General features: G+C 35.9%; 8 protein-coding genes across 25 annotated transcripts; 3 read left to right on the top strand and 5 right to left on the bottom strand.

Moving 5' to 3' along the window:
• Nucleotides 1–7,304: 7,304 nt before the first annotated feature.
• Nucleotides 7,305–12,366, bottom strand: LOC18430049 (Tetratricopeptide repeat (TPR)-like superfamily protein). 5 transcript variants are annotated; one of them, XR_016050331.1, is made up of 4 exons: nt 11,859–12,366; nt 11,513–11,693; nt 9,636–11,323; nt 7,305–7,769 (listed from the first exon to the last, which is right to left on the bottom strand). XR_016050331.1 is itself a non-coding variant. In XM_088859772.1 (3 exons), the coding sequence occupies exon 3, from the start codon at nt 11,271–11,273 to the stop codon at nt 9,759–9,761; it is 1,515 nt and encodes a 504-aa protein (XP_088715898.1). In that variant the 5' UTR covers nt 11,274–11,323; nt 11,452–11,693; nt 11,859–12,366; the 3' UTR covers nt 7,877–9,758. The 5 variants fall into 5 exon arrangements, 2 of the variants coding, with proteins under 2 accessions (XP_088715898.1, XP_020520637.1); XR_002280288.2 differs by having other exon boundaries at nt 9,636–11,693; XR_016050332.1 differs by lacking the exon at nt 11,859–12,366 and having other exon boundaries at nt 11,452–11,626.
• A 12,556-nt stretch (nt 12,367–24,922) lies between these two features.
• On the bottom strand, nt 24,923–37,037 carry LOC18430050 (ankyrin repeat domain-containing protein 2B). The gene is made up of 9 exons (XM_006840214.4): nt 36,936–37,037; nt 36,771–36,842; nt 34,950–35,101; nt 33,830–34,039; nt 33,596–33,744; nt 33,289–33,460; nt 28,047–28,139; nt 25,504–25,643; nt 24,923–25,349 (listed from the first exon to the last, which is right to left on the bottom strand). Exons 2-9 carry the CDS (start codon nt 36,781–36,783, stop codon nt 25,250–25,252), a joined length of 1,029 nt encoding a protein of 342 aa, XP_006840277.1. The 5' UTR covers nt 36,784–36,842; nt 36,936–37,037; the 3' UTR covers nt 24,923–25,249.
• A 4,291-nt stretch (nt 37,038–41,328) lies between these two features.
• Nucleotides 41,329–45,046, top strand: LOC18430051 (Profilin family protein). 2 transcript variants are annotated; one of them, XM_011623544.3, is made up of 7 exons: nt 41,329–41,483; nt 41,746–41,833; nt 42,402–42,487; nt 42,623–42,692; nt 43,813–43,922; nt 44,304–44,418; nt 44,687–45,046. In XM_011623544.3, exons 3-7 carry the CDS (start codon nt 42,421–42,423, stop codon nt 44,769–44,771), a joined length of 447 nt encoding a protein of 148 aa, XP_011621846.1. In that variant the 5' UTR covers nt 41,329–41,483; nt 41,746–41,833; nt 42,402–42,420; the 3' UTR covers nt 44,772–45,046. The 2 variants fall into 2 exon arrangements, with proteins under 2 accessions (XP_011621846.1, XP_011621847.1); XM_011623545.3 differs by lacking the exon at nt 41,746–41,833.
• Nucleotides 45,047–48,739: 3,693 nt separating this feature from the next.
• LOC18430052 (S-adenosyl-L-methionine-dependent methyltransferases superfamily protein) lies at nt 48,740–54,596 on the top strand. 5 transcript variants are annotated; one of them, XR_016050328.1, is made up of 9 exons: nt 48,740–48,950; nt 49,781–49,894; nt 49,997–50,107; nt 50,233–50,252; nt 50,330–50,382; nt 50,479–50,531; nt 50,647–50,725; nt 53,724–53,863; nt 53,941–54,596. XR_016050328.1 is itself a non-coding variant. In XM_006840216.4 (9 exons), the coding sequence occupies exons 1-9, from the start codon at nt 48,776–48,778 to the stop codon at nt 53,980–53,982; spliced, it is 723 nt and encodes a 240-aa protein (XP_006840279.1). In that variant the 5' UTR covers nt 48,740–48,775; the 3' UTR covers nt 53,983–54,596. The 5 variants fall into 5 exon arrangements, 2 of the variants coding, with proteins under 2 accessions (XP_006840279.1, XP_088715897.1); XM_006840216.4 differs by having other exon boundaries at nt 50,039–50,107; nt 50,479–50,509; XM_088859771.1 differs by having other exon boundaries at nt 50,479–50,509.
• An 8,974-nt stretch (nt 54,597–63,570) lies between these two features.
• LOC18430053 (calmodulin-binding transcription activator 2) lies at nt 63,571–87,307 on the top strand. Of its 8 annotated transcripts, none has more exons than XM_088859768.1 (14): nt 63,571–63,836; nt 66,919–67,041; nt 70,359–70,478; nt 73,067–73,182; nt 73,794–73,882; nt 74,445–74,490; nt 74,770–75,271; nt 75,394–75,647; nt 75,972–76,053; nt 76,138–76,481; nt 76,789–77,489; nt 80,794–81,382; nt 82,253–82,558; nt 86,936–87,307. In XM_088859768.1, exons 1-14 carry the CDS (start codon nt 63,794–63,796, stop codon nt 86,972–86,974), a joined length of 3,354 nt encoding a protein of 1,117 aa, XP_088715894.1. In that variant the 5' UTR covers nt 63,571–63,793; the 3' UTR covers nt 86,975–87,307. The 8 variants fall into 8 exon arrangements, with proteins under 8 accessions (XP_088715894.1, XP_020520474.1, XP_088715896.1 ...); XM_020664815.2 differs by having other exon boundaries at nt 66,916–67,041; XM_088859769.1 differs by lacking the exon at nt 63,571–63,836 and adding an exon at nt 66,543–66,658 and having other exon boundaries at nt 66,746–67,041.
• Nucleotides 87,308–89,005: 1,698 nt separating this feature from the next.
• POK1 (phragmoplast orienting kinesin 1) lies at nt 89,006–105,635 on the bottom strand. 2 transcript variants are annotated; one of them, XM_020664827.2, is made up of 36 exons: nt 104,549–105,635; nt 104,264–104,419; nt 104,053–104,136; nt 103,858–103,977; nt 103,653–103,766; nt 103,478–103,570; nt 103,223–103,383; nt 103,063–103,137; nt 100,826–100,913; nt 100,668–100,726; nt 100,188–100,251; nt 100,016–100,081; nt 99,719–99,919; nt 99,529–99,633; nt 99,095–99,330; nt 98,941–99,010; nt 98,786–98,848; nt 98,626–98,673; nt 98,409–98,488; nt 97,518–97,584; nt 97,309–97,398; nt 95,907–96,818; nt 95,178–95,735; nt 92,740–94,968; nt 92,519–92,626; nt 91,745–91,911; nt 91,573–91,660; nt 91,385–91,459; nt 91,004–91,240; nt 90,508–90,606; nt 90,339–90,413; nt 90,175–90,227; nt 89,826–89,937; nt 89,638–89,745; nt 89,383–89,548; nt 89,006–89,297 (listed from the first exon to the last, which is right to left on the bottom strand). In XM_020664827.2, the coding sequence occupies exons 1-34, from the start codon at nt 105,122–105,124 to the stop codon at nt 89,650–89,652; spliced, it is 7,425 nt and encodes a 2,474-aa protein (XP_020520486.1). In that variant the 5' UTR covers nt 105,125–105,635; the 3' UTR covers nt 89,006–89,297; nt 89,383–89,548; nt 89,638–89,649. The 2 variants fall into 2 exon arrangements, with proteins under 2 accessions (XP_020520486.1, XP_020520487.1); XM_020664828.2 differs by having other exon boundaries at nt 91,877–91,911.
• Nucleotides 105,636–113,928: 8,293 nt separating this feature from the next.
• LOC18430055 (wall-associated receptor kinase carboxy-terminal protein) lies at nt 113,929–115,900 on the bottom strand. Its single transcript, XM_006840219.3, has 2 exons — nt 114,242–115,900; nt 113,929–114,122 (listed from the first exon to the last, which is right to left on the bottom strand). Exons 1-2 carry the CDS (start codon nt 115,026–115,028, stop codon nt 114,022–114,024), a joined length of 888 nt encoding a protein of 295 aa, XP_006840282.1. The 5' UTR covers nt 115,029–115,900; the 3' UTR covers nt 113,929–114,021.
• Nucleotides 115,901–116,699: 799 nt separating this feature from the next.
• Nucleotides 116,700–119,543, bottom strand: PER1 (1-cysteine peroxiredoxin 1). The gene is made up of 4 exons (XM_006840220.3): nt 119,219–119,543; nt 118,228–118,376; nt 117,991–118,137; nt 116,700–117,165 (listed from the first exon to the last, which is right to left on the bottom strand). The coding sequence occupies exons 1-4, from the start codon at nt 119,334–119,336 to the stop codon at nt 116,920–116,922; spliced, it is 660 nt and encodes a 219-aa protein (XP_006840283.1). The 5' UTR covers nt 119,337–119,543; the 3' UTR covers nt 116,700–116,919.
• Nucleotides 119,544–128,309: the final 8,766 nt, after the last annotated feature.

Raw genomic sequence — 128,309 nt, 5'->3', positions numbered from 1 at the left:
CTAATGGAGACACGAGTGAGTGTTTAGTGACAATAGGTTTACATGGTTAGTATTGAGCTCATACTTTTTTGTTTTAGTTATGGACGACTTTAGGTACTTACAATATGAAGTACCGTAGCATATGTTGCTTGTAGACGATATAGTTTTGATTGATGAGGCCTGAAACAGAGTCAACCAGGGTTTGAAAACTTGGCGAGTCAAACCGGATTCGCCCAATTTGACTGGGGAACCAGCATACCTGTACCGGTTCCACTGTAATACCGGGAATCGCCTGTGTCTAGAGAGAACCGGGCAATTCCCTACAGTGAATCGCCGAGTCGGGTCGGTTCTCAACAGTGACTCGCCTAAGAACACTGGCTGCACAGTGTTCTTCATGATTTTCATGGTTTTTTGTCATTTTCTTATCATTTTTCATATTCTTTAGCTTTATAATCAAATCTTTCAGGTTTTAATTTAAATTTTTCAGCCATTTTAGTCAATAAAAGGTAGTAAAAATCACCGATTTTGATCAAAAAAATTTGGATATGTGAAGAACGAAGAGTAAGTTTTAGGGTTCTGCCAATTCTCTGAATAACGAAGAGTGTTGTTCAGAAGTTTTTGTTCATAATTTGTGAGTATTTTGGACGATTGCATATCAAATTTGAATTTGAAGCCACTGGTGCACGAAAAATAGGTAAGAACTGCTTCTTATTTTTTTTTTTTTTTTCCATCATTCTATCAAATTCACTCAATATTTTGCAAATAATGTGTCAAATTTATAAGGTTTTGATTCCTTATAGTGTTGTTTATCATCACATGTATTTAATTTTATTTTATTTATTTAATTTGAGCTTGATTTTTGAGAAAAAAAGACTGATGTCTGTGAAGAAAAAACGGACTACGGTTTTTTTTTTTTTTTCTCCATTCTATCAATTTTACTCAATATTTTACAAATAATGTGTTAAATTTATAGGGTTTTGATTCCTTATAGCGTTGTTTATCATCACATGTATTCAATTTGATCTGATTTATTCAATTTGAGCTTGATTTTTGAGATTGAATGACTGATGTCTGTGAAGAACTGCGTTTTTTTTTTTTTTCCTCAGTTCAATTGATTTTATTTAATTTTTTGATAATAATGTGTTAATATTATAGGGTTTTGATTCCTTATAGTGTTGTTTATCAAAACATGTATTCAATTTGATGTAATTTATTCTATTTGAGACGGATTTTTTTAGTTGGAATGACTGATGTTAGGTGGGTTTGTGAAGAACTGCGTTTTTTTTTTTTTTTTTAAACTCATGATCAATTTTTTTGAAAAATCGTGATTTTTCGAAAAAATGTGAAAATCGTGACCAGGTTTTGATTATTATGAGGAATTAAACAATATTTTTCATTTTTATTGTTAAATTTTTAGTGCAAAAAATTACATGTTGATAGATTATTTATGCAAAAAAATACATGTTATTATATTTTTAATGCAAAACTGTATTTTTTAATTTGTTGTTAACGCAAAAAAATACATTAACAAATACATGATATTAAACTGTATTATCATGAGGAATTAAAGTGAATATCATTGTAAAAAATCGTGACATTTATGATAATTATATTATCTTGCATTTTTCAATTTTATTATTAAATTTTTAATGCAAAAAATGTATGTTCTTGATAATTGAGATGTAACCATGTTTGGAGCTTGTATTTTTTATTACATTATTTTGCATATTTGTAATTGCGATGTACGACTATTTGTGATCATTTCAATTGAGTTAGGATTGTGCCCACTATATCATTGTAAATTTTATTTGTGGCAATGTGAATGACTATATCATTGTAAATGTTTTTTGTATCAAATATACGTGTAGTGGCATTATGGATGACTATATTATTGTAATTTTTTTCTTGATTCTAAGTGTGATTTATTCAGACTTTTTTTTATCTATAATGTTACATAAATATTTTTTTTTTCTCAGTAGGAACTAATTCATGTTTGTCGAAATGAAGATTTGTGACAAGTCCATATGTATTGGCATTGTGAATTACTATATCATTGTAAATATATTTTTTATTGATACTATACCAATGTAAAATTTTTGCTCTATATGTAGTGGCTGATATAGGCTATTTTATCTATAATGTTGCATAAATAAATTATTTTTCTCAGTAGGAACTAAAATATTTTTGTCAATAGAAGTATTTTGCATTAACAACAAATATAACTTCATGAACTACCACTACATATTATCACTACACATGCTGATTATTTTTCATGTTGAACTGTCAGGTTAATTTTTAACCTATTACATATTAAAATAGTTAAACCATGGCAAGATCTACGGAAGACCTTGCATGGCAACATGGGGTCAGACTTGATCCCAACAATAAAGACAAAATTATTTGTAATTACTGTCAAAGAATGATAAGTAGTGGGGTACATAGGTTCAAGCAGATGTTTCTGCGTGCAACAGTATCCCTAGTAATGTAAGAAAGCAGATGACGGTATTTCTCAAGGCTACCAAAGGTAAAAAAATTGCAAAGCAGATGATGAATGATGAGATAGCTAGTTTATATATGTCATCAAGCGGGAATGATCCATAAGAGCAATATAATAATGACTTGGAGATGGCCACAAGAATGAGTTTATAAGAAACATACCAGAGGGAACGCGAGTTTAGAATGCTTGGTGGTTATGACATGGGCATGCATGGTGGGCTCAACTCAAACATACATGGCGGGCTTAGCTCGAGCATGTATGGCAAGCCCAGCTCAAATATGTATGGCAATATGTATCAAAAGGAATCAGACGTTGAAGAAATTGTTTCTAGCTTATCAAGGAGTGTCAGTATTGCAGGTTATGGTTGTATAGACTCATTTCTCTCAAACCCTAAGTCACAACAGATGACCCTCAAAGGCATGGTGAAAGGTACGAGAAACATGTTGGGCAGATATGTTGGTAAATGGTTCTACGATAAAGGGATCCCCTTTGATGCAACCAATAGCCCATGTTTTCCACCTATGGTCAACGCAATCCAGAGAGCCGGGCCCTGGGTAAAACCCCTGATGGCATATGAGCTCAATGGACCAATATTGGATGAAGAAGTGGAAGAAGTTAAAAAGTGGATTGAAGAATATAAACAGAGTTGGCCAAGAACAAGCATTACTCTTATGAGTGATGGTTGGTTGAATAAAATTAGCAAAAAGGAGTTTTAAAACTTCTTGGCCTATTCCCCAAACAGTACAGCTTTTTTGTCTATCAAAGACGTATCAAGGATAAATAAGGATGCAAACTTCTTGGTACGACTATATGATCAGATAGGTGGGAGATAAGCATGTAGTCCAGTTTATTATGGACAATGCGTAGGCATGTGTTTCTGCGGGCAGCAAGTTGATGGATAAGAGGAAGTATCTAGTATGGACCCCGTGTGCTGCACACAACATCAATCTTATGTTAGAGGAGATCGGTGAGATCAAAATTATGAATGACACTTTACAGGAAGCGAGGTTGGTGTCAAGATTTATATATAACCATTCTAAAATTTTATTTTAGTTCAGATAACAGTCTAAGAAAAAAGAGATAATCAAACTTATTATAACCCGCTTTGTGACAGATTACTTGGTTGTGGACTTCATTCGGGAATCTGAGGTGCATTAAAGAGATTGTTTACCAGTGAAGAGTGGTTAAATGACCGCTTCTCAAAGTCCAGTACTGGGCTAAAAGTGGACGGCATAGTCTCAAATAGGAGGTTCTGGTCTCGATATTCTAGTGTCGTAGAGGTCACTGCCCCTTTGGTCACGGTGTTAAGAATGGTGGATGCTGACAAGAAAGCTACCATGGGCATCCTTTATGAAGGTATTGAGAGGGCCAAATCAGCTATTGGGGAGAAGTATAGTTTTGCTAGTAAAGTGATCGAGATTATAGAAAGAAAGTAGAACACCAAATTTGGAAGTCCAATTCATTATGCAGGTAAATATATAATTATATCATTAGAATGTTTCATTATAAATTATTTTTTTAAGAAATTTTAAATAATATTTCTCTATCTATATTTTTTCTAGGTTACTACTTCAACCCAAAATTTTTCTATTTGACACCTGAACATCCCCACAAGATTATAGAAGGGGTCAGATACATTATTGTCAGGTTGGAGAGAAGTCATCGAAACCATGTAGCAGCAATACAAGAGGTATTATTTAATATTTGGGTAAGAACTTGATTGAGTTGTTATATTTATGAGAAATAATGCACTAAAACGAAATATTTTGTTTTAGCTTGTTATGTATAGGGATGCTATATGATCCTTCGAAACTAGACTTGCCAAGAATTCTCGAACTAAGATGGATCCAGGTTATCCTCTAACTAATATTTTGTTCATTTATATATTTAATCTTATGAATTGTTCTTGCCCTTGCAATGCTTTTTGCATTTTAATCCAGCTAAATGGTGGGAGATATATGGTAGTGATGCACATCACCTAAAGAGGATAGCAATCAAGGTGCTCTCTCAAACATGTTCTGCTACTGGCTGTGAGCGAAACTGGAGTACGCTCCAATGGTCGCACACTACTAGGAGGTATCGACTCACTTCGGAGAAGCTTCATAAACTAGTCTACGTTCATTACAACTTAAATTTCTGATAGCGACAAATAAGAAGGAAGCTTGAAGACTATGGGCCGATAAACGTAGACACAATATTTGTCACAAACACATTAAAACAATGGATAGTAGAAGAAGATGAGTCAGTATTGCACAAGAGAGCATTTCTTGAGGCTATCGGTGAGAAAGATTTTGAAGAAGATGATGAGCAACATAAAAGAGGAAGCAGCCCACCAACATATCAACAATTCGTCGGAGATGTCGGTGATATTGCACCAAATGAGGAAGAGTGGGAAGGGAGTCTAAGGGAAAATGAGAGAGATGATTATGAGGCCACCCAATCCCAGCCAAATTATTCACATATCGAGTCCCAACAACAAGAGGGCAGGGATGATCACGACAGTGTAGGTGAACATGAAGGATGGACAAGCTTTAGGGATTTTGGATTAAGACCACAACAAAACACTAACACTCAGGGATTTTGGTATAGTTAGGTGCCCACTAATTTGGATGATTCATTTTTAGAACGGGTCAATGAATTGTCACGCGAATTCAATCAATGGCACCAGCGTGACCAAGATGAAGAACGACGTCGTCTGTCATTTTATTTTTAGATCGTATGTTACGAATTGTATGCTTTATTGTAGTCCATGTATAATGATATACTTAATCCATGATAATTCTATGTTTATCCTTTTGTGTGATGTAAATTAAATGGTAAATAGTAGTTCATGGGGGGAAAGAACATATCAATATTCGCATATTCATGCAAAAAAATGAAAATTCTTAATGGAGTACCCCCATTTCTTATTGAATTCCTAAAAACAACATTTATAATGAATTTTAATAATTTTTTCGGATTTTTTATAAGGCTTAATCGGACCAATTTAGTCGATTCCCGATCTGGATCGCCGATTCACCGATCCGAATGGGTTTTTGAGGTGCCCGATCCGGGTCACCGATCCGCTTTTTAAACCATTGGCATCAACACAAAATTAGAACTTTAAAGGGATGCTCTAGAAAAAGGTTTTAAAATGAACAGGATCAAGAAAGAGTAGATGGAATGCAAATTTAATAATAATAAGAGTACAAACAATGAAGTAGTTAAAATTGACGGTCAAAAAATACCAAAAAAATCACACTTTCGATATCTTGGATCTATAATTCAAGAAAATCAAAATGATTGAGAAATGTGTCACACATAAAATAGAGCTGGGTGGGCGAAGTAGAAATGTACAATCAAAGTTTTATATTATTACCACATATAAGCTGAAGGGCAAGTTTTATAGGACAATTGTGAAACCAATTTTGCTTTATGGGGCAGCATGTTGGGCGATCAAGAAATAACATACCTCTAGAATGAGTATAACTAATATGAGGATGTTGAGATGGATGAGTGACAAGACAAAAAATGATAGAATTTGAAATGAATACATTCATGAAATAGGCGATAAAATGAGATAGCAAACTTAGGTAGGCTAGCCATGTGCAATGTAGACCAAGTACAACACCTGTAAGGAGATGCGGATTAGTTCATGTGTAAAGTTAAAAAAAGATAAGAGTGAGGCCCAAAATGATATATTTGAAAGTATTGAAAAAAAATACGAAGACTTATGACCTTACTGAAAGTTTGGCCCTTGATAAAGAAAAAATGAGACCAAGATTCGTATAGCCGACTCCAAATAGTTGAAAAAGGGCTATGATGATGATGAAAAAGGATGTATACAATAAGACCATTTATCATTGTTAAAGATGTCATAATTGCTACTGACTATTAGATATTAAATTGGACGGCTTGGGCTTTTTTTCTATATTTTTCTGATATATAAGGTGTCAATTTTATTTGTTTATATAAGCTACCAATTTTATATTATTGTAATAGGTTCCATTTCAAAAATTTATTAGAAAAAGTTGTTCTGCTGCTAAAAAAATCGTTAAATTTGATCGTCTTGAACTCGAGATGTATGTGTGTGAAAAGAAAATTTTGAAAAGTATTTTGTAACTGTTTATCTAGACCAATCAATTTACAAATTTTCAATTGGTTATAGGCTACTCGGTATATTTTTTGGGACTATGAAATATACTTAAGTAGGAATAATAATGGATTTTTTGTGTAAGTTTTCTGACATTTGCATCTTTCATGTGTGCAACCATTGAGTAAACTTCGTGGTATATATGAGAATGGCTTTAAGTCTTGGCGGTAGTATTTCCGAGTCTCATGACGAGGTCTCTGACTCCATTCTCACCAAAAGGTAACGCTAACTTTACCACTTTTAGGAAAGGGGCTAAGATCGTAGTGGTAGCATCCCCACACCAGTTACCACATCGTGGTATCGATTCCTACTGCTAACACCTCCAATTAACACCTTCAAAATGTAACTCTCTAATCTATTGAAAAAACAAATAGGGGTTGTCTTCCCCACTGAATTACCAAAAAAAAACTTCGTTAGTCTATATATAAATTTTCCATATATCTATAATTTTCCCGAGAGAAGTTCGTAGGCTTCCATTTACATATATTTCTTAACAAAATAGAAAGCGTGCAGGGAGATCATGCCTTTTTGGTTGTCTTAGTATGAGAGGGAGGGTGGCCCTTGAAAGCATTACATGAAACCATCATTTCCTTTTATTGTGGTCATTGTTCACCATGGAATTTCTTCATACCCATGAGAGCTTTGTGTGAAGTGCTGAGATACAGAAGTTACCAATAAAAATATACTAACACTCACTTAAGTCACGGGGAGGATTTTCATTTCTTACAGTTAATATGAATTTTGCACTTTTGTAGTTCCATTGCACTGCATTTCACTGAAATTTGTCCAGGTGCATTCAACCAAGATCACCTACTATGACCCCCGCATATGACATAACAACTGAGATTGGTTTCATGCACATATTTTGCGAAGGAACCAATAGATATGTTCCTTCTCTTACCTTTGCTTCCTTTTATATGCGAATTTCATACACTAACGAATAGGTATCTTTTTCATAAGCAAAAATTTAAACATAGAAATAAGTAACAGATAAGATATGCTTTTACCATGAGTGGAAATTGTGATCATCGCCTTGCTAGTATGTAACATTACCTCACCGGCTCAACCCCATCACCAAAATGGGAGTTTCTTCCAGTCATTAAGGAAACCCTTCCACTCGAATAACCTCATGCCAAAGAAGTGCCCCAAAGCATAGAATATCTACAATGAACAAGACAGGTATAGCAAATCTAATCAGATAGCAATTAAACTTCATGAAACAAAAACTAAGCATCATGCCTAGATGAAATCATAGATAGATACGTGTATTTGTTTTTTCTTTTTCTGAGGAAAGATCGACTATAATTGTACTACTGATTAATAGAGAATACAAAATATTAGGTAACCAGAATGGGCACCCTATACAGCCCCGTAGGGTCCAAAAAATGCTTTACAATAAGAGTGTTACAACTTGAAGGAAGTGGGGAAAGAAAAGGGTGGCCACAAAAGTCTAAAGCCCCAACGGGGAGTTAGGATATGCCCCCTCCCTAGCCAATCGATCAACATCAGAGTTAGCTTCTCTGAAACATGGCACCATGAGATTGTTAAACCCCTGGATAAATGGGAAATCCCATCAAAAATGTTGTCTAGAAGCCGCAACCAAGAAGAGAGATTAGATGCCCAAGAGATGACATTCTTGGAATCCCCTTCCACCACCAGGTTGGACCTTTAAGTGTGGTCAAATCTGTGAAGGCCTTCCATGAGGGCAAGGGCTTCGGCAAGAATGGAATCCCCGAAACCAATAGGGCAGGAATAGGCTAACAAGGTGTGTCCATTACTCAAACGAATAGACCGCCGACTCCGGATGGTCCAAGATTGCCAAGGGAGCAACCATCAAAGTTGGTTATGGTGGTCTCCAAAGTGATGCCCGCGAGATCTTGGGATTGACCACGTGTAGCAAATTGTGCCAATTGCTATAAAAATCAGTGAAGGAGAAATCCTTGAAGAGCTTGTGGTTAAGTTTCTTTCTCAGCCCACACCGCGACCGTGAATCTCTCTCCCTTGAAAGTTCTGTGATTCCTTTCCAACCATAAAACCCAGATGGTAGCTGAAACAGAGGCTTTTCAAAGTTCTCTTCCTACCTTGGGCCAGGGAGTGTAGAGGATGGCCTAAAATAAATGTGGGATGGAACTTGGAGTGACCCATGCCCACTGGAAGAAGCATAGAAGATAGATCCATAAGGCTCTAGCGAACTCGCAATGGAGGAAAAGGTGGGCATTGAACTCTTCAGCCTCCATGCACAAGATGCATCTATTGGGACATGGCAATCCTCTTCTTTGAAGAAGATCTACAGTCAGCACTCTCTCATGGAGCGCTATCCAGCACAACACGTGAATCCTTGGTGGTAATAGGGGATTCCAAGCTTTGGAGGATAAAGTAGGGCTGGGACCAACAAGGTTGGGATTGAAGATGAGGGTTTGAAAAAAGGAGGACACCGACAAAATTCCTGATGCTGTTGGCACCCAAATGATTGTGGGATACGAGAGGACCGCGACTGCTTGATTGGAATCCTGGCAAGAGGCCTGCTTGGTAGAGCCTCGAGATAGAGGTGCTGAAGGCCTCATCCATGATAGCAAACAAGAACGGCGACATAGAGTCGCCCTGGCGGAGACCTCTGCTAGTTGAGAAGAAGTCTTTAGGGGTCCCATTTAAGAGGACTGAGAAAACAGCGTTGGAGATGCACCCTCTAATCCAGCTTCTCCACTTTGGTCCAAAGGCCATCCTTCTAAGGGTTTCATTGATCAATCGACATGGTCATAGGCTTTCTCCCAATTTATTTTAATGACGAGTCCTGGGATATTTGAATGGATCGAGAGTGGATGCACTCATGGGCGATTAGTGCCCCGTCTAAAATCTGCCAGCCCTTGATGAAAGCTCCTTGGGTGGGGGAAATGACCGAGTCTAGAACTGGCTTAAGTCTAGAGGCAAGAACTTTAGATACGGGTATTTGTTCTTGTAATTATTGAAACAGCAATAGTCAATATTTAGCAAATACATTAGACTCAACAGAACAGTTGGGGAACACACCATTGAGCATATTGTGGCCAGGAGAATTGCCAATGTTTTCTTGCGGGGGCATGCAGAAGACGCTGTGGAGTGAAAAACTCATAACGAGAGAAGATTCAACTATTTGAAGACATTCTAGCCATGCTATGGATTATCTAATGCAAAACCCAAGTCCGGTGCATAACCAGCCTCCCTCATGTGCAAGCTCAACTCTAAGGACACCACATACACATCTTCCATTTGGGGGTGATTTCCATCTTCTGATACAAATACATGCACTTTGTCCTTGACTTTTATCCAACTTAAACCCGGGTCTTTCCTTACACCTCGGCTTTTCATCAACTTTCGAAGCCTCGCCACTTCTTCCCAAGAGTTAGATCGAGCATACATGTTTGAGAGGAGTACAAAAGCCGAAGAATTAGAAGGGTCTAAATTCAATATATTTTCTGCTGCTCTCTTTCCAAGCTCCAAGTTCCCATGGGTTCTACAAGCTGCAAGCAGAGTTTTCCACACAATAGGGTCAGGTTCAAAAGGCATCCGAGAAATAAAATCCTCAGCCTCTTTAAGGTGGCCAGCACGGCCAAACAAGTCCACCATGCAAGCATAGTGCTCCCTGGTAGGCACAATGCCATGGTCTCTCTCCATGTTTCTAAATACATGTGCACCCACATCTATAAGACCAATACGACTACATGCCGAGAGAACCCCAACTAGGGTTATATGATTTGGCTTGATACCCAAGTCTTGCATTTTACTAAAGAGATGAAGAGCCTCCTCTCCATACCCATATTGGGCATACCCCACTACAAGACTACTCCATGAAACCACATCAGGATCACTCATCCATGTAAACACTTTGTGAGCATCTTCAAGGCTCCCACATTTGGAATACAAGTCAATCAGGGCATTTGATATGGAGAGGTCGGATCCAAGCCCAATCTTATTCACATAGCCATGGATTTGGTTCCCTGGTTCAAGAGCTGCTAAATCAGCACAAGCACCAATACCACTTCCCATGGTAAACTGATCAGGCTTCATTCCAGCACTATGCAAGAGCCTTAACAATCTCAGAACTTCAGGTCCATGGTCATGCTTTAAATATGCTGCAATCATAGCATTCCATGAAACTAAATCACGCAAAATCATGCTCTCGAAGACAAGGGAAGCACCAGAGAGGCTTGAGCAATTGGTATACATGGTAAGCAAGGTATTACACACTGATATATCTTTACTGAAATTCATCTTGATGATGAAAGTATGAATTTGTTGGCCTTGGAATAGAGCCATGGCATCCATGCATCCACCAAGCAAGCAACGGACAGAGATCTCATCAGGCCTCATGCCATGATGGCGCATCTGAGAAAAGAACATTATGGCTTCATTGATACCACCACCCTGGGCATATCCTACTAACATAGCATTCCATGATGCTAAATCAGGATTCCTAATCTGATAGAACACCTTTTCTGCACAACCCAAGCTTCCACATTTTGCATACAAGGAGCTTAGAGAACAACCCACAAAAGCATTCACCCCAAAACCATATTTCAAACATAGCCCATGGATTTGTCTTCCTTGATCTAGAAAGGAAATGCAACTACAAGCCATGAAAATACTCCCAAATACGAATTCATTAGCAGAGACACCCACAAGATGCATATCTCGAAAGAGCAGAATCGCTTTGAATTCAAACCGTTGCTGTGCAAGCCCTGCAATCATAGTACTCCATGAGACTAAATCTTTATTTACAGTCCGATCAAAAACAGTATATGCTTCGACTATCATAGAGAATTTAGCATACATAGCGATAAGGGAATTTTGAGAAAATGGGTCATACCCAAACTCGCTCTTGAGCAAATGACAATGCATTTGTCTCCCTAACTCTACAGCATTCAAACCTGAGCAAGCCCTCACGGCACTGGCAAATGTGAATTGATCAGGCCTAAATCCGGCACGAAGCATCCACAAATACAATTCAAGTGCTTCTCTCTCTAGATGGTGTTGTGTATATCCTGCAATTATCGATGTCCAAGAAACCAAATTTCTTTGAGGCATTTCTTCAAACACGCGTCGTGCAATCTGTAAATCCCCACATTTTCCATACATATTAAGAATATGGTTTTGGAGCACAATGTCTGGTCGTGAATTTGAGTTTAACAAATGTTTGTGGATCGTTTTTCCTTGTTCTAATGATCTCAAACTGGAACATGCTTGGAATAAATGGGCATAGGTACTTGCACTCACCTCAAAACTTGCACTTTTATGCGACTGGAACGCTTGGAGTGCTTCTTTAGGCCTCCCTTGATGGCACAACATGCAAATATAGTCGTTGAAGAATTTTTCGGATTCAAAATTTTGGAGGGGTTTTGGAGATAACGCATGAGGGGCCAAATGGGAATATGGGTTTTTTGGGTACTTTTGAATTGTGATGGTAATGGGGTAGAAATTCGGCCTCCTCATGGTTAGCAAACAAAGAGAAAATAAAATAAGCACACAGAAGAATTATGGTTACCTAAGGATCACCAAGGATGGAGGTTTCTAGCAATGTTTCCCTGCTTTTCTTTCTTTATTTATTTATTTATTAGAAAGAGAGATATAGAGCACCGCAGCAGCCGGTTTCGATGTGCTAAACCGCCTATGTTATGAGAAATCTAAAAGGGAAAAGTTTATATTGAGGCTCTAAACAATCAAATTTGAGCCTATCTGACAAATTTCATTAAAAGAGGTATTTTGGGTATCCAAATATCTTCAAATTGATCATCTCCACATCAAGATATATAGCCATGAGAAGAAAATAGATTTTAAGGTTCAAAAATAATTTATTTTTGTTAGGTATTTTTTTTATCGTCAATTTTCAAGTTTTTCAAATTTTCATAGATTCAACACTAATTTTGAAGCTTTAAACTTTATAAATAAAAATAAAAATATATTTTAAGGCTATCACAAAAATTTCAAGTATTGAAACTACATTTCTCGACATGATTTGAAGGTAGGCTCTTCATTGTTTAGAGCCTGAGCTCCATACAAACCCCACCTATCTAAAATTGTAAACTGGGAAAGATTTAAAAAAATGTTTTAATTACATAAATAAATTTCCAAATATTTCAATTTAAAATTAAATATAAATATACAAAAATAGCCTAACACCTAAATTATTAGCACCATCACCTAAGCTAATAGCTCTAAACATTCTACGGACCTCAACATTATATTAAAACAAAACACATCGGCCTACATATAAAGCCGATGCCCAAAAAAATTAGATGGGTATCTTAATTTATCCATGAACAAAATCTTAAGATTCTTTTATCCAAAATTTCATTATAAAAAACCAAAAGAATAACATAGAAAGTATGCAAAAACTATCAAAATTCCTAACATATATTTTAACTCAACTTCTCACTTCAAATGGTCGAAACATTGATTAAAAAACTAAAAAGTTATAACTTCCTTAATTCAAATAACAAACTAAAAATCATAAATCAATAGATTTACCATAAATCAATAAATTTATAAAACTCATCCATAAACAGAGAGAGACGAAGCATACCTTGTTGAGAGGTTGAGAGGGGCACATGAAACTATTTTGAGAGGTTGAAAGACTTCTATTACAATACTCTTTCTCTCTCTTGCACGTACTCTCTTTCTCCTCAAAACTTTTCATTTTCTTTCTTACTTGTACTCCCTCTCCTTCTCAAAATCTCTTAGTATCTCTCTTGTGCATATTCTCTAAAATAAATCCTATTAAAATATTGACTTCTTAAAATCTTGCATTAGGAGATCTTTTTCTACTCTCATCTCTCCCTTTCTAAGCTTTCTTTTTCTTCCCCTTCTTCTCTCTTGCACATACTCTCTCTATCTCTCCTCAAAATCTCCCCTACTAAAATCTTTCGTTCTCTCTCGTGAATTTGAGTAGGGGATAGGTACCAATTTTAGGAAGTTTGAACCATTGATAAAGGTTTTCATATTTGGATGGGGAGTCCTCTTGGATATGGAAACGGGTATATATATATATATAGGAAAAGATGGGATTAGCCCACTGGCTCATATGAACATATGAGCCCAACAGCCCATATTAAATCTGAGCCGATCTAATAATCACAGATGTCCGGTAGTACTTAAATTTTTTTTTTTTTTCTGTAAGTCCAAATCACTTAAAATTTTAGGTGTGTGTTCTTCTCATCAAAGCGCACCTAATAAAAATAAAAATAAAAAATTATTTGAGAAAAAAATTGACTAAAATGTCTCCCAAAACATTTCAAGGGTATTTTGATCAATTTATTTCATGTAAAATATTTTTTTGATATTTTTTAAAGATTCACCTATTTTTTATGAACGCACGCCTAAAATTTCAAGTGATTTGAATTTGTAGAAAAAAAAAAACTAAAATTTAAACACTATCAGACATCCGTGATCATCAGATCAACCCAGATTCAATCTGGGACGTTGGGCTCATATGAGCTAGTGGGCTAATCTCATTTTTCCTATATATATATATATATATATATATATATATATATATATATATATATATATATATATATATATATATATATATATATATATATATATATATATATATATTGTGCATATTCTCTCAAATAAATCCTATTAAAATCTTAAAATCCGGATTTCTTAAAATCTTATATTAGGATATCTTTCTCTACGCTCTTCTCTCATTTTCTTCATCGTCCCCTTCCTCTCTCTTGCACATACTCTCTCTCTCTTCAAAATCTCTCTTAAAATCTCTCACTATCTCTCTTAAATTTGAGTTGGAGACATGTACCAATTTTAAGAAGTTTGAACAAAAAAAAATAGGGGGGAAAGACGTGAGGTGTGCATCCATTGAGAGAGCCTCTTGGATATGAAAGAGTCTTAGATATATATGCATATCTCTCTCACTCTTGAATTTGAGTTGGGGATATGTGCCCATTCTCTCTTTTGCATGTACTTTTTCTCTAAATCTCCCTTAAAATCTCTATGCATCTCTCTCTTGAATTTGAGTTGGGGATAAGTACTCTATCTTGAAAGGATTTTATGAAAAAGCACGGTGTATATATATTTTTAAAAAAAAAATTACCCCTACACCGACATGATCACTTACAATATCTAATTATAATCAAACCACGTTTGAAATAAATAAAATAACAATAAAATCAGTTCTCAATTGATGCATCTTCAAATGCAATTATTTATTCAAGAAATAAAAGTAGACCTTAATGTTTTATGAGAAGAGAAGTAAATATTTAAGAAGGTAAAATTGCCAGAGATTACCTCAATTAGGCTTAATACACCCCACGCCGAGTCTCCTCCTTCCGATGGTGCTCGAGATCTATGATCAGTATGTTGATTTCCCTACTATGGCAAAAATCTACTCAATGGCTTAATCTTGATCAAGCCTCTTAACTTGATTTTAAAAAGATGAGAGATAAATATGAAAAGAGGGAGAGATCTACTAGCAAGGGATTCTACCCCTTTGCCACCCATAAAGAACAGAGGTGAGGCGTGCCATCAAAACATGGTGCAATATGGAGAGAGAGAGAGAAATAAAATTGGGGCGTGCCTCCTTCATTTGGTAATCCAAAGCTCTTTCCAGAGAGAGCTAAATTTTGGGATAGGGAGAGAGAATTATTAAAAAAGAGAAGAGAATACGTATTTTATTTTATGAGAGGAGACTTTTTTTTATAGATTTTCTATGCCATAGATTTTGCCTCAATTCGTAGGGTCAAATTTCAACCAACGATCTAAAGAGACTTGTGGGGTGAGGGATTTGAGTCATCCATCTCTTTGATCCACCATCAAGATTCAAGGAGATGAGCTAGAGCATTATCCTCCCTTTCCTAAATCTATTCCTTTCAAATAAAAAAAACTTATATTTTAATATATCCAATCCTTAATTATTAGATCAACCGATCTTGATTCAAAAATTTAGTAAATATCTCAAATATTCAACCTTATGACATCAGTTGGTTATACCTAAAAAGATAAGTTAACCAAGAGGATAAATATTATTCTCAAGAATGTTACGTGAATGGGTGGGGGCATGCCACCCTTTTGGTGGCCACGTATGGGCTCCACCTGATCCACATCTTTTTAAATTGGGCCTCATATTTTATGGATGTCCCAAATATTTTTAGAAAATATTTTATTTCATATTTAGAATTTTTAAATCTTCTATTTTATTTAAAACATTGAAAAATTAATTTTTCTTAATTTATAAATTCAAATGATAAAAATAAAATATTAGAAGATTCACAAAAGTTCAAATAAACATTCTAAAAATTATATAACATAAAATTAATTAAAATTAATTAATTTTGATGGGAATCGGATCCGTTAGATCTAAGAAATTATCAATACATGGGAGCACTCCACCTTTACGATTCTCCTAGCTTTTTCAAACTGACCTAATAGTTCTCATGACCCATAGTCCACTGTAGGGGTTCATGATTGGATTGCCAAAATTAGCCAATAGACTAGGGAACGCAATCACAGTTTATGGATTTTAAGTTCTCCCCTAGAGACAAAAATCATGGTCTTCCAGATGCAACCATGACTCTATGATACATAAGGGTAATATCTCGCACATGTGCATGCTTTACCCTCATTAGTGAATCTCAAAACGACTATCTATGTACGTGACATGTGATGACATAATAATATGGTTTTAGCCACATCTCTAAAGGCTATTCATCACACGCAAGGGCCACATAGTCTCATGGCTCTCATCTTGGTATACTCCGACCTCATCAAGGGATAACCCACTAAACCCTTCTCGGTATATCCTTATCCACAGGTATCTTGGGTTTTTCCAAGCTTCGGCTGGCTTAGCTTGTCGAGCCTAGTCCGAGTATCAGCAAATAACATTTGCTTAATATGGTCCACAAAATGACCACATTCCCACTAAGTTTATGTTTCACTATATAAAATACTCTTACAAGCTCTCATAAGGCCCTTAAAGGCAACATAAACCCAACATCTCTCACTTGGCTTTTGAAGGCCTTACATTTTCTCTTTCTCACTTTCTCTCATCCCCCTATATCTCTCCCAATCACAATCTCTCTCAATACATGAATCATGGCCTTTGCCGTCAACCATTTCACTAAAAGACTCATAGTGGCAACGCTTTTTTTTTTTTTTTGTTCAGATCTCATCCCGAAAGTGGTAATAGTTCATCTTTCATATCGCATCGTGAATCATGAACATGTTATTACATAAAATCATCACGTATCCTTATCATATGGGCTCGTATCCTCATGGGCTCAAAAGAGTTCTTCAAACGAGCCGTTTCTTTCTGTAGCCATACAACCAGCGCCACACATATGGGTTCTATGGGTAAGCAACGTCATAGTCTGTTATTTCAACTAGCTTGTCAAACACTAGGAACTAGCACTGAAATATTTAATTATATACGCTTGGAGTTATTATGGAATCGTGACTCCCTTTTACATGCATATCACTGCCGTGTTGTCGCAAAAAGTCCTCATTGCCTCACAACACACGGGTTGAAAGTCAAGTCGATTAAAATATTTCTTAATCCATACAGCTTCCTTGGCCACCAAATAGCATGCCACGTATTCTGCCTCTAAGACGGACAATGTCACCGCATCCTGTTTTTTTTATTTCTAAGAAACTGCTCTCCCTCTAAACATGAACACGTATCCAGATGTAGACTTCACATCATCTGAATCCTTGAGATAGCTTACATCTGTATATATGAATATCCAAGCAACTAAAAAAAAACATGGGACTATAGCAGCTCCCACTCAATTATTGTACATACAATATATACATTATCAACATTTTCATGTCTATATCATGAGGTAGCATAGCAAGTCTCATGCAATAAGTAATTCAATACCCATTGGTTTTACAATATGCAAAACATTTATAAACCACAAAGGTTCAACCACACTAGTCATCTTGGTAGTAAATCCATACAACCCAAGTTATCTAATCAATATAACATGTGTCAATGAAGCCTAACAAGATAGTCTTCCTACAACATTCCATATGGTTCAAGGTCTTAAGTAATTGAAGATTCTAAATAACTACAAACATGAGTCAATGCATATGGGTATTTAAAAACCTATGCATGACAGTTTTTCTCCCAGTTTTATAAATACCATTAAGGCATAATGGTTTTATTCCTTTTAAAAAATCGACTTGGTATATACAAGCAATTGTTAGGTACTAGTATGACAGGATAAAATGATTTTTCATAAAGAATTAGTAGATCTAATATGACTATAGGGTTTTCTCAAAACATCCAATTTAATATTAAAAATGTATGTTTAGTCTTCAAAAATCATTTTACCGCAATCACCTACCAAGTCATGTTTACAGCAACAAAAACAAGCCATAAAGTCCATATTACAATTTTATCTAAAATAAAGCATGAATAAATAATGGTTATCAAAATCTTGACAAAAATTTCTTTTTGGCAAATATGGGGACTCTATGAAAAGATCATCACATGCAACACATCATATTACTAGACATTATCGGGAGGATGGTCACTAAGACCGAGTTCCATCATAATACTCCCTCCATGCTTACATATTTAAATAAGTCATACCCATCTCTCTTGTTTCATACTTAAGAATCTACGCCCTTGATCAAATCACATCTCCATGCGTATCACTACCTTAAGTAGTTCGTACTCTTAGCACAAGTAAACACCATAACACATGGTATTCATAAACAGGCTCTTTCAAATTTGTTAGCACATATCACTCAATATCCAAATACTCCATACATATTCATAAAACAATTAGCCAAAATGCAACCAAAGCATATAAAAAATAACTGAATCATCTTTCCCTATATGATCCTACCATGTAATATGGGATATAATTCACACCTCAAAACCATGTAGCGTAGTACCTGGGCTTTCTTGATTCATTGTTTTTACTTTTTTGACAAACTTTTGTGATCTTGGAAGAGCACGTAATTGATGGAGAATATATTGGTTATCGGTTTCACATGTCATGAAGTATGCATCTCTTCGGCACTTGGATTCTCCCTTTCTCACGCTGTGACGAAAAATTTTATTCATCCCATCATTTCAAATATCAAAAATTCAATTCTTCCACTGATCTTTTGCTTTTCTTTGCTACCTCAAAGCCTCTCTATATATCCCTTCATTTCGAAGAAACCAAGATGCTATTATAGGCATTGTGTTTCTTCTTCTTCATATAATGTGTCGTAGCTTGCCAGCTCTATATTACCTCTCTCTGAAGTTTTATTATAATAAACCATACGTATGGCACACTATAAAACCCCTTTTAATAAGCCTTAAAAAGGTCTCCATTACTGGAAATCCAAAAATTTGCCTTAACATACCGCATCTTTTAATTTATTGCAGAATAGAACGTGAGCATCCCATGATAAAAATATGATACATCTCAACTTATAAAGAGTTTCTCTCTAAATCCTTTTGAGTACTGAAACAGACTCGAAATTTATAAAATAGTTCAGTTCCATCCCTAAATCATAGCATTTAGTGAGTCTATCTTTTAGTGACTTATTGCATCACAATGCAATTTTCTCAGCATAAAATCAGGCTAAGCATCTCTCAATAAAAAAAATGTTTCTATCAAACCTCAAAGAATTTCTTCTTGAAATTTCTTGTGTTGCAAACTAGACTCAAAACTAAATCATAACTTCATGGTATGAATCCCAAATAATACCTTCTTTCAGAGAAATAAATAAAGTGACATATACATCACAAAATAACCCATACTACAGAATTCCAAGATGAACATTATCTAGTAAAATTGCATTTTATCTCTACCCTTGTATCATTTTACTTTCAAACTAATTTTGTATCAAAGTAACACATCATGGTAGGACATGTATTTCCACAAGCGTCATATCACTCTGTTAAGTAGGCTTGATAATTATAGATATTTAAGTCTCAATGAAGAGAACACCATAATTGTAGAAAATTCAGGATGACCTATCTTCAATCCAAAATTTGTATTCCTCTCTTCAAATAGATATTTCTCTCTCAAATAAATTTTATTAGAAACTAGACTCAGAATAAAAGTCTAAAAACTTAGTGTAGGCCATAAAATATTTTGTTAAGAATAGAAATAAAATCATGACTTCCAAGTCATGAAAATAGTTTTCGTTGCAGAAAACAGCACTTGCGCATCTTTCAATAAATTGATCATATCTTTCAAACCACAAGAAATTTCTTGATGAAACTTTTTTTTTGTTTGAAAGTAGACTCAATTTTATTAGTCACATTCTAATTTCAGCTAAAAATAAAATCATATGGTTGGTGAAAAAATCACGGTACTCATTGGACAGTCATGGATTTTACAGGGTCAGAACTGACACCCTTCATTGATGTGTCCATAACTTTCAATTCCCTTAGGATCTCCCACTGAAATTATGTAGGTAGATCCTACTCTCAAAGACACACAAAATCACTGAGGTATTCAATAGAAAAATACGTCATTATCTTCTTCATATAACTGCTCCAAAATAACACAGAATACCAATTCTTTAAAGTGTCTTTCTCGGTATTTTGAATATATTTCAATAATTCTTAACCAGGGTATATTACTTGACCACAAAGATTAGTAGCTTTCTTACATCTCGTTCCCAAGCTTAATCTCGACTCAATAAAGGGAAAAGACATCTAATGGCTTCAATTATCAACCTTGCTCTGATATCAATGAAATGACTTTATGATAAAGCACGACGTATTTATTTAAAAAAAATTATTTATCCCTATATCAGCAAGATCACTTACAATATCCAATTATAACCACTCTTAAAATAAATAAAATAAAAAGAAAATCGGTTCTCAATTGCTGCCTCTTCAAATACAATTCTTTATTCAAGAAAGACTTTAATGATTTATGGGAAGAGAAACAAATATTTAAAAAAGTAAAATTGTCAGAGATTATCTCAATCGGGCTTAGTACACCCTACGCCGAGTCTTCTCCTTTCAATGGTACTCGGGATCTATGATCGGTATATTGATTTCCCTACTATGGCAAAAATTCACTCAATGGCTTAATCTTAATCAAGCCTCTTAACTTGATTTTAGAGAGGTGAGAGATAAATATGGAGAGAGAGAGAGAGATCTACTAGCAAGGGGTTCTACCCCTTTGCCACCCATAAATAACAGATGTGATGTGTGCCACTAAACATGGTGCAACTTGGAGAGAGAGAGATAAAATTGAGGCGAAAGCTAAATTTTAGGGTAGGGAGAGATAATTATTAAAAAGAGAAGAGAATACGTATCTCATTTTATGAGGGGAGACCTCTTTTTATAGATTTACTATGCGATAGATTTTGCCTCAATTCATAGGGTCAGATCTCAACCGTCGATCTAAAGAGAGTTATGGGGTGAGAGATTTGAGTCATCCATGTCTTTGATTCACCATAAGATTCAAAGAGATGAGTTAGAGCTTTATCCTCCATTTCCTAAATATATTTCCATCAAATAAAAAAAAACTTATATTTTGATATATCCAATCCCTAATTATTAAATCAACCAATCTTGATTCAAATATTTAGTAAATATCTCAAATATTCAACCTTATCGACAATACCTAAAAAGATCATATTTAAAATTTGTAAATCTTATATTTTATTTAAAACATTGAAAAATTAATTTCTCTTAATTTATAAATTCAAATGATAAAAATAAAATATCATAAGATTCATAAAAATTCAAATAAACATTCTAAAAATCACATAACATAAAATTAATTAATTTTGATGGGAATCGGATCCGTTAGATCTAGGAAATTATCAATACATTAGAGCATTGCACCCTCAACTGCAAATCACAATGCGCCTAGCTTTCTCAAACTGACCCAGCAGTTCCCATGATCCACAAGTCAACCAATAGACTAGGGAATGCAATCCCAGTTTATGGATTTTAGGTTCTCCCCTAGAGATAAAAATCATGATCTTCCAAACCATGATGCAACCATGACTCTAGGGTGCATATGGGTAATTTCTCGCACATGTACATGCTTCACTCTCATTGGTGAATCTCAAAACCGCTATCTATGTACATACTGTGTGATAATATAACGATAAGGTTTTAGTCATGTCTCTAAAGATTATTCATCACACGCAAGGACCACACAGTCCATTGTCTCTCATCTGAACATACTCCGACCTCATCAAAGGATAACTCACTAAATCCTACTCGGTAGATCCCTATACCCAAGTATCTTGAATTTTTTCAAACTTCGGCTGGCTTAGCTTGTTGAGCTTAATCCAAATATCAGCAAATAACATTTGCCTAGTATAGTCCACAAAAAGACCACACTCCCACTGATTTTATATTCCACTACATAAAATGCTCATACAAGCTCTTATAAGGCCACATAAAGCCTATACACTTAGGGATACTTCTCATTCCTCTATACACTTGGGAAACCTTCTTATTTTTGCGAAACGTGTCCACCCTTTAACTCTTGCTTAATAATATAATATAGATAATATAATAATAACAATAACAATAATAGTAACAATAATAATAATATATTATTATTATTATTATAATTTTACATATTTTATACTAATTTGGGACAGGTCCGATCAACCCCAAACTAGGCCTAACTGAACCCGCTAGAGTTCATGCCCGATCCAGAACTAACCTATCGGATCCAAAATTGGACCAGAACTTGATAGAGTTCATGCTGAACCATGAACTAACCTATCTAAACTTTGAGTCTAGATAAAGATAATAATACTAATAATATATTATAGTTTTAGATATTTTATACTAGTTTGGGATAGGTCCGGTCAACTCCAAACTAGGCCCAACTGACCCGATAGAGTTCATATTGAACCCACAACTAACCTATCGGGTCCAAAATTAGATCTCGACCAAGACCTGATTCGGGTCATCTTGGTTGGCCATTCTGAACCGATTGCCAGCCTATGTCAACCATGTGGATATCATGGATATGAAAGAAAAGAAAAATTAACACCAATAATATTATTTTTTAATATTTGAAGAATTTAAAGGTTTACTCGATCTGTATTATTTTTTGAACTTCCAATTTTATAGTAAGGGGTAAAAACTAGAAGTTCTTCAGTGCTCGAATTGCTTTTTGAGAAGGTCTGACGTACACCTTACTCTGATTATTCAAGCAAACCATCGAGAGAGGGAGAGAGTTCCATTAGACTAAACTCTTTGTTTGATTTTTCACATGATAATCTTTTATGGAAAATGTTAATGTTGTATTAAGTGAACGGTATTACAAAATCACATGATAGGGAAATGCTATTTTTTATCGCCACAAATGTTTCGCCAAACCACTTGTCGGTTTCTTGTGAGGTGACATATATCTTCGAATAAGTGGTGTAAGCGCCAAGGACATGGGGAAGTTCTGGATGCCCAGACGCTCTTATTTCATCTGAAAACACACATTAAGATTATTGTGTGTCTTTTCGTGATAATCTTAATTCTTATTTTTAAATATAAGTTACATTGTATCCATGAATAATTTAAATAATTAATGAGAGTTAAAATAAACAAATAGATTCAACAATATTTTTTAGGAAAACTATAATTTTAGTAGTCAAATTACTTTTCAAAATTTATTAAGATTGTCAAATCATTCTACTTAACATAAGGCCTATTTGCTTTTAAATTTCATTCCAGTAAAGCTAATATGCCTTTTTTCCAAAATTAAAAATCTACGTCAAACATGTTGTAATTTATGCTCACGTCCCCATTTTTTTTTATTTCTATTTTTCCCATAATGCCATTAGTTCGGGTTTTGCAAATTCAAATCGGCTTATTTGAGTGATGGTTTCAAATTTTCAAAATCTGAACCCTACTTTTCGCCTACTTAACTTGATCCCTTCTCCAAAAACTCAAACATGTACGAAGTTTCAAAATGTGAACCGGTTGGTTAACAAATTTCCCGTTTGGAATTTTAATTTCCAAACTAATTTGTTATACTTACGGTTTTTGAAAATCTGAGCCGATGGAATTTTCAAAAAAAACAAAAGACCGAAAGATAGGAACATCAACCTGAAAAATAACATATGGGTTTAATTCTTAAAAACTAGGGGATATTAGCATAAATTTTCCAAAAATTAATTAAAAGTTTCCCCAAAGATTAATTAAAAAACAAGAATACTGAATGTAAGCACACCCCGTAAAGCAATAGCTTAAAAAAACCCTCTATACACGTGGAAAAAATTTATGCAAGATTGAAACCCTGTGGTGCACCTCAAGAGTACAATAGAAGAGTGTTCTAGAGTTGAAAAAACTTACCTAATTGATCATCTTGACTGGATATAAAAAAAACAAAAGAAAAGAAAATTCAAATCCTCAAAATAGAACATTTTTAGTAAGTAATTCAGACCATCTATTTTCAAGATTATAATGTATTTCTAAATCTGCTCAATTTACACCACTTCTAGAATTTAAATTTCTTAATTATGGTTGAACATGGATTTTCTAGTTATAATAAGGTTTCTGACACCTGAACTACTGATAAAATTTACCCAAGTGTCTTAATTATATAATATAAAGTGGGGGCATTTTATGACGTACAATGGTTTGTACAAGGTTGAGGCTCTGAACAATAAAAGTAAGACTTCCTAAATAATATCGAAACATGATTTTTCAATAGCGGAAATCTTTGTGATAGCATCAAACTTTATTTGTGGCCTTAATTATAAATATAAAGCCTCAAAAATAGTGTTGATCAAACAAATCTATAATAACTGTAAAATATTAAAAATTAACGATCAAATAATGCACTCTAAGATGTACTATTTATCAGATTTGAAATCCATTTTTTCATCTTTATGCATCAGGTAAGATGCACTATTTATCGGATTTGAAATCCATTTTTTCATGTCTATGCATCTTGAGGTTGAGATGACTGATTTTTCCAACTCTAAAATTTTTTTTACAACAAAATGCCCCTTACAACTATAAAAATTACATTAACAAAAACTTGATAAAAAATTTCAAGCGGCACAATTTATAATGTTAAATTACTTGAAAATCCACACACGCACACACATGTATGCATGTGCACGCACACGATTTGTATGCGTGCGTCGGGATCCGAGGCCAAGGCTGGGCTACAGACCCAGCCAGTCAGGCCTTGTTCTTGGTCCCGGTCCAGCCAGGTCAGGTCCAGGTTGGGGGGGACTCTACTTGGATCCAGACATCCTTTTGCAGCCATATACATGCTACTGAAGGTGCACACCAATATTGAAGACCTAAGCATACCTATAACCATTCACAGAGATGCATGTGCTATATTGCTCAAGGCTACCTCCAAGACCATCATGCGAAATTTTAACCAGAATCATAGCTTAATTCCATTTGAAACAATGGGGTACACTCACACCGTTTGCTAGGGGCAATAACCGCGTTTACCTACATGATGTTCAGTGAGAACTTGCTTTCCTTACATGTCTGTCAACTGCCTACATGAAGCACCTGATTGAGACCATCAACTGAAGGTGAGAGCGCACCCCATACATTTATCCTTAAAAAGCAAGCCAACCCAAAAACAGAAGCACAAATACTAATTTAATGTAAAATGATTTGCTCCATGCCCTGCAGAGAGACACAAAGCAGGAAGCAATGGTTTCGAGAAGACAAATTTCACAAGAGATATTTATAGGAACGCGTCTTTCTCTAGCAGCTTGAGGACTTCTTGCTGATTGTTGAGCTTGGCAACATCTATGGGACTCTTTCCATCCAAGTTTTGCAGGGTCCTGCACAAACAAAAGGCACATAAGGTCACAAGACATAGCGAAATCTTTTTTATTTCTTTATTGTCACAAGAAGTAGAAATAGAGAGAAGGGAAAAGTGGCCAAAAAGGAAATTGTTCAAAAAGGCAAAGAAATGAGTGTCATAAGTTGACTTACACAGCTGCACCACTCTTGAGGAGGAGCTCTACGCACTCCTTGCGACCATAGCCAGCAGCATAGTGAAGAGCAGTGTTCTTATTCTTGTCTAGAGCGTCAACAGCAGCACCGGCTTCAAGTAGAATCTGGGCACATTTCACCTACAACAACAACAGCCACCTGTGATCGCTACCTAGAACAAATAGCCGTAAAATGTCAAGGGCATAATGACAGTCCCTTGTTCCTTCCTTACGTTATTACAAATTACAATGGCAATGAAGTAACTGAAAGTTACTAAACCGATAAAGCAATCACATATATCATTTAATGAGGCATAAAAAATTTCAAAGAGGTAAAGAGCCCATAAAGAAACAGATCAACGAAGATTAAAAACTTTCTAAACAGTGAGGAAAGGAAACATTAACATGACTCCCTTAGTAACCATGGTCTTGAAACTCAAAAGCAGATTGAGAATAGGTCCAAGCCAAAACCGAGTGGATCACTGATCAGTGAGCTTTTCAGTCTTCTTGCCCAAAAAACTTGAAAATAGGTTAATTTTATCAAATTTGTTTCTAATATTCCTGCCCCAACCTTGAATTAATTTTTTAAATACCCCTCCCACCCAAGATACTACCAAAGCTTCTAGTAGGGGAGAGAGGGAGAGGAACACAAAACTGTGTGTGAAGAACATCTGGACAGCAACTTGAAGTGGGCTATTGAAGGATGGAAGATTAGCTGGTCGGAAGTGTGAAGAATAATCAAAATGTGGGCACATTACCTTGGAGGAGTCTTTTATACCATGTTGAATAAATTGAGTTGGCTTTTAGATGGATTTATTATGTGTCCCTGATCACATCAGATGGATGAAAACCCAATACAAAAAACCTTAGAGAGAGATTTCCCATGGATTTGGGAACCCTCAAAGAAACTGCACCCATCAGTTTCTCCATTAACCAAAGTTGTAAGGATCTCAAGATCATGACTGAAACATGTCTTTAAGGTTGACACTTACAAAAAAGACCAGGATTAAACAAGGAATGTTCTGCTAAGAAACAACTCAAGAGGAAAGTTGGAACCGTTGGATGGTGCACAAAGGAAGCACAACTATTTGGGGATTTGGAAATCCATAGCATGCAGAAAATCGTAAATGACCTGTAGGATATAAAATGTCCAAAAGATCTTGAGATAAACTTGCCAAAACTCAAAAAGGAACCCTCAAATCTGTTGTTCCAGCAGCTTGGCATCTCACTCGTCCAAACAGGACATGTATAAAGTGCAGCACATCTAGGGCACTGTAAGTGCAGTGGAGTACACAATAAAAGATTGACATGACAATATTTTCATTCCATGCAAATTTCTTCACATACTGAAAAGGTTCAACAACATTTTCATTCCACGCGAATTTCATTAAGTTTAGGTTTTTTTCATCCAGAAGTGCTTCTTTTTTCAATCCTTCTGGTTCTTAAATGAAACATGCAGCTTCTGAAGTTAAACCTTGATCGTTTAAATTTTAAGAAGGAATTCCATACTACATAAATCCAGTAATTCGCATGAAACGACTATGACTCAGGTAATTTACGCAATACGTATTAAACAAGATAAAATTTCTTTCCAGAAACATAAAATTTCTTACCATAATATATTAAGATACACAAACATTAAAATTCCCTAAATTTGGGAACCCCCGGATAATTAAATTCACCTGGAATTTATGGAATTGCCCATACATTTTGCTTTGCCCAAATTTCTGGGACTCCTGAAAAATATTTAGGTTTTCTTAAATATTTTGTATCTCATAAACATTTCTTAGTGTCAGGAAGCCCAAACTAGATGCAATAGAGGATCTTCCCCAAGATTTAGGCTTTTCAATTTATATTATAGAATCCCAATGTCTTAGGCATGTTACTGATTTGGAGGAAATTAAGGGCCCAAAATCCACTGATTTCTGGATAGAAGTCAAAAGGAAAAATAGGATTAGCAAGAGGAGGACATTCATAAACCTTATACAGAGATATATAGGAATCTTATGGATGCACTCTCTCAAGATAAACCAAGAAAGGAAAAAATAGAGAACTCAAAATGGGACTTTCATTTTCATTTTTATGAAATAACAGTAATAGATATTGCAGTTAACAGATTCAAGGAAAAAACAAAAAAAAAAGATTCCCAATTATGAAACCCTTAGGGTAGCCCGGGTAGCCCGGTAGAAGGAACACCTCCATCAGAAATGGAGACAACAAAAAGAGTAGCTACATCAAAGGTGAGGGACAAACCCCAAAGAATTGTAGGCTGTAGCCCATTGGCCACAAAAGCCTCAGACTGTGGATATCAATAGGGAATAAGTAAATGACCCTTTTCCTGAAAAGAGAATGAGTTAAGTGCAAAGTACAAACAAATTTATTGGTAGATATTCACTGCCGAACTTAAACAACATAAAGACAAATTTAGTGAAAGATATTCAGTGCCAGTGCCAAATGTAACAAAAGTCCACAGCAAGAAAGCATACATAGAGATCAGCTTAATTGATCATCGAAATTTCAATTAGATCCTAGGAGCAGCCATACCTCGCCATATCCACAAGCAAAATGCAATGCTGTCCTACCCTCTGAATCTTCTTCATCTTTGTCTGCACCAGCAGCCAATGCACTCTTCAAGCCCTACACAAAAACATATACAACAGAAGCGAAAACGTCATATAAGTGCTACTACACTAGAGTACCACAGCTGCAAAGGAATGATCACATTTGTCGAACACATCAAAGAAGATCAACAAACTAAACAAGATATTCAAATATAGATATACATAAGAGGCCCTCTGTGGCAGTTGGTGGAAGAAAAGTTTCCACAAGCAACTATTTTAACCAAAAACTCAGAATACTTGAAATTCAAGAGACCCCCTTTTTAGTTAGGGTGCAGTTTGCATACGGACGCATCCGTAGGTGTAGAGGTATGGTGCACCTTCAAATTTTATCATGGTATATAATTTTGATGTAAAATGTTCTTAGGATTATCTCAAAATCTATTTTTATATTTAATTATAAAATTTTAAATTTAAAAAATGGTTAAAATCAAGTAGATCTATAAACATATGAAAATCTTGAAAATGGACGGTGTAGATAATATGTTGTAAAATGCACTATTTCTAAGACAAAATCTTTTTATTTTTTATAGTCATACATCTCGATGTCGAGATGATCAATCAAAGGGTTTTCAACATTAAAACTACCTTTTCCGATGGAATTTTGAAGGGCACCCGTAGTTCTACATTATAAGGTAGCAGCCTTATATAAACTTTGTCCGACCACTTAAAAAAAAAAAAAAAAAGAGCCCTTTTTTTCTTTTTGAAATAACTGATTTGAACAAATTTCTTACCATATTTATAATAATAATGTTAATTAAATGTTGAGTTATTAATTATTTTCTGTTGAACCGTTAAATTAATTGTGAACAAAATGATCTACAGAACTTCATGAGTAACAATATGATAAACCATAGAGCCAAAAGTATTCTTAAGAGGAAACTACAGAAAGCATTTGGCCATGTAAACAAGACATTTGGTGTTAAAGAATTGATATTATTAGTTAGTGGCTATTCTCATAATTTTCAGAGACAAAGGGGGGGATCCAAGAAAATAAAAGAAATCCATTAAGAAAATATGCCACGAAAGTAACAAAATGGAGTCATATCCTGCTGTCTATTTGTCTATGGAAAAAGTACTTCAAATTCCAGTTAATGTTTAGATGAAATGCAACCTTTCTAAGTAAATTACAATATTTTGGAATCTGAAATCACTAAAGATGGAAACTAATTGGAGAAAAGAATTTGCAATGTCTTGGCACACAATATATCTCTTGGAAGTCATATCGTACAAAGCAATTTGCATATAAGGTTGGAATAATAAGTTTCATTTTTTAAAGAATTTTATAGGCTATAAAAAATTGACCTAATCCCATCATGAACCATCTAAGCAAATTAATAGAGTCACCCTTGGTCAAAAGAGGCAAGGAAATCACAAAGGTAAAGCCTAATGTAACTAATATATTGAACCAATCAGATCCCTCCACAAAATTCAAAATAATAGTATAAGCTAAATCCTATTGCTTATACATTTATCCCAATAAAATGATCCGCTGATCCACAACAAGCAATTCGACATGAGACTTAAGTCACTCGTAAATTATTGTTTTTGTTGTCAAAAAGAAAAAGGAGCCAAAAATTCATAAAAAAATAAATTACTGTTTATGTTGGCATTGGATTGAAAAAAAAATGCATTTTGCAATCTATTCTCACGTATATTAAGGGAAAGCATGCCACTACAAATGAATGTCAACCGACAAGTTCATTCAACTAGTATTAACCATGAGATATCAATAACCCATAAGACGGAAATTATCAAATGAGGCGCATGAATATAGTACGATAGTAGAAATCTACAATAAAAACAAATAGTCATACAATTAATGAAAAAAACCCAATCAAAAGAACAAGCTAAAGAGACCCATAAACGAGAGAGAGAGAGAGAGAGAAACAGAGAAAAGGAGAGAGAGAGAGAGAGAAACAGTCTCTAAAAAATAATTCCAGTAAACCCAAACAATTTTAGTATGCCCAGATAGAAATAAGACCTAACCCCAGTTCAGGAAGCCTTGAAAACCCTAGTTCAGAAATAGTAAGTGATAGAGAGAGAGACATGTGTATTTTTTAATGGAAGAGAGAGGTAGTGGTTGTGCATTGTTGTGAGAGAGATGTGGATGCGAGAGAGGGGAAGAGAGAGGTGGCATAGGCGGCGGCTGTGGTTGCTGTGTGTGAGAGAGATGTGGAGGCAAGAGAGGGTGGAGGCGAAAGAGAAAGCAGGAGAGAGAGGCGGAGGCGAGTGAAAGAGTGGGGAAGGGGTTCCTTGGTTTTGGTTAGAGAGAGAGAAGAATAGGGAGCATGTTTTCTTGAGAGACACACAGGTGAGTGGGAAGAGAGAGATGGAGGGAGAGAGAGAAACAGTCGATACACTAAAACTAGGGTACGGGGTGTCAGGTCATTAAGATAGCAAAGAGAGAGAGAGAGAGAGAGAGAGACAGAAGGCTGCCAAATCACAGCCATTCATTTTCCCGCTTAAATCCTGGTTGTTGGGTGCATGTATAGGGTACACGAGTAGGCTGATGCCTAACAGGATGAATTTCCAATATATAGTACATAATATATAATATAAAATGTTAACGTTTATCAAAATATATATATAATATATAATATAAATAATAAGAAAATTTATCAAAACATCTTAGATGGAGAATTTAACATTTTACCCTTATGCAACTATTCTAACTAAGAACCAAGTGTTTTTCTAAGGGTTATTTGAAATTAAACCAAAAGATATGGAAGGGTTGAAAAGGGCAAAGGGTAAGCCCAAAAGCACATGGTTGGAAGTTGTCCGAAAAGATATGGGGACTTGTGGCCTCACTGAGGATATGGCTTTTAATAGAGTAGAATGTAGAACCAGGATTCATGTAGCCAACTCCAAGTAATAGGGAAAAGGCTATAATGATGATGATGATGGGTAAAGTGTTAAAACATTCATCTCTCATGGGTAGTTTGATAAATTTCCCTAAGTAATATATCATATATAGTACTAATTTGCTATAGCACTATAATACTATATTATATACATATAATATTATAGTTGTATAGTACTATATAATAGCGAGATAATTGCAATATATAATATATACAAATAATATAACTATAGTACTACATATTACTATATTATTATATGTTATTATATGGTAATAGTTTACTATGGTCCTATATAATACTAGATATAATATTAGATAATATATAATGGAAAAAGATCATGTCAGCCCATGGGCTGATGGAATTGTGTGAGGCCAACGTCCCAGATTGAATCTGGGCTAATCATCACTACATTTCGCATTTTAATTTTAATTTTTTTTTCTACAAATACGAATTATACAAAGTTTGGAGTGTCCACTCTTCTCATTAAGTAAGACCTAATAAAAATAATTAAAAACTAATTTGTAAAAACCAAATTGACCAAAATACCTTTAAAACTTTCAGGGTATTTTAGTAAAAAAAAATTAAAAATTATTTTTTTAATATTTTTATTAGATTCGCCTATTTTTCAAGCTTCAGCACTCTAAATTTCATGTGATTTGGATTTGCAGAAAAAAAATTCAAATTCAAATACGAAATGCAATCATGACCATTAGATTGGCCCGAATTCAATTTGACCCATTGGGCATTTACTGTAGTTGTCAGCTATTGGTTGATCTCAACTAATCCATATATAATATGTATAATTAGAAGGGTCTAAGAACGGTGAGGATCTTAACCTTTCCCTTAACCCGTCCCAAGCCCGGGTAAAAGAGGTGGCTTGTGTTTGGTAAGCAACCAACATCAAACTTTGCCAAAAATTTCCATGAATCTAGAAATACAGCATCAATACAAAGAACTTTGGAGGGATACTTTAGAATCTAAATGTTTTAAAATTAGCTAGACAAATGCAGAGTATATGGAATGCAAGTTTAATAATAATAGAAGTTGAGACGAGGAAGTAGTTACGATTGACGGCCATGAAATACCAAAAAGAGTTTACTTTCGATATCTTGGGTCGATAATCCAAGAAAATTGAGAGATTGAGGAAGATGTCGCACATACAATTAGAGCTAGGTGGGTAAAGTGGAGATGTGCAACCGAAGTTGTATGTGATCACCGAATACCAATGAAACTGAGAGGCAAGTTCTATAAAATAAGTGTGAGACTAGGTTTGCTTTATGGGGTGGAATGTTAAACGATCAAGAAACAACATACCCATAGAATGAGTGTAGCTGAGGTGAGGATGTTGAGATGGATGAAGGGCAAGAAAAGAAGGGATAGAATTCGAAATGAATACATTCAGGAGATTTTAGGTGTGGCAACAATAGGCAATAAGATGAGAAAGAAGACTTAGGCAAGCTAGCCATGTGAGGCGCAATCCCAATACATCACCTACTAGGAGGTGTGAGTTAATTCAAGTGGAAGGCTCAAAAAGTGCAACGGGGTAGGCCCAAAAGGACATGGTTGGAAGTAGTGAGAAAAGATATGGGGACTTATGACCTCACTGAGGGTATGACCCTTAATAGAGCAGAATGGCAAACTAGGATTCATGTAGCCGATCCCAATTAATTGAGAAAAGGCTCTGACAATGATGATGAATTAATATATGTATGAAGAAAAAGAAGAAGCCAAGGCCCACCTTCACAATGGGGCTAGGTGCTAGGCTGGGTAGCACCCCCGCCTTGGCCACCTAGACCTCCCTCCCCTATAGGTGCCTACCTAGACCTAGGTGCGTCTAGGGCATTTGTATGCCTAGGCCACCTAGGCATCTTTTTTTGTTTTTTCCATTTTTGGGGGGGTTGGGGCGATTTTGAACAATGCATATACTAGCAAAAAAACACTTGCAATGCACGTTTTTATTGTAGCGATGTTTTTGCTATGGTTTTGCAATGCGCATTTCTATTTAGGTAGATTGAAACCATTAAAATATGATAGATAAAGATGGTGCAAGCCCCTCAATTGCACATGTAGTCAATACCCATCAGGTGGGTAATCATTAAAGAAAATCTAAAGATTTTGGAAAATCTTTTAAGAAAAATCTCATAAATCAAGAACTAAATCCAACCATATTGCAGCAAAAACATTATCATAAACACTCTTCTACCAAGATAGGATTTCGGATCAAAACAAATTCAAAATTTTGAGTATGCATGGAAGAACAATTTCCCTGAAGGTAACACTAAGAAAGTTACAAAAGAAACAAACCTCCACATCACCAACACTTGCAGTGTGATGCACAGTAGATTCGTCCTCGTAGCCACCTTCTTCTTCAGCTTCTTCCGGTCCAGATTGTTCGGTTGAAGTTGCAGCCTCTCCGGCAGCCCCAATTCCCATAGCTTGACCTAACTTTGAAAGGACCTCAGGATCATTCCAATACCTAAAGAGAACAACATAGGAGTTGATGAAACTCACAAAGAAAGATGAAGATTAAGAGATTAACTTTTAATGAAGATTCTCAAGAAGGGACATACAGAACATTATAGCTTCTAAATCTAAATAATGCAAGTCATACCTCATCATTGCAGCAGGACCACCGGTCTCAATTTCTTCTATAATATGCTTTAATGATGGATCTTCCCTGACACGAGACATACGTTCCTCTAGTTGTTCTTTCTGAGCTGGATTAGTCAAACTTTCCAGCATACCAGACATGGAAGGATCCTATAGGAACCCCACAATCAAAATTACTTTGCATCATATCCTTAATGTAACACTGTATATATCACAGAGGGATATATATCCTTACCTGCATAAGAGCATTGCCAAGACGTTCAGTCATGGTCATAAACTGAGGATTTTGCATTACTTGCTGCATTGTAGAGAAGTATTGCTGTGTGTCCAATTGAGGGATGCCATCTTGTCCTGCTCCTTGAACACTTTTCTGAAGCACCTCTGCCATCTGGTTAAAGGATGGATCCTTTGCTATCTGTTCTGCTAACTCCTTGATGCTTGGATCCTACAAGAACAGGATAACACAGTTACTATAACATGTGAACTTAGTAATTTTCTAATAAAAAAAATATAGGATTATTTTGAAACTATATTATAAAAAAGCAAGTACTAAATGTCAGGCACTAGAGACCATGCGAAAAACGACAAGATAATATTACAAAGTAGCAAATGCAAGGGCTTTTGTTTGTTGAGACAAGTTCTGCCAACGTTGATGACCATCAATTCGATGGTATTCAAGAAAAACAGGTGCTCTTTTCAACTTCAAACCTGGTCACTTTGAAGGGTGCCAATTACAAATAACTCAGGCGGGCAGGTCCACTTGGGCTCGCCCAAGTTGTTGAACATTAATAATGTATCAAAGACTGTGACATTACTTACTACAGATTATTCATGACCCTTGTCCCAGAAAACATTTTGCAATAAAGAATTGGGTTCTCATTCTCACAAAATATCAAAATGCACATTTTTATATGGGCAGGTGGACATCCAACCCATGGTATAACAGCGCAAAATTTTTTTGTAGTGGTGCATTTCTATGTACTATTTGGATGCAAGCAGATATATCCCATCATTGGCATAGCAGTACAACGTCCACTTCCACAAGCCGTATTATCTCTTTGCACAGAACAGTAAATATACAAAAGATAGTTCGAGATTTGGTATGCATTAATTAGCAGGAACTAACGTATCATCAGTTAGTACCGTACCTATTTCGTGGTCATCCAGGAAAAACACAAGGCAAGGCATTATTTTAATACTTCAACACAATTGGACTACTGCCAATAGGCAACCAAGTAAAAAACGGAAATATCTGAGTTACTATATGCCATTCACCATTCAAACACTACAAACCAATTTTCCAAGTTGGCATGGCTCATGAAAGATGATAGCACAAATGTAGAAAAGAAGCATACATTAAGCAATCCAGACATCGCAGAGAAGTCAAATGGATTTGCAGGAAAACTCGTCCCAGTCCCAGAAGGAGCCCTTCTTTGGCCAGGCTGTGACTCTGAGGAAGAAGAGTCGGTTTTTGAGACCTTGTTATCGGCAGAATTCGACTTCCCATCTGTAAAACATGCAACAGAGTTAGGAAGAAGTTCATTTACAGACAAAAAAAAATTACATACAAGAGAATAACTATCAATTGTCAATGCAAAACAGCATGGAAGCTCTTTTGCTATAAGGTTATTCATGATGCATTCCAAGTCACAAGTTATAAACCGTCAAAAGATTTATTTCATTCAAAAAATAATAGGACAAAACACATCCCAATAAGATAGCAGGGGCACATTGTGCCACATAATTTGACGAATGACCAAGCAATACTTTTACTAAAACAAAAGGACACAATCCCCTTATCTCGCCCCCCCCCATCAAAAAAAAAAAAAAAAAAACTCTTTCTTCTAGAAATACATATGCATTAGTTCATAAAGAAAATCCAAGGTAGAAACCAGATAATTTGATGGACACAGGTATACTAGGCATGCTCAAATATACAGGTATCATAAGTTATATGCGGATCTATCCACATCCTTATTGTCAAATTTCCAAACTCTGGTGAACTTTCCTAAAGGATAGCTCATCGATGCACACAGCAAGAATTCACACATGATAAACTTCTTCAGTGGATCCAAAACCACTTACTATAAAACTTGTACATTGTAAATTCCTACAAATACGTATATTCTTAAATAACTGATCGTAGTTGTATATCTTTGAAAGAAACATCCAATGTGAACCAAAAATTAGACATACTTTTCCCTTTTCTAATCAAGATGAGACATTTCAGATACGGCTATTGAAATTTTTAAGATTTGGTATTTAACCTTCAAGAATGATAAACTTGGAAAACTATGCAGTTTGAGCCAGGGTTTTTGACACGAGCATTAATGGCCTTACTAGAATTTCACAGTACATCTTATTGGGTCTTGTAGAAACCAATGCACAAATACTGGCAAGAACCAGCTAGATAAGATGGGGAATAAATCTGATGGTAACGGCAAATTAAATTGAATAGAAAAATATGAAATTGGGGGAAGAAAACACTGAGAGGGAGAAGTGAATCAAAGACGAAATCATGCATGCGCGAGAATGCGCATCAATCCCAGTATTCATCCCGACACCATCCCTCGCCCAAGATACAAAGTGAAAGGACAGATTACAAATGACAATAAGAGGGATAAACAAAACATGCACATCAAATTAGTGAACAAAGACATACCAAAAAATAATATTGACCAAGAAATAAATTCTCCACAAGAGAACCATTTCCAATCAAACAAATCGGGAAAAGATATAGCATCAATAATACAGCAACAAAGAGAACCTAACCTTTAAATAGCGATTGTGATGAAAGAAATAATAATAACGACCATAGCAACGGTAGGATGACTAAAACTATCTGATTTGTTCCTCGAAACCCTTCCATTTAACGAGCACATAATACAAGGAAATCAAATTTCATTCCTTCATTTCATGAACACATAATACAAATAAGTTAATTTCATTATCTGGAACTCTTGAATGCAATATACAGTTTCAATATAAAAACATAGATAAAAAACATAAAAAACTTGCATGCTATATCGGGATTCAAAAAAATCCATATAGAGAAATTCCCCATAAAACAAAAGAGACTGATAGACAATCTACACAACTCATTATAAGAGGGAACCATTTCCCAGCAAATGCAATGATCTGCATAATAGTAAAAGTGGAAGGAAGTAAAGGCTTACGAGATGATGCCATGATTATAGTTTGGTCGCCGGATTAATTAACTCCCCGCGATTCCCAATCCTCCTACCAACCTAAATCAATGGCACACAGAGTTAGGTTAAAGCAATTCCAGCGGATACTAGAGAGAAAGGGAGAGGGAGTTGCAGAGAGAGAAAGATAATTACTTGTTGTTATTGAGAGTAGTAGGGGGGATGAATCTAAGATTGAAGAAATAAGGAAGGATCCTGCAAATTGAGCTGCGCTTTGCCTTCGCTATTCGTAGGCCCGTCTGCGTTTCCCCCTTTCCCTCTTTCTATTATTTTCCAGACTTGTAAAATATTAAAAAAAGGTACAGCAATGTGTTGTTTGTTATATCTTATCTCTTTCTATTTCCTTGGTAAGCAAGGGTGCCAGAGATGCCCCTCATCTTCCCTTTCCCATATCCGCTTGTTTGTTTCCCCCAGTTTGATTGGCCATTTTTATCATGGAAAATGAACCCGCACACATAATGGTGTGGCAGCACCTCATCTAGTCATAAATGCCAACCCCTAAAGAGAGGCATTACAATTAAGATAACACCAATTATCGCATTGGTGAGGGGGTTGGCTTGATTAAAATCTATCAAACTACAACTTGAATTGGTTAGACTGGATTGCAGAAATAAAATAAAATAAAAAAAAGATAATAGTTTAAAAATATAAATAATATATTAAAAAATTTATCTAATGTCATTTAGTTTGTTGAACTGATTAAAACCGCTTAATTCGAAAACATTACAACAAACTTTATTTTTATTTTGGATCAAACCTGGCAAGGAACTAATGGGTGATCCAACAGTTCAAACTAATATTGATAACTATGAAAATATGACTACCGATAACAACCCAGTACCAAGTACAATTCACAAAAAATTACTAATTTTAAGGGAAAGTAAAAAATGAGGTCATTTACCTTTGATATACGTGCTCACAATTCATCTTGCCATTGGATGTGAAATTGGGTGGCTACATTTATTCCATTGATCAAACCCAAACTTCAAAATAAATTTTCTTGTGTGATACATCCAAACTATCAAATTTCATATCTGATGCTGGTAAGTAATCGTGACCTCATTATATTAAAGGTAAATGGTCTCATTGTATACAATCCCTGATTTTGAACAATCAAAAGCAATGAGTAAATCAAAACTTCAAATATGTAGTTTCGATGCAATAAACCTCAATGATGTCGTTCAAAAATAGACCAATGTGATATTTTCAGGGTATTTGTATCTTTTTATAATTATTTTATTATTTTCACCCACTTTTCTTTCAACAAATATCACTTACAAGAGATCTCATTACAATAATTCTTGCTTTAAAAAAATAAAAGTAAAACCAACAAATCCAATATCTTTAAACCTTTATGTCATTAAACTAATTTTCTTTAAACAAATAAAATAATCACTACTTCTCTTGTGCATGAGAATGTAAATACAATATAATTGAGAAGGCAAAAAATAAAAAGAAGATGCAATAAATAAATAAATAAAATGTTGGATATTACTTTAACTGAACTTAATACACCTCATACCGTATCACCACCATCAAATCGCTTGAGATCAACAATTAGCCTTCAATCTCAAACGGAAAGCACATTGAGTCACCACCATCAAATGGCACGAAAGCAACAATCAACCTTTAATTTCAATGGGAAAGCAAGTTTCAAGGCAAACCCTCTAATGGAACCATGAACTCTTAATCACAAAATTCGAACTTAGGTACAAGCCCATAAAACTTAGTTCAATCAAAATAACATCTATGTGCTATTACCCAACCCTTAGGTTATAAGAGGGAGATAGAATACCATCTAGGTGGGGCGTGCACCTTAGGTCAGCCTAGAGAGACACATGGTCCAAAAGGTGGGCATGCCCCCTTTGTATGGTCTAGAGAGCGAGACTTCTAGGGTTGGGGTGTGCCCCTTATTACTATCAAAGAGAGATAAATATTTAGAGAGAATAGGAATATTGGTGTGTAAAGAATTATGGGTAAGATGTATTCTTTTTATTATATAAAAAAATAGGATAATGGTTTATTAGGATTTCTATCGATTTCCTCATTCTTGTGGATTGAATATGAACCGTTGATCATGGGTGACTTGTGGGGTGAGAGATTTGAGCCCTCAATTCCATAGATGCTATAGTGTTATAGCTTTTATCCCATTTATCATTTGACCATTATCCTAATAATAAAAATTAAATAATATAACATAAAAATTAAATAATATAACATTAATCATAAATATTGTGCTTTATTCAAATTATGCATGAGCCTCCAAATTGATTCAAATCTTCCTCAAGCCTAATCACCTTTCCAAATCTCATAATAACTTATCCAAGAAAAAGCTGCTACTCATGTCAATTCAACCCTATAAAATAGGAAAACCCCTCCAAATTGGGGTGCCATGCGGATAGAAAGCCCCAAAAATTGGGGCATGCCACCCCATGAGATGGCTTTATTAGCCCACCAATTTAGGGCATGGTGTGTCGATGTGCAAAATGGGTCTCAATGTTATTTTAAATATTTTTAAAATTAATTAAAAATTTTAAAATTATTTTGAATATGTAAAACATTAAAAAATCAATATATCTATTTGTATAAATCCATTTTTTATAAATAAAATATACAAAGATCTAGAAAATTCAATAATTCTAAAATCATATCATCATAAAATAAGCACAATTAAATTCATTATATGGGATAAAGATCCATAATGTATAGGAATAAAAATTTTGGAGCACTTCACCTTCAACTGTGGACTACGGTCTACACTTACTTTATCGACTGACCTATTTCCCATGACACACAGTCTAGGGGCTTGTTTTTTTTTATACAAGAATTCATAAATTTGATCAGAAAGAAATTAAAAAGAAATTACAGAATCAAAGACAATTGTCTTTGTTAAAAAAGTACCCCCCTTGACAAGAAAATCAGCCAACAAATTCGCTTCTCGATAAACATGCACAAAAGATAAATTAAAGAGTATAAACAAATCCATTACATGGGCTCATTAGTTGATCACCAAAGTCTAGTTTATGAGCCAAGGGATCATAATCGCAGTTTATGGAATTTAGGTTATCCCGGCCAAGGTCATATAGTATTGATGTGACCACAACTCCTATAATATATAGGGATATCTTTCGCACATACGTAAACTTCATCTTAAAATGTGGTTCACTTTCCCGAAACAATTATCATTATGTATGCAATGTGATAGTACTAAATAATGTGTCACTTATTTACAATACATTACAACGGGGTATATTCGTTGATTGGGTTAGGGCTTTTTGGGGGGTCAACTCACTTAAATGCCCTCATTGTTTGCCATTTCAAATATTGGATATGACAGTTTGAATAGCTTTAAAAACTTATTTGGATGAGGTAAGAAATGAAAAATAAAAAGGATTACATTCAAATATTAATAGAAATAACTTAACCCCCTTTAATGATTTTTTAAGGGTTTCATGTCTTTTAACCGTCATGTTTTTAATACTAATGCATTTACAAGTTAGCATGATCTCAAATTAATTATTAAGGGGTCAAAATATTAAAGGGGTCCAATGATCTCAATTAAGATTTTTGCGGTTCTTTTTTATTTTTCATTTCACTAAAGTACATCCTATAAAAAAAAGCGAGAAAATATGTAAAATTACCCATAAGAATTTAACAATTTAACACTTTACCCATAGCCTTTGGTTTAATTTCAAAATAGCGGTAAAGCAGCACTTGGTTTTGAGATTGAATAGTTCCAAAAGTGTAAATGGTTGAAGACAAAAATTAAAATAAGGTTGCAGCTTTATATTATTGAAGTGAGGAGCACTCCAACCGATCATATCGACCTCGATATGCGTGGATATAAAAAAAATAAAAAATTTAAAGTTTTCAAAATAGTGTATATTATAACAAGTTGTGTAGGTCGTATATTTTAAAGATATTCAAGTGTTTATAGATTTATTTGACCCGTACCATTTGTGAATTTTATAAATATGAATAAGAATAGATTTTCAAGCCATGAGGTTTCCACACCCTAATTACGTACCCAAATAAATTTTAGAGGTACGTCTTACTTCTACATTATAAATGAAGGTGCCCTATATAAACCTCACCCATTGTTAAATAGTTAAACTCTTATCGGTATTTTGATAAAATTTTCAAAAAAAATTTAAAATTTTCAAAAGTCCATTGTTTAGGATTGGAAATAAAAAAGAATCTAAGGTATTTCAATAATTTGGCCTTTAAAAATCCGCAATTGTATGACAAAAAAAACTCCTGTTTATTCATAGTTACAAACAAGAAATACAGTATTTCGTATGAGTAACAAGGAACAACTACGCGTATTTTATCGGTTGATACAAAGAATGAAAGTAGGCCTAGTTATGCCTCGTTACTAATCTTAAGCTACATATTCTTGGTTTGCAGTGGTATTTTGAAGCATACAAAAACGCCTGAAAAAAAGAAAGAAAGGCGCGACCATGAAATAATGAAATACGAATAAAGCGGGACTTTTTTATAAAAAAAACCCCGCAAAAAATCGAAAGATATTCACGCCAATCTTGCTCATTGCCAGGAATAGTTTGGTGCAGGAAGGAGCACCCAGCTCTCTTCGCTTCTCAGCTCATTCGCGCTCGGTCAAAAGCTTCCCGCTGCAACAACATCCAACCCTCATCTCTTTTCTTCCCTTCCCTTCCATTTCAGGTAAGCTTCTTCTTCTTTTTTTTCTCTGGCGATTTGATGGCTTTCTTTCTTCTTTTTTTGGGTCTTTGTCTTCTATGGATTTGTATCCATAGAGCTGTAACCGGCAGCCGCCATTGACTGTTCTACAGTAAAACCTAGACCTCATCCTGTTCCGATGATGGTGGGGATAGCGTTTTCGGCATTCATTTTATTTCATTCAATGCTTAAATTTACATCAGTGGTCAGTAGCAGTTGATATTGTCTCGTTTATTATGAAATGCAGCATTTGCAGGATTTTCGAAAGATCCATCACTCCGCAGCTTTCCCTAATTATAATGTTCCAGTTTGTCTTGAAAACAACTCACCCACCAGTATGTTTTCTTGAGTTGTATTTTTCTTTCAAATGTAGAAATACATGCTGTAAAATTGGTAATAACTAAAAAAAACTGTTTGCGCAATAATTTAAATGTAAATTATCTGTTGCGAATGGAGTTTGTAATGTGGATTTTATGAAAATAGATGTCTCTTATTAGATTGTCGATAGGACAAATGAGCATCAGGAAAACATTCATAATAATTTAGTCGAACATCAAATGCTAGGCCACATTTTAGAAGGATATGGGCAAGACGTTAGGACCTGGCTTTCAACTTTAGATTGCAAAAAGTCTAGTGGAACACCAAGTGCCAGTTCCATGCACTATAGTGTCTGGATTGGGAGGGTTACATTTGCTGTTCTTTTGAAGATTTGTTTTAAGTTAGTTTCTGTTTTAGCAAGAATTCCTGGTTGTCAGGCATGTGAGAAAGGTGCATCATTACATTATATCATAGTGCATTTAAGAAATTTAATCGCTTGGTTCACAATTTATTAGGCAAGGTGCTAGACATATGTGCAGTGTGAAGTTTAGATGGTCCTTATGTTGCCAAATCTGATTTATTTAGGCTTTTGAAGATAAAATTCATGGTGAATTGGAGCTCTATACACAAACTTTGGGAGAAATGGGCTTCCAGCAACGTAGGCTCATCTGGTGAGAAGCTTGGTCTTCTCTCTACAAAGGTCCCTGTTATTCTTTTAATTTTGTTTTCATTTTTATTGTTACTAAAGATCCTTCTTCGTAGCAAATCCTTTTCTATCACCCATGAGAATATTGTCATTGATGTAGATGAGCCATTGAAGGCAGCTTTGCTACTTAACTATGATCTGAGAGCACCTTCTCGCCTGAATTCTGTAATGTAAGACATCAAATTTTCTTTATCTTTTCTCCTCCTTGACTTATTGTTCATGTGTCATACTAAGCATTTTTTGTTTCCTCTTTCGGAAGTATTTCAACCTGTTATTTTATGATTAGCATTAGCCTGTTTTGCCAATCAGAATTTAGATTCCCTTTTTGTTCATTTGAACTGTATCTCAATGTGATTTAACATCATCGATCCTGAATATCTTGTTCAGTGTTCAATTGTTATTTGTTTGGCATGGAAGTATTTATCAAGGCACACGAAACAACAAATTTCGTTTGGAGAAAAGGAGAAGTTATCAAAAAAATACAGCCCAATTTATGTATGTCAATGAAAATACTTGCAAACGTGCAATTTATCCTAGCCTTATGGATCTCATTGTTTTTATCTAGGGCTGTTACTTGTTAGTTTCATATTTGAATCACTAGAATATCTACAAATTTCAACATACTTATATTGTGAAATATGTGAAGGAATTCATTATTGTTGTGGATAGTAGTTTTGTGGAGCCGAACAATGTGCATGTCTTTTCTCTTCAACCACAAAGAGTACTAAAAAGCATATAAACGAACCCCTGCCCTCGGCTTTATATTCTGTGGCTTGGGAGGGATGTCACAGGGGAAATGTTTGTCATTCTGTTACTAGATTAATGTTTTGCTCTTCCGAAATGTCGTACATAGTATTTAATGTATTAAGAGGGGCATTTCCTTCAGTTTTTGTCCATTATGTCTTCATGTTCATTACTACAGGTGTGCCTGCATGTGTGCACTCACATAGATGCATTGTTGTGGTTGTGTGCATGTTTGTATTTTCTGTTGAGGCTATGTGCATGTTTGTATTTTCTGTTGTGGCTATGTGCATGTTTGTATTTTCTGTTGTGGCTTTGTGCATGTTTGTATTTTCTTTCTCTTTCAGTTATTTTTTGTGACCAAAGCTGCTCTGTTAAAAAGTCTATCATGCTGTGCTATATGTTTTCTCCATTAGATTAGAGGACACTCCTGCTGGGAATATGTATATTTTATTTCTCTGGTGAAATCAAAGTTTGTTCAATCAATAGAAACCTAACATGTGGTTGGATAGTTTAGGTGGTTAAAACTGTGTTGTTTTTTGTTTACAGAGTAGAGCAACAGGGAATACACGCCCGGCCTGATGAACTAAGTTCTCTTCTCGACTTTGTAAGACGGAACAATTTTCAGAAAGAATGCTTCTTCATTGGGACAAACCAGTGTGAGTGTTTATTTTCCATTCTATGATTATCTTTTCATTATTCTTTTGCTGGTTGATGTAGAAACTATGATTATGTATGGTTTGCTTGCCTGGTCATACAAATAATATAGTACGAATATTGCCAAAATCAGAAGTATTGTGTGCTGTTGTTGCTAATTGTGTAGGAGGTCCATTGTCAATTCACATACTGCATTTGTTAGTTTCTATACTCATCTGTTCATTTGGTCTGTTGGAAATAATTATGTTAAAATATGTGTTCATACTACATACTTGTCCAGTTAGCTATTAGAGATGAAAAACGTTTCATACTGACATTCTTGTCGAGTTATTTGTTATTAGAGATGAAAAAAGTAACATATAGTGTGCTAACCACATTTCCAGATTTGGTCACTTCAGTTCATGACCAGTGGTTCTGTGCAAGGTGTCTGAATACATCAAAGCATGCAGGTGAAGGTGCCATCATAATGCTTAATGCAGCATTCCTTTTGGTTGCAATGTAAGGCATAGACAAAATCTGGATTCTTATTTTCTGAAATTTCAGTTGTTAAGAACAGCACCGAATACGGTATCATGCACATAAATTTAGCAAGTTTATAAACCACTTTCTGTGATTTATAAACCGCAGAAAAGGCTCTGATGATGATGATGATGATGACAAACCACTTTCCGTGTTGTTGTGATTTATTAAGTTAGCAAGTTCACATGTTGAAACAATTCCCAATGTATAGTTGGAAGCTTTAATTTGTGTTGATGATGCTTCCTAGGTATGATGGTTTGATTGGTGCTGCATCTCGAGCAATGGTTGCTGTTGATCAGATGATATCACAATTGAATCGCCGAAATCTGTGACCTTCTGTTGGATGCAGAAAACTTTGTTTTCCATATTGTTCATAATTTTTTTTTTAACCAATGTTGTTTGGCAGCCAATATGCCATGAAATACGATGAACAATTGATTGAGTTTTAAATTGGGGGCCCGGTGGGGGGCAGAGGGTGGAAATCCATGCCCCCCTTTTTCTTTAGTTTCTTTGTCTGAAGGCCCTTGGGTGTGCATTTTGGTCTGAAATTTTATCTTTAACATGAATTTGTGTAATCTATTTAATAGAAACATTAGATTTAGGAAAACATTCCAGATTTCACAGATTTTTGAGATTGAAAATTTTGCCTAGGGTTTGCCTGATTTCGAAAGTTTGTGATTTCTTCACAAGCTTTGGTGGATTTTTTATTAAATTTGATTCCTAAGCCTATTTTGAGTATTTCATTCAACCATAGGCTTGTTTTTCACAAAAAAACGCAAAAAATGAGAGGTTTGAAACTGGCATTTACTATTCGTCCGATTTTTTCAAGAGCTCGAGTCTCCTAGATTCATACTCGAAACCATAAAGTGCTTTGGGAGCCTAGATTTGTGCTGTCTAAGGAAGTTTTGACAAGGATTGGAAGCATCGATTCCCACCAAGCATGAGATTGGCGGATTGACCTCAAATTTTAGGGTTAATCTCTTTTTTTTTTAGTTGGAATTCATATATATATATATATATATATATGATTCATTTTTTACTAGCATCACTCAATCTAGTGATATTTATGCTAGTATTGCACTTATAAAAAATGAGTAAGATGCTCTTTTTTTTTTTTTCAATTTTATTGTACACAAAGACTTTCTTCAAATTTTCATCAAATTATCTGATAATTTCTGCAAGTTGCATCAGGTTCTCATCATTTTCCATGTTCTACATATATTTTATATTGGGCATCATTTTTTTCATTTCTAGTATTCTGTAGGCATTTTTCGTGAGTTTTGATTTTCCCATTTTGGGGGCTTTTTTGGCCCTTTCCATGGCTTGGTCATGACTAGGTAAAAGTCTGTGTCAACTCGCCCAAGTCATATGGTTCTTGAAGGTCCTCAGTACCCTGCTTGAGTCATGTATTCAAACATTGTGCATATCTATTAGTGGGGATGGGAATCGGGTCACACCCACCGATCTGATGGTTAGACTTGACACAAATCCTAGTCTTAGAACCAGAAATGGACATCGGGGATCAGGTCAAGGTCCAGCAAGCCTGTACCGAACATGCTCTTGGTCTGGGACATACCCAGACCCGTTTGGGTTGGGGTCTTCCCAACTCGACCCCAATACATATAGTTGTATTTTGTATTATATTTGTGTTAGGAAACAAATATGGTCAACAGCCTCATGTGGATAAGTTAAATACGCCAACGATCCAGATTGAATCTAGGCCGATTTGAGGATCAGTAGTGTTTGAATTTTAATTTTTTTTTCTACAAATCCGAATCACTTGAAATTTTAGGCGTGTTCTTCAAAAATAGGTGAATCTACAAAAAATATTAAAAAAATATTTTACATTAAAAACATTAACCAAAATACCCCTGCAAAGTTTTAGGGGTATTTTGATCAATTATTTTCATGTAAAATATTTTTATTAGATTAGCCTATTTTTGAAAAATACATGTCTAAAATTTCAAGTGATTTGAATTTGTAGAAAAGAAATTAAAATTTAAACACTACCGGACAATCGTCAGATCAGCCCATATTCAATTTGGGCCGTTGGCGTATTTAGGCTGCTGACTATATCTTTTTCCTTTGTGTAATATGTTATTTTAGATCTAGACTAGGACTCAATCAGGTCAGTCAGGTCTGGGCCAAAGTAAAGTCCTACCTGTTTGCCAGCCTACCTATCTACTATGCTGTGATTTAGGCCTTATAACAATGAAGGTAACCCAATCTCAAACATGTGCGTAGTTGAGCATGTATATATTACTGCATGAAGACATATATATGACCACATGCTGATTCACAGAGGCAGATGCTGATTCTTATCTACATAAATGAACTCGCAATTGGGGTTACCTACTTGTGACCCTCAGCTTCAGGTGTCTTGAGTATATAAGTGTAGATATTAATGATGTATCATGAAAGAAGAGTCTCTGATGACTTCTCTGATAGTTAAGCAAAAACTTTTATTTATTTTTTTAGTTCGACAGTCGCGCAATATTATCATGCCTTGTGATGTTATGGGAAACTCATTGGAGCTTTGTGCATTGGCCACGAAATGCTTCAGCTGCTTTGCAAATTTGTCAGTCGCATACCTGGACTTGATATGCCCTGTGTGACTGCTGGTTTTTGATCCCCCATTTATTTTTTGTTCTTTGGCATGTAGAGGTCATGGTTATTTTTTAGATTATTTGAGGAACTATTGGTTTTTAAAAGCATGGTTTTTACGGATTTAATATCGATCAACGTTGTGATGAGTTTGTGCAAAATATAGAGTTCGACAAATACCTTTGACGTGGTTTTTGAAAGTGCGATTTTATTGTCATACTATTATTATAAGTTGCATGAAATCGCTCCATTTATTAAAGATACGCTCATGACCTAGTCACAATGAGCCTTTCAAGTAGTTCAGCGATAGGAATTGACAAGGGACAGGGACAATGCGTTGCAATCAGCAAACACTAGCGAATCAACCCCAAACCTGATTCCTATTTCATTGCTGTTGAAAATTTAGGCCGACAATGGGTTCCCATCAGCCTCAGCAGTTGCGGGTGCTCCAAAGGCCATTGCATCTACTATAATTTACATTCTTACGGTACCGTGCATCGCATCGCTTTCTAAAACACTTCACATGCCAAATATGCCGTCTTTAAATAATGAAAAGTTTTTGGTGAATTTGCTTACTCATGCATCTACTGAGGTCTCCATAGGTTTTAGGACCCAAACATACACTAAATCATTAATAATCCATTAACTAAGATCCATAAATTTAAGCATAACCAAACTTTCTTACTCTTGTAGGGGAAATTAGGTTTGGATTTAGTCCGAGGAGTGAGCAAAAATGTAAACAAAACCAACTTAGGTTGTTTCATGCTTGGAGATAACATGGGTGCAGTATACCGCAATATTTTCATGTTTTTCGAGTGATTATAAACATTAATGAATGATATTCCAAACAACGAGAAAATCAATACCAAACAAGGGCCTGACGAAAAACTTTAAAAAGCGAAATAAAGTAGGATCCTTTTCCAAATAATTGGAACCGCACATTTTAATTGTACGTTTTTTAAAAAAATTATTTATATCTCCGTTATAGTTTCGTCCTTACCAAAATACCAAATAGTTTTCGTTATTAAGCTTCTGTCTTATTTTTCGTTGTCAACAACCGAAAATATGACATTTTCTAATGTTGAACAATTGAAAATAGGATTGCATATTACAAAAGCTTGTTAGAATATGCGGTCCTATTTTCGGTTGTTCAACAACCGAAAATAAAACATTTTAAGTTATTAAACAACCGAAAACAAAACATTTTCGGACGTTGAACCATTGTATATTCCAACAAGTTTATGGAATACGCATTTCTATTTAAAAAAATAAGTCATTTTCGGTAGTTCAACAACTAAAAACAAGACATTTTTGGTTCAACAACCGAAAATAATAATATAAATTTTAAGTTTCCAGCCATTTTTGGTTGTTCAAAAATAGAAAAAAATAAAAAAATATTTTTCTAAAAAATGAAAAAAATGGACATTCGAGTAATAATCCAGTAATAAAGCAATAATAAAAACTATATACGTAATTTTCCAAAAAAAAAAAACACCAGGACACTTTAATATTACCTGATGATAAAGTGTAACTATAAACGCTCTCACTCCTGTCCCTGTCGCCTCGCAAAATTGCGGATACTCCTAACGCTGTTACTTCCGGAGCCTGTAATTTTCTCCTACTTTTGTGTGGGGGGTTCACCCGTTATCTATGTTTCCTGTTCCATGTCCACTGAGCGGTTCGGAAGAGAGAGAAATCGGTTCAGCAAATAGCAGGAGAGAGAGAGAGGGAGATGACTAATGGTGGGAGCACACAGGCATACGGGGAGCCGTGGTATTGGGACAAGAGGTACAAGCAAGATCCAGGTCCCTTTGATTGGTACCAGAAATACCCTGCCCTGGCTCCCATCTTCAACCTCTACCTCAAACACAACCATCGCATTCTCATCACTGGTTGTGGAAACGCAGGTCCTTCCCTTAACCTCTACTCTCCCATTCACGAATTACTCATGTCTTTTGCCTTTTCTTATTTAATCTCTCTTTCTGATTATTTTGCATCGCTCAGGAGATTCTTGACATATCCGAGTGAGATTTGTTGCATCACAGACACCTTAGCATTTTTGTTTGGAAGAAATATTCAGTGTCATTTCTTGTTCTATTTATATTTGGATTTCTATATTATTGTTTGGAATTACAAAGTTAATGGGGGAAAATGAGAAATCTGGGATGTATTATTATTCAAAACTAAGGAAAAACAACGATGTAATTCATAGTCAGTGGCCTTTTGATGAAATTTGAAAGTTAGAAGTTGTTATCTTAACAATTCCTGTGCCAAAGGAAAAGAAAAGCTCAATATATATATATATATATATATGTAAAACAAGAAAGTGTGAGAATACTTTGACAATTCAAGCATGTCTCCTCAGCTATGCATCCAAGGAAGTGTATTCTTTTTGCTTACATCAATGTAATTCATTGCAAAAAGAAAAGCACATTTCCATCATTCATAGCTGTCCACAGGTTCGAGTTCTGATATTAAAATCTGGGAATAACTTGGTTATCTTTATGCCTAAATGAAAATTCTCTCTAGCATATATGGCTTTGTATGATTACATATACCCATTTTTTAAAACATTATTATATCTGTTTTCTTGCAATTGTCAATTCTGTTGATTGTCATCTTTGTTTGGGTGATATTCTCTAGGTTCATCTGTATAGCTATCGAGAATTTATTTTTTCCCTTAAGAATTGGTTGCCTCTTGCTGTTTGTTTACTGAGATACCCATTTCTCGGTGCAGCGCTTGGGGAGGACATGGTCAATGATGGTTACCAGGACATTGTCAACATCGATATATCTTCTGTGGTGATTGAAGCCATGAGAAAGAAGTACAGGAATTGTCCCCAGCTTAAATGTATCCATTTAGAGCTGTTTCTTTCTGATGCTTTGCAATTCGTTTATATTGTGAAAGTTTTAGTTCCATCACAAATTATGCGTGTTCGACTTCCATATTGAGATATTGTGATTCCTGGTCAATTTGCCTTACCGAATTTTGCAGATATGGAAATGGATGTTCGACGTATGAATGATTTTTGTTCTGGCTCTTTTGATTCTGTGATTGATAAAGGTACACCGTTGTATTACATACAATAGTTTTTCATTGGTTACATTCCTCTAGTTCTGTCCTCTTGAGTTCTTGAAATCAGAGGTTAAGAATATTATTCTAATGCAATGTTATCCTTCCATTTTTAGGAATGTTGGATTCCCTAATGGTAAGTAACATCCATTCAGGTACTGTGTATTACTTGAAGAACGTTTGAAAATGTGTTGATCTGCTGTGCTTCTGCAGTGTGGACAGAATTCACAAAATTATGTAAGAATGATGCTGAAGGAGGTTGGGAGGTATTGAAATATCATGAAGCATATGGCTCTCTTGTTTCCTTTTTCTTTCTTTTTTTTGCATACCATTTATTGAAATGGTTTAATCCTAATTATCAGGGTCCTCAAGGATAATGGTGTCTATATTCTGGTATCAACATCTTAATCTCTTGGTACTTCAGTTGCCCATGGACTGCTTTTTCTGCTACTATATCAAGTTATTGCAACATTTTTTATGTATTAACAGCCTGGTTCTTTGAATATACTAAGTTTCTCATAAGAATCCAGGTTACATATGGTGCACCCCGTTACCGACTGTCGCTTCTGAAAGAAATTTGCTTATGGACTGTAAAGCTTCATGTTATAGGTTAGTGAATATTTTTTGAAATATTATGTTCATACATTTATGCTTAGTAGTTCTGCAGTCTTGGGACGGAATAAATTATATCCTGGGTCCGATGTGGATTGCCTTTCGGCAAAATCAATGACAATCTGTACGTTAAATGCACAGAGTATAATGGTTCTCCTTTCAATTTCAAATTCTCCTTAACTTGGGGCATTCTAATTCGTTTAGATATTTGAGCAAGGATTTTATATATCCTAATATAATTTGCTTCAATTGCTGATGACAAACCTTTTGTATTGTTTCCAACTGTTTTGATGATTATTTTTTTTAACAAATATATCTTAGAGATGTGAGATAGATAAATCTCTTTATTTTGTATTGTTTACAACTGTTTTGCTTCTATGCTCTTTATTTATTTATTTATTTATTTTGGGTCCTGCCTAGCATATCTGTTGTTGAACTTTATGCCTCAAAACTACCAACATTTGTTCCCTTTTTCGTTTGTCCTAATGGATGAGAGAAGAACATCAGCTCATCATGCAATGGATACCTCTGTTTTTTTTTTTTGAGAATGTTAACTGTTAGATATATAAGTAAAAAAGTACAAAGAGATGAAGAAGAGAGAGAAGGGGGAAGAGTGGCTATCTGTACGTGGATAGCTCAGAGTACATTAAGCCCTTCTGGGGAGGGGGCAGGGGGGAGGGGGGAGGGGGGGGAGAAGAGTGGCTATCCGCATGTGGGTAGCTCAGAGTACATTGAGCCCTTCTACATTGGTCCGCTGCCTGGTTTGAATACCTCCATATATGCTTCCATGAGATGCGCGTACCCCTGCAACAGTGGTAAATCTCATAAAAAATGTGACCTATAACCCAAGGAGGGGGGGAGGAGTTGTTGGCCCAAGCAATTACATTCATGGAGTCTCCCTCGATGGTCACTGATTCGATACTGTGGAGATGAAAGAGTATGAGTCCCTCAAGGAACTCTGTGGCCTGCCTCCATAGAGTCAGTATGCTCAATAAATTTTGATAGAGCAGTGATAGTAGTTCTCGTGTGGTCCTTGAGGATTGCCCCAACCCCGGCAGGCCCTGGGTTCCCCAAGGAACACCCGTTGAATGGATGCCTCTGTTGTTGGGGCCACTCATGCTTAATTTCAATAGTTATATGCTTTCTTTATATCCATCTTACATACAAATGCAGGTCTCTCCCTCTATGCTTTCTCCATATCCCCTGTACATATGGTTTTGTGCCTATCCTCCCTCTCAACATAATCTATGCCATCAAGCAATCAAGGTCCCAACCAAAATCTGCCCACGCCTTACAAAGATGCCTTGGTATGGGGAAGATAATAGACACAACATCCTTTTGGTTGCATTATCTTCATCATCATCAGAGTCTTTTCCCAACTATTTGGGGTTGGTACACAAATCATGATCTGCCATTCTGTTCTACCAAGGGTCATACCCTCAGTGAGGCCATAAGTCCCTATATTTTTTCGCACTACTTCCAACTATGTCTTCTTAGGCCTACCACTTGAACAACTTGCACCTCCTAATAGGTGTTGTACTAGGTCTGTGCTGCACATGGCCAACCCACCTAGGTCTACTTTCTCTCATATTATTGCCTATTGGAGCCACACCTAAGTTCTCCCTAATGTACCCATTTCAGATTTTATACATTATTTTTTTGCCACTTATCCATTTCAACATCCTCATCTCAACTATACTCAATCTATGGGTATGTTGTTTCTTGACTGCCCAACATTCTGCCCCATGAGGCAAAGTTAGTCTCACAGTTGTTGTATAGAACTTCCCCCTCAGCTTCATTAGTATGCGACGATCACATAAAACTCCAGTTGCATATCTTCACTTTGTGCATCTAGTTCTAATTCTATGTGCGACATCTTCCTCAATCTCTTCATTTGCATGTCTACATGAATAAACCATTTGGAACGACAATATAAAAGAAAACCTACCGACTAACGAATCTAAAGGTCATAAATATTTGTTGCTTAAGCTATTTTGTGGGCAAGGATCATGCAGGTCAGCCTAACCCCTTGGTATTCTTTGACCCGCTATGAAACTCCTCAAAGACCCATGAGAGCCTTCTCTATCTCCTTTGATGCTCATAGCTAGAAAGTCAATTAAAGGCATCAGGATAGGATGATCTATTTGCCTAAGCTGAATATTGCTTTTTGTACCTATTTGCCTTTGAAATTTCTCATTAACCATCCAATTGAGTCATGGATAAAGACTCTCCATACATTCCCAAGCATGGATGCCTTCATTGGTCCTTTGCATACAACCCCTTGGAGAAGCCCTTTTTTACTTTACTTGGGCATCTCTTTCCGAGTGTACCTGCCCTTGGGGATCGGGTGGCATTCATACTGCATCTTGCATTTGTCATTGTATGGAGGAAGTTGGTCTCCAGTCCATAAGTTGTATTATATTGTTATGGATTATGTAATTGTTCCTATTCTATTCATCATAGGACTAAGTGGGCTTGTCTTAACTGTATGCTTATGGTGAAGGGCATTTTGGTATTTCCTCTTGCACCTATATGCATGTTATGTATTGATCTTCTTGTTAATTTATACTTTGTATATAACTCAACTAATTTACACCTTTACACATCAAGTAGCCTGTGTGGGGAGCAAAATGTTGCAAGTCCACATGGTCATAGCGTGGTTGAGTTCTGTTTAAAAGTTAGTGCATATTCTCCTTTCAAGTTACAGTAACCTCTGTTCGTTCTAGATGGATAAATGTTCTATCATTAATTGGTAACTTTCTCATTAATGAACTGCAATTAAAAGGTTCAGATTGGTTTTGGTTACTATATATGTGTATAGTTTGTAGTCTATAGCAGTAACCTCTGTTCGTTCTAGATGGATAAAAGGTTCAGATTGGTTTTGGTTACTATATATGTGTATAGTTTGTAGTCTATGGTTTTGGTTACTATATATGTGTATAGTTTTTCTACAATTTTATGCAGAAAAACCATTTCAAAAAATTTTTTTTTGCAGAAAAACCTGGGCATGGAAAATTCTCTGAGCATCCAACCGGGGAAAGTAGCAAAACCGTTCCGCTAAATGATGATGGTAGCTCGGCTACTGATATACTGGGAGAAAATCCAGATGTCCATTATGTGTTTATCTGTGTTAAGGTTAGTGTAATTGTTTTCCTTTTTTCTACTTTTCTTTTTTTGATTTCTTCTAGTCTTCTAATATAATCTGTGTTCAGGACAAATTTGCGACACACGAGAAGGAGATCTACTCTTCCTGATGAAGCATCATTAAGGTTTGAAACCTTGTCTTGTAGTTTGTTGTGAGCCTAACTCATAGCATTCATATTTTATTCTTGAGAACCAAGGCAAAACGAGAAATGAAGTGCTTTGAAGGACAAAGGATTAGAGTCTATCTGAAGAGAGTTTCCTTCTGCCTACTTGAGGATTGGATTTCCAATTTGATATTTGTATTCTAAGAGTTTTAAGGCTGGGCATTGGATCTTTGCAACCATCAACTAATTGAAAGCAGTGAAAAGAAACAGGTTGACCTCTACATTGCGAGACTAGATTTCCTATTTCGTTACAGCCAATTGAATCTTCTTACCTCTTTCACTAAGTATACCTGCATAGCATTTAGAATTGGCCTTTCCCATTAGAAATCAATTAGTTCCAGCCGGCTTTTGCCTGCTTATAATCAATCACATAGGCAGTTTTTGAAAGAATATTGTCTAGGGTGAGCTTTCCATGGGTCTCAATGTACATAAACTTATATGTTTATTTGGGACTGGCAGCACGTTTAGTCTTGATCTGATTAAACAATTAGATGGCTACTACTGAACCATGAACATTGTAACACATTAATTATGGTCTAACAAGAAAGCTAGTTGATATATTTTTGTAAGCTCGTCGACAACTGTCTAATTAAGATCGTATGTCGAATGGTTCCAAATCACATTCAAATTGTACTTTTAACGGGACTGACTAATAACTTAGTTGCAAGCAGGAATTGGGCTTGGGTTGGAGTGGTTAACCGTTTGACATTTAGCAATACTACATGTCAAGTTCGATTCCTAGTGCTGAGCTACCCCAAAAAATATTATTTGCAAGCACAAATCGACCCAAATGAAATAGAGAGTAATCCACTATTTGCAATAATGACTTGATAATCTTTGGAACACAAATTAATTCATTTTGCGTGTCTTTCATAAAGAAGGAATTCCATATGCTAACGGCTGTGCTATATGCCACCGTAGAGGGATCGAAAGTGTCCATATAAGGATGCTATCTTAAATTGTAGAATTAAGGTGAACCGAAAAATCTATCGGAAACGGTTTTTTTATGTTGAAAAAATGTTCTAATTGATCATTTTTTACATTAAGATGTATTGGGGGATGAGATTTTGAGCAAAAAATAGTGTATCTTACTACATATTATTTGGACCGTCTATTTTCAAGGTTTTCATGTGTTTATAGATTTATTTAATTTGAAGTACTTTTGGAATTTAAATTCATCCGGCCACCTTAATAATTTTTTACACCAAAATTACATCTCATGATAAAATTTGGAGGTGTGCTTTAGTTTGATTGTTTAAGATTGCAACCTTATGCAAATCAAATAATATGTTAGGATGCAACATCTATTTCCTATATAATAATATACGTTAGGATGGAACGCTTCATCTCAAATCCTCGTCGGGCATAAAAAATATTAATAATGGCTCTAAAATCAATTTTCAACACTGATTATGAAATTTGGAACTAAAAAATTAGTACAAATCTTGGAGATTCTTGAGCACTTATTTTAAGGGTGAATTGGACGGTCTAGATGATGTGTTATAATATACACTAAATTTAGGATTCGAAATCCTAATTTTTTTCACAACAGCTTGAGATGATTGATTTTATTGGTATTTTTGGCGCCAGAACTGTAATTGAGGTGTGCGTTGCAGCCCCATCAAAACCTTTTTGTAGTGAGTATTGATTGACGATCTATTGACTAATCTGTGAGGTCCTCGCACATAGAATACAGATAAATTTAACAAAATACGTGGAAGAGATGGATTGTTATACATTTTAATTATTTTTATTTAATTTTAAAAGGCTTGCCAAAATACGTGTCACCGTGAATAGATTAAAATTGGGTAAAATGTTAAATAATTAATAAATTTAGTGCGTTTTGAAAATTTTCCCTAGAATATAAGGAAAAGCTTTTTATTAAGCTATTGCGACCCGCAAATGATTAAAAGGGAAAAGAAAATACATCAAAATATACATAACTTTCCAATAATTTAACAATTTACCCTTTTTTAACAATTCAAACTCATGGTTACGTGTATTTCGATAGGTATTATGAAATCAAATAAAAAGACATTGATAAAATGTTAAATAGTTAATCTTTTATATGCATTTTGATAAATCTTCCCTAAACCAACACTTAACTAGAGGGAAAAAAAAACTCAGACATCTTCTCTAACTAGGAGTAGAAAGCGTGATTTTAATTTAAAAGTAAAGTGTACACAAGAGCGTTATTTACCACTGGTGCAAAATGCTCATGATCACCCTTAATCTTGATATGTAAACTTGGGTGGACACCGGTGTTGCCATTGACTCGCACAAATTCCAATATATCTCAATTTAGGGAAGTGTTTTGATAAAATTGCAGCCCTGTCAAAATGAGTAATGGAAAGTTGTTCCATGAGAATTGGACTAAATTCCTACATACGCGGTCTAGAAAATGTAAAGCATCCCTCTTAACGATAGATGATGCACGTAGGTGTTCCATTTAAAAACAATGGAAACTAATCGTTTAAATATTTTTTTACTAAAATTATTATTTTTAATTTATTTTATTTATTTTTCATAATCATGATCTCCATGTTAAAGATTACATGTCCTTAAAAATTAAGTATTAAAATCCATCTCAAAAATAGATTTACTAAGAGGCCTGCACTTCTACATATACGGCCTTGGCCGCATAGAAACTGGGTCCATAAGTAAATCCTCACCTCAAAAATAACTGAAAGTTGGAGTTATGGTGTCAAAAAACCTTCAAATTTATCATCTCGGTCTTGAACATGTGGGTGCGGGAAAAAACTAGGATTTTAAGGGCAATAAATAGTGTATATTGTAGCACATTATTTAAACCGTCATTTCACCCATCAATTGAACATATGATGACCTCAGTTATCAGTGACTTTATTGTATGAAAGCTAATGATCTTCATAAAAATTGGAATCATGCACCATATGGTGGTGGTGTACCATGTATGACAAATCAGGTGGATGATAAATTAATGGGATTGTTTATAAAGAGGTCATTTATCTTTAGTATATAAAGGTCGCAATCATTATTGTTTTAAAATTTTAAAATGGGTGATTGTAAGAATTTTATTGAATAAACACAACGTTCCCAATAAATTTTTTTGTCGAACTTCGTGACTCACCACCAAGCCATATATATATATATATATAATCCCAAAAAATAATGGCTTTGTTTGTAATGTGTTTTTGAATGTTTTTTTTTATCATTTTGAAAGAGTTTGGAAAGTGTTTTGACTATGAATACTTATTTTTATTTTTTTGAAATTTTTTTGAAATTTTTTAAAAATACCCCTAGACACAAATCGATTTTTTAAAATCTATTTTTTTATTACTTTTCAACTTCATTTGAATATGTTTTGTTTAGTCATGCTTTAAATATATTTTTCATATGTTTCAAATTTTTTTGTATTTTTTCTTTTTTTAAGACTATTTGACCGCTTGGGACCTATCCTGTTAAACCGGTTGAACCAGCTGATTTACTGGTTACTCCGACCTAGCCCTTAACCGGTTTCCAAGTCCAGTTCAATTTTTCGATCACTGTTTCAAACTCAAAATTTCCTGGTTTGCTAATACCACGATAATGACCATTAATATGATTTTTTTTTTCTAAGAAGTTTTTTTTTTATTTTATTTTCTACCAACCATATCAACTTTTAGTAGAAGTACATGTACCATTTGTTGACGTCAGTGTTTTAAAAATCAGAGAGTCAAATCGGACTCGCCCCGGTTCGACTCGGGAACCGGCACAGCTCGTGCCGGTTTCAATACAAAACCGGGAACCGCCCGGTTCTAGAGAAGAATCGCCGGTTCCAATTCGGTTAAGCCCGGTTCCCACCTTGCACGCGTGCGACAAGCACGTGCACGCGTTCGACACGCACGTGCACGCGTTCGACACGCACGTGCACGCGTTCGACACGTGTGAGGTTACCCTAATATTTCTACACAAACATTTTAATTTATATTACATAGGTATTTATATACCAAACTGGAATACCCATTTTTTGATGTGGGATAATTCTCAAACATCATTAAATGAAAAGGGAATTTAAATATATTCTATTAATCATCAAGTTATAACCACATATGGTGAGGTGGCGTGGCAGTTAAGACCTTTGCTTTTTTATGTGACCTCTCAAGGTCGAGTCCCCCCATGGGAGTTATTTTTTTTGTGTTGTATAGTTTTTGTTGTATATATTGTATAAATATTTTTGTAAATAATATAAAAAGCATAAAAAAATGAAAAATAAAAAAGTTAATTTTTTGTATAGCAGTTAATTTTTGTTGTATATATTGGTATAATTTTTTTTTTTAAATAATATGAAAGGCATAAAAAAATAAAACATAAAAAATTTATTCTATTTGAAATCTCCATCTTTCTACTAACAATCTCTTTCACTAAATTTATTATAGAAACCTAAAAAAATAAATTTTTGAAAAATTGAAGTGTTATTTTCAAAATTTGTACGCATTTTATTAATTTTTACATTGATAACTAAATATTTTATTTTATTTATTAATTTTTACATTATAAATGATGTAATGTATTATTTTTCTTACAGTTGTCAATAATACATTTTAAATTACATAATATTATAAAATATTTTTAATTTGTTATTATTTGTCTAATAAAATAATTATAAAATGTAAACTAGTAATTATAATTTCAGTATATAATATTATAATTAGTTAGGTTTTAATAATTTTGGATTATAGTTAGTTAGGCTGTAATAATTTGGATTTTTTTAGCGGATTAGGGTTTTTCGCCAAAACGAGATTTTAATGGCCATTCTTTCATTGATTAGTCTACTCTTTATAATAGTCCATGTATAATTATATATTTTATCTATGATAATTCTATGCTTTTTCTTTTATGTGATGCAAATTTAATGGTTAACATATGTTTATACAGGGAAAGAACATCTCAATATTCACAAATTGATGAAAAAAATGAAAATTAATAATGTAGTACCTTCATTTCTTATTGGATTCCTAAAAAAAAAAATTTATAATGATTTTTAATAATTTATTCGGATTTTTTTAAAGCTTTAATTTGATCAATTCAGTCGATTCTCGATTCGAATCGCCGATTCGGATCGATTTTTTAGATGCTCGATCTGAATCACTTATCTGCTTTTTAAACCAGTGGTTGACGTCCATCTTAATTTCGATGCATGAGGAGCCGTACGAAGCTGGGTAAGCGGGCTGACTCACCAAAATCGTGTCCATGGTAAGGTGTAACACAGGGGCCATTTGGAGTCCTAGTGGCAACTGGCATCCATGTAAAGGCAGACAAAATGGTGCTCAATCGTCGATCATGGGACCATGTCATTAATTCCAGCCTTTGTTGATGGAGATGGATGGTGGATGTCCATGCGGGGCACCTAATGTTTCCTATAAGCGTGTGCAAGTGAGCTCAATGAAAATGAAACTAGTCAAACGACACATTTACCAGCGGGTTCTGTACGGGCCCCGTCAGCATGACCACCCTACTACTGGGTTAGGTTCGAATCGAACGTGTCGACTGATGATAATATTTTTTTGTGCTCCCGCGTGAGCAAAATGTACGTTAGCTTCCCCGCATGTAAAACCGTAGTTAAGAGTATTTTAGGGCGAACTTCCTCGATCTAGAGATGAAACTAAAAACCGGAGTTGCGTATGCCCTTTGAAAAGTGCCTGAAACAAAATCAGGCTCTATGATTGAACACAATTATCCAATTATTTGTTCGTCGCATGACAAATTTTTAATATTACAGCTCAAAACCTTTAATTTCCTGACAGAATTACTTGTTGATTCTGAAGTGGATCGCGAAACTTCAGATCACAAAATCCTTTTTTAAGTGGGTTCTTCTGCCTGAGGAAGCAGATGTGCAATTAGCTCCCATGGGAGCATGGTACACTCTCTACATTTATGGTATTATTGAATGCAAATATGTTGGGTTGTCAAGGAATCATGCATGCCATGTATCTCTTTCTTGGCCGAGGTGGACAAAGCAGTACCGCTCATTCATTATATAAAAACATAGAAAATTGAGAGTAGACATTTTTAATTCAAAGGCATTATCAAGTCAAAGTCAAATCACAGTGTTTCAAATTCGTTTTACTTCGGCAGGTTGAAGTCTTCTGATTTTAGGCTTAGAGAGAGAGAAAAAAATATTTATATTAAATTTTTTTTAAAAAATTTATTTTTATTTTTTTATATTATTATTATATATATAAATATCCAATTTATTTATATTAAATTAAAAAAATACGAGGTCTTCCTCTGAAATGGCCGAAACACTGAATTTTTTTCATTTTTCTCATCCAACCGAATAAGGATCCAAAGCGAATGTGACATAATTGTGTCAAACAACGGTAGTACCGTGCGATAGTGCAAAATAGGAACTTGCTTTGCTTGTTCGTATTGTCAATCGGGCTAATTCTCCGATGTGAGAATCGATCCCAAAAAAAATATGTTATCGAAATATCCACTATTCAACATTTTATCAATTTACCAGTATTCCAAGTCACATTCATGGTCTTTTAAATCAAAATACAAGGGTCGCATATTACTCATCTCACATCGATATTTGAATAAATTTTCAAAAAAATAAATATTTTGAAATTAAAATAATAAAAAAGGTAGAACCGGCCTAGTTGGATGGCATGGCTCCCTGGCAAAACTGTAATATTACCTGTAAAACTAATCGATTCCCAATTCCATCAAAAGACTATGTCAGTCTCCACAAGTTCTTGATCCAGATCGGCAATTTCCAATTCATGTCGTAGATTTTTTTGAAAACTGGTGTTGAGCTTCTCGATTTTGGAATGAACAGAGTTTTGCATTATTTTTGTGCTAAAGAAGTCACATATCCGCAAAGGTCCTCTTTTAGGTCTGTGTTTTACCTCATCACTGAAAGGCTTGCCTTGTGAGGGTAACTTATTGGTGTTTGCCAGTGTTTGATTGCATGAACCGGGCATGGGCGGGTTCCGGGTAATTGGCCCGAGTTGGGCCGGTCTCCGACGGGCAAAAAGAGGGTTAGAAAAAAATTTAAAATATAAAAAAAGTCTCAACAAAATTAGGAAAAGTATGTTTAAAGTATAATTAAACAAGACACTTCCAAATAAAATTAAAAAGTAGTGAAAAAATGGATTTTAAAAAATATATTTGTTTGCTCAGTGGTATTTTCAAAATAATCTAAAAAATAAAAAAATTAAATATTTACTTCCCAGTATTTTATAAAACAATAGAAAATATTGAAAAAACTATTACGAACCATTTTTTTAATTATATTTTCTAATTTTGTTTTTTTTTTTAAGTCAGGGTGGTCTAACTAATTGGCAACCCTAACCGGCCAAAACCCACAGCCAGTGGCTGGTTCTAGATAACCCAGCCAGTCAACTGCCGGGTCCGAGTCAGTCTGGCTAGTTTTGCAAACACTAGTGTGTGCAAACCTTCAAGAATATTACCTTTATTCTTTCACTCTGCTATATTGTTTAGTATATTCAAAATAGCATTATCTTTTGTGGAAGTTTATTCAAAACAACATTAGTATTTTAGTTGTTTGATTGTTACCAGACCACTATTATGAACAAAAAATAATAATAATTGATATCTATGTTTCATCAACATAAGGTCACATCCTCTGCGTTAACGCAAAAAATAAATAAAAAATCAATGTTTCATTCTAATGCTTTTAATATAAACTCGATATTATATGATAGAATATTATATTGATTGGTCTTTATGATTGCAACGGTATCTTAAACCCTTAAATGTGTGAAAATAAAGTTTTAAAAGGCTCCTTTCGTGGATAGGAATAATATTGAGATAATGTTGTGTTTTCCATGGCGTGACTGATTTTAGGTGTGCCCCATATGTCGAGACTGGGTCCCCTGTGTAGTGAGGGTAGAGAGCTCTTCATCGTAATCAAAAGCCGGGGAATCTGCTTTCCGACAGCCTAGTTCGGATCCGCGAACATCGATGATTGTGTATTCTCTGTTGTGAAAATCAGTCTATAATAATTCCTATCTGAAAATACAAAATTACAAAATAAAATAAAATATGAGGGATCTAGACGATTCGGTGGATCTGGATCGCCTATTCCTTGATACACACAATTCTTTGGGTCGATTCCCAATCCCGACTAGGAACCATGTCAATTCCTACTGATTTCTGATCTGAAGCTGCAAGATTTGAATCAACGATCCTAACCATTAATTTGAAGGTGGGTTTGAGTTCTTGTGGCCTTCCCCCTCATATAAAGTTCTATGTCTTAGATCTCAGCACATTTTAATTGTCTCATTCTAAATAACAAGGCGGGCCTGGCCACCATCCCTCCCACCTTGAACACCATCCACGCCTTTAGTAACAATCAAAAGATATATTCCTAAGATAAGTCCATAAATTATTGGCATTTTTGTTATCTGTGACCCACAACCCCCCCCCCCCCCCCCCAGCATAGCCCATGTATATTAAACCTATATATCAAAGCAGTGCTACAATGTCTCTTTTTTTTGCCTCAGTACTGAAAGTGTAGCTCATATTCTCTTTCCTCCCTGGAAAATAACAGGAGAAAAACCTTATTTCCCTTAGCATTAAAAATGCAGCTCATAAATATATAAATTTTTGTATAAATCTATTTGACCTTCAATTTTGTGAGCATGTACAATTTACCAAAGGGAAACCAACAAAATGAGAAAAAAGTATAAAAATTTCAAAATGATGAAATAGCTGCCCAATAATATTTTGATGTTTTATTGGTTAGTTTTGTTGCGACGCATGTGCATCCAAAATTTCAAATCCATTGGGTCAAGCCGCTTCACCTATTGTTAGATCAACCTCGATTCACTCTCAGCTATTTAATCAATATTGTTCGCTCGGCTCAACACTCTTTGATGTTGTCATAGGTACATATATGAGGCATGCTTTATATATAGTATCAATATTAAACAATCAAAGTAAGACACACCTCCATACTCTATTAGAACACATAATCCCTAGTACCAGTTATTAGGAGATGCAGTCCCTAGTACCAGAAAAACCTGAAAATTTATTTTCATTCATCATTGTAAAATTTGTAGCTCAATGATACATATCATGTAGATACTTAAAAGCATTATAATCTATAAAATAGATAATTCGTATGATATCTTACAAAAAAAAATTATATTCATATATATATATATATATATATACACAATTGATGTAACACTGAGCCATGAGATTCAAAAAAGCGCACCACAAGTTGGCAGTCGCCTATTTTCAGCACGTCCAAACAACAAATATATTTTTGGCATTTTGGTTCCATTTCCAAAGGAAGATCCATTCATGGATTCGCAACCTTGATTAAAAAAAAAATAAATATTTTTTTTGAAAAAATAACCAAATGGGCGACTAAAATGACTAAAATACCCTCCAGGCACGTGAATCCAGGCGCAGGCCTTGGCAGCCAAGCAAGCAACACCACACGCGCAAGCGGTGAGTCGTCGTGCGAGGCCGAGGCCCTGAGTCTTGACCCCCTCTACACCTTTTCTCTCTCTCCATCCCCTCTCGATGCTCGACTTTGCCATCATGTCACTTTCTCCTTTCTCCTCATTTAATACATACATTTTTTTTCTATTATTCTTAATATTATGTATGGGCTGGTATTAAAACTGTGAGCTCCCAATCGGGGTGCCCTTTTCTTTTTTGGACTTTCTGATTCGTGTTTTTGCGTGGTTTTTTTTGGGAGATTGAATATTGAGCAGCGCATGAGAAGGGGTTTTTTAGTTGGCAGTTTCCCTCGCGCATGGCTGATAGCAGAAGATATGCGTTGTTCTCTCCACAATTAGGTTGGTATTTTTGTCTGTGTTATTGTTTCATAAGAGAATCTATGCAATCCAATAAGAATAGTTTATGTGGCATTGTTCGGAAATCAGACTGGAAATGGTTTCAGGACATGATGAACTTTTTTGCCCATCTTATTGTTTCATTTTCATGAGAATGTATGCAATTGAAGAGGAATAGTTTATGAGATAATTGTTCAGCAAGCAGAATGGAAATGGAATTAGGGCATGACGAATTTTTTTGTATGTTTTCTTACTCACTTCTGTCTGAAACAATATTAGAGATGACTATGTTGGATATTTGGGAGCGTTAACATGTGGTTGCTATTCTTGTGCCTGTTCATTTTACTGTTGTCAAAGTATGAATTCAAATTGAGTTGGCAAAGGGATACATGGATTGAGAGCTTTTGGATGGAGGTTTTGCGCTATAGGCCAGACGTGAAGAATAAGCAATGGTCACTAGAAGTTGTTGCACCGCACCGTCTTGGAAGGATTTCAAAGCCCTTTTGAATTTGATAAGGTTTAAAACAGTTACCACGTGGCCCGTTTGAGAAACATGGTTCCGCCTTTAACTTGAACCATTGAATAGAAAACGAAAGATTTTACAATTTATTGCACTAGCCCAATACTGGGCATGAAGATTGTTAGGAGATTCATTCTTCTGTATTGTTCGTCTTTGCTTGCTTGCTTGTCTATGTTTCTATTTTTCTTTATTTTAGTGGAAATGGCAATGGATGATGGTTAGGAGGTATGCTCCTTTTGGCATGGTGAATTCTTATAGTATAAGTTCAATTAAGTTCATCTCTGATGCCAAGTTCTTTTGAATTTTAAGGGGATTCTCCTATACGAGGATGGCCTTAAGTTGCAAGTTGAATATTTTTAGAATTAGTGTAGTGGAAACCAACCCCTCCTCCCCTGTCCCCCTTCTCTTTCTCTTTATGCTGGACTGATGGGTCGAAGACATGCTCTGAGAAATTTTAGCTTAGTATTTATTTGGTCGCTACTTCTTTGATGGACTTCCATTATTGTTATTCTGCTAATATTGCATAGGTTAATGTCTGGGTTGGAGGATAGCTTTATCTAAACTAATGAACTAAGTCTGCAGGCAAAAGCTAAAGGTAATAAGATTGAAGATAGTAGAAATGAAGTTCCTTTGGATCTTGTGAACTTAAGAGTCTTAGGAATACCCCCATCATGTCCTTCATTGAACAAACCCCATTTCCTTTGAATGCTCAAGTGTATTACCTGCTCAAATAAGACTTGTCTTTTATTTATTATGTAAATAAAAAAAATTCCTTAGTGCTTTTTTGAGGTCCATTGATGGACAAGATAAACTGTATCTAATTTGTTTGACTAGAGGTTGGCCACATGTGGTTTGGTAGAACATGATTGGTGGTTTGGCTATGTTTTTGAGAAATATGATTTAATTTATTCTCACATGTACATTATTCTTATAATTGTTCTCGCAAATAAATAATGGGTTTCAATATCTCTCTCTCTCTATCTCCCCTCGCCCCCAAAAAAAAAAGGTCTTCCGTCTTCCCAATTGCTCTCCATTCACTCCAAGCTCGTTAAACCCAACAATAACAACCACCACCAACCTTTCACACCTTCCCCCCACTGGATCTTTTGGCCGAAACCACCATCGCACTCCAAACAAAGACTGCTCAACAGAAGTAGCATCCCACCATAATCAACCTCCTACTTGCTTTCGATATCTTGAGTAGATAATTCAGGAAGTAGTTAAGATTGACGAGGAAGTGGTTAAGATTGATGGCCGAAAAATACAAAAAGAGGGAGCTTTCGTTATCTTGAGTAGATAATCTAGAAAAATTGAGAGATTGAGAAAGATGTCGCACAGAAAATTAGAGTTAGGGTGGGCAAAGTGGAGATGTGCAACTGGAGTTTTATTTGATCTCCACATGCCAATGAAGCTGAAGGGGAAGTTCTCCAGGACAGTTGTGAGACCAGCTTTGCTTAGGATAAGTGTAGCTGAGATGAGGATGTTGAGATGGATAAGCTGCAAGACAAAAAAGGATAAATGGAAATGAATATATTTGGGAGAACTTAGGTGTGACTCTAGTAGGTGATAAGATGAGAGAAAATAGACTTAGGTGGGTTGGCTATGTGCAGCGCAAATGCGAGTCGAGTTCACATGGAAGGCTCAAAAAGGGCAAGGTGTAAGCCCAAAAGAACATGGTTGGAAGTAGTGAGAAAAAATATGGGGACTTTATGGCCTCACTAAGGGCATGTTTGATAACAAGAAGTTGCTTCCTGGAAGTTGGAACTTACTTATTACAGTTTATCTTCTGTGTTTGATAAAAAAATGGAAGATTAGTATGGAACTTCGGTTTACTGTTCATGTTCCCATCTTTAAGTGTAAAAAAAGTTCCAACCAAAAGGTCGGAACTTGAAATTGGAAGTTTTATAAAACTTCACTCGCGATGTTGCACACCCTAAACAGGTTCGTCTTCATCTTCTGTACTTTGCAATCAGCTGCTGAGCTACCCCTTTCTTCGCACCACGCCGCTCAGCCAGACCCTCTCTGCTCTCTAGGTTTACTCATCGGTATTGTTTCTCTCTCTAAACATATCTCCGCAGCAAATATACCCTCCAATCTCTCATCCTCCAAACTTGTAGCTTTTCTATCTCTCTCTAAATTTCTCTTCTCTATGTGAAATCTGTCCCTATGATTCTCTCAAGTTTCTAAAGGGGTTGATCGCTGCTCTGCAGATAAAGGCCTCTCTCTCTCTCTATTCTTTTGGGAGCAGTGATGTGTTTTCTTTGTTCATTTGTCACCTGTTGATTCAGCAGCTGCGGCAAAAAGGGTATGAACATCGATCTCATCATCTGCCCCTTTTCTCTGTGTAACACCCCTTCTCTCTCTCTCTAAGGACTTTTACCCTTTCTTATAGAAAAAGTGGATGCCCAAAAACGCGGATTACGCATTCACCATTTTCAATTCAACTGATTGCAGTAACTCGGTTCTACCCCTTTTCTCTGTGTGATCGTTAGGACATTGTATGTCTCATTTTTTGGGGGTAATTTGGTTGGGTTCTAATGGAATGTGGTGGTGTTGGTGAAGAAGAAGTAAAGAAGAGTAGTGTTGCAGGGGATGCATCTTCTTCTCTCTCTTCTCTGCTGCCACAGAATTGGCAGGCCCACCACCAAAATGCCGTTTCTCTCTCTTCACCCATCAACCATCCCCAAGGTGAATCCTTTCTTCTTCTTTTTTTATTTTTTTTTATTTTTTCCTTCTCTTTGGATCATATCTTTTCGCCCGATGATAATTGGAATGCTCCTGCAATCTTTGTTTGAAAACTGAATTGGATATCCTTTTGCCCCATGATAATTTTTCCATTATTTGGTGTTGCATGGTTAAATTATGAGAATTTGCTTGTTTCACATTGTTTACTCATTATATTAAAAGATTTTCTCAAACGAAACATCAACCCTTCTGATTTTCCACTCTTAAATTTGTAGATAAAGCTCTTAGAGCACGGTTTGCATGCTTATATTGCAATAGCATGTCCCATTCTTTGCTTTTTTTTCTTGGTTTGCTAAAAATCAATTTGGTTCAGTCTTATATTTTGAGGTAAGCAGTTATTGATTCATGAAGAATTTGCTAGGCTGTGACTTATATTGAAAATAGATTATCTATGTTTTCTTACATATTTGAAACTTCTTGTAGAGAGTGGCTTGCATGCTTCTCTTGGCATGGTCTGGTTCATTGCATTTTTATTTAATCAGATTTAATTTCAGTTTCACATTTCCGATGTAGAGTTATTAATGGAAGATTTGTTAGACTATGATTTGGATTGAAATATATACCTATGCTTCAAATAAAAAATGCAAAATTTTAAATTTAAGAATATATAAATCATGAAATAAGCATGGATTGTACAAATTGATTATTGGTTGATTTATGGAAAGTGGGTATCTCTTTCTTAACTTCCCAGGAGGTTATCAAATACATAAACCAGGAACTTCTTAACTTCCCAGGGAGGTTATTAAACACAGAAACCAGGAACTTCTTAAGTAACTTCTAATTTACAGTTCATGAGGAACTTCCAATTTACACAGTTCATGAACTTGCTTCCAGTTATCGAACAGGCCCTAAGTGTATGATACTTGATAAAGCATAATGGTGTACCGGGTTTTGTGTAGCCGACCCCCAATAGTTGGGAAAAGGATCTAATAATGATGAGGAGTGATTTCATCCAACAATTGTATGGTAATATAATGAAACTATCATAAAAAAATTTTTTAGGGCCATTTATTTTACTTCAAATTTTAATATACACTCTTTTGATTCCAATGACCAATTAAAAAAAAAGAAAAAATTAAAAATCACGACCTAGAAATTTAGCCCAATTGACGTAGGCCATCCATTTTGGGAAGATGCTTAGATCTAGGCCTTAGAAGGACTTTTTCCCTTACCAAATTTTTTAAATGGCTTTACTATCATTCATCTCAAAAATGTCTGGGTCGAAAATTAAGTTTCAAATTAGTGGATGCTGCCAAAGGGAATGGGATGCCATATGCAAAAAGGAAGGGACTCATATAATGGCAGAGGCCAATACAGCTTTTACACATTTTCATTAATCCATGAACAATAATCTATATAGACAAATAGATCCATGGGTCCATTCATCTTGATTAGAATAGAATCGATCGAAAAAGAAAGAATCGGAATTGATCGATATGTTTCTTGAAACAATAAAACAGAGGGTGAGGTTTGTATAAGGTTGCCTCCTTATACTGTAGAAGTCAGGTGCACCTATCAGATTTACTTATAGATGTCGTTTCGGCATCGAAATCTTATGATGGCTTCAAAATCTCTTTTTATCTTCAGTTAGAAAATTAAAAATTAAAAAAATGGTACAGATCAAGCAGATCAATAAACATTTAAAAATCTTGAAAACAGACGGTCCATATGGCTTTTTACAAGATGTACTATTTTTTGAACTTAGAATTCGTTTTTTTCTTCATGTCCATTCATCTCAAGGTTGAGATGATCAGTTGGAGGGCTCTCCTATGTGAAAACACTCTCCACAGTAGGATTTTTGAGATGCACCTTTCCTCAACAGTATAAGGTTGCAACAACCTTATAGAAACTTTTTCCTAAAAAAGAAAAGAAAAGATGAAAACTAAATCATGGATCAACTAAGCCCTCTTGGGGGCTTTCTGAAGAATAAGGAGGAGTCTCGTGGAAATTACTATGGAATAAGGTTTAATCCTATTCATGGGGATTTCGTAATATCTCATTCCAAAAATAGAAAGTTCAAAACAATTGGGACTTTTTCAGAGATTAGGTGCGGTTACTAATTCATCTGGCATGTACAGAATGAAAAACTTCATTCTCGATTCTACAAGAACTTTTATAAAGCCTTTTATTTGCTTGTCTTCCATGGAAGTTTCATTTTCCCAAAATGTATCCTAGTTTTTGGCCTAATTCTTCATTTAATGATCAATTCAATATCTGATTAAAAATATAAACGTTGAGTACATAAAGGCCTAGACTTTGAAATTCACCAAATAGATGATCTAGATTCATTGTTGGAGGGTACTCATTTTGATCATATATAGGGTGCAAATCGAGTTTTACTTTTGTGGGGATTGATTATTGGGATAGAGAGAGGGTGTGTGCAGTTTTTGGGGTCATACAAATGCCACAAACATGGTTTTCTAGTAGTGTGGTTTATTATGTTATAATGACATCGTGACATGAAATCATCCTATATATATATATAATGTCACCTTTATTTGAAATAGAAACCTGTCTCTGGAGTATTCCTATATATATAATGTCACCTTTATTTGAAATAGAAACCTGTCTCTGGAGTATTCCTATCATTCACCCTTCTTGTTTAAGAGATATTATTTCTCTCTTAGGGCCAGTTTCAATGCAGTTTATTGGTGGTGCAACAATCTGCCCTATTGGTGATGGAGGCAAAATAGCATTTTTTAAGCTTTACTCCATCCCTGACAAGTGGTGTTTTCTATGTATGTGGGATCGATTTTTATAGTAATCAAGTCCACACCAAATACCAAATATAATCACTTGTGCATATAAATCCATGCATGAGTGAGTTATGATCCAAAGAGGACCTTATTTTACTTCATGTATTCTTTGTGAATAAGAATCAAACCTGTCTATTATCCATTATTTTCGTTATTTACAGGGAAGGTGGCTGGCAATCTGATATTTTGAAAATGTCCTTTCTTAGATATGTTTTTTGTCAATGGGATGTTTTGTAATAAGCATGGTCCAGATATTATTAATTATTTTTTAATCTCTTTCTAGTCTTAGATTCCCATCCATGAATTAATACTATTATTCTACTTATTTGTTTATTGATTTTTTAGCGAGACTGAAGATAACAATGTGAAAAGTTTGTTATTATTAGCAACTATGTGTTTGAAATATCCCATCTCCTGCAGTTTGTATGCTTTTGGTTTGCGACTTGTATCAGACAAGCATGACATTTATATTACGGACTATTGTTCTTTTCTTTTTCTTCGCAGACATTTCACAAATACTATTGGAAGCACAAAATCGCTGGCTTCGTCCCAGTGAAGTTTGTGAAATTCTTCGTAACTATCAAAAGTTCTACTTGACACCAGACCCACCATATAAGCCCCCAGGTATTTGCTTTGTTCTATGTCTTCCTGATATGGTGAAATGGCAATTTATGGTTTATTGTTTGTGTACAGCAAATAAGTGCATATGAGCTCCCTGGTATCTTCTTCTTTTTATGTCCGGCTGGTGTGGTCAAATGGAATTTATTGCTTTATTTTTTATGCGTAAAACTAATACGTAATATTGACCTACATCTTCCCCCCTCCCCCTGGTAACAAAATTTAGTACCCACAAGCAACTGCTAGTAATCACAAAGTCAGAATTCTCTCCAGTCTAGTCACTATCCTCCAGAAAATCAGATGGGCCAGTTATCTGTCACTTGGTGGCTTTCCAATGTCTATGGATGAACTAATTGAAATAATGTTGATTATCAAAAGGAAACGTATTGTATACGCAATTAGTATATAAAATTTTGCCATCTCTGGAAGCAATGGAGCAATCTTGGAAACCCCTTCTGTGAAGGACCTAATTTAATTTTATTGAGAGAGAGGAAGTGAACCTGCAAATTGTCGTCTATCTGTTCTCAGGTAAGGACAACCCAACAACTGATTCTACACGTCCTTTTGGACATGGAAACAACAAGTGACTGCCTCATTTCATCCCTAAAAGCTCCTGATTATTATGGCCAGTGAGTTGTTTCCTTTTGTACAGAAGTCATAGTTCTGGTTCTGGAGGCAAAATATGTGCCTCTTGCCTTTCTGCTAGGCATCGTGCTCTTCCACTGGAGATTTTGCAATTCATTATCGCCAACACGTGAAAAACCTTTACTCTTTACCGACCATGATGTTGTGTATTGCCTTCACTATAATCTCTAATTCCTTATGAAAATCCTCATATTTTATTCTTTCTATGTTCTCACATGGTGGTGGGTCACTTGCTTTGAAGTGTTGGTTCCTGCAACCCCTTCAGTCTTTGATTAACTTTGTGACATCCTAAGAAGAGTACTTGCCATATCCCATAAGGCCTTCATAGTTCTTCCAAGCAGGAAGTGTCCGAGGCATTCTTCACTTGTAAACATCTGGGGTTGGGCTTGGAAGTCAATGACTTTATGGTGCTTCATTTCAAACTTGATAACATGAGGCTGCAGTGTTGTACCTCTGTAATAGCTGAATGTTTTTTTACATGCTTATCAAATATGGCAAGAGATTGATACTAGGCAAAATATATTTAGCATTTTTCTAGCTCCATGTTCCATATTTTTTTGTTCTGGGTTTGAGATGAGTACGATGCATGTGCTTTGATATGCTTTGCCTTCTGAACAATGTCTGTCAGTTGATGACTGTAGACTCTGTGAGTTAAACTAGTACATGCCAAGTAGTGCCTAACAATAAATTTTAATGTCATTTGCATGTGTACGTGTTAAGTAATTTTATGGTGTGTATTTCATTCTTTTTTATAACTATCAGATCGAATCTAAGGGAAGCTTGCAAAATATGCATAAAAGCTCTTTCAACCATGCAAGTGAAAAGGATCACTTCTGAAATTACAGAAGTGTAAGTCTGACCTTCCTACTACACACGATGAATGTGCAACAGAAAAGGCCACTGCTCCTTTTTCAAATCATTCTTCTAATTTGAAATGGGCCAATAGAGATGCCTAGTTGATTCCAAGCAACTGATGTTTATTTTCTTGTTTTCTTGGGTAGAGAGGGAAAAATAAAAATAAAAAAGAGGAAAACTTCTGGCAGTTTTGTTATCCAGGGGTTAAAGCTTAAAGGAGAATCACTGCTGCCCCATTTCAATTAAAATCATGCTTTTGGAAAAAGAGCAATGGTGAAGGACAAATAGCTATTGGGCTCTTCCAATTTCCCACACTTCATGTACATAGTAGTGTTTGAAAAACTCATTTGAGTCGATTCAAAATCCACCTCGGCACCCTGCTGAGACGAGTATAATGTAAATAATCGAGTATATAAAAACTCTTAAAAAATTTTATATTTACCATATCAATAAGAAACATGTATACATATGTTTCTGTATAATTTTTATGTTTTTATGAAGGTTTAATGAATTTTTCTTATTGTATGCTCTATTTTTCTATTTTTCCCTTTTTTGAATTTTTCTGAATTTTTCATGTTGTAATTATTTCAATCTTTTGCAGATTCTTAATTCTGTTTTTAATTTTTTTTGCTGTTTGCTTATTCTTTAGCAAATTTTTGTGTTTTGTTTTGCAATTTTTGGGCCCTTTTTAGGCTCGTATATGGCTCGAGTTACTCACCTCGGGTGGATACTGAGCTCATAGACTGAGATTGGATTTTGATCCTTGGTACATGGTAGGTTAGACGAACTCTGGCACAAATTCAGTAGTTCAGCTTTTATGAATTTGTTTGTAAATTTCGCCAAACTAAAAGTATATAGCACAAATATCTACTTCTCTTTCTCTTCCCCTTCTATCTATCTAACATGCACATGCATGTGCACTCATGCATACACGCTCACAAAAACACATATGTATCTAAATGATAAGTAATTATCAAAGAATTGTTTTATGAACTTATTCTCCATGCTAGTGATGATCCAAGGAACATGTGGACCATTTTTTTCCTATACATAGTGTACATATTTGTAATTTTTTTTGCATTTCTGTTCTGCAGGTGGTTCCTTGTTTCTATTCGATCGGAAAACACTTCGTTATTTTCGTAAAGATGGCCATCGTTGGAGAAAGAAGAAAGATGGGAAGACAGTGAGGGAAGCCCATGAAAAATTGAAGGTCTTTTTTCTTAATGCATTCCCTCTCTATTATTTTAATTTCCCTCCCTTTGGTAGTCTCATTATTATAATTGGTGTTTTAGTGTATTTGACATAATGTGAAGTGCAAGTTCTTTTATGGTTTTTCGACTTCCACTAGTATGTGTTTTCAAGAGGCAATGCTTAATTCGAATGAGAAATATTAAGCCTATGGTACCAATTGTTAATTATTGACTTCTATCGTGGAAAAAGTGCTTTACAATCCAGAATACTCGGTGCTTTCAGATTAAGACATTTTGTAGTTCTTCATTTTGACATTCTTAATAGGTTTAATTTATTGAGATCTCTTAATTTGTGCGGATGCCTATTAGTCAACATGATTTTATCATTTAATTCCTTCTTTGCTTGTCCCCACGTTCCATTGATTCTTAAATTCCAGAAATAACATGATTTCTGATAGGCAGTTGGTTTTGCTGTATGCTTTATCATCATTGAATTGAAGTTAGTCCTATATTCTGCTTTGTTTAGTTGTATAATTTGGTATTTTGACCCTTAGCATGAAAATATATGATAGTTGGCTATGCATGTGTATGAATTGTTTTATCCATTCTTACATATATTCCTTTTTTGTAGGCTGGACGTGTTGATGTTCTCCATTGCTATTACGCGCATGGTGAGGACAATGAGAACTTGCAGAGAAGATGTTATTGGATGCTTGATGCGTGAGTATCAACTCTTTTTACATGCATTTTTTAGTTGCATCATGTGAATGTGCTTGTGTTAATGTGTGTTCTGTTTGTTTTTGTGCGTGTGTGGGTGTGGGTGTTTTTTTTTTTCTGGAGGTGGGGGGGGGGGGGGTGGGGAGGGTTCTTTGTGCACAAAGTGAGCAAATTAAAATTTGATACCTGCAGTTACATGATAAGAATGCATGATGTCTTTAGGATAGCTATATACTTTTACTGAAATAGCATTGCTCGCCCCTCTTATCTCATGGCATGAACCTTTAATAATGTTTGAGTGTTCCAATCTGAACCTCTGGGTGGTTTTCAGTCTTGTTAAATAGGTCTTTTAGATATTAAAGCTAGCAGTGATGGCAACTAAGGATACAGGTTGTGAATGGCGCTGCCTGTGGTTGAGTTTCTATCATATATTCTCTTACTTATTATTTATTACTTTCCTTCAAATGTATTTTACAAATTGTTGCCCCTTTTGTGGACATCTTACCATACTTTACTTCTTGCTGATTTTTCATTTTTTCTCAGATATTTTTTTGTCTCTCTACAGGAAATTAGAACACATTGTTCTTGTGCATTACCGAGAGGTGAAAGAGGTAATGTATTGTTTATCTTCTTCTTTTCTTGTAGTGCATTTCCATGCCTTTTTATCTATTTATCTTGAAGAGAACCCTATATTAACAGTTTTTTTATTTTTATTTTATTTTTTATTTAAGAAATTGTGCGTAGGTAGCAACCCTCATCCTGTTAGAAGTTTACCACTTTTAATGTTTTCTGCAATTTACTGCATTTTTTTTGTTGAGGTTCAAATGTGTTTGGCAATATGGTCTATAGATCATAGCTCATGCTATTTACTCCCGAATTGTTATCCACAGGGTAACAGGTGTGGCATTCCTCGTTTGTCAACTGCAGATAATGGAATAGTTGCTCAGAGCAGTTCACCTGCCTGCTCCACACAGGGTAACTCTGCAGCTGTCACAACTCAGATATCTTATGCATCGAGTCCAAGTACAGCTGATTGGAATGGAGAAACCCGTTCACCTGACTTTGATGATGCTGCTGAGTCTGGGGATGATGATGATGCCAGTGCCTCTCATCCGGGTTTTCAGTTTTCTTCTTTACAGGCATTTGATGGAACAAATGCAACAGAGAGTAGAAGCTTTTTGTCTGATCCCCAATCAAGAGCCTTGCCAAATATCATGGGGTTGGACAGGGGATCATGTGATCCTTATAATGTTGATCTATCCTTTTCTGGAAAATATATGCCCAATGAGCTGCATCACACTAACATTGGTGTTTCACAAGAGGCTAACAGTATTCCTAACATCTGCTTGTCATCTAGAATGGGGGAATCATTAAATTTATCTCTCCATAAAGGTTGTTTTCTGAATTATCTTGTTATTCATAATTTTATGCATCCCATGTAGCTGTTCTCTGTACAAGTTTTGTCTTCCCTTTCTCCATGGATGCAACTTGACTTGCTATATGGTTTTCCTTAGGTTGGTCACCACATAGCCATGATGCTAGTGCATTGTGGCCTGAAATTGATAGTTCAAACAAAATCACATCAGATGCATATGAGCAAAAGGTTACCCTCAGCCAAACTAATGATATTGAGGATTCCTCTGTGAAGCTGGCTGCTCCAGTTGTGGGTGGTAATGGTCCGATAAAAGATGGCCGAGGTGAGGTATATGGGATGTTTCCCGATGTGCATCTTGAAGCACTTGCCACAGGTGTGAAGCCAATTTCTCAGGTATTAGATTTGTGTTATGTGTATTGTTTTCTATCCATCTTACTCTGGATTTGGGATATCTACTGTTCCAACGAGATAAGACCTCCAAATCACTTGGTACGGGATAGAATCCTGTCGAGAGGAATGGATTTTCTTCCAGTGAAATTCCCTATGAATGCATTTGCTTCTGATAGAATCATGTAAACTTTGAGGATTTTGTTTCGCAAATTTTTAATATTTTCATTCCATTTTTTGGACTGAGCCTATTATAGTAGAATTTATATTTCACAAGCTATTGAAGAAAGCCTTTAAGGCTAAGCATTATTTTCTAATCGAAATTTGCAGGAGCAAGCAAATGAGGGGAATATTGGACCTGCAGATGGTTTTCTCGTGGACAATCAGACAACTACTGCTGCAAGGCTTGTAGGTCAGGATTCCAACAAGCACCATCCTCAACAAATGCCTATACGATTTCAGAATGATAGTGAGATGGGCACCTTTCCTCATGCAGGTGAGCAGCCCTTGAGGATGGATACTGAGGCTGATGGTATCCGCAATAATGCCCTGGTTAATAACTCATTTAATGATGAAGAAGGGCCTTTGAAGAAGCTTGACAGCTTTGGGCGATGGATGAGCAAGGAAATTGGTGGGGACTGTGATGACTCGTTGATGGCCTCAGACTCGGGTAATTACTGGAACACACTTGATAATCAGAATGGTGAGAAGGAAGTATCTAGTTTATCACACCATATGCAGTTGGATATCGATTCAATGAGTCCATCCCTTTCACAAGAACAATTGTTTAGTATTATTGATTTCTCACCAGAATGGGCTTATAGTGATGTGGAAACAAAGGTGAGCACGTCATTCCTTTCTTTTTTTTTCCTGCAAAAGCTGCTACTCATCCTGCTCAACAACTAAATTGTCGCTTTCTTATCCAAAGTCTGTTAGTTTCAAGAGGAAGTCCAATGAATTAAATTTTTATCCAGCTTTTGTAATGCTTGCTTTTTTTCTGAATGGAAGGATAGAATTTACTACTATACTTCATTTTTTGTTTATTAACAGTGCTTCCTACTTGAAGTCTATCTATTCGAATTATTGTTGAAATCAACATGAGCCCATTTCTGATCACCTGAGTCATGCTAATAGCTGCCTATATCAGGTTTTAATCTCTGGTACGTTTTTGGGGGACAGCAAGTGCCTCTCAAGTCGAAAGTGGTCTTGTATGTTTGGTGAAGTTGAGGTTTCAGCTGAAGTTTTAACATCTGGCGTTATCCGATGTCATGCTCCTCCACATGGCCCAGGGCGAGTTCCATTCTATATCACCTGTAGTGACAGGTTAGCCTGTAGTGAGGTTCGGGAATTTGAATATCGTCAACGACCATCTATGTTTACACTGCCACCAATGATGAGTAGTAACTCAGTAGATGAAACAAATCTTCAAATACGTTTTGCTAAGTTGTTGTACCTTGGATCAGAAAGGAAGTGGTTGGATTGCTCTGCAGAAAATTGTGAAAAGTGTGGCTTAAGGAAACACAAGTTTTTCCTGAGAAGTAATGACAAAACCGAATGGGATAACCTTGTGAATTCTTGTAAATCCTTTGGTAGAAATCATCAAAACTCTAGAGAGTTATTGGTGCAAAAGTTGCTCAAGGACAGATTGTCTGAGTGGCTTCTATGCAAAGCTCATGAAGATGGAAAGGGACCCAATGTTTTGGATGATGAAGGCCAAGGTGCTATCCATTTGGCAGCTGCCCTTGGTTATGAATGGGCCATGGATCCCATAGTTGCTACTGGCGTGAATCCCAATTTCAGAGATCTGCACGGCAGGACAGGACTTCACTGGGCTGCATACTATGGAAGGTGTGTTTTTGATGTTGTTTTGTACCTGAGAGCTATACATTATTTCCTCAAACAACTATCGGCAGTTCTTATTTTTTTCCTTATTTTTTGGCACTTGTAAACAGCTTGACATATCCTCGCCATTTCTTGTTAACATTGTCATCATATGTGGTGTTTAAATTGTAGTCTTTGGAGTGTTAGAAGTCATCCTTTTCTTGGACAGCAAAGTTCTCTTAATTAAAGGGCAAATTACATTCAAGTACAGTGCATATCAGTCTACAATTAACTCCAAGAAGCTGAATTCTGTGATCCTCCCTTTTCCATGACTCTTAGCCCCTAGTAGGGCTGCTAAATGGGTGGGTTGACCTGACCTAGGTCTAGGCCGGGACCCAAAGGGTACAACCTGCTGATGAGGTCCAACTCGACTGGACCCGATTCAGATGCATATATATTTATTACAAACACACGTGCATGTACACACACACATGCATCTGGGGTCTTGGTCTAGTCTCGACCCTGCCCATTTGCAGCCCTACTGCTAAGCATTCCTTTCATACTATTCAGTTACTATGCCTCTCTAACTATTTCCCCCCTTCTATCTCATCATCTGGCCAAGTTCCTTGTTTTGGTATATGGTTCTTATTGTTCTCCTTACATTCTTATTGGATGTTTGTCTTTGTCTTTCCTTGTGCTTGTTTAATCATGGGTATCAGCTCTGCCCTTGAACCACCATTCGCAAGAATAACGTTAGTACCAAGACCCTCTTCTCTTCATATCTAGGCCTCCCCCTTTGCACGAGCAGACCAAAGCTTACTTCCTGGGCTCGCTTCCTGGAAAGGTCGCTTCCTTTCCCCGGCTGGGAGAACAACTCTCATCAAAGCAACCCTCTTGTGTATCCCTAATGTCCCTTTTTAGGATGCCATCATCGATTTTCAATTGTCATAACCACTTGATGAAAAAGTTCCTTTGGGTAGGGGACAGTGAGAAGCGCAGATTCCACCTTTTGTATTGGGACAAAGTGTGTGCACCTCTTCACCTTGGAGTCCTTGGAATCCATAACCTCAAGCTCAATAATACTGCACGTTTGGGCAAATGATGGTGGTGCTATGCCACCCAATACAACCATCTATGGCAGTCGGTTCTGCAAATGAAATACCATCTTCAACCGTCTTCTTGGCTCCCCCCAAGCAGGCCCTACAGCAGGGCTTCAGGATTTTTGAGTACTCTGCAAAGTACCCTCAAGTCACTGAACTCTCGGGTTCTTGCTCGTGACAGCTGTCGAACTAAATTCTGGACCGACCTGTGGCTAGGATCCTCTTCCCTGAGTTATCTCTTCCCATCCCTCTTTCTCATGGTTAAGAGGCTGGAACTAGTGGCTGAAGTATTCCAAACCCTCGGGCAAAGACGTCTGTGGAGTCCCACTTTCAGGAGGTCTCTTCTGGAATCTGAAATTGAGGAATTCCTCAACCTATCAGCTCTACTAGACGCGTTCGTTCATTTCCTTGCGGGGCAACAATAGGCTCATTTGATGCCCTTCTCCATCGGGCTCGTCTCGGTTTCGTCTTTCTACTGCAAACTCACGCAACCACCCACCTTTCCTCGAAACCCTTTTTCCATATCAGCTCGGGCTTGGTTCTCCCTTGTGCCACTCAAAATTCAGTTCTTCACCTGGTTATCCCTTCACCAAAGAGCCCTTATTGTCGATCTCCTCCAGAGAAGAGGCCTCCCCATCCCCAACCGGTGCACGACATGCCTCGAGGTGGAGGATACAAATGTGCACCTCTTTATACACTGCCCATTCACCTATTCTCTTTGGGGTCACCTTCTTCATCATTTCCACTGGTATTGGGTGACTCTAAAATCAATACCTTTGGATGTTCTCCTCCCTTCATCCCTAACTCTTGGGCGGAGTCAGGTCGAAGGTTTCAATTTTTGCTCTCCTCTGGACTGTCTGGACCAAGCGAAACAACTGGATCTTCCAAGGTCAATACAAGCCTCCTGAAGTTCTCTTTGAAAAGATCAAGTCCCTTGTTTCTTTTTGGGCATCCAACCACAAAGTCTTCAAAGGTGTTCACCGGTTGGCATTCCAGCTCAATTGGCAGCTCCACTTCCACCTCTTGCAGGCCAGGGTTTCCCGGTCTTCCTATTGGTCTCCCCCTAGCTCGAGGACCATGAAGTTCAACTTAGATGGGTGTTCCCTGGGTAATCCCGGACATGCAGGCATCAGGGGTCTTTTCCGAAACGATGAGGGCTATACCTAGCCTCTTTCTCCAAATCCATCAGCCACTCCAACACCCAATCAGCGGAAGCTCTCGCCCTTCTTGATGGCCTTAGACTTTATGCCCACAGATGGCCTCTACCTCTCATTGCTGGGGGAGATTCACTCAATGTAATCCGCTGGGCTGCTGCAGTCACGCCCTTATCGGTGGACCCTAGCTCATATTTTCGAAGAAATCGCCCATCTTTTTTCGGGGATATCGATCTCATGGAGTCATGTTTGGAGTGAGAGTAATTCTCATGCGGACGCTCTTGCTAAAGGAGCCTGTTGTCCCTTGACTGAGTAGAATAGGACAGTCGCTTGTAGGACTTGCTGGCTCCTCTTAGGAGTTTAACCTTTTTTAGTGTTTGTCTGGGTTCCATTGGGAGTTATCCACCCTTGTTTGGTTGTTCCTGGCCCCTCGTTGGGGGCGGGGGGGGGGGGGGCTTTCTCTTGTAACGATGCGATTATAATAATACAATGTTAACATTCTCAAAGAAAAAAGAAAAGAATAATTTAGGACACTTCTCTATTGTTCTTCTAGATATAGGCATCCTTAGATAGGCTTCAGGCTTCTTGAAGTCCTGGAATTCATCTACAACAAGATCCTGGGTACTACTTTCCTTCTTCCATTGGATGCCTCAAATTTAAATGTTGGTTTGAGGGGTTGGTTGCAGGCTTTCAACGTCCTCACACCCTAATTGAGAGGTTTTCCCCACTTCAGCCATTTGTCTCCTTGCAACATTAAAATGGGTTTTTACAAAAGAAATACGTGGAAATGATCTGTTATGGTGTCCAATGCATTGATGCAATCTGCTGTTGAGATGAGACCATCTCTTCCAAATGCATGATCTCCTTGACCTGGAATTGATGTTTATTCGTTCTTAAGATAGTAAATAGTCATGCTTGTCTTTCTATTAGTTACTTTAGGACTAGGCAGTTAAGTTGTATTCTTTTCTGCAATTCATCTGCATGCTGTTTCAGTATTTATCTCTATGGTCACTTTCGTTATTTTTGCTTTGAACAGTGCTGTCATTCTGATGTCTTTCTAAATTCTTTTCTATGCAGAGAGGAAGCAATTGTTTCTCTTGTCAGCCTAGGTGCAGCTCCAGGTGCTGTGGAGGATCCTACTACGAAATTTCCTGCAGGGAAAACAGCAGCTGATCTAGCTTCAAGTCGAGGGCACAAAGGTATTGCTGGCTATTTAGCAGAAGCAGATTTAACAAGCCACCTTTCTTCATTGGGTTTGAAGGAGAACGCAATGGACACCATTTCTGCAACTATTGCTGCCGAGAAGGCTATGGAGACAGTGGAAGAGCAAAGTATTGTACCTCTTGATAGAGGGAGAGAGGATAGCCTATCCCTGAGAGGATCACTTGCTGCCGTTAGGAATGCGGCTCAAGCAGCACATCGAATTCAAGGTGCATTTAGGGTCTACTCCTTCCGGCATAGACAGCGACAGCAGAGGGAAATTAATGATGTAAAATTTGAAGTAACAGAAGAAGTAGCAGCCTTGATATCTGCAAACAGGGCTCAGAAGACAGGCCACTTCAGTGATTCCTTACATTCTGCTGCTCTTAAAATTCAGCGAAAATTTCGTGGTTGGAAAGGGAGAAAGGACTTCCTCATTATCCGTAACCGCATCGTGAAAATCCAGGTACTTCATTTGGATGTTTATTTTCTTTCTTTGCCTGGAATGACCTCTGATATGATTTTACATATGGTTCTGGATTCTCAGATGGAAAATTTTCTTGTAGCTTAAGTTGTATATCCAAGAGTTCTTCTCCTTAATCTATTCACAAGCGGTATAAGTCCTCTTTTGCACCACTAATTAGAGTGCTATATATCATCATGTCAAAAGAGCAAACGATTCAGTTTTGGAATTGCAAAAACTGTGTGAAAGAACAGTCCCAACACCTCAAAAATAACTGAATGTACTGAATATATTTGGTGTAAAACATAGGAGATAAAACTTGACCTCACTCGAGTCAATCTTACCTGGACACTCGCCAGTTTTCAAACAAAAGGTAAGCCTTGGCCGTGTCCTACTGAATATTAAGCTTTCAGGTTTCGTCCTGAGCAGATATTAAGTATTTAAAATTCAATCTGACATCACTCCAACACATTTTACACTGTGACCTGTGCTTATGTAAAAGGTTTTTGATAATTAATGTCCTACGTGGAGATTCAATTTGCCTCAGAACTATAGTTCCATATTTCATAGAGATCAGAAAAGACGCTTTCTTATTCATCCAGATTTGGAATTTGTATTCAATTGTAGTCTGTGTGACAAGGCTAGTATTCTCTTTGGCTCTTGGCAATGTCAACTGTAGTTCTCAAATTGATTTCAGCTCTTCGTCAAATTTCTAATTCCACTGATAATGGAAAACTTGCTACAATTATGGACAATGTCGTATCGCTAGATAGCGATGTAGATGTCTGTTATTAACATTGAGAGAATGTTATCCTCTGTTGGATAATTTCTTCTGTTTTTTTCCTTCTAACCTAGTGATTGTTGTGTTTGTAGGCACATGTAAGAGGATACCAAGTTCGTAAGCAATATAGAAAGGTCATATGGTCTGTTAGCATTGTTGAAAAAGCTATTCTGCGTTGGAGACGGAAAGGAGCTGGATTACGGGGATTCCGGGCTGAAGCAATAAAAAATGTGGAACCAGAAGCTGTGAAGACTGATGAATATGACTTTCTGCGTCTTGGTAGGAAACAGAAGGCAGCTGGTGTGGAGAAGGCTTTGGCAAGAGTTCAATCAATGGTTCGTTACCCAGAAGCACGTGATCAGTATATGCGACTCGTGACCAATTTTCAGAACACCAAGGTGATTTTCTTCTGAAGAACACCACCCATTTTTCTTGTGTTTTGTTCTGTTTGGATAGTGCGGTTGATACCTAAATGAACTATTGTCATGCATCCTTTTTTTTTTTTTTACGGAGTCGATTTCTTATGGCCGTGTTGTATAACATACTCCTCACACATAAATACCTTAAATGAACTATCATGTTGCATTTAGAAATATCTTCAGGCTATAATTTCCCCAAAGTTGGAGCTATATTCATTGTGGGGTTTCCGCATTTCATATGAAATGACATCCTCAAGTTAATTTGCTACAGTTCAGGTCCTGAACTTTAGGTCCCAAGTCCCTGTTAGAGCAGATAGCCATAGAAGCAGAAACTTATAGTGATATATGCTACTGATCTTTCAGTTCACTTCATGGCCTTCCTTTCTTGAAATATGATCCTTTCAAGATGTTGTTTGTAGTCTTTTCTTGATGATGATTTTCATCGATACCCTTTAATATAAGTTTAGAAGTTTAACCCTGTAGTCGTTCCTGGTGGAAAAAAAAAATATATTGACTACTTGTTCTTTACCAAGAGATGGTTTAGTTATTGCTATTCTTTCCATTCATCTTGTTCGTTAGAATGCACTATTTGTTCTTTTAGTTGGTCAATTTATTGATGCAATGTTCAAAAACCCCGTTCAGGGACCCAAACCGGGTGCCTTTTAGGTCCAAGTCAGCTTGGCCGATTTGGCCAATACTAAAAAAAGAGTAAAAAGAAAAAATGGCCAAAAAAAACATAAATCAAGGTCTCAAAATAAAATTTCATATTATAGGAGGTGTAACTCAAAATAAAAAGCAAGATATTTAAATCAAAATAACACCTTGGAAAGAAAATGGCGGAGATAAATGGCAAAAAATAACCAAATATTGATCTTTGAGTTTTTTGGTTTTGTTTAAAAAAAATTTATTGAGGGCTTTGGTTTTGACCATTTTGGGACAAATTTGAATGAAATTGCTCAATGAATATTTGATTTCTGGTTCAAAACCCCCAAAATTTGGAGTCTTGATTTGTTCTATACCTTGTTGATCCAACAAATTATTAAATGGTTTTTCTTGTAGGCTCAAGTACAAACATACTGAAACAAATTTCAGGGTTTGGGAGCTAAACGAGAGCCAAATATTGTATGATAGAACCTCACCGAGATCAAAATTTCTTCAACCTAACCTTGTTTCTACTCCAAAACCAATGGATTGATGGTCAAATGAGCAATTAGGAGGAGTAATTGTTGATGAGGATCAATACTTAATCCAAAAAGGTTCAGAAAAGCAAGCAAGTGCCTGTTTTTCTTTCTTTCTTCCTTTTTTTTTTTTCTCTTTTTCCCCCAACATCCGAGGCTGGGTGAGAATGGGCCTGAGCAATCCCCGGGGTCCGAGTCGATTCGGCTAGTTGCGATTAAGCTTGGTAATTTTCAAAACCTTGATAAAAATATGTTGGTTTGTTTCCCAATTGTGCTTGATATATTCAACAAGGAAGATGACACTCTTTCCAGACTAGTGTGTTCACCTTCCCAGGCCTCTAAAGAAGCCAATGTCCAAGATGCTAGGTCCAGTTCAGCCTAGAATCGATGACTGTTGGGGTTTGTGGCCTGTAAAGGCCTAGAGAGTTTGTAAATAAGATTATTTATAGTGTCTTGTGCACTTCAATGGGAGTGTATTGTGGCTAATTGAACTAGGGTTGGGTGGTCTATGGCTCGGGTCATGTCCAAAACCCTTATCTTTGGGCATGTGGCACTACCGTTGAGCATTTATACTGGATCATCCTTTGTTAAGGTCCGAGAGATGCCCAAAGACATTGTTTGTAAGCCAGGAGAGTTGTGGGGTGTCCTTTGTGCAGAAGAATAGCTTGTGAGAGCGAGGGTCAAATCCCCAATAAACCTTCGGCATGGCATGTACATATGACGACTGCATTTTGGGAAGCAACCTTATACAGAGGGACAAATGTACATGTACATAGTGAGAGTGCCTCTTGCAATATGTTTGCATTTGACTTGCTCTTAAGGGGGAACCGGTAATCCACATACTGGGACTGTGGTTCCACTATTAATTAGCTAACTCTGATGGGCCAACCATGCGCCCCTACCCTTGACTGTGGGTTATGGGTCTTGTTGGGATAATTTGAGAAGAAAGTAGTGGATCAATCCTGGCATGGGTGGAGTGCCCAATATTCGCTTGTTTCTTACCCATTAGTTACCTATCCACTTCTAAATTGTATTTTTGTGTTAGATTTTTGTGAAACTCCACGAATATTTTTTTCAACTAAAAAAGTGTTACTATGAATTTATGAATTTTTCTGAAATTTAAATATAAAGTTTAAATACGTAAAAACCCAAAAAAGCTATTTCTGAAATTTGAAAATCTCAAGGGAATTCTGGAAAATTTTATAACTTGTGTGAGATCCACATGGAGGGGCTATTTGGCCCAGCCCCATACGTGTGGTCCCCACTAGAGGGTATATCATGTGGAGCCCACTAGGGGCCACATCCCATTATGCCCACTTTGTTTTTGGCACATGATGTTTTATCATGTTAAGTTTTCTTATTATGGGTTTTAAAATATTTTCTTAGTGAAAATATTCTTTTTTGGTTAAAATTATTATTTAAAGATTATCTTAGTGATTTTCTTTTTATGTAGTTATCTTTGACCAAATTTAAATTGATTTCCTAATTCTCTTTGCGAGAGAATAGGATTTCTAGATTTTCCTCGATTGTTCTAGATAATTCTAGAGGATAAGTTCTAGATGGATTAGAAGTGGATGTGGGTCAAATCTCAAGGGATAAGGATCCTAGAGACTCAATCTATATGGCTGATCTTGGAGATGAATAATTCAAATTAAATATTCTCTCTCTCTCTCTCTCTCTCTCTCTCTCTCTCTCTCTCTCTCTCTCTCTCTCGCATAAAGGTTGCACGCTGCTCTCCATAAGTGTAGGGCTGGTACACACCTTTAAGAAGGGTTACACGCCCAGCCCTCTTGGTTTTAAAATTGGGGAGGTGCCAGTTTTGGCATTGCCCCATGGAGGAAAAAGGGTTCTTTGTGAAACCTTAATTGTGACCTTAGCTCTCTTTCCCTAGAAGTTTTCATAATGGGAGTCCCAGAGGTGTTTTTCAATTTTAGGGTGGTGAATTCAGCAAGTTCTAGTATCAAGTGCGCCATTGGTCAGGTGGGTGGGGTATACTAAGCCCTAAGGGGTAAACCTTAGGCAAAAGTCACTAGCTCCTTCCATATTTATTTTAATTTTTATTTACTGTGGTTCTTATTTATTTGTTTCTTGAAGTTGTCAAGTTTTATTCAGTTTGAATAAAGTTTATTCTTTGCAGTAAGATATTAAGATCTTAGATTGTAGTTGGCATATTTTATTGTAATTGTGGCACCTGTAGGTAGAATTTTCAATAAAGGCAAAGAATGAAAGTTTTTGAGTTACAGCCTGGAATTCTGCATTGCGACTACTTTCAGTGACACCACCATTGTGATCATCCTAGTTTAGTTGTTCAGATCATTGTTTTCTTCTTTCATATTTAGTTCTGCTTTTAGAGCACTGCAGTAATGAACTAGATTTTCAAAACCAAGATAGCAAAATGGACTGGTTATGGGGAGCAAATGTCATGGTCCCCTGGGGCATATTTGTGGAATGCTCTTGAGGGGTCATTCACCAGCCAATTAACTTTAGATAGTGGAAATTGAACCAGGAAGGGAGCATTTGGATAGACTAAACAAACGTGATCCAATCTCAAGATTCTCCCTAGCTAGGTCTAAACCATGCACCTTGTGGAGCATAGTTTTGAACTGAAGAAAAGCTAGGGACTCCCTTTGGCAGGCTGATCCTACCTCTCCCTAGGCCTTGTTCTGGATAAGGAAATAAGAGAAACCTTCAAAAGATGGGCAAACAAAAGAATTAGCCAACAGACTAGTATAAAAATAGTCTGTTCTTTCTGTTTATAGAAAATATTTGTGTGATGGCCTTAGCTGGTTTGATTCATTCCAAGTTTGCAATTTGTGTAGTTGTTAGAAAGGGTTTGGTCTTTCTATTCTATTTTTGAGACTCTGCTAAGATGATCTGTTCAGATACGTTTAACCTTCTGCAACATATAGTGAGAAAACGGAATCTTATATATGTATGCAGGCTTTGATTCCCTGCTAATGCATTGGCTGATAACCTGATACTCTTTCCTACTTCTGGTATTAAATGATCAAACTAAGTCTAAAACTGATAATCTTCTAATCGCATCTGTCAGCTGTTTCTAAGATCCTGGGGGGTTGATTCATGGAGCACTAGTCTATATTTTTCCATGGCTATTCTACCTTGTTTGTTCAAGTTTTATGGCCTTACACTTTCCTTGTCATTGCGTGCAAATATGTAGCTAGGAGATATGGGGAACTCTCAAGATCAACCACTGTAAGTAGAAGAAACAGGAGAGAGGGGTACACTGGTTCTCATGTCTGACTTGTAAATCCTCTGGTTCAGCATGCCGATCCACCACATTGTATGTATTTTGGGGCACCGCGTGTGATGCAGCACTTGAATGAATGGGAGAAGGTTTACATGTGGAGAACTTTTGTTTTTTTGTTTTCCTTGTAAATTGCAGCATATATACATATATTCAGGGGTGGCGTTTAAACAAAACTAACCTTGTATTTTTCAGAGGAATGTAAAGTTTCTGAAGTCTGTTAGGATTTGTACTGAAAACTGAAAACACTGAAATATAGTGAAAAACTGAATCACTCACCCACTATTTTTTTCTGCATGGTAGCTTATATTTAACCAAATTTTCTTTTCGTCACGGGAGAGCTATTGTGGTTCTCGCTTTTCCATTTCTTGACATTGTCAACATCTAGTTCTGTGATAGCGGGAACTCTAAAACGCGTCTATATTTATACTCCAAAGTAATTGGCAACAGAGAAAAAGGACAATTGAAGCACCATGAATGACTCCTCAGTCTTTCAGATGTACAACTTCTAACTTCATTTGCACAAATTTTAAGACTCCTATTGTTGCACTGACAGAATTCCTTGCAATATGATTTCGAGGACTGCAATCATGTGTATCGCAATTATACCTGTCTATGATAAAGAAATGGTGTCATTTTTAAATACTGTGACTACTTGGGGCTCCATTGTTGCCGCACTCTATGGACATTCCATATTTGTGCAATGTGTGGCTGTTTACATAAGGGTGCGTGGCCCTTTACATAAGGGTGCTGTTTGTATAGAGCCAAGGATCTAAACAATTAAATTAAAATGCACCTTCAAATGCTGTCGAGTAATGGGGTTTCAATATTGGAAGTCTTTGTAATGTGGCCTTAAAATATACTTTCATCTGTAGTTATAGAATTTCAAGTTTAAAAAATAGTGTAGATCGAGTAGATCTATGAAAATTTGAAAATTAATGGTCCAAAAATGCATTACAGCATACACTATTTCCAAAACTTGAAATCCATTCTCATGTATCGTGTTGTCGAGATGATCAATTTGAGGATAATTGGGCCTCAACAACTTTTTCTAGTGAAATTTTTGAGGTGTGTTCTAATTTGATTGTTTAGAGGCTCACACTTATATAAAGTTCTTCGTTTATATAAAAGTACGAACTTTCTATGGGTCTCCACGCATATTTCTAGCAAATTAGATAGATGTCAATAGTAATGTCCTATTTGTTTGTAACATTATTATCAACTCACTGGCATTCTTCTAAGCTTAATTTAATTGGATGGCATTTGAATTTAAGAAAAATTACATACAAAGACCCATAAAAGGATTACCTTTTGTTAATAATATTAGCTGTTATTCTACTTCCTTTTTGCCCAATTTCAATCTTCATGGGACTATCAACTTTTATCCTGAATGGGCTACTGGGTAACCTCTCAAATCTACTTGGAAAGGATGGTAAAAGGGTATAAACAAGACAAGCAACAAGGAAACCACAAGCACGCTCTTCTTTGCGTCCACTGGGAATATCAATAATTTGCCTTTAATTCAAAGAGTACGGAAATATTAAATTAAAATTTTAGTTTAGTTATTCGCCTATGTAGTTAAAATCATAAGCTAACCAACATTCTCTAATTTCAAAAGGTTTTAAGAGCCTGAGGGCTATGAAATGAATTTTATCAGCCATGTTGCTAAGTGAATGGCTGGATACTGTCACTCGGTCTTTTTCTTTTTATTGTGTTTCCTTCTTTTTGTGGAGGTAGAAGCAACTGAGAGTGGACAGTTAAAGATTACAAACATACGGCTAGCTACGACTAACCTCGGAGATGAAGATGCATCCATAAACTTCCAAAAGTCTTGTGCCACTGAATTGCTTCAATTAAAAATGCCACACGTATTTTTTAAAGAAAAGAGATGCTTCAGTTAGGAAAATTGACACATTGAGCTATACGCTTAATGCTTGAACGTTTGTAGCCTGCCTTTTTAACAAACAGAGAGAGCTTTCATACTTACTAGTAAGGCATGCTTTGCTATTATGCATAAATTTCACAACATTCTAATGTGCGCAAACAAACACACAAAAATGATAGCCAATACTCCAGCAGAACAATCTTGACAAAATTAAAATTCTCACAAAAGGAACCAACAGATTTACAAGATAAATTACATTCTTTTTTATAATATAAACATAAAAGGGCATGCACTTTACACCAATCTTCTGCAATTTGATTCCCTTCCATTCTCTAAGGTGAAGGTTATTGCCATGGTTCACCTTAACATATTCTTTCCTCTCACTTTCATCTGTAGACCAAGACACAAAGCAGTGTCAAACATAGCAAAGATCTAAGTTTCAAGTACAGGGAAGAATCACAGTTCATTTATTTACCAGCTTCAATCAATTGTCGCCTCCAAACAATTTATCAGATAGTGCTGTTTATCACCATTGACGTATATATTACCGTCTATCCACCAGACAATAAGAACCAAGCTTCAAATTTACTCAAGATGGTGAATTCTCCATGTACTCCACCTTGCTAGAGTTGCTTGATCTCCTGTTGAACCAGAAATTTGGTAGAACGATGGGAAAAAGAAAAGGACTGGTTTTCCATAGGAAATTACAAGAATAAATGATGTCACCTACATCTTATAGTATTTACTGAGTTTGCTGAGAGGGCTTTCGTGACCCAGGTATCCGCTTTGATGATGCCTCCAATTCGCTGAGCCTCCTCTTGAGTTTCTCTTTGTCCATCTATACAAGGGTACAAAACATGCATAAAAAAAAAATATTAATATTAAGGAAAGGTGCAATAGAAAAGACTAATCATGCACCTTCAACATCTCATTCTGCGCTGTTAACATTAGTCCCCGTTGACGGAGCTGCTCAGCTGTCACTTTTGCAGCAAGAAGCTCTGCTTGTATTTGATTAGTTTCTTCAGCCCAGCTAAAAGTAAAACTTGGCTATATCAGGTCATATGCCGATGCTATTTTTGGCAAACAAGAAAACATAAAGAGAACCTAAACCCAACCAAGAATCGTCCATCTATCCATAACATGGCAGGATCCTATAGATTTAAAACGAACTTTTGATCTCCCCACAGCCCAAATCTAGGTTTAAAACTCTCGAACAGACAAAAGGGAAGTGCCAAAAGGGAATGAGAATTTGGTAACGGAAGTACACCTGTCTTTTTTCTTGATCAAATCATTGATCTGCTCTCGTAGCTTAAAATTTTCCTGCATTTATCGATGACACAAAAACAGGAAGTAAATATATGTGAATCACATAAAGCAAACTTAAAGAAAAAATTGCATAGAGAAAAATTAGAAGTAATTGATGACCAGAACCTCTGCTTGGAACCCTTCATAATGTTCTTGAGCTTTCTCAGCTAGCTTTTGCACCAGTTGCTGGTCTAGTACGTTCTACATTTTGAAGCGAAAGACAGATGGTATATAAAAGATCAAAAAAAGAAAAGAGAAACTGTGCAACTCAGAAACCTCGTATAGTTTTGCTTACTGCATAATTAGTCATATCCAACTTGACTCCAAGTAAATCCCGAATTACATCATGTGTCATGCTTTCTGCTGCAGCCAGTCTTGCACTCAGCATACATATCTGACAAATATAAATATAAGAAAAATATTGTGAATAGTGCAGACATACACTTGAAGAAAAATAATTGTTGATGAAATTTGAAACAAGTCTCTCTCTCTCTCTCTCTCTCAGAGACAAATAGTTAGACAGAGAGCCACAATGGCTCTCCTCGAAAGGGATATTTCGATGTTTAATAAAGCACACTATTTTCATCTAGTGGAGCTTTATAGGTAACAGAAGTGCAAAACAAAATATCCTTGGAGGTAAATTGGTCATTTATCAAATGCCAAGAAATCCAATAGAGACTGCAAATAAGGACTGCTATTAAAATGCTCACTCCATATAGCAGATAATAAATACTAAAGGAGTCAAAGGAATTCCTAGAAAACAGCAGATCCCTGTGAATTGGAGGCAATACCTCCTTCTGCCGAAGTGCAGCCAATCCTTCAAGTTCTTCTATGCGATGTCTGGCCAATGACAGTTCCTGATCCTTTTCTGAGTTCATTTGGTGCACCAAGGCGGAAATGCACTTGAATGGTGAACCTGAACCTCTGGTCCTTGCTGAGGCTTTCTCCATTCTACTGCCTGTCATGGCACCAATTAAGGGAACTGAATCCGTTTGCACTTCACGAGCCATGGCTTCCAAATTTTTGTACTGCTTGGGACAAAAGAAGGTAAACAAGAGAGTATCTGTGAAGCTTCCTTTATTTTTACTACTCTAAAGTACTAAACTTATGTAAAACAACTATTATCATACTCTCTACGGAATCAAATGTTAGCATTTTTTTTATTTTTTAACCTTTTGTTGGTATTGTAATGCTTGGGCCTCAGCATGCAGAACCAGCTCAGAGATATAATCTTTACATTGCCTGATCTGTCAAATCCGAATCATTACAAGCAAATGTGAAAGTATACAATTAGAACACCTGCACAGTGACTTGATTACATTAAGATACAATTGAAAATCACTAATCATCTAACATGTACCTCATTTTCTCGATCTAATTTTTCCTTTTCAAGAGCTTGTATACATCTCCTTGCCTCATGAAGTTCTAATTCTCCCTCTTCTGTATGCCTGCAAGGAATACTACATAAGTAATGCTGCTGAACCATTCATCTTCAAAGATATCATTCATTCGATTTCAAGGCATATTTGAACCTTGAAAACTGAGCATCTTTTCGCTCCACGATTACAGGATTTTCCAAATATAAGCTTCCAGTAGCTTCCTGTTCTACTGAAAACTTGTGTCTCAGAGACTGAAGTTCAAATTCTAAGTGTTCTCTACTTAACCGTTGCCTTTCAACCTCCTCGGCCATCTCATACACCTAACAAGAGAAACACAAGTCATGAACAATAAGCTCAATTTTGAACAGAAGCATATAATAATAGGATACTAGGCAACATAGCCAAAATATAAATAAATAATAAAACAAAGGAGGACACCGGACTAGTCCTACCATCACAAAATCATGAAGATGCAAAAGGGCCTCTCATCTGGATAAGCAAAAAATATAAAGAAAATTCCAACATGGGAGAACTAGGTTATAATTTGTTTAATCAGATGAAGAAATTTCTTGATTTACTGGTGAGGGCAAATATCACGCAAGTGAAATTATAACATTGTGACAGCCAAATCCAAAATCTGCTGAGTTGCATGTCCCATGCATAGTCGTACACCCAATAAATTAGACACCAATTCACAAGTCATCAATTCAAATAAGCACCATGATCTAGTTCTGACATCAGCATCAAGCACAGCTAAAAGAACTTTCCAGATACAAGACATTAAGGAACCATTCAGGTGGACATAGTTTCTAGTAGAAAGAAAAATTCAGAGTAGATAGGCCTTTTACTCCAACTAGGAGTAAGAAATTAATAAACACTGACCAGGACTTGGTTTAAACTTAAAACAGGACTTCAGAACAGATATACCTTTTTCTCCAATACATTGACAGTACTCTCAAGCTCCTCCACCGAATGTTCTAGTATCTTAGCCTCCTCCTCTTTCTCTTCAGCATAAGCTTTACTTGCTTCTGATAGCTGAAAGTATTACTCAAAGTCATGCACGGGCTTCAACAAATAAATTTAGAATCGTTTCTTCTGTATCAACAATGATATACAATAAAAAGATAATATTTCAAGGACATGCACACCTCGCGGGCTTCGATGGCTATAGCTTCATTTTCATCAGCTAAAGCCTTTGCCATATCCAGCTGACCATTCAGTCGAACCACCTGTGCACGAAGGTGATCCCTCTCGTTACTGAAATGTTTTAATTCATTCTTGATGCCCAGAAATGACTGAAAAGCCCCCTGACCAGCTGAAGAATCTAAGTTGCTGATTTCCTTCTCCAATCCTTCAATAACCTTTGATTTCTCCTCCAGTTCAACCTCTGCAGCAGATTTCTCTGCATAGAGTTCTTCAAAAATATCTTTCAACTGTATATTCTCATCCGCGATTAGCTCTAATGTTTTGTTGGCTTGATCAAGTTCTAATTTCAGAGAACAAACTACAGTTTCTTTATTGGCTAGCTGCACTTCAACCTTTCTATACTGCACCATTATACCATCAAGCTCAGCTGTATTTGCTGCCAGCTCATTTTGAGCACAATTTAGGGCATCCCTTGCCCCCTCTAGTTCATCCTTTTGGTCCTTTGCTTCAGATGCTGACTCCTGCAACAAGCTGATATCAAACAACAGCCCTTTTAAAAGCTCATCCTTGCGATCCAATTCCCTTTTAAGGGACAAATTATCTGAAATAGCACTAATCTTAATCCGTTGAAGCTTGGAGCACACAGATATGTACTTGAACAGTTTCTCCTCAATGATACTGATCCTTTGAAGCAGCATTTCAAGAGATGCATCGGTACTTTCATTTTCCACAGGCTTAATTGAAGGTACATTATCCTTTAAATAGGTGAATTTTTCCCTTAGAATCTCCATCGCTTGAATAGAATCACAGACAGATTCAGTGTTCATTTCCACCAAATCTTGAGGACCAACTTCTTCTTCCAGCCCAAACATTGCAATATTATTTTGTATATCACCTTTATTTGAACCTTTATGTGCCATCTGTGGATATGACTCGTACATTCCTTCTTCATTTTCCTTCGCAGGTGCAAGAAATCCACTACACTGTCTCTTAATATTTTGGATTTTGATACACCAAGAATTCACATCCATAATAGTACCAGCAATATCCTTTTCTATTCCTCTATTCACTGACCTCCTAGAATCCATTCCATAGTTTTGAAACTGAAGATGACAGGGCTCAATCCCATTGAGGATCCTGGTGCAGTCAAGGCATTGATCATCAGAAAGTATCGACTCCTCTGTGCCCAATCCTGATAGTCTTGTCATCACAGTATTCATATTTAGGTTGTCATGCCCATTAAGACAAACCACACTATCTGAAAATGTTTTATGTTTAGCTAAGTCGTCACGGATTCTATCAATATCTGCGAGTTGTCTGTAAATACCTTGCTTTAATTTTCGAATGTCTTGGGTTAATGCTAACTTTTCTTCTTCTAGCTTTTCAATCTTCTCCAGTCTCAGGTGTAGTGAAAGTTCTTGCTTTGGGCAAAATGCAGCATCAAAATCAACAAAATTTCCATTGGACACGCCAACAGTATTCACCATATCTAGCTTTTTCTCAATATCTGCGGATCGAGAGGCTTTACACTTTGAAAGTTCAAACTCAGCTTCTTTCTCAATGCCACTTGTTCCATCATTCTTTCCAATAGCTCCCTTTATTTTCAAATGTGCAACACTCAAATTGGCCGCTGTGATATCAGATTCCCTCCTTACATGTTGATAAAAATGAGCATTTACATTTGAGCTGTTGAGTTTTTCATGAAAGGACTCTATGTAACATTGGTGCACCACATATAAATAAAAACTTCTCTCTATTATCTCTGACAAGATATCTACTTGCCATGAATCCACTGTGCCAAAATAGTCCAATATATCTTTTCCAAAGGAACAAATCTCATACCATACCTTCATAAAAGTATCCTTTATATCACCCTGCACTTGAGTAAGAGATAGCTCTAGTGAAGAAATGGAGCCCTTGATTTCCAAAATGTTTGAATTTACCTGATCTTGTAAGATCTTATATTGATCCTCTTTCAGACAGATAGAAGATTTCAGGCTTTGAATGTCCGCAATCAAGGATGTCCTCTCTGCCATCAATCCTTCCCCAACTTTCTTCAACTGATATGCCTCATGCTTTGCGCTTTCATTTTCTTTCATCAGTGCATTTAACAACCAATCTGCCTCCTTCATAGTCTCATGAGCCTCCTCGAACTTCATAAGCAAACTTTTCACCAGATCACTTTTCTCAGCAGCAACCAGCTCAGCATCTATATGCTCAAGATGAAGAAGCTGTGACATTCAACAAGAAAAGACAGGACTGCTTGTAAAGCAAAACAAGGACAAGAATAAAACATAAACCTACAACCCCCATTTGGAAATTCATGTCACTTAACGATGATTAGCAAAAACAGCATAAGAGATAAGAACACAATTAATAGGAGGTTCTGATGCAGCTATGTCATAGAGTTACAACAAAGTTTAGTGTTTAAACTTGTTACCTCTCTGGTCTTGCGCCATTCTGCTTCAGCTTTCTCAATCCAGTCCTCAAAAGTTTGCAGCTTATGTTCCATTTCCAGCATTGCAAGCTTATGTTGTTCATCCTTGTGATCCATCTCTGCTTGACGATTTTCAGTATTAGAATTGACCACGTCATTGTAATATTCTTTTTGTTCATAAGGCTCCCTAGGTTCTTCATTATCTGACATACCATTCAGCAGCACATGTATATTCCTTAAGCTCATTATAGAGGAATCTATTTCCTTCTTGAGATGAAATATCCCAGCATCATTGGACATTACATTATCCACCACCTCATGGAAATCTGCCTTTTCCAGAAACCTGGCATTACAATTAGAATCATTATCTTTGTGTGATTCCTGGTCTTCTATTGTCAACGTCTCGACACTTTCATGGTATTCATCTCCAAACATATCAGACTTTCTCTCTCTTACATTAGAAGAAACCTCAAGAAGATTATCTGATGGATTGTCGCAACTCACATGGTCAAAGAAAGAGTAACGTGGGTTGAGATTTGACTTTTCTGATGCCTTTGCTTTCTGCAATCGATGAAATTATGATAAACAAATGATGAGACCAAACTGTGTGAAAAAGAAGGTTGTACTACCAGAATCAACAGAAAATTGTAATCAGATAGAAATTTGAACAAAAATTGAAGGATTGACATGATTTAGATGGATGTTTAAGGATATGACACAATGTGGACTTACCCATCCCACAATAACATATTTCTTCAGGCAGATTGAAAACTCATTTATATGAAGTTTGAGCTCAGCCAATTTCTTATCTGCTTTGGCAAGCTCAGTGCTGATGACATTCAATGTACGGTGCTGGCTTCCAACTTTAGTCAATTTGTGCGAATGAATTTGAAGGTTTGCTTCATTAACCTCGCTGTGATGGCAATGGGTTGCTGTACTGGGAGAACCCTCTACCACAGGTTCATTGACTTCATGCTGAATAAGACTCATTTCAGACAGTCTCTTCAATGCTCCAGATGCAGCACTAGCACATAGCTCTGCATCAATAAGCCGAGCATTACCAAGTTTAATCATTTTCTCAAGCTCATATACAAGAGAATCCTTCTCGTATAACAAAGACCTTAATCGTATGATTTCTTGGTTTTTTTCATCATTCTCTAACTTTTGAGCATCAATAATAGCCAGAGCTGCTTCCTTCAAGGATGCCAATTTATCTTTCATATTGAGTCCCTCCCTTTGTGCATTTTCTAACTCCTTCTGCAAACACTCAACTGATGTATTATTTTCTGCAAGGGTACCGCAAGAAAACTCAACTTGCTCCACAATCCGAGCATGCCCCCAAGGATATGTATTGGAAATACTTTCAACCTGGTCAGAAACAACTCCAAGTGCCTGATAGCCATCTACAAGATATTTTGCAAGGTCAATAGTGACCTCCTCCCATTCCTCATTCAATTTGTGTGTGTCTTCTTCTCTATCCCTTAGCACCTGTGACAATCTTGCATTTTCTTTGGCTAATACACATAATCTCTCCTGAAGTTTCTGATTTTCCCTTCTCAAAAGTGTCAAGTGATTTGAGTACAGGGGATCGTTTGCAGCTAGAGAATCAACTTCATGATGCAATAAGGTGAACTCATTCTCGACCTGGAAACACATCAAATTTTCAGAACATTCTGTTCCCATTGCAGTTCAATGTTTTCAACTATTCAATGCAAATTCACAAAGAAAGCTTGAACTATATGGTAATGGCAATCTTCATTCCATATTCAACAATGGAAGATATACAAATTCTGAGCATCATATCATTTCTAGTGACATAATGACATTTGGATGAACTCAGTCTCGACCTGAAAACACATCAAATTTTCATAACATTCTGTTCCCATTGCAGAATCAATGTCTTCAACTATTCATTGCAAATTCACAAAGAAAGCTTGAACTTCATAGTAATGGCAATCTTCGTTCCATATTCAACAGTGGTAGATGTACATATTCTGAGCAAGTTATCATTTCTAGTAACATAATGACGTTTGGAGGTCCAAATTGCAATTCATTTAGCATAATCAAGGAATAAGTAAATGATAAAACATGAAAATGCACCATATGCACTGATAGCATTGTTAAGAAAGATCACCAGAATATCCTCCTCCAAGACTAGCTGCACACTATTTTCCTGCAGTTTCTCCGCTGTCCTGTCCCCAAATTCAAATAATGAATGTTCGACCTGCAGAGTAGATAATGGTGTGAAAAATTGCTTACAAATAGTTGCTATGAGCTCTTTCTTATCAATGTTCAAATTTCAGAATGCTACATCTAGCTAGCAACAAAAATATTGATTCAAACCTTTTGAAGCATAGGTTCTTTGCACTTCAAATACTTCTTCATTTGGTTGTGCAAATCATCAACTTCCCTGTGACTCAAGGATACATGCAAGATGAAGAACAAAAAATCAACAGCTTCCCCACACGCTGCAACTTGATTCCCGCTTCACGACATAATTTATCAGGACCTCTGTTTTAAATTAGGCTCTGGGTCAGAACTTGGGGCCTGGCCTGGACAAGTCACTGGGGCGAGTGTGAGTTGACTTGCCCAAGTCTGTGCCAAGCTGGACAAAGAACCCAAAAAACAATAAAAAATAAAAACAAAAATAAAAAAAAAACTGAAGAACTGGTAAAAATAGGGAAAAAATAAAAAAAAGATAAACAAAAGAAAAAATATATAAAACATGAGAAAAAATTCAAAAGTAAAAACATAGAAAACTGGTTAAAGATCATTTTCTCAGAAAATTGAGAAAAATAAAAAAAGGCAAAGTATTAAAATCCTAAAACCATAAAAAGCACATAGAAAACTATTATAAGTCAATCATAATTGATTTAGTCAAAAATCATTTAAATCCACTTTATTTAATTATAACTCACTTATATATACCCTTCAGTTTCGGGAGTGTGCTGAACCCAAGTAACTCGGGTGAGTCAGAGTCAACTCACCAGGGTCTGGAAACACTGATCAGGACTAGAAAGCATAGACCATAATAAGCACAAATGTAGAACAGTCACTTGCAGCAACAAAAGGTTTCAGACCATGACCATTTACTTCTGAAATAAGTTAATTTTCTACTCTACATTCTTTATTAATCATATTACAGCGCCTTTTGGATCAAAGAAAGATGAAGGATAAGTCTAGGGTCTCATTGGCAAATCAATTAAATAAGAAGAAATACCAAACAGAGGGTACCTAGTCAATCTCATATTAGATTCTAGGCAAGCACCAAGATTCTTCTTGCAATCCTCTAATTCTTGCAAGGTAGCATCGGCCTGAACGCAAGAAAGATGGGACAAGAAAAAAAACAGCAATTCAGGATGCTTCAACAGGTTCAAAATGAAATTGTAATACCATGTATCTTATGCCATAGTAATGGCAATCCAGAATGACAAGAAAGAGAAGAATTGACCTTCATAGTCAGAGACACATTTTCCTCAGTTGCAGCAGCAAGATTCAACTGCACTTCCTCCAGTTAGATCAATAGCATAAGCGCCATACAAATTAAGCCAGACACAATACAAAAAGAAAGCAAGAAAATGCCGCATAAACACAACACTTGTTAGACAAACCTGCAAAGTTGTTCTTGTGGGGCAATTATTCTGCACAAGTTTGCCCTCAAGTACTTCGCAAAGCTACAAAACTCAAATGTCATTTTCAATAAAATTCGAGGGACTCAATAAACAGAAGGACGGAAGCAACAAAATAGAAAGTGATTTGCAGATACCTGATCACGCAGTTCAGAAACTTCAGCATGCATAATTTCTCGTTCCCCTTCCTCATAAAAATCTTGGAACCTGAAATGACAAAAGAAATCAGCTCAAACAGAGAGCAATTCACATAACAGTGTAATGGCATGGAGATCAGAAAATAAGACTTACAGTCTAAGTTGCTCCAAAAGTCTTTTATTTTCCAATTCAAACCAGGTCAATTCAGGGTTACTATCAATTTTCCCTTGAAGCAACTGTATTTCCTCATATAAAGCATTATTTTCTTCCAGAAGATAATCATCTGCAGGCTTGGTACCACCTACAAATGACTCCAGTCTTCTAGTTTTCTCCTCCTGGAATTTTAACATTGTCTTAGAACGATAGACTTCATCTTCCCTTTCTCGAATCTGCAAACAAAAAACATTGAGAATGATCACACTCACGAATGAACAGGAAACAGAGAATCAACAATGAATATTTACCTGTTGATTGCAGGTCATAATAATGTTTAGAAAACCCAGCAACTTGCAAGTATATTTAGATGCTAGCAAATTATTAAATGTGAAAACTGAGAAGATGGCACTGTATGCATGATAAAAACATACCAAACGATTCATTAGTTCTATTTCAGCTTCTAGCTGGTTATTAGCAATCTCTGCCATCTTCTCTCTCCTCAAGGAGCCAGCTAATGTAGCTTCAATGGATTTCATCTGATTGATAGATCAATGATCACAATTGTAATAGGATAAAATTTTCAAGACTGCAGCCAAACCTCCCATATGGATAAGGCCATACCTTTTTGCTCAATAATCCTAGGTTGTTTGCTGTCAAATTATCCACATAATTAACTGGGCCATGTATCATGCCAGAAGCATCATTTGCCTGACCAGAGTCATATTCTGCAAAACCTGTACTGCAAATGAAATGTCCAGAGATTGATGACCGAAATGGAAGAGACCTTGAAATGTTTTCATGTTTAAGGAAGGTAACCTCCTCCTGTTCAATGAATACCACATATAAGTAAATGGCTCTTTTCACTTGAATGGCAAAATTTTACTGTGAACACATAAGAGAAGAGTGGGTAGATTAGACCTTCAGCTGTTGTATTTGACGTTGCAATGCTGTGATATCGCCTGATGCATCCTCATTCACTATGGCCTGATAAAAAAATAATAGCTCATATCTTCAGCATAACCTTGAAATAAAAAACTAACTATAAAAAAACCATGTATTTAATAAGACATAACAAACTCCAAACCATTACATTATTCTGAATAAGTTTTGCACGCTGCGCAAATTTAAGAGTGCTTAGTGTTTCATTTACACAGCTGCAAGGAAAATAGTAAGAATCAGAATATGATAACTAATACAATCACCATATCCAAAAAACGAAAAAATATATATATTATATCCAAAGGAAAACCTAAACCAAAGGGAGAGGAAATGCTACAGAAGATTGGAAACACACATCCCGAGAAACCTATTTCATAAATGGGGGCAGAAACGCCTCCTAAGAAATCAAGAAATAAAGGGACAACTTGTTGCTCTGTATATATAGTTGTTTGTGCACATGCATATCTATCTCGCATGTGAACTTCATTTTGTTACCCTTTCCCAAGTCCTATTTAGTTTAAGGTGAGCCTTTCTAATCCATGCCCTTGTATAGTTTCTCTTTTCGATTTCCCATTCTTTCAGTTATATGATAGACGAACAAGTCAAAACTGAGACTGAAATATACAAATACCATATGGATGGGCTGATGTTCGCAATAATTGCTGTTTTGGAATTGCCACCTAGAGAATCCTGCATTTGTGGACATGGCTAAGTTAGCCAGAGTTATCAAATAGGATTGCACGTGGTAAAAGGGATAACTTCTCATAATAAAACTTCAAAGGTTTTAACCTGAAGAAGAAATGTAAGCCTCGAGTCCCTGTAAGGAACATGGCGTTGCCTTCCTTGTGCAACATCCACTAAGGTCATAATTACCAACCTGCATGAAACTCACCAATTAAGAATAATATAATGGAATAGTGGATTTGTACATACTGCAGAAATTCAATTGAAAACAAAATGGATGAGTGAAACTATTTAACAAGTTAGCATTGTTACTCTCAGGAACCAACTTTGGATCAACATCCTCAAAACCAAGTATCGTCTTCACGACTCCCCTTAGCTACCTGAATTTAGAACCAATAACATGTTTTCAGGTATTTGGAGGTCTATTTACTCTACCTTTCAACTCTTTAAACCACGAATTAGGTTTCATCCCAGATCAGGGAATCAAATTCTCTTTTGGCATGATCTTTGGCTGGGCCTCACCCCGCTTAGGGATAAACATCCTGATCTCTATCGCTTTGCTAGAGATCAAGGGAAAACAGTAGCCCAAGAAATGCTACTGACTGGGACCTCTTGCTCTTGGAACCCAGTTTTCAGGAAATGCTACTGCCCCGGGAGGCTCTTTCACGGTGACATCTTTTTACCTCTCTTTGTCGCTACCTCCCACTCTTCCCCTTGCGCCAACTTCTATCGTGGCCCAGGCCTGGGATTCCCTAGCTCCCCCAAAAGTCAAGGTATTTACGTGGTTGGCCCTCTCTAAGAGAGTACTGACTGTAGATCAGCTGCAAAGACGAGGCATTCAGATTCCCAATCGCTGTGTCTTGTGCTTAGCGGAAGAGGAAACTAATAAAAATCTCTTCTAGCATTGTCCCTACGCATACAATCTTTGGGGAGCAGTCCTCAAGTTGTTCAAGATGGAATGGGTACCACCTGCTGAAGTGACCTCGATTCACCCTTCAATCAAGCCTTTTCCTTGGGCCAAAGCAGGGATTATGCTCTGGAAATTAGTGGTGGCAGCAGCCTTGTGGTCCTTATGGATAGAGCCAAACCTCAGGATTTTCAGGGGGGAATACTCCCCTTGGTTCAAAATTTTCAACAAGCTCAGAACTTCCATCATATTCTGGGCCACAAATCATCCTCGATTCAAAGGAATCCTGGTATCAGCCTTTCAACAAGATTGGAGCAACATCCTTAGACATCATTGCTCTCGTCCCTCCAAGTCTTCTCGCTGGAAACCACTACCACAGGGGATGCTAAAGCTCAATTTCGACAGATGCTCCCTTGGCAACCCGGGACCGTCAGGTAGAGCCATCCTTAGAGACCACCTCGGCTCCATCGTGGCTTCAGTTTCCAAACACATTGTCTATAAAGATTCGATGGAGGCTGAAGTGGAAGCTCTTCTAGAAGGCTTACTACTCATCCAACATCTCAACTTGCCCTCTCTCATTGTAGAGGGTGACTCCAGGAACTCCATTACCTGGGCACAAAATCCTATCTCTTCCCCGCCTGGTTTTTGGCTCAATCAATTGATCAGGTTCATTACCTCTGCAGGCATACATTTGTCGTGTGGATGCATACTTGGAGGGAAGGAAAGCATGAAGCTGAATCCCTCGCAAAAGCAGCAGTGGAGATGGATGGACTATATAAGTTTTTCCTGCTTTTTGGTTCTCTCTTTTTTGCTCTTTTGTATGAAAGGTCGGCCTCTTTTCTTAGCTTGCTGCCATTTAATAATAACTTTTCGAAAGAGACTTTCAATTCCTTTTTCTCTTTTATCCTCTCCTTGAGCACCTTTTTTGTGGTAAGCCAAGGTTTTGTACTCTTTGTTTCTTAATTAAAGGTTAACATTATAAATAAATAAAAAAAAAAATTGAACAAGTCACAATGTCAGTATCGCCATAATGAAACAAAATCGCCATGGTATTGCTGACTTCCAAACCATGAATAGAGATAAATCTTTTCAAGGAATTCTTGCTTAGTCTTCAATCTCCAAATAGGGGACTAAAATCTGAGCTAGTTCCAATCATTCAAATTTTGGAGTTGGGTGAAGTTCTTTTTTAATTTAGAGATAAGTGCAAACAAGTGCCCCAAGCAGTTAAACATTGAAAATCTAAAACAACAGTGATGGTTAAGGAATATAATAAAAAGTTAAATGGTTTTTTTATTGCCTTAGCATAAAAAGAACAATAGAGTGCAAGAGGATTTTGTGAAAAGATAATACATGGGAAGGCAGAATAAATCAATAGACATATCTCTAATAATTAAAATAAAATAGGCATATTCTCATAAGCTTGTAAGAAGCCTACCCAAGAGTTGACAAGGATTTGTTGATGTTCGCCGCTTCCTTTAGCCGCTCTCCTTCTGCGCCAGAATTTTTTTGCCTGATAGAGTAGGGATAGTTGAACTGATTGCCCATACAAGCCTCTGCCATTCCTAATTTCAAACTTAAAGCCAAGCATTTATTACCTCTCTGAACCAGCAAGATCTACAAGGTTTAGCCTCCCAAACCGAAGGTGATTCATTGCATCAGCTTCCCACCGACTCTCAATGGCACAGGTAAACACACTATGTGAGCGACTGCTCTCAGAATTCATGTTGGTTGATGCCACTTTTCTGTTTGCTGAACCCTGGAATGACAAACCAAATCATGAGGCACCATTCTCTCCACAAAAGTTTCAAAAACCAAAATTGAAAATGAGTGCAAATTTCATTGCTAATCACCTGAACCAGAAGATCAAGAACATCCTTCACTGTTCTCACTTCAAATTCAGAAAGGTTCTCAACATACACGCCCTTCTTTGCATCCTCTCGCAACTACAAGAGGAAAAAGTGTGCTTCACAAGGACATTGGAAAAGAGGCTTTTGCGAACTAAGAGCAAGAGGTGAGATAAATTACTTGCAGATTAGTCGATGAAGGTTCTAATAAATCTGTAATCTGCTCATTGTAAATCTCAAGAAACGAACACTTGCAGACATAATTTAACTTCACGTCCCTTCTACTCTCCTCCTCCTAAATATAGAGTTTAGTTAGATAAAACATTGATTTAGTTAGATAAAACCCCTTTGTCCGACTCCAAGTCAACGACGGATGAGTATCATACCGCTCTTATCTGAGCAAACAAATACTCAAAGATGCGAGGTGTCATCCCACAATCCTCGCTGAGCTCATCTTCTAAATCATTTATCTCCCCCATCATGGTGTATGTTTTTCCACTACCCGTCTGCAAAATAGGACGCAAGTGATTTCAGCTCCTAAATCTCTATTGTTCTCTAGAAAAAATCTAAAAAAGTACTACCTGTCCATAAGCAAATATGCAGCTATTGTACCCAAACATGCAATTCTCCACCATGGGTAGACCTGCCACCTTGAAAAGCTTCTCCTGTATGAATCCCAGATACAGGTACATTAAAGGTAACCACACAAAGTAAAATTGACCCAAAAAAGAAAAAAGAAGAGGAATTCCACCAAGGCAATAAAGCAAGTATCTGAATTTTATAGTCATGCACCTGTGTGATGGTCTCGCATGCCACATGATCAAAGGTAAACCGGGCTTCAGGATGCCCAAGCCAAGTTACAGTCTGGGCACTCTCCTGTCTTAAGCATCTTGTGTATCCTTGCAAAGACCTCTCCTTATTACTGACTGGACGAATGCGTATCAAAACCTTGAACCAGAGAAAAATGCACCACAACAAACAAATCCTCGAATTTCAGCTCCATAAGACTAAATCTACTAAATGCCATTCAAAGTATGCTTTCAGTGGGTAAGCATCTAAAACATCAAAATAGCTCACCTGTACATTGTGATTTGTCCAGAAAGACGGATCTTCGGTGAGATCAAAATGAGGAACTTGAACTAAATTTGAAGATGCAAGGATAGGAAGGCCTCTCATTGCCTTTGAGGGACCTCCACCCTTCCCTACACTGGACTGAGGCAGACGAGCACATGTGTATGCTCCATAACTCCCATGATTGAAAACCCTAGAAATATTCCTTGTTGGGGTACTCTGAGCTGAACTCGGCTCTGAATGGCTACCCATCGAACCCTTCCCCAAAATAGACCTAGGGGTTGTGCAATGCATGCTTCCATTTCCATGAACAGTGCCTTGAGATTCCGATTCTTCACAGGTCTTTTCATGGTTTCTCAGTGGAGTGACCTCTAATCTAGGCCTTTGATCAGTAACTTTTTCTGAGACAAACTTGGAACTAGGGTTAGGGTTTTGAGAAGGATCAGGTATTAAGTTCAAGGGGGGCCTTGCAGGGGGCAATGCAGTAGAAGAAGCACACAAATTTTCAAGCCTGTTCTCATTTCCTTCTTGGGTTTGTGAACTCTTGGAACCATTCTTTCTGAATATTTTTAAGGCTGACATGCCTGCTAACTACGGGACTGACCAGAGATCCTAATTCCTGGTAGTTTACATGGAATCTGTGTTCACTGATTTGAAATTTGAAACACTAATTCATGGGATTTACAGTGAATCCGCAACCAAATATAGAAAGGGAATAAAATGAAACATGAGGAAGAATAATTATCCGGCATTTCTGAATTTGAACACATTTGAGCTTGTTATGGGAACAATGATGAGTATTTCAGCATTTAGTTTAGAGAGAGAGAGGGCGAGGGATTTGGTTTAGACTTCAGAGAGAGAGCGAGATTTGGGAGCTCAGCACATTTTTAGAGAGAGAGAAGATTTTCAAATTGAGAATGCGGGGGAAAAACAAATATATGATACGGTGAAATTACGAATGTACCTCTAAATCGTTACAGAAATACCCATGCATCGTTCCTGTCCATGCTAACCCCTTAAAGCTGCGTTTGACACGTGGATATTTTGGGAGTGGAAGAGATTCTCCCGCAAATTATAAAAGACTCCGCTGTTTGATAGAAATGAAATGAAGTCTTCTAAAAATAAACTTATTTTAACATTAAAAATTAATTGTGTAGAAGACTGCATTTCCACTTTACGGCTTCTATACAGTAATGTCAAATATCGAAGTCCCACTTCCAGGAACTCTTGTTTATCAAACACGTTAACTATTTTCTCATATATTTTGATTTATTAAATAGAAAGTAGATAATGAAACCATTTATCTTTTCTACAAGGTCATCATAATTAATTTTAACCATTGGATGTGAAATTAAGTGACTGCATTTATTTCATTGACTAAACCTAAAGCAAAAAAATAAATTTTCTCGAATTTTATAACGCATCCAAATATTTCAAACTATCATATTTCACATCGGATGGTTGTAAATAATTGTGACATCCCTATTCCAAAGTTAAATGGTCTTATTGTATACAATCCCTTTTCAAAATACACATCAAGTAACACATGGTCTTCTATTGGAGTAGTTGCAAATACATAAAATATTAAATACTCTATCTCTAATTGGTATTTTTGATAAATTTCCATTCTATAAATAACAAAGTTATGTAGGTGGGTCTCTCTTCCCATCTAAAAATTAGGAAAACAATAAATTATTTAACAAAAAAAATCTCTCGTAATATCGGAATTTGAAAAGCATATCGTAATTTTAAGTCGGGTGTAAGTTGATATTGTGACCTCCATGTACAAAAGATAAGTGGTTTCTTTGCTAACAATCCCATTTGATAAATACCCTAAATTTTATCTCCCTTGAAAAAGTATTATTCAACTTGATTTTTATCTTAAGGAAAACGTTTATATAAGGTTGCAACCTGAAAAAATGTAGAATTAAGGTGCATCTCAAAAATCCATATCAGAATGTTGTTTTGATGTTGGAAAACCGTCTAATTATTCATCTTGACATTAAGATGTATGAATATATAGAAAAAAAGAAAAAAAGATTTTGAGACCCAAAAATAATGTATCTTGAAACACATCATTTGGATCGTTTATTTTTAAGTTTTTTATGTGTTTATAGATCTACATGATTTGAATTATTTTTGGAGTTATAGAATGCAATAATTAGAGATAGAAAATGGATTCTCCGGCCATTCTACAAAAAATTGACACCAATATTACGTCTTATAATAAAAGTTGGAGCCATACCTTAATTTGATTGTTTAAAATTACGACTTTTTGTGCAAACCACAACCGTGGTGATCCACGTTAGAATTACCATGAGTATTAAAAAACTAATTTTGAGTACGTAAACATTGGATTTTCACCTGTGTGCAATTCCAAGGTGCAGCTCTTTTCAAGTTGATCCTTTAAAAAAAGGGTTCAGATGCATCCGTAGGTGTAGAGGTAAGGTGCACCTTCAAATTTTATCATAGGATATAATTTTGGTATAAAATGTTCTTAGGATTATCTCAAACTCTATTATTATATCTAATTATAAAATTCTAAATTTAAAAAATGGTTAAAATCAAGTAGATCTATAAATATATGAAAATCTTGCAAATAGATGGTGTAGATAATATGTTGTAAAATACATTATTTCTACAACCTAAAATCTTTTTATTTTTCATAGCTATACATCTCGATGTCGAGATGATCAATCAAAGGGTTTTTCAACATTAAAACTACCTTTTTCGATGGATTTTTGAGGGGCATCCGTAGTTCTACATTATAAGGTAGCATCTTTATATAAACTTTTTCCTTACGAAAATGGTTTCATACGGCGGGGACCGCATTTCTACATTTGCGGTCCCCGAGATATAAAACATCCATCTTGAAAATGCATGCAAATAGGTGGTCCATCTAAAAAACAATTGAAACAATGGTCCAAATGTTTCCTTAATAAAATTATTACATTTTTATTTTAAAATTTATTTATTTAGTCATATTCATAATCTCCATCTTAGAGATTACATGCCTTTAAAAAATAGGTCCAAAATTCTATTTCAAAAATAGATTTTTAAAAGGTGACTCATTTCTCCATAGACTCATAGAAACCATGTCCTTATGTCAATTCAATTTTTTTTTGGTGATTGTGAGAATGAGTGTGTCACAACCCCTGAATTTTAGTGTCTAAAAGATGTATGGAAAAGTTATATATAAGTCAGAGGGCGCAAGAGCCCGCTGACTTGGGACGTCGCTTAAAGTGCGCTGGCTCAAACAACTTTAATATCGATGTCGCTTAAAGGGCACCAGCTAGTCACAATTGATCTTGACCATTGAATGTAAATTTTGGTAGTTGCATTTATTTCATTGACCAAGCTCAAAGTTCAAAAAAAAATTATTGAACTTTATGCCTCACCCAAGCTATTAGATTTCACATCATATGGTTGTAAGTAATTGTGACATTTTTGTACAAAAGTTAAATGGTCTCATTGTATACAATCCCAAAGAAAAAACATACTTTAATTTTCAAAAATTTGATTTATATATATATATATATATATATATATATATATATATATATATATATATATATATATATATATATATATATATATATATATATATATATATTACTAGGCCTAGATTATGAATCCCTTAAAATTTGAATAAATAATCTACCTTTAAGATAAATTTTAGAAGGGACGCACGTGTACATATGAGTTGGCCGACTCATATAAACCTTGCCCAATATACATTTGTCCAAATCGGCAAATGTGCATATCCTCCCATAAAAGCATATAATATGTTTTGAAAAAAAACAAGAACTAGAATAACAAGAGATACTTATCAATGTGATTGTATATAATGTGGTCATTTACGTTTGATAGAAAATGGTCACAATTACTTACAACCATCCAATGTGAAATTTGATAGCTTGGATGCGTCACAAAGTTCAAAAAAATTTATTTTGAAGTTTGAGCTTGGTCAATAGAATAATTGCAGCAACCTATTTTCACTTTCAATGGTCTAAATTAATGTGACCACCTTGTACCAAAGGTCAATGATCTTATTCTATACTTTCCCCTTATTAATTGCCTTTGCATATGTTATATCAAACAAATTTGATCGTTTTATTGGGGTTATTGAACAAACACACCATGATTTATTTAATCGTTGTATTGGGGTTATTGAACAAACACACCATGATTTATTTGATCGTTTTATTGGGGTTATTGCATTGAATAAGCTGTATTATTTGTAGCATCTCAGATTATACATCTATACTACTTTCAGTTGAAGCGCCAATAACATGGATTTGAAATTTGAACGAATTTGAATGTGAGTGGGATTTTTCTTAGTAATGGTGGGGCATGCATGCCTTTCTTTTGCAAAAGGGCAAATTAAAGGCAACAAGAAAAGGGGCTATTCGTTGGGCTAATCAATTGGCACTCACTACACAAGATAACTTCGAAAAAGATAACTTTAAAAGTTGTCTAAGAAATATATATATCCAATAACTCTATGATCTCTTATTTTGCTACATCCAGTTTAAATGATGTTTATATAGAAAACTACAATCCCACAGAATGATTTGGAGGATTATGACGATAATCACACCATATATTTTTTATAATTACTTGAGGGACATAAAAGAACAAGTAGAAATGTTGGTTACACCTTGAAATCGAGGGATTTGAGGCAGAGGGCGAGATTTATGTGTATGATAATTCCCATATGCTCAATTTTTGTTCAGGCGGCTAGCAGTAAGCTGAAAACAATATCACATATTAATTACGTTTTAACAAACTTGATTAATGTTAGGTTATTGACTCACACCCAACAATTCGATCAAAATCATTTGGACCATAAATCCCCAAATTACGGAAACACAAAAGATTACCCTAAGATCGATAGTAGAGGAGAAAGAGTATACCCTGTACTCAAGAGAGCATGCTGCATAATGCTTCCTACAAGTCTATCTCTTGATAATAAAAGCATTTAAAAGAAATGTATATAATAAGACTATTTACTTTTGATATAAGGAGGTCACAATCATCATTGACCATTATATTTGAACTCGGGTGTTGAATATATGTCATTGTTTAGACATAAAGTTTAAAATAAAATTTATCGATTTTTGTAACACAATTTCATCTATTGAATTTCGCATCTAAGGGCTAAAAACAATCGTAACTTTCTTATACAAAAAATAAATGATCTCATAGTATACAATCCCATTTTTAAAACATAGTACAATTTTCCAAAATAATTTGCGTAAAGTTGTATCGGGGAATTTAAATATGATAATTTTATATAATGGAGAAAAACAATCAGGAATACTTTTGACCATTGTTTAGGAACTCGCCTCAGCCGAGGGACTCGATCCTTGGCCAAGGCAAGTTACTCGCCCATGTTCAAGTCCTGTAAAAGGCTAAAACTTGTAAATAAATTAGTAAAAATTAAACAATAAAAGAAAGGTAGTTAAGGTAAAATAAAACTAAAATCAACCTTGAAAGTCTAAATAAACTTAAACAACTATAAAAAAAATGGTTTGAAAAAATTGACTTATAGTTGTGGACATTTTAAAAAACAAAAATAATAATAATATAAAAATTAAGATTATGGCAAAAACACTTACCAATCTTTACCAAAAACATCCAAATCATAAATAAACAAATTATAGAACAATTCTAAATGTTTTACAATTTTTTGGAATTTTATTTGTGTGACCGAGTTGTATGCACAACTTGGGGGCATCGTCTATAGGGCAAGGCCAAGTCACTCCCTTGTGACTGAATGGACCTAGGCATGTCTTATAGCACTGATTTTTGCAAAACTTGGTAAAAGAACTCACCAAAAAGAATATAGAAAAAATTTGTATAAGGTTGCAATCTTATATTATTAAAGTAAGGTTTACATAAAAATCCACTAGAAGATATTGTTACGGCACTAGAGAACCCTCAATTCAATTATCTTGACCTTGAGATGTGAGGATATTAAGAAAAAATAATTTGATGTCCTAAAAATATTACATCTATCCAGACCACCTATTCTCAAGATTTATTATTTTTGAAATTTCAAATTTCATAACTAAGGATAAAAATAGAGTTTCAATCTATCATATGGCTCACGAGAAGTACATCTCCTAGTAAATTTTAGAGATGTCTTATGCTTCTAGTGTGCCTTATATTCAGATTTTATTTAAATAAGGGGAAATTGATCAAATTACCCGTAAAAGATGAAGAATTTAATGATTTACCCATATTTTTTAATTTAAATTTTAAAATATCCATAGAAAAACATAACCTTGAGCCAGGATACTTGCAATTGAGCAAATTGTTATATAACTTTTATAGATATTTTGAAAATCTTCCATTACATTAATAGAAAACATTAAGGATCCCTAAATTTAATGGAGAGAGTGGACATCAACTGTCCACCATGGTCCATTTATGGTCCCATCTCGATAAGGTTTTAAAAAGATGAATCGCTTACGGGGATCCCCTCCCTCATGATACCTGAATTCTGTTTTTTATTATTTTATATCTAAATTTTATCAATCCGGACAATCCGGATTGGTACAACAAGTGGGTGATCCAAAACCCGATTCCAGATTTTAAGACATTGCACAATGGAAATCAAATAGAATATTCACTTATGAACCACAACGTAATTAGGAATTGAGGTGGATATGTTTCTTCTGTACCATGCATAATGCATCATGGCATATCTTACGACATGCGTTGAACTAAAAGCATTTGGAACTTATGAAATGTTAAGGTTGTGTTTGGATGTTGCTGTGCCCAAATACATGCCACATGCGTTTTGGCTGTTTTTTAGGCGATTTTGGGTTTGTGGCTTCGTTTTATAAAACTTGATGTAAACTAACTTTTTTGCATTTTTATAAGATATGAAATTTATAAGTATTTGACTAGAGTGTAACCTTAGATAGAGCAAAAAGGTGGAACATGATTCATGTAATCAACCCCAAATAACTTGAATAAACATTTGATGATGATGTAATCTATAAGCAATCTGTTAAAAATTGCAACCAAGAAGAGTGATGCTTGTCATCATTACCCTAAGCACAAGTTGGTTCTGGTGGAGCAAAGTTGATCTATATGATCATAGAAAAGCTCTTTAGCCTTTTACTAGCTACTGATAGAGTGGAAACCACATGAACATAAGATGTATTGGATTTGGTGATAGCTAAATCACAATACTCATATTTTCTTCTAAAGATTAGGGTATTATGGAAAATAAAAAACCGACTTTATTGGGAAGCAAAAAAGTGATATCTTTACTAAAGAGTTAATGAGAACATAATACCCATCATTTGAAGGTCACCCCTTTGGGGGTTAAGGGAATGGAGTTGTAATATGGAAATGAGTCTCCAAGAGAGAGACATGACTTCTGAGAGAGGGCGATATTCTCATGAGTTTTTTGTTGGTTAAATTCTATTTCTAGAGAGATAAAATATATAAGTTGCTCTTGAGGTTATCTTTCCAGTAGCAGTATTGTGGTGAGAAAGATGATGTTGATTGACGGTGTTGCTCAATTGGGAGAACGAGCTTAAAAGGAAAAATCAGTGATGGTCTTTTTACCGATGTTTAGAGATAGGTATTATCATGTAACAAAAAACTGCAATCTTCATTGTGATAGTGGATTTTTAATTGCCAATGCCGTGGATGTAGCCCTATGGGGTGAACCATGTAAATCGTGTGTTGTTGTGGTGTGCTTTTTATGTTTGCTTTATTTATCGCACTCGATTTATAGTTGTATTCATCTACTTCGCATTTGGCCATTTAAGTACACGATCTTGGGTGGGATTCCGATATTTGGGATTCTCGATTCCGCAAGCTATGGAGTTCGCAAGAGCCCTACAATTGGTATCGGAGCATAATGTGTATACAAGGCTAAGTTTTATATTAAGAAAAAGATGAATGATACATGGTTTGAGGGGGGAAAATATGGAGGTAAAATGTTTGTGAAAATTCCACGACGAAGGCAAGTGAGAAGAAATTAAGAAATATCCATGGTTTGAGGTGGAGAAATATAAAAGCAAAGTGTTTATAAAAATTCCACAATGGATGCAAGTATGCAGAAATCAAGAAATCCATTTAATGAAGGTTTTCAAGGCAATTATTGTGATTTTGCTATCAAGGTGGAGATTATTGGGTATGGTGATAGCTAAATCACTATACATGTATTTTATTTAAAGATTATGGTATTATGGAAAATAAAAAATTGACTTTCTAGCGAAGCAAGAAAGTGATATCTTTATAAGAAAGTGGAGGAGTACATAATACCTATCGTTTGAGAGTCACCCCTTTGGGGGCTATGAGAATGGATCTCCAATATGGAGATGGGTCTGCAAGAGAGAGAGAGACATAGCCTTCGAGTGAAAGACGGTATTTTCATGAGTTTTGAGTTGGTTAACTTTCACTTCTTAAGAGAGAAAGTCTCTTGGTTGCTCTCAAAATTATCTTTCTGATAGCGGAATTGCGATTGAAAAAATGATGTTGATCGACAGTGTTGATCGGTCTAGAGAGCGGGTATAGAAGGGAAGATCGGTGATGGTCTTTTACCAATGTTTAGAGATATGTATTATCTCTTGTAACCCAAAACTTTAACCTTCATTGTGATAGTGAATTTCTAATTGCCAAGGCCGTGGATGTAGCCATACGGAGTGAACCACGTAAATCATGTATTGTTGTGGTGTGCTTTATATGTCTGCTTTATTTCTCATACTTAATTTATAGTTCTATTCATCTACTTCGCATTTAGTCAATCATGTACAAGATTTTGGGTAGGATCCCGATGTTTGGGATTCTCAGTTCCGCAAGCTAAGAGGTTATTGAGATCCCTACATGTTGCTCTGTGGTTGGTCCACTCTCTTAATTGTTACCAGTCCATTGATTAAGTGGTGATGGGGACTCATGACCATAGCATTTCTATGGCCTACAAAACCATATCTAGTTGAACAATACAATGCACAATGATTTGTTCCTTATTTCCTTTATTTTATAACGGAAGTCAATGTCTCTTCACCTCAATTTCATGTTAGAAAACTCAAGCAAATAAGCTTGAAGGAATGGTATTGTATACTATGAGACCATTTATCTTTGTTACAATGAAGTCACAATTACTACTAGTCATTAGATGATGGCTTAGGGAATGTCATGAAGTACAATTTTTTAATTTAAACTTTGGATCTAGTCAATGAAGCTCTTACAACCACCCGATTTCAAATCTGATGGACAAGATTATTTGTGACCTCTTTGTACTAAAAGTAAATGGTCTCTTTGTATGCATTTCCGGAGATGTTAAGTGTTAGCTGTCTTAATCATTGTACATCAGCAAATGATTCCTACTACAAAATAAGGAAAAATGAAGCTGAATATGTGAACTAAATGTTTTCAGTACTATAACTAAATAGATTGGTAACAAATCCAAAGATTGAAAGTTCCAAAATTGATAAAATGAAAAAAGTATTTCACAGCATCGCAAGAAGAGAAAACGTCAAAATCAAAGCAAAAGTCTGCAAACAGATCCGTCCCTTAGCTTTTCTTCCTCTTCCTACTCCAGGTAAATTACCTGCAATGTAACCACCAATGGACATTTAGTAGCGGTTTCCCCTGGTTTGCTCATAGTTACAGTTTGGAGCTAAGAGGAAAGAAGGAGACAAGCAACAACTGCGACATTCATTCACTTACCACAGTCATGTGTGGTGTTAAGGGCAGGCGAACACAGGCACAACAAGCGATCAGTCTGTGAATCGAACCCGCACGTGCCTCCAGACCTCCGACATTCTGCACATGTTCCCTCTGGCACTGCATAAGTGAGCTCGATCCCAAATGGCCAATCCAAGGGACTTAGTCCTCTCAAGCCATCCGCATTGTACACTGTAGTGTAATGGGAGCATCCGATTATGTCTAGCCCCATGAATCTCAATGTCGTATAATCTGTTGCGCAACAAGGCGGAATGCCAGTGATGTTCGACCGGAACATCCAGTAAGCCCCACAAGCTCCATAGATCTCACTGCAAGAGTGCCCGGAGAAGTTGGTGCACAGTGACGAGTACCTGTGCAAAACTGGCGAGTCACTGGAGCAATTTAAAAGAACAAATTCAGTTTCTGGCGATGGGGGGATAAGAGAATACTGGATATCCGACATCGTGAAAGCCTTTCGAGGCTGTAATGAACTGCACGTGGATGCTGCTGGATCGAATATGACCATGGTTTTCTTGTTATAGTCGATGCTAATGACTCTGTATGAGCCAGAATCTGTCTGGAAGAAGAGACTTCCGGCGGTGCAGTTGAGCATATTTCGATAATCAGGGGTGCCACAGCCATCATCAATACCAAATGGAAAATCAATTGAAATTGTTCCGCAAAATTTCTGACAGGCATCAATGCCGAGAGCTGGAGGTAAGTGAACCAAGAGACTGAAGAAGAGGAAGAGGAGCAAGATGTTGCAGCAGTTCAGGGTTAGAGATTGCATTTTTCACCTAATGCTTGCAATGAGGAGGAAAGGGAAGTAATAAGATGCGTCCTTTTTCTTTATGAACATGGAGCTTTATTGGATGCTCTATTTTTTCTTCCATTCTGAAGGTTAAATGAGATTTACAGATCTTTTGTGGGGTCTCTAATGGCTGCGAAAGTCGTTAAAGTGGAAAGAGAGATGATTGCTTTACTGGAAGCAAAGCAACGACAAGCAATCCATACATCAATCACGAGTATGTTAAGATCCGAATTCCTCTTCCTTGAAATGATGCGTGAGAACGCATTTTTTTAACTAATTGAAGTCAATTTTACCTTCATCATCATCAACCATTTTTTTTAACTAATTAAAATCGACTGCACATAATCCACAATTATACTCTATTAAAAGCTCCAAGACCTGAACCACAATTATACTCTATTAAAAGCTCTACTCTCAATACGGCCATAAGCCTGAACCACAATTATACTCTATTAAAAGCTCTACTCTCAATACGGCCATAAGCCTAAACCACAATTATACTCTATTAAGAGCTCTACTCTCAATAAGGCCTAAATCCCTTTATTTTTTTTTTATCAATCTTTTTCGACCTACGCCATACTCATTTTTATCCAAGAAAAGTGAACTCTTTTTTATCTAAAAAAAAGTGAAAGACCTTCAACTTTCCCTAGATACGTAAAAAAAACCGGAATGTGTTAAGTAGACATCAACAACATAAAACTTTATCAAAACATATTATTTTCACTAAGATGTCAATGTGCCTCTATTAAGAATCAGATATAATCTGACAAGATTATGATAAAGTCTGATTAAATTAGAAATTAGCCAAGACCGAACCAAACAATGAAGGTAGGGTCCCTCATCAACCCTTGTTTTATTTCTTTGAATTTTTATTTTTAATATTTTTACTATTCCAATTGGAATTCCAGCTATTTGACGTAATTCTAGCAATTTGAATTTGTAGGGATGGCAATCCACCCCGCCCTACCCATCCAGGTCTCCCCACAACACAGACTAAATACAGTCGATGATTTTGATATGATGGACCAAATTTGTGATAAATTTCCCCTTCAATACAAAATTCTATCCAACAGACTTCAATCTAATAAATTTTAGATCCAAATGAGTCAATGTATTAAAGGGAAAACATTAGATGTAATATTATTAGATAGAAGTCTACTACGAAAATTTATTTTGAATATCGTACTCAGCCACCCAATTTTACATCTTGCAGTTAATAATAGTTGTGAAATTAATTGTACCAAAAGTAAATAGAATACATTTCCTTGACAAAGGGATAGGAAATTGATTTTTGCCATCATGCAACCTGGTAGATGAAAAACCACTTGCATTTCAATAGGATGGGTTGGGCCGGGCCCTTGTTTGTACAAGGCCAGGCCTTGCTTGGACACCTCTCCCTGATTTAAGGCCGGGCTGGAGCAAATAGAATCCAACAAAAAAGCAAATAGAATCCAATAAAGAAAACGAAAGCTTGATGATTAAATATCCTTACTAATGATTACATGTCCTTAATTTCACGTATTTTTGAGTTCATTGGATAATCAATCTAGCGATCAGAACAAAAAAAGTGCGTTTCAAAACAGAGGGAGAAATAAAAAAGGCACAAAATGTAGAAATAACACCCCCAGCGGATGAAGAGTAAAGCAGACATTAACCCCCAAAATGCACACATGTATATATATATATATATATATACATATCTAACTCTAAACACAACTACTCACATGAATCCCAAATCATAACCAAAATACTCACATAGCCTAAACAGAGTTGTTTATAGGAAGCAAGAAAAGAGAGAAAGAGGACCCGAAAATACACATCACAATCAGACAGCATACACAATGAAGCAAAGAGTGGTGAAGAGGTATTTTCAGACTTTGGTGAACCGAAGGTAAGGCTTGCCGGAGGGCAGGTCAACAGTCTGATAGCCCTGAGGGAACATCTTCTTCGCTTCCTCCTCGGACACATTGGGTGGGATGACGACACGGTCGCCGGGATTCCAATTTGCAGGTGTGGCAACCTTGTGCTTAGCTGCCAGCAGGAGAGAGTCCAATGCCCTTAGCACCTCATCCATGTTCCTACCCGTTGTTCCTGGATACAGGAAACTCAGCTTCACCTGGGTTATCAGTTAAGAAGAATCAGATTCAGAAACGAGGTATCAGTGTTGTGGTTACCTTAGCAAGTACGTTATAGTTTTCGGGACATCATTGTGCTCGTCTTTTTTTTTTTTATCAGAAATTAATCAAAATGGTTAATAAGGAAATTTTAATGAAGGGGAATTTATCAAAATGCACCTAGAAGATAAACTAATTCAACATCAACCATTTAATCTCAAGAAGCTCATCAAAATCAACATGATCATGAATCAAAATACGCATGACAATGAGTTGAAATAGAATAAAATGTTAAATAATTGGTAAGTCAGGTGTATTTTGATAAATTTGCCGTACATATTCAATTACAGCATACTTCATTGTGGAATGGATCTTTATCATGATCAGAAAATATGATGAAATCATACACAGTTAAAAAACATTTCAAGAAGTTGACAATAATTTCATGGGCATCAAAATTAAAATATTGAAAAGCATAGCTTGCCGAATTGCTCTCATTTGGCTTATATAGATTCTAGAGCTACTTCGAGGAAAATTACATGTTTTTTGTCAATTTCAAATGGCTCATCTTGCACTCGCATTACATGTTATTATCTTTTCATATTTTGTGTTATTACCAGGGAAAGTTCTTTTTATCGTGACAATAACAGGAAGCCTCAAAATATCATGATAAACTCATGTTATTGGGATATAGTTATTCATCGCAAACAAACTCTGTGATAAAATACACAAAATTTCATTCACTGAAATATTTGTCACTGAGGTGGTCACTACTGGTATTTAGCATCCAAAACAAAATAAAGATGAAAACCAGATGAACAGTTTACCCTCTTATCGGGGCCGACTATATGCAAGGCACGGGAAGGAAGGGGTTTCCCTTGATTGTCTTTCAGGTCTGGATCCACCATGTTCAATTGTTGAATTATCTCCCTGTTCGGATCTGCTAGTATTGGATATGTCACGTTGCTACCTGGCTGAATACTCAGGCAGTTGAATAAACACATAAGAGAGAGGAAGAAGAGGGCTCTTGGCTGCTTTCAAAAAGAGGAGATAAAGAGTGTTACAGTGTAGGCTTCGATGTCCTTGATCCATTCTTTGTGAGAGTTAACATCATCGCAGGAGATGCCCAAAAGCTTGACCCCACGCTTCTCAAACTCCTTTGCGTAAGCTGCCATCTTCCCCAGCTCGGTTGTGCACACTGGAGTGAAATCCCCTGTTCATAAGCAGGCCCACTACATTTAGAGAGAGAGAGGGGCTCAAATTTCAGAGATTGTTTAGGCTCTTTCATTCTCACGTTTGGATGATCAGCCCGAGAGATTCATGCACATATTTCCCAAGTTGGCGACACAAGCTTGCAAGAAAAGAGAGCCTACTCTCCTCTTGGTGGTCAGCCCAATGTTTGCAAAATCGGGCCGTTCAAATCGGAACCGCCCTGTTAGAGCTGTTCAAATCGAAACCAGCCGGTGTCATGTTCAAGTTTTGGTAATCCAGTCAGGTATTTTTCAAAAAAGTTCAAAAATAATTATATAAAATCCCAAAAAATAAGGTAGTTATTTGTATTGTATTTTTTGAATATTTTTCATTAGCAAAGATTCGAAAAGTGTTTTTCCCATTAATATTTATATTTATATTTTCCTTTTTTATAAAATTTCAAAAATACCCCTAAGCACAATTCCAATTTTTAAAATCTATTTTTCCACTAATTTTCAACTTCAAAAGAAAAAACTATTTTTTCATTTCAATTGAATGTGCTTTGTTTAATCATGCTTTACATATACTCTTTTTTTCTTTTTTTTTTTCATATTTTCTTAGATGTATTTTGTAATTTTTTTTTTTTAACAATAATTTGACTGGCCAGCACTTTCCCAGTAAGGCCAGTTGAACTGGCCGTGTACCGCCTCTTAACCGGTTTCCCAGGCCACTTCAATTTTTTGAACAATGGGTCAAACCAAGAGAGAAGAGTATAAGATAAATAGAGATTTACGTGTTCAAGATTAAGAATCCCAGCTAACCAAAATGCGTGTGAGAAGAGAGAGAGAGAGAGAGAGATAGTACCAGGGTGGGAGAAAATGATGGTCCAGCTGTTGTCAACATGGCCATGGAGGTTGATGCGGCCGTGACTGGAATCCGCTTCGATGTTGGGTATGGTATCACCTATCGTTAGTCCCGGCATTCTCTCTCTCTCTCTCTCTTGCGCAGCTACAATGGCAATGTCCGTGTCTGTGAGGAGGACTCTCGTACGGTGGATTGGTGGAGAATATACATGGTGATGGTGGTGGTGGTGGTGGTGGTATTTAAGGAGTGGGAGGTGGTTTGCATGTCAAATACGTGGCTCCACCGTTGTGAGCTCGTATACGCCTGTTCTTCTACGTGTCGCGCGTGTCAATCTTCGTAGTTGGGAGTGGACAAAAAAAGATTTTATTTTTTTAGCTGTTTTTCGTTTTCGTGTATTTCTTAAAATAATTTATTAAAAGAAAAAAAGTTCATATAAGTTTGCATCATGTCGAATTATATTGGGAAAAGTTAAGTTTTAGTATTTTAAAACCTTATATATGATCATCTCAACATCGAGATGCATAATTATAAATAAAAAATAAAAAATTTGTATTTCAGAAATAGTGCATCTTGCAACACATTATTTAGACCGTCCATTTTCAAGATTTTTAGGTGTTTATAGATCTACTTGACTTTAATATTTTTTGAGTTTAAAATTTTATAATTAGATATAAAAATAGATTTTAAGATAATCTTAAGAATTTTTGTCCAAATATTACATTCCATGATAAAATTTGGAGGTGCGCCTTAATTGGATTGTTGAGGGTTGCAACCTATAGAAACCACACCCTTATTAAAATGCCTAATTTTCTTTGTCCCGCAAATTTAAGAGATTTTGTAATGAAAATCCCCCTAACACTACAAATTATTTAACTAAAGTTGGTAGAGGAGTAGTGGAGGCCAGTCAAATTATGATCTAAGGGATGGTCTACTTAAATGGGTGGATTTCTCAGATCATCGACAGAGCCGGTATAGCCAATGTGCCAAAATAATAATAAATACAAATAAATAGTATTTAACCAAATGATCAAAAGTAGAGAAAAAGATGGAGAGATACATGCCCAGGCCAGTTGCCCGAAAATGCCTGAAGCCAGGAGTTTCACCTGTATCAGGACCGCGACGACGATGCAAATAAATGTATACTTTACAAAATGATAAAAAATAGAGAAAAGGATGAAGAGTTATCTATCCAAGCCGGTTGGCCCAGAACGCATGAAACCCAGAATTTTGCATGTATAAGGATGCGGTTGTGTTTACATAGTTGTCCCCTTTCTTTCTCTTTAGGATTGACCAAGCTTTAGAATGATGGTTTTCCTATATTTCTAAGTTAGGGCTTTCTTGATTCTAGTATTTGGGAGCTGAAATATTGCCCTCTTTTTTTTTTTGGTTATTCGATGGGTAAGCCCCTAAAAGTTTTTTTCAAGGAAAAAGTTTATATCAGGTGTCAACCTTACATTGTATAAGTAAGGTGCACTAAAAAAATCAATGGAGAAGGTTTTTCCTATGTTGTAAAACCCTCAAATTGATTATCTCAACCTCAAGATTCATAGATCTGAAAAAAAAGAAAAAAAAAAAAAAAAAAAGAGGATTTTTAAATCCTAAAAAAGTTTCATCTTGTAATACATTATTTGGACCGTCCATTTTCAAGATTTTCAAACATTCATAGATTTGCTTGATTGTCACCATTTCCGGAACTTCGAATTTTATAATTAGGGGCAACAATAAATTTTCGTATCGCCACAAGACTTTACATCGTTGAAATTATATTTTTGGCATAGTTTTGAGGTGCACTTTACTTCAATAGTATAAGGTTGACACCTTATATCGAGAATGACATGGGGCCATGGCGGTAGTATTGCCAAGTCCATGATGAGGTCTCCGACTCCTCCATTCTCACCAAAAGGTAAGGGCCCAAATCTCCACTGACTTACTACTTTTGAGAATGACATGGGGCCTTAGCGATAGTATTGTCAAGCCCCATGATGTGGTCTGACTCCATTCTCACCGGCCCAAATCCCCATTGATTATGATGAAGTCTCTAGTTCCATTATCATCAAAGGGTAGGGGCCCAAATCCTCACTGACTTACCTTTTTTTTCTTTACACCTTATACAAACCTCACCCTTTTTTCGAATATATTAGGAGTTAGTTTTTTGAAGGTGTCAGTGGGTGGTGTCAGTAGGATTGGAAACCGCAACGCGCTACCTAGGTATGGGGTTGCTACCACCACAACCAAGCCCCTTTCCTAGTTATCAGGTCATGGTTTCCAATCCCATTGAGACCACCCACCAACTCTTTCAAAAAAAAAGCTAGCTCCTAATCCATTTAAAGAAAATGGGTAGGGGCATGTCCTCACTTAATTACCAAAAAAAAAAAAAATCCCCATATTGTACCGGTTGAGTCAGCTCATTAAAATACTTTTTGCACTTTTGCAATGTTTGTGTTTTTAGATTGTAATTATGTATCCGTAACTATTTCACTGAGTATCTTGATGGTTCCTTAATTATATTTATTTTATCTACAAATAACTCAGGGGTGTTATTCTTAAAAGAAAAGATAATCTTGCACCAGTTCTTGGAGAAGAAATCTAGGTAAATTATGCGGGCATTCTTGAAATTCATGAAAGATTTATGATGATAAAGAAACAATAGTGTAATAAGACTCTTGCGGATTGTCTTATTGGGCTTTGGATACCCATTGTGGGATGAACTTAGCTCATGAGCCTTCTTGCGTTATGGATCCCAATGTGGGGTTGGGCTTTGCTAATGAGCCAATGGGCCTAGCTTGGTCCAACGGCTTATCAGCTACCAATTTTGAATTAGAACCACATATATGTATCTATGACTGCAACAATATAGTTATTTTTCTAAGTTCAACCTCATAAGAGTTTCTCCCTCTCTCTATAACAATGGAGGCTCTTATGTGAATTGATATTTGATAAAGTAACTTAGCAGTCTTTAATATGCAAAGAATTACTCATTTATTGATCAAAGTCTGGGCTAAAAAAAACCTCCCCGTTCTTTGGGATAAACTAGCTTGACAAAGTTTGGGCCAGGTACAAGCATGATATGGAAGCCATAATATAATGTATTGTATAATAAGAGACTATTTATTTTTGGTACAAGAAAGTCACAATCATTTTTTGTTATTGGCTGTGAAATCCAATAAATAAAAGTGTCACAACATTCGGAAAATTTTATTTTGAACTTTGTATTCAAACAATGACACACCGTCAACCATTCGATTTTAAATTTAATGGTCAATGATGATTATGACATTCTTGTATGAAAGGTGAATGATCCCATTATATACATTTCCATAATATAATATGATCAATGTGTATGACATTTCTAATGGATGGGTTATTGATGGTTGGTGATAATGATCACGTTACACGGGTTACATTTGGGTGGAGCAATCTCTCTCTAAAATCTCTAAATCTAAAGAACGTATCTTTGAATAACATTGTATCTCTCTCTCCCTTACGCCTAGTTTCTCTCTCTCTAGTTTCTATCTCCCTCTTTTTTCTTTCTTAATGAATTAATTTATTGGATGGATTTTAAATAAGAATCAATTTTATAGATTATTACTAAATATGGTATCACCCTCTCTCACATCTTAGACTATGCATACTCTCTCTCTCCCCTTAAATTTATAAATGTGTCCCACAATCTCTATAGAATTAGTCCCCTCCTTATTTTCATGACACAGGTCCACCCTTTAACTCTCGCTTACCTATAGATAGATATAGATATGGATGAAAGAGAAAAATGGAAGATAAGTTTCGGGAAGGGGAGAGAAAATTTTCAACTCAAAATCACTTTTTAAATAACATTCTCTCATGAAAATGTGGTCTACAACAACAAATACCAAGTTTAAACATATGCGGGAACAAAGGTAGCATGCAAATCGTTCTCATAGGCATGAAAAGAAAATACATATGAATGTGCCTAAAAATATATTCCATTACAGAGCAATGAACAAACGTAATACAATTCATTACCTAATTTATCACATAAACATGAACTTCATAATCACTAAGACAATGTAGAAAGCAATGGTTTCCAGGCCAACTTAAAATATTTATGGAGGAAACTACGTGAAGTTAAAGTGCCAGATACGAAAACATCAAGTTGTCATGTCACCTAAACATGAACTTGACAGGCACAAAGACAATGTAGAGAGTAGATACTTACCAGGCCAACTTAAAACATTTATGGAGAAGACTGTGTGAAGTTAAAATGCCAGATACGAAAACATCAACTTGTCCATTTTTCATATGAAATCACTAACAAGGAATATCAGGTTTAATTTGGGGGAAAATATGAGCAATGAGGAGTGTCATTTCTCTGCTCAAAATCAGTGAAAATGTTAGCATCTGGCCACAAACAAAAAGGTGCAACAGGATATGGAGTTCCACTGTAAAACCCACAAATTCCCAAGTTCTCCAAAACTGATAGAAGCAACTTCAAGAATTACAACTACTCTGGAAATGGAACGTTTTCACAATACAAGAAAGAGACAGAATGGAAACACATACCATCATTAGGGTCTCAATATGTAAGAATAAAGGTACTTCATATATTGTTTGTAAACCAAGTACCTCAAAATAAAAGCCCAAAACATGTAAGGATCAAAATGTACTCTGACATCAAGCTGAATGTAAAATACCTCCCTCCATCCATTTTGTTGTGTATGTAAAGATCAAAATTCATTTATGTTGAGGCCACGGTAGTCAAAGAAAACAACTTGGTGTGTGAACAAAATCCATCAAATAAAAAGATTTATACTATGTTCAAGAATAAGACATATTATACTAGAATTGAATTGTGTTCATCGATCAGAATGAATATGAGTTTATACTATATCTAGGAATAAGACATATTATACTAGAATTGAATTGTGTTCATCGATCAGAATGAATGCGAGTTTATACTATATCTAGGAATAAGACATATTATACTAGAATTGAATTTTGTTCATCAATCAGAATTAATACGAGCAATGAACATCAGGTTTAACACCTGCCTACAAATTTCCTGCAAAAGCTAAACAAAATAAACAAATGCATGAAGAAGTATAAGCCTTAGAATGCACCCCTTCTCTAATTCTTAGCAATGTAGTAATTTTTCAAATTCTGAAACTTCATCAACAACAGGATGGTGAAAGAAAAACATATTTTAAATATGGATAAAGTTTATATAGAGCCGAGGTTCTAAACAATCAAACTAAAGCCCACCTCAAAAATTTCACTAGAAGAGGTTGTTTTGATGCCCAAATATCCTCAAATTGATCATCTCGACATCAAGATGCATGGACATGAGAAAATAATGGATTTCAAGTTTTGGGAATAGTGTTGTTTGTGCGTATTTTTTGACCATCAATTTTCAAGTTTCCATAGATCTGCTTGATCTACACTGTTTTTGAAGCTTTAAATTTCATTATTAAAGATGAAAATATATTTTAAGGCTATTACAAATATTTTCAGTATTAAAACCACATTTCTTGATACTATTTGAAGGTGTGTTCTACTTTGAGTGTTTAGAGCTTCAGCTCTATACAAACAGTAACCTTTTAATATGGGTGCTGTTTGTATAGAGCCTAGGCTCTAAACAATCAAATTAGAGCCTACCTTTAAATAGAATTGAGAAATGTGGTTTAACACTGAAAATCTTTGTGATAGCCTTAAAATATATTTTGATCTTTATTTATAAAGTTTAAAGCTTCAAAACTGGTGTAGATCGACAGATCTACGAAAACTTTAAAATATTGAAAATTGACAATCAAACAATGCATTACAATATACATTATTACCAAAACTTGAAATCAATTTTTTTCTCATATCCATGCATCTTGATGTCGAGATGATCAATTTGAGTATTTTTAGGCAACAAAACAATCTCGTCTAGTGAAATTTTTGAGGTAGGCTCGAATGTGATTATTTAGAGCCTCGGCTCTATACAAACTTTTCCCTTTAAATATTCCATAAGCACAATTCATAGAGGAATCCATCACGCTAGATAGGAGTTGAACATCCATGAAAGATCCAGTAACATGAAAAAAAGGGCGCAATTTTAACAAAGTAAAATAAGTACAAAAAGTATCCGTCATCCTTTCTTGTTCTACTTTAAATCTCAACTCAAGCTTCAATTTTCTTTTCAAAATACTCGTAATTAATCCCACTAACAAAGCTGTATCAAAATGTATAAATATTGTATCATTTAAGTGGTTTTATGATCAAAATATTAGTTTTTTTAGCCCCAAGATCCCAATCTGCCAATACTCGTACTTCCCCAAATTAATACGTAACCATTGTACATTTGTGAGAACTTCTTGATGTACACCAACTATCAAAGCCCTAGAGACAATGATTCGGTAGCCGCAAAAATGATGAAAAATTTCATAATAAAAAAACAAAATGAATCAAAAAATCTATGGATGTTAAACCTACTTAGATTAGTACCATGGCCAAACGTTTGCGGATGTGGAGCTTCAGATGGCTGCTCTATAGAGAGAAAGAGAGAGAGATTTGGGTAGAGAGAGAGGATAGAGAGAGTGAGAGAGAATATTATAAATAATGGGAAGAAAGGCTAAGTGGGGCTTTGGGGCATTTCAAGGACTTGTCCAGTAACACAAAAAACGTACAGTAAAGACTTACCTACTGTCCAGTATCAGCAATACCGAATAGATAAATGACGAAAAACACTATATGTTCGGTGTTCAAAACACCAAAGTGAGTGATTTACTAAAAGAATAGGAAAGCGAGTGATTTACTAAAAGAATAAGCCCTCCTATTCAGCATTGTTACACTATCGGATAAAATGGCAATTAGAAGAAAAAAATACACCAGAGGGGTTGGTCCTCGTAATTTTTTCCAAAAAAGATCATCACATGGTAATAAACCCCCCCAAGACGTGTACATACATAAATTGCTAAAAAAAAACAAAAAACATAAAGGGAACTGTAGAGGTCCCCTTGACATTGACACTTACTCTTAGAGAGAAAAGATAATAATAATAATAATAATAATAATAATAATAATAATAATAATAACAATAATAATAATAATATAAAATTACATATATATCCGATATACTTTATGTTATTACGGTTACACCTAATAGTTTATGTTATTACTCATCTGTCCGTTTTTTATCTTTTATAACGCCTTTTTAAAAAGAGACACTTTTATCCTTTTTCGGACGTTCAACATCCGAAAACAGGATTTAAAAAAAACGTTCACTTTTCAATGATCCTTGGTTACTGAGCTAACATGAATTCTTTGTTTTTTATGGGATGATTTAGCTGCTTATGAAAGTTGGATTCTTATCTTTACAATGAAATGATTTGTTCCTTATCAATGTCGAATTCCGTTGAAATAATTTTGTTACTCATTAAAGTTGAATTCTTTAGTTTTTGGTCAAGGATGGTTACTTGAAAGGGGACTACTGTGTGTTTTTTTTTTTTTATCCATGTAGGGTTTGGTTATTGTTTAGCTGAGGTCCATTGAAATGGACTTAGTGTAGTTTCACGTGCTTTTGGAATTGTTATTGATAAAAGAAGTGGACGAGGATTGCGCATATCTGGTTAATTACAGGATCTGTATAGTAGTTCTTCAAGTAGAGATATTAAATTGGATTTAAGAGTTGAATATGTGACTGTTTTTTGCTGTAGCTAATTATGGAAGTAGTTTAGTGGTTTTTTAATAACTCTTGGAATTCTTTAGTTATCTGTTTGACTCAAAGAATCAATTCTTTATTTGGCTACCATATTCACTGATTGATTGCAATTTTCAAGTATACGATCCTTAGTTGGACTAGCATAGCAATTTCATTTTAGCATTGTTCTTCTTTCATCAATGGATTGTAGCAATGTTCTTCTTCATCAATAGTATGTCCTTATTATTGTTTTGTTATCCAGCTAATTTTTATATGTGTAGCCTTATGATTAACATAGTGACCATATAGGATTTCAGTGAATATAGATCGTTTACATCCCGATGGAGGATATCTAAGAGGTCCTCATGACCTTAGTTTGTTGCAACTTCATCCAGAACATTACTCATATTTCATATGGGAGGGACATGTATATGCATATATTCATCTGCCCATTCTATTTATTTGTTAATTTTCAATAAATGGTAGTCTGGTTCAAACATCATATGAAAAGTACATGTATATATACAGATTCTAATATGTTGTCTCTTTGTTGTATTTTAGGAGAAAGAAGAAATTAGAATTGATGAGAAGAGTTGTCAATTAAATGAATGAAAAATAACAAGAGAACAAGTTTAGTTAGTTCATGCTTTTGGGTTGGGTCCATTGACTATCATTCGGCCAGGCCGAATTGATCATCCTTTGGTCGCAGCTAATATAAAGAGGTGGCGTTCTGAGACCAATACCTTTCATTTCAACATTCATATTGGTGAGATGACACTAACACTTTTTTTATGGATACGAGATATTAAGACTAGCTGTGGATGGCGATCCAGTCACATGTCGTCCTATCAAGTACTTGCGAAAGTTTATAGAAGATAATTTGGGTATAGTACTTGATGACAACTTGGCAAGCCTGAGGCATACATGGGTGAAGGCGAATTTTAGGGAATTGTCACCTGATGTAACCCCAGTTCAAGTTTATAGATATACTCGAGCATATTTGCTCTTCTTCATCAGTGTAACAATATTCGCTTATGCATCAGTTTCAACAGTGCCAACAAGGTACCTGCAGTTTTTCGAAGATATTGAGGGTGCCAACACATATGCTTGGGGTGCTGCAGCCCTTGCATTCCTCTATCGCTCACTTGAAAAAGCTTGTACTTTCAAGCGAAGACATTTTAGTGGTTCAGTCACTCTCATGCAGGTAACCATTTGTTTTGTATGACATAAACATAATAGTTTAAACTTCTTTTTTAATACATTAAATATTTATCATACTCAATTTATTGCAGTGCTGGTCATATGAGCATATTATGCATATGAGGCCCATATCGCATAGTATCCCTCGAAATATTCCTAGGGCTAAAAGATGGGAGCCACCGAAGAAATATCATGGCAATCCACATAACTTAATGCCTCCCATCAGACAAGAAA

Source organism: Amborella trichopoda, chromosome 2, assembly GCF_054954075.1.
Source record: "Amborella trichopoda isolate Santa Cruz 75 chromosome 2, AtrichopodaSantaCruz75HAP2 v2.0, whole genome shotgun sequence".
In the NCBI taxonomy this organism is placed as follows: Eukaryota; Viridiplantae; Streptophyta; class Magnoliopsida; order Amborellales; family Amborellaceae; genus Amborella; species Amborella trichopoda.
Note: the sequence above shows the minus strand (reverse complement) of the source record. Positions and strands in the feature narration are given on the sequence as shown.

Coding starts and splice junctions, on each gene's coding strand:
- PER1 (XM_006840220.3), bottom strand. CDS start 119,336: ATGCCGGGACTAACGATAGGTGATACCATACCCAACATCGAAGCGGAT. Junction 118,377..119,218: donor CATCATTTTCTCCCACCCTG/GTACTATCTCTC, acceptor GCTTATGAACAG/GGGATTTCACTCCAGTGTGC. Junction 117,166..117,990: donor TAGTCGGCCCCGATAAGAGG/GTAAACTGTTCA, acceptor CTGATAACCCAG/GTGAAGCTGAGTTTCCTGTA.
- LOC18430052 (XM_088859771.1), top strand. CDS start 48,776: ATGACTAATGGTGGGAGCACACAGGCATACGGGGAGCCGTGGTATTGG. Junction 48,951..49,780: donor CACTGGTTGTGGAAACGCAG/GTCCTTCCCTTA, acceptor TTCTCGGTGCAG/CGCTTGGGGAGGACATGGTC. Junction 53,864..53,940: donor ATGTGTTTATCTGTGTTAAG/GTTAGTGTAATT, acceptor ATCTGTGTTCAG/GACAAATTTGCGACACACGA.
- LOC18430049 (XM_020664978.2), bottom strand. CDS start 12,074: ATGAGGAGGCCGAATTTCTACCCCATTACCATCACAATTCAAAAGTAC. Junction 11,694..11,858: donor ATAAAAGTGCAAGTTTTGAG/GTGAGTGCAAGT, acceptor GGGGATTTACAG/ATTGCACGACGCGTGTTTGA. Junction 11,324..11,512: donor TGCCGTGAGGGCTTGCTCAG/GTTTGAATGCTG, acceptor CTATGATTGCAG/GGCTTGCACAGCAACGGTTT.
- LOC18430051 (XM_011623545.3), top strand. CDS start 42,421: ATGGTGAATTGGAGCTCTATACACAAACTTTGGGAGAAATGGGCTTCC. Junction 42,488..42,622: donor CAGCAACGTAGGCTCATCTG/GTGAGAAGCTTG, acceptor TCATTGATGTAG/ATGAGCCATTGAAGGCAGCT. Junction 44,419..44,686: donor GCATTCCTTTTGGTTGCAAT/GTAAGGCATAGA, acceptor GATGCTTCCTAG/GTATGATGGTTTGATTGGTG.
- LOC18430053 (XM_020664813.2), top strand. CDS start 63,794: ATGGCTGATAGCAGAAGATATGCGTTGTTCTCTCCACAATTAG. Junction 75,272..75,393: donor AAATTTATCTCTCCATAAAG/GTTGTTTTCTGA, acceptor GGTTTTCCTTAG/GTTGGTCACCACATAGCCAT. Junction 76,482..76,788: donor ATAGTGATGTGGAAACAAAG/GTGAGCACGTCA, acceptor TGCCTATATCAG/GTTTTAATCTCTGGTACGTT.
- POK1 (XM_020664827.2), bottom strand. CDS start 105,124: ATGTCAGCCTTAAAAATATTCAGAAAGAATGGTTCCAAGAGTTCACAA. Junction 103,384..103,477: donor TTCTTGATCTTCTGGTTCAG/GTGATTAGCAAT, acceptor TTGTCATTCCAG/GGTTCAGCAAACAGAAAAGT. Junction 90,228..90,338: donor ATGAAGGGTTCCAAGCAGAG/GTTCTGGTCATC, acceptor CGATAAATGCAG/GAAAATTTTAAGCTACGAGA.
- LOC18430050 (XM_006840214.4), bottom strand. Junction 25,644..28,046: donor TTGCTTGTGGATATGGCGAG/GTATGGCTGCTC, acceptor TTGTTGTTGTAG/GTGAAATGTGCCCAGATTCT. Junction 25,350..25,503: donor CTCAAGAGTGGTGCAGCTGT/GTAAGTCAACTT, acceptor TTGTTTGTGCAG/GACCCTGCAAAACTTGGATG.
- LOC18430055 (XM_006840219.3), bottom strand. CDS start 115,028: ATGCAATCTCTAACCCTGAACTGCTGCAACATCTTGCTCCTCTTCCTC. Junction 114,123..114,241: donor TAACACCACACATGACTGTG/GTAAGTGAATGA, acceptor GTTACATTGCAG/GTAATTTACCTGGAGTAGGA.